Here is a 144,179-nt window from a genome sequence, read left to right as displayed (position 1 = left end):
GGGTTAGTAGGAGGAAAAAGCAAAAGAATAAGAGGATTAGAGTGGGATTAGCTGTAGAATTGAACAAAGTTTTGACCTCTCAGACTAGGACTTTTTTTTCTTTTGCAACAACTGGAACTCTCATTTACAGCTTTAACATGAGTGAGTGACACAGCCCTTCAAGAAGATTAGTAAAGTGTCCAATCCCATTCAATTTACAGAGAATATCTTTGTGGCTGTCATATATAGCAATGCTTAAATGAGACATATTGGATAAATGGAAAAAACACTAACTTTGTAGGTAATTATAAATAATATATATCTTGCTGGTTTCACTTTGGGCTAAAATTGAAAAAATGGTAAAAATGGTCCCTTTATTGGAGCTCCCTATAGATCCGATCAGTTCTCGATTAGTTTCAAATGAAGGGTGGGCGTGTCCTAACGGCCCCTGTCAGAAGCACAACAGGAGGGGGAGAGCCAATCACAGCCTTGCACTCGCACAAGCAAAGACAGGCTTCAGTTCCCTATCAGATTAATCTAGCTGCTGATTGGTTCCTACCCTACAGTGCACTGTACTGAGCCACCGGCTCCCCTGCATATCCAGAGAATTCAGCCAGCAGGAAGTGGAACAGATGGGTGGGACTAATTTTTTTATGATATGTCTCCTTTAAAGTTCCCATAAACTAATCTTGCTTAATAAGTCATTTTACTTAATATAGATAAGACCAGAGCTCATACATAAATCACAAAAATAGGTTAGACCATGCTTTGTGCTCAAACTGCACATTCCAATTAATTTTACTTTCAGATACTGTCAAAGGCGAAAGACACACGTGGCGATTAGTAGCTGCAACCTTTTAAAAAGTTAAGGTTAATCCACGCAGCGCAAAACCGCACAAGATTACAGCGACTGCTATAATAACCTATGGAGGGAAAATTGATGTGATTAGTTTCCACAATCAGCTTTTTTTAAAAATCAAGACAACTAATCGCTGCATGTGTCTTCGCTCTAAAAAACACAGACAAGGCAGAAACCATGTATAAACACAAGATGGTGCTGGGGGGTAGTTGCCAGGTAATTTGATATATTGGGCCCAATTCAATACAATGAGAAATGTTTATCTTCTAATTCAATTCCAGGTTTTGCCGTTGAGTGAGATACAAATCAATGAGAAAAACTTCTCACATGGAAACTCTATTGAAGTCTATAGGGAAACTGGGACTGCTTTTTCTCTTTAAAGGACATGTAAAGGCTACATTTTCCTACAATGTATATCAGTTGGGCACGTCTATCCCACCCAAATGGCATCATTCGTACTGCATATATCCCCTCCATTTCCCAGCACCGTCACATTTTCCTAAAGCAAGTAGCAGCTTTCACCCGGTAGCCATTTTACTTCTGACACATAATCAGTTACATTTAAATCTACAAACAGCATACACACACACACACAGACCCTTAAGTGGGTCTAAGTGGCTAAGTGGGTTACAGGAGGAGAGAGAAATCTAAGGGATATATTTATCATACTGTGTAAAAAATGGATTAAAACATTACCAGTGATGTTACTCATAGCAGCCAATCAGATGCTTTGCTTTGGTTTTCCAACTGTTGCTGAATCTAATTGCTGATTGGTTGCCCTGGGCAATATCACTGGTAATGCTTCACTCCACGTTTGACACAGCATGATAAACATACCCCTAAGTGATTAGATGCTGGAGCCTTACTATTAACCTCTGGACAACCAGAGTGGCAGGCAGGCCCAGATTTGTGGCGGGGCCACAAAGATCCGGTCTTAGGGCAGCACAAATTTATGGGCATGCTGCCTCTCCGCAATTTTGCTCCCATAAGGAGCAATGGGGACCTTTCCTCACTGCTCTGTTTTTGAGTTTAAATGTCTGCTCATGTGGGGGGGAAGTTTAGGGTACAGTCACGAGGGTAGGCTGAGGCAAGCTTAGGGGCTGATTCTGAATGGTGTGACAGTAGCCTTAGAGTTTGTCATTTCCTGTCCTCTACATGGTGGGAGGGATTAACCCATTGGTGCACACTGCCATGTTTCAGTCCAAGGAAAGAAAATCATGTAAAGAATGAAGCAATTTACCACCTGTTTACTGTATGACATATGGGTGTGCTCTCCCACTAGTGCCAGGTAAATTGACAGAGGTTAATAGCAATAGATAGCAATACAATTAAAAGGGCTCATCTGTTAATCCAAATTATCTAAGTGGGCATGTAACTATTGCCATAACCAAAAAAAAAGATTATATTAAATAGAATTGATGCAATCTTTACTTTCCCCTGATAATTATTTAGCACTCACCATTGTTCCCTGTAAGCTCTGTGACGCACAAAATTGAGGCCTGAACTCATAATTTGGTTCTTATTCTGTTAGTTAGAGCTGCATTATTTCTGGTCATGTGATCTGAGGGAGCACACAACGCATCACTAAATGGTGAATAAAGGGAGAGGATGTAAAAGGGCAATATTTACATTATATATATATATATATATATATATATATATAAATTCCAGTTTGGTGAGATTCTTTAATAGGTCACCTAACATAATATAATCTGTTGATTAGGTATTCATTCTGGGGGTATAGTTTTCCTTTAAAAATTGTCTGCACTCCTAAAAAATATGCTCATGTGCCATCTAGTGGTAGATGTGAGAATAGCACCCACCAGGAGATACAGAAAATCTATACATGATCTGGAGAGAAGGATTGAATAACTAAAGCAGCAGCTGCCTAAATGGACTTGCACAATGCTGTTCTGGCTTTTTCTGCAGGCAAATGATCAACTAAGATGGCTGGTCACACCAGTTTAAAAACTGAAAACATACAGAAATTAGCTTGAATATAAAATTTTGTATGGTAAAATGAATTATTCCAATGCAGTGTATTATAGTATTACAAACGACACCATAAAAAATGAGATTGCCATCAGAATTTGAAATTTTTGAATATGAACTTCGCAATTTGCCATATCCCTACCATAAAGCAAGCGTGCAGGGATCTCCACGTAGCAGCTTTATAAATCATCTTTGCCAATGCCTCATTGGAAAATTCCCATTTAAAGGGTTCCATGCTATCTCCAAACATAAAAATCACCACAATATCCTTTTAAAGGAAAGGCTAATAAAGTGTTAATCTCAAGCTACAGGTATACCCCTTCAGTTCTTTCAATAGTGCCCTTAAGTTTACCCATATTTCGCCTGTTCAGATGATCAGAAGCCTCATAGAAAAAAAAAAAAGACTGCTGAGCGCTCTAAAGAAAATTCCCATAATGCCACACTCCTGCACCAAGACCCCTGTGCATGCACAGTTTGATCTGAGCCATACAGCAGGAAGCTTCCTCATAGTCTTACACACATTCCTAAGGGAGGGAGTTCTTAGCATTCTTGAGGGAAGTGAGAACAGGAGAGAGGAGAGAGCTGGGCAGACTCTCGCACAGGAGAAAAAGGAGACAAGAAATCCTGTGTTTCTTTTGATAGAGAGCTCAGTGCATCCTTTCTGTAAGTGCTTATGGTTGTATTTACATAGACCTTTCTGATAAAGCTTACTTTTTACCTTTCCTTCTCCTTCAAGCACTAAGCCTAAAATTAGAATTAGAAAACTTTAACTTTGCCATTTGCCAAATCCCTACCATAAACCAAGCGTGCAGAGATGTCCATATAGCAGTTTTACAAATCACACATTGTATCTTACTTGTATCTTTCATTCCACAATGGCCTGAAAGACATCTCTATCTTGATCTATCTTTCAAGATAGAGGTGTCTTGATCTACAATTCTGCACTCCTGCAATAAAAATTGCTGATAACTAATGACCTGATTGGTCTTAGACAACTTCTATGTATTTCTTTCAGTGCTGCAGCCTTTCTGGTTCCACCTTGATGGTTTAGATATGCAACTCTCATATTGCTATCTGCCTGGACTCATATGTGCTTTGTGCACAAGTTGTGTTGTTACTGCTTCTAAGACATTGATATGTAGTCTGCTTTCTGATAACTGAGAACAAAGATGATGACTTCTATATCGAAAAAGAAGCAGTACTTTAAATGATCATCTAAAAGAAGCAGAGAAATGAATTGATGCATTTATATATAAATGCCTCAAAATTTGACTGAAAACAATTCTGGTGGAATTGGGACAATTTAAGTATCAAAAAAATATGCATCTTCAATATCCAAATACAAATTGGTAATGCTCACCTATAACGACTGCTTGTTGTAGCGTTGGGTGCTGACTGCTGAGCCCACTGCCAAGGACCAATTAAAACTGCAATACAACGCACTACAGCACTCCGAATAGACTGAAAAAGGTGTTTATTGTGCCAACAAACCAGCCTGTTCTGTTCGCACAATTAACACCCTTTTCACTTTATTTGGAGTGCTGCAGCGCATTGTATTGCAAAATGCATGTTGCAGGGATCCTCAACCTTTTATACCTGTGAGCCACATTCAAATAGAAAATGTTTTGGAGAGCAACACAAGCATGAAAAAAGTTCCAGGGTGTGCCAATAAGAACTTTAATTGGCTATTTGGTAGCCCCTAAGTTGACTGGCAGCCAAAAAAATTCTGTTCGGCAATTACACTGGGTTTTTATGCAATCAAAGCTTGCCTCCTAACCAGAAATTCAAAAATAATCACCTGCTTTGGGGACACTGGGAGCAACATCCAAAAGGTTTGTTGAGCAGCATGTTGCTCACGAGCCACTGGTTGGGGATCACTGGCATTGTTCAATATAGTGTGAAAAACAACACAATTAATCCAAAGAAAGCACAGAAATGTCCCGAAACTCATTTCTAAATTTGTCCCCACCGCTCCCAATAATCCACTACTGGCCTCCTGCTACTTATCCACAATAGTGCGATAGATCCGGTTAACTAATCACCCGGGATAAATGCAATTACTTTACCCTACAGGCAGAACAAAAATTAAACAAGATGACTGCAATGTAATTTATGGCTAATTCTTACTTTGTGCCTTTATTAAAACCCCCAGAGAAAAGCTAGGTTTGGAATCAAATACTCTAAAACAGTGCTGTCCAACTTCTGTTGTACTGAGGGCCGGAATTTTTCCGACGTACGTGGTGGAGGGCCGATAATGGAAGCCAGTTTTGACCACTCCCCTTTTTGAAACCGCACCCACTTGAAAACACCCATGTTATCACATGACCATACCCATATTAATGGTTGTAGTACAGCAAAAACCTGCCATACTCTGCCTGCCCTACCCTGCCTGTGTGTGCCATACTCTGCCTGCCCTACCCTGTCTGTGTGTGCCATACTCTGCCTTCCCTACCCTGCCTGTGTGTGCCATACTCTGCCTTCCCTACCCTGCCTGTGTGCCTTACTTTCACTGTGTGTGCCATTCTTGGCTGGTTTGTGCCATACTTGGCCTGTGTGTGCCATACTCTGCCTGCCCTACCCTGCCTGTGTGTGCCATACTCTGCCTTCCCTACCCTGCCTGTGTGTGCCATACTCTGGCACACACAGGCAGCCTACAGTGACACAATGCTGGCACTGTTCCTACAGTCTGCACAATAACTATATATTTAAAAACTTTTTAATTGAAGTACCACCTCAGTATATGTTCTTTTTTGTAGTGTGCAGGGATTATTTGTGGGTTTCTACTGCTCCTGAGGTGTGAACAGGTGAACAATGGGAGTGATTACAGCCTGAGCCTGAGGTGTGAACACTGCAGGGGGTGAACAATGCAGAGATTAAAAAGTGTGAACAACACAGGGGATGAACAATGCAGAGATTAAAAAGTGTGAACAACACAGGGGATTACATATTTAAACAATACAGGGGGATTACAGCCTGAATCTGAGGTGAGAACCATGCAGGGGGGCAGTTAATCACAGTACTGATACCACTTTGATCTTACACAAGAGTAAGCCATCAAAGCAGCCAGACAGGTGGGGGGCCCGCAGGCCGCCAGTTGGACAGTACTGCTCTAAAAGATTAACATAATGCTCAGGTGTTGTACATAATGTCATAATACGCAAGGAGATTTTCAAACCTGAATGGCAAGAGAGCATTAACCTATAGATAAGGTACCATCAAGTCCATCTCCAGAAGATTTAGAGAAGAGATGGAGACGAACATTCTATGAAAAAAGGTCCATTTATTCTCTGCTTCCTTTCCTTTGTATTTACACCAGGCTCTTTTTGCTGTATTATAGTAACTGAATTATTCACAACTGTTAGTAGAAAAAGTATTTGTGAGTGGATAATTCTTGTTATACAATTCTTTTTTGAAGTTTCAAAATTGTAATACTATAGATTATGAATAAAAATGCAAGTTCAATAAAAATGGGTTGTGAATGACACTGAACCCGCGACACAGCATACAAAATCTCTTGGACAGTCACATACATTGATCTGGACAACTTACAGATTTGTAGTGAACAAACATTTGTATAAATGTAAACAAATGTGTGTGGGACACACAAACATTCTGCATAAAGTATATCTAATTCTTTAGGTATTACACAATAAATAAAGCCTCTGCTGTTTTCCCTTAACCTTGGCCAAACACTAGAGTGGCAATATCTGCAGTGCAGAACATGAATACTCCTGTTTAAGTGTTACGAAATTTGGTTTGAAAATTAAATATTCCATATCCATTAGTTACCTTGTCAGACAGATAATTTGCATAATGAAAGAAAATGTAATTCTGAAAGTCTTCCAAATATGCATTAAACACTGAAAAGAATACTGCTTTTAACTTCAATTACAATAACAATTTTAAAAATGATAACATTTTTAACTGATATATATTGGAAAGTTTCTTGGTATTTCATTTTCTTTCATTATGGGTGAAGGATCACTTTAAGGAAGCGGTACAATAACCAACTTTTTTTTACATGGTGTTATGTCACTTCTGGAACCAATGCGTAGTAGAGATGGTCTGAGTACTAGAAAGGCTAAATGTTCTGTACAATAAATTAGCGATAAGTTGCCTCTTTAAACTTTATAGTGAAAGACATGCACCCACCAGACTGAATATAGATAAAAATATACAAAAAAATAAGTTGTTCGTTTGAGATCTTTGTTCGCACCTTATCTATAGTTCCAAAACACACACAAATATCCATATATATCCATCAGCATATATTTATGTTTGTGTGTGCACATGTATGTATATCTATACACACATACAAACACTATTATATATATACACACACACCTCTGTGCATGTTATACAAGGGTGTATATGCATATATAATTTAGAAATATACATACATTTTATAAATGAAACATTAAAATATTGTACAAAAACAGGAGTCATTCATTAGACAAGACACATTGATTATTTGTTAAAAACAGATCTTTGAGGCTTTACATCTCACAAGTAGTTGTGGATTTATGTACAAAAGCACAACAGCACAATGAATATTATAAAAAAAATAGACGTTAACAACACTGTATGATAATCCTTTAAATACGATATGCAATGTAAATTGTCAGACTGAGCGCTACTGGCAAAATGGGGATGCTGTAGGGTCAAAGCCTTTAAAAACATCTTTTAGGGAACCAGCGTCCTGTTCACTGTCTTGTGTTGGGCTGTTTCCAGCAAAGGGGCTGCCACTACCAGGTTTAGTAGGTTGCTTAACTAAACCATAAACAGATGACACAGGGAGATTGTGGACTGCAGGTTGACTGCTTTCAGGTACAGGTAAATTAGAAGCAGTGGATGCTTTTGTACGTGGTCGATTGTAACTGTTGTACCTATCCGTAGCAGTCTCAGAAGTTTGTTTTTCAGTATCTGGCTGATCAAGCGCAGACTTACGAACAAACAGTGGCTCTTTTGTCTTGTTTGAAGTTTTGTTGTCCTGTCCTTTGGAGGATGCCTCATTGGATGAGGCTTCAGATGTTTTGTTCCCAGTCCTGGGATCATAAAGACTAATTCCACTGAGAACACTGCTCTGGCTACTTGTTTTGCTTACTCCCCCTGCTGTCAGAAGTCGGGGATCATAAGGGGCAGTAGTCAGTGTGTTCTCAGCAAGTGGAGACCCAGAGAGAGGAGGGCTGTGCTCTACAGGTCTTGAAGGCAGAGAAGGTTCCGCAGTTTTCTGCAGTCGAGGATCAGCGGGAGCCTTACGTGTTCGTGGATCACTGGGTTTTTCAGGGGCGGCTGGTGGAGAAGAAGCCGTAACTGAGGCAGCATTGACAGTCTTTAAAATTCTTGACAGAAGCTCAAAGTCTGGCAGGTTTGGATTAGCAGTTTGTTGTTCAGATGGAGGCACACGTTGACGTGGATCATGAGGTGCTGAGGCAGTTTGTCGGTTAAGACGTGGGTCTAGGTTTGGCATGGATTGCAGGGCCGCAGGCAAAGGAACAAACTCTTGCTTTGGGACAGGCAGTGGAATTAGATCTTCGGGACTCCACAAGATGGTCTTGGCAAAGCTTGGCTTGTTCAGACTGACGTCTTTCTTTATGTGGCTGAACTGCTGAAGCTGAGATCGTGGGTCCCGCAGCAATTGCCCTGGCAGAATTTCCAGTGGTATGGTGACTGGTTTATCCCGCAAGACTCTTTCAGCTTCTTCCTCTTCTGCAGCTGCTTTATTAACTTGTAAGTCTTGCTTGGGTTGAGAAGCATGTCGAGCCAACCTAGGATCACTGGGTCCTGTCTCTGTAGGGTTAGACTCTGTGTTTCGGGAAAGTCGTGGGTCACGGGAGAGACGAGGGTCAGAAGGACGGATGCTAGTAGTAGCCTGGCTCTTTTGTAATCGTGGGTCAAGCTGTCCACCTGTGCTGCTATCTCTAGGTGAAGCTTGTGCCGAGGGTTTGCTAGAAGACTGCTGTCGCAGAGTCTTCAGGATGGAAGTCACGCTGCTACCACCTTCCTCTTCATCACTGGAGTACCAGTTACCTGTGTCACCTGTAAGAGTGTAGATAAATCAAACAAAATTAAACCATGTATCCACACCTGCTCTTGTTGCAATGCATCATCTAGCCTTTTTACAGGGATATGATTAACATCAATTAACAGGGATATATATATATATTATATATATATATATATACCGAATTAGATGCCGCACTCACAGGACAAAGTATGCCTGGGTGCAGTATGAATTCGGTTTGTGCTACATTTCTTCATACTGCACCCAGGCATACTTTGACCTTGATAAACGTGAGTGCCTACTTGCATGCATTCTTTATATATATATATATATATATATATATATATATATATATATATATATATATATATATATAATATATATATATATATATGTGTGTGTGTATATATATGTGTGTGTATATATATATATATATATATATATATATATATATATATATATATATATGAAGAACCAACTAGCCATTAGAATAGACCAAGGAAAAAAAAACTTGAATCTTTAATCCCCACACCCCCTATTTTACTATTTTTTGTTTTTTATATAAAACACTCAACAGACTCCTCCATCACAACACTTTTAACCTATTTATGAGCAGGGCAGTTCCTTTTGCCGATTCTCACCTTCTTCATTTTCTCTTTCCTGCTGACTGGAACCTGCAAGTCGTCTGGCTCGTTCTTCATCTTCCTGCTGCTTTTGTTGAATGCGCAGATACAGAGCTCGCTGGGCAGATGGCAGAAAATCTGGGATATTCCCTTTGTTGAAAGCAGATGTTCCAACTTCAACTCCTGGATCATGGTCTGGAGGAGGTTCCTGGTATGTATGGGCTCCTGGATCCTCCTGCATCCCACCATAGCCATCATAGTTACCTGTTTACAAAGCAAAGAATTCTATTTTAGGGGTCACAGGGCTGGTAAAGGCTTTATAAGAAAGCATATAAAAAGGTGTGAATTGGTGGCCTTTATGGTCAGGGCCGCCATCAGAAATCACGGGGCCCCTCACAACCAAATTTTTTGCCCCCCCCCCCTTTTTCCCACCCCCCAATAGCTGCTCCCCCAGTGACCCCTCCCATCAGTTTCCAAGCAGCCTATGCAATAAAATGTCTCTTTAACAAATGGCACACACTACACAGAACACAAATGAGTTTTATATCTGTTAAATCACATTTATTACTATTATTGATACAGCACAGGCACTTAGAGGAAATGCTTTCTCCTGATTACCCCCCCCCCCCCCCCATGGTCCACCTGCTTTCTCCGGCTCCCCCCCCCCCCCCCAGCATCCACCTACTTTCTCCTGATCCCCCCCAGAATCCACCTGCTTCCTACGGCTCCCCCTTAGCATGCTCTGACTCCCCACCATCGTCCAACTCCCCCTGCGTCCAACTGCATCCACCAACTCCCCCTGCGTCCAACTGCATCCACCAACTCCCCCTGCGTCCAACTGCATCCACCAACTCCCCCCCCCTCCAACTGCATCCACCAACTCCCCCCATGTCCAACTGCATCCACCAACTCCCCCCATGTCCAACTGCATCCACCAACTCCCCCCATGTCCAACTGCATCCACCAACTCCCCCCATGTCCAACTGCATCCACCAACTCTCCCCATGTCCAACTGCATCCACCAACTCTCCCCATGTCCAACTGCATCCACCAACTCCCCCCATGTCCAACTGCATCCACCAACTCCCCCCATGTCCAACTTCATCCACCAACTCTCCCCATGTCCAACTGCATCCACCAACTCTCCCCATGTCCAACTGCATCCACCAACTCCCCCCATGTCCAACTGCATCCACCAACTCCCCCCATGTCCAACTGCATCCACCAACTCCCCCCATGTCCAACTGCATCCACCAACTCTCCCCATGTCCAACTTCATCCACCAACTCTCCCCATGTCCAACTTCATCCACCAACTCCCCCCGCGTCCAACTTCATCCACCAACTCTCCCCATGTCCAACTGCATCAACCAACTCCCCCCATGTCCAACTGCATCTACCAACACCCCCCCATGTCCAACTGCATCTACCAACACCCCCCTCCTCGTCCAACTGCATCCACCTGTTCAGGCCCCTGCCGCAATCTCCTGCTCACCGCCACCGTAGCCTCACTTTTATAAGGTCGCGCCCCGTGCGTACTGGCGTCACGTACACACGGGGCGCGACCAATCAAATTACCCGCTGACCACCAATGATAGGGCCCGTAACTTTTAAAGGGGGCCGGGCTAAAAATACTGTATCACGGCAGCGAGAAGTGTCCGGGCAAAATTGTGTTGAATGCTGCCTGTCAGAACCACTGATTGGTGGCTGCTGGATTTATCTGAATAAGTCTCACCATTCTGTACTTTTTGTAAAGCATTGTTTTAAAATATGAAATATCCCATGCTGTATTGTGCAAAATAAAATGTAAAAAATTCAAGGCAATATAATGGTATCCTCAACACTGCTTTCTTACAAAGGATCCTGGACAAACGTTACAAATGTATTCCCACTAAACATATTTTTGCTGTTCACACAAGAATTTGTAATACTGGGAGTTCATAGCATTATCAAATTGTGCTGACATACTTGATTGCCATCCTATGGATTCTAGGTATTATTTTTACAAGCAAGTAAGTCGAGAGTGATTGGTGTAAAAATACAGCAGCAGTACCTGTATCTCTTACGATCTCTTGTTCCATTCCCATGCTTGGGTGCTGGTAGTAGTCGTCATAGAAAACCTGTCCAGGTGGCCCATCATTCATCATTTCAGGACCATCTTCTGGCCCATATGGCATTATGGGCATATTTTCATCCATGCCCAGCTCTATGTCATGATGCATTGGGCCTGGAGGTCCAGGAAATCTAGGTGGTGGTGGACCTGGAGGACCTCCAGGAGGTCCAGGTGGCCTGCATAAAAAAATACAATTTATTTGGAGCTGCCAACACAATTGTTCATATTTTATCGCAAGTCAAATACATGCACTGTCTTACCTCACTCCCAGCTTATGAGCCAAATGAGCAGTGGGCCGCACTACAATTTCAAAGAGAGATGGTATTTTCCTCTGGCACATCTGTGGATCCATTGGCTGCTGCGGACCAGGTGGCATTGATCCTGGCGGAGGTCCTCCGGACAAAGGGCTACCTGGCATTAGGTCACCTGATGCAAGACCTATAGATCCTGGGCTTCCTGGCATTGGGCCTCCAAGCCCTACCTCCATTGGTAGCATCAGGCCTTCTGGGTTTGGCTGCATGGGTGGCATTGGGACACCTGTTTCCATAGGATCTCCAAGACCACAATGCATCGGGGGTACTGGTCCCTCTGATAAAGGTCCTCCTGTAATTTGTCCAGCAGGCATAGATCCTTCTGGTATGCAACCTGATGAAACAGGACCTCCTGCCATTGGGCCCCCAACAAATGATCCAACAGGTCCTCCAGAAACTAGGCCACCTGATACAGGACCTACAGGCATCTGCATATCTGAAATTTGATCGTCTTGCACTGCACCACCTGAAATGGGGCCTCCAGGCAATGGTCCACTAGGTGGTGGTGCTCCCACCAAAGATGCTTCAGGTATTGATGCACTTGGTACAGGACCCCCAGATATAGGAGCATCAGAGACAGGAACGCAAGGTATTGGTCCACCAGCGATAGGAACTCCAGATACTGGCACACTAGGGGCTGATTTACCACCAGTAGGAGAGGATGGAGCAGCTGGCCCTGTTGAACTTTGAGCTCCATGAGAGTGGGATGGTGTAGGCAGAAGGCCTACTCCTGGTGGTGGCTTTGGTAAAGGGTTGATACCTTGCTTTTTTAGCTCTTCAACATCCTTTTCATCTTCTGCTCCAGCTTCTGCATCTTCAGCCAATATCTGAAACCAATGAATATACAGTGCATAAATATATATATATATATATATATATATATATATATATATGATATATGATATATGTGTAGTTTTTAGAAAGAGTAATGAAACAGAAATGAAGGCAATTGTGCCATGAACAACTAAAACACATTAATGGCCATTAAAATGTATGAAAAAGATAGCGATGTAACCCCTATGTTCCAACACTGTATACATTTCTAAGGGGTTACTTAACCATTACACAGTTACTAATTGATATTGATCAATGGATCTTTAATATAAAAAAATGATTATTGCTACTACTTAATTAGTTGAAAACAGTTATAAGTCAGTTTATCCAATCTAAACAACTAGAAAAGTTTTAAATTCCAGAATACTATTTAAATAACATGTTTAGTAGCAGTTATAGGATTAAAAGGTTGTCTACTGCTATCTTAAATGGGTTGTCCACCTTGTGGAAAGTCCTACCAGTTAAATATAGAAAAAAAAAATCAAAATGGGCCTACCCGACCCCTAAGGTGCAGGAACTAAGAATCAGAGAGTACAGTGAACTTTATGTACTAGTGTGCATTCCCCATTTATACACACCAGGCTTTTCAAAAGATGAAACATAGCCTTCAGCTAACAATGGATATTTATTTAATCAAGAAGCAATACCCCTAAACACACCTGCAGTACCTTATCTGAATGTCTTTATATGGGTAAATATTTAAGAAAATGTAACTACCTGGTATTCAAAAGAAACTGTGCAATTAGCCTATGATTAGCAAATTAGGCAACTGCATAAATGTCAATATTCACCTATCAGTTAAGTTGTACCTTATTTAGAAGTTCTTGTGTTTCATCTGTCAGGGGCTCATGGGAGAACATGCAATCTTCACCATTAATACAATTGCCTGTGGTATGGTACAGCTTACAAGGGAAATCATGTGAGCACAGTTAAGGAAAAATACCCAAAATCAGGTTAAAAACACAGAAACATAAATACATACTCAGAAAAAGTTATACAGAATTATATCTCATATCCGATCTGCATTACTTCATTCTGCTCGACACATTAATCTGCAGTTATAGCTCAAGATTTTTTCTTTGTAGGCTACAAACATTTGTAAATATGAGGTAGCAAATGTAAAGGAAAAAAAGAAGCTTTTTTTTCCCCTCTAATAGTGATAAATAAAAGGAAAAACAGTCAAGTAAAGTAATTAAAAGTGAAGGTATTTTCTTCACTCAGATTCACAATACAAACCAGTGGAGGAAGCGTAGATCATGGTTATAGCATAAGAATGGAGACATTACATTTAAAATAAGTGTATAATATTTATAATATTATTGTCTAGTAGCTTAGTGGTTTAGCAGTCTGCTAATGTACTACTTCTTTCTCTAAGAAAGGATATTGTGCATGAATGGACAGTTTTCTGCTCTAGCACAGTAGCCACTGACATAAAATTTGCATAGTCCACGGCGACGGGGAACTTCCACATCATGGCTGAAATTACAGTGCTCTCCCTGAAAATAAAAAGAAAGGTAAGGATGTAAAAAATGGGATTTTGTGTTACTCATCGTTAAATCCCTTTCTCTCTGAAGTCTGTGGGACACAGGAACATTGGAGCAGAACATCAACCACTAGGAGGCAGAACATTGCAAGGAAAAACAACTCTGCCCTCTAATGCTATCCCCCAGCAGTAAGCCTTAGATCAGGGGTTTCCAATCTTTACTAGTGAGCCACAATCAAATGTAAAAAGACTTGGACAGCAACAAAAGCATCATAAAACTTAATGGAGGTGGCAAATAAGGGCTAAGATTGTCTATTAGGTAGTCTCTATGCACACTATCAGCTTTCAGGAGGCTTTATTTGGTAGTAAATCTTGTTTTTATTCAACCTAAACTTACCACCAAGTGAGGAATTCAAAAATAACTATCTGCTTTGGGGGCACCGAGAGCAATACCCAAGGGCTTGGTGAGCAACATGTTGCTCACGAGCCACTGGTTGGGGATCACTGCCTTAGATGCTCAGTTTTGACTAACAACAAAGGAATGAATAACCCATAACTACTATTTACAGTAATAGCATCAGGAAGGTAGTAGGACCACTTTTCACAGACTGCAGAGAGAAAGGAATTTAGCAGTAACACAAAATCCCCTTTTCTCTGGTTGGTCTGTGGTAAACAGGAACCATGGGGACATACCAATGCTGTCCCCCAAAAATTAGGGAGGAAGAAAATGAGGCCAGAATTAAACCACTGTCGTCTAAAACACTTTTCTCTTGAAGTGGGCGTCATCTGCTGCAAAGACCTTGAATTTGTAGAGTTTCGGAATAGAGTGGAGTGATGACCAGGTAGTGGCCTGCACAGCTGTTCCGCAGAGACACGGTTCCGGAAAGCCTAGGAGGTACTGAATCTCCTGGTCAGGTGCTCCCCAACGCAAAGAGGGAGGAGGACAAAAGGTTGTAATAATAATTTCCTGGTTGATTTGAATTTCCTACATGACCTTCTGAAGGAAAGAAGGTATGGTATGTAGCACTGCCTGAGCTCAGAGACTGTTCTGGCAGAGGTAATCATGAGCAAAAATAAAGTCTTACAAGTAAGCCAGAACAGTGGAGCAGTAGCCATAGGCTCAAAGGGAGCCTCCTGCGTGCCAAGTTAAAGGAGAAGGAAAGGTATAATCACTGGTGATTGTAATCACTTACCTTATACCCCAGGCCATGCCAACAGAAAACTGCACCAGATTTGGGTACCTGCGTGCGAGGGATCCTCTTCTTCTTCATGATCCCAAGTCCTGCGCAGTATAGTAAAAAAAAGCCAGCTTTTTTTGTAAAAGTTTGGCTTTTCACTCAAAAACAGAAGGAAGAGGATCACTTGCAGGTAACCTGGGCCAGTGCAGGCTTCTGCTAACAGCATCACCGACCTGGGGTAACAGGTAAGTGATTGCGGTCACCGGGGGGGGGCTAACATTTTTTCATCCTCCCCAGTGATTATACCTTACCTTCTCCTTTAAGGTCCCAGGGAGGCAGGGGTGCTCTGTAGGGGAATGCAATATGGGCTACTCCTTAAAGAAATGTGCGGATATCCTGAAGCTTAGTGAGCTTCCTCTGGAAGAGGACTGATAGTGCCAAAACTCGTGACTTGAGGGAGGCAAGGTAAAGACCTTTAGTGAGGCCAGATAGTAGAAAGTGCAAGATGGTTGTGACTGAGTAGCAGTCCCAAGGTAGGTTCAGGGCAAAGCACCAGTCTTTGTAGATCCTCCTTTGATACATTTGTGAGACCAGTTTTCAAACCACGAGCATGGTAAAGATAACATGGCAGAATACCCTTTTCTATGGAGAGTTAGGGACTCAACAGCCATGCAGTTAAATGTAGCACACCTGGGTTGGAATGTAGGATGTTTGGGGGAAGGTGTGTAACACATTTGAAAGGGTGAAATCCCATGATATTGTCATGGCATCTGCTGCCAGGGCCAAGGGCTCTTTGCAACCGGCTATTAAACAGGACGCCTTGTTATTTTGTCTGGATACCATGAGGTCCACCTGTGGTTGACCCACCAATGTTCTGAAAGACCTCTTGGTTTACAGACCATTCTCCTGAATCTAGCAGCTGCTGCCTGAGGTAGTCAGCTTGCCAGTTGCCTAGCCGTGGTATGTATACCACTGACCATGTGCACACCTACTGGTGCCTCCCTGATTGTTCAAGATCAGGCTCGAGGTCGAAGTCTTGGAAGATATGGAGGGACGAAAAAAGCGGGAAAGGATGTACAGGACCCAAGTTTGAGGTAGCAAGGTGTTTTCCCCCCTGTGGCCTGACTGATAATTTTATCTAGCTCGGGTTCTAGAGGAGCTACCCTTTGTAAGGGACTTCTTAGATGAGTGCACCGGGTTGCCACCAAAGAGCAGAGGTAAAACTGGTTACTTGTACATCATCAAGAGCTGCCTTGCAGATGTAATCATTGGCTTCATTAATTAATCTGTAGAGCTGTAGTCAGAAGTTCTTGTCTGGGAGTGCCGGAATTGATACCTTCTGTGAGGAAAGTGGACCAAGACCAAGGCCCTGCTGACCCAGGCAGAGGCCAAGATAGGATAGAGAGATTCACCTGAAGTGGTGAAGATTGATCTAAGGAGGCCTTCTCTGGGTGGTCCCACTTAGCATGAATGATGTTACCCAATTGAGCATGGAAAGGAATAGAGAGGATTCCTTTTGTCTCTTAAACAGAGACTGAAGAATCAGGTGTTGATGTCAGGTTTTTGAGATCAAGGCAATGTAGGACTGTGCAAATTAGGTTATCTAATGTTTCTGAGAAGGATTTGTTTAGATCTTCACCTGCCTCTTCCTGGTCTACTGCCTTAGGCCCAAGTCTATCAAGCAATTTGTCTAGGCATGCTGCCAATTTAGGGATGTCAGTGGACAACTGCAGAGCCCACATGGGGGGGATCTTGGATGGAAGTAGAAGGCTGGGCAGGCACAGGAGAGGTGTCCCCCACAGGGGCTTGAGCTGTGGTGGGAGCAGGGAGATCCTGAGCAAGGAAAGGTGCTTCAGAGGACTGATTAGTGCAGGAGGAGCATAAGAGGTCCTTGGGCCTAAAGGTGGCCATACACGGACAAATTCAGCTGTCGTTATCAGTTCTTTAAGACCGATTCGGCAGCTTATCTGCCGTGTATGGGCCCCCCAACAGGCCTACCCCATCGATATCTGGCGTGAAATTGGCCAGATCTCGATTAGGCAAGTTTGATTTTCCATAAGATCAGGGGCCACATTGGCTCTTTGATGTGGTCCCTGATGGGAGCAACATCCAAGGGATTGGGGAGCAACATGTTGCCCGAGTCACTGGTTGGGGATCACTGACCTAAGGCACACTGCTGGGGTCTAGTGGTGCCTAGTGGTGGATGCTATACCCTATGGTTCCTGTGTCCCACAGACATGCCAGAGAAAAGACTTGCCGCCTCATTAAGAGAAAACAATAAAAACCTTTTTTAAGGTTGCATCTTATAAACCAGTTAGACATGTGTACAGCAATGCAATATATTCATCACTCATATAAAAAAAAGTATCAAGATTTCCATGACTAAACCCTTTTAAAGCCATAGAAGTTGCTAGAAGACTAGAAAGTAGGTCAAAACAACAGTCTGATAGGCTGTAAGCTAGTTAGCTAATCTACTGTGCTACTATATAAGTTTATTAGGCCTATAAGTAAAATCATTACCCAGGTGCAGCGGCCTTCTACAAAATACTTGCAGACAACTTTCCCTTTTTTATCAGCCCGATGGTGTGGCTTCTCATAATCATTTCTATACATTCCTCCATCCTAGAATGAGAAAAAAAGAATCAGAAATATACAGTTTGCTTAATTGAAATAAGCTGATTAAAAAAAAATAAATGTTAAAAGTAATGAATGACCACTGAAACAATATGAAAACTGAAGAATTTTCTAGCCTACAGAACTGTATTCATTAACTATATTACCATTCAATCAAAATTGCCACAAGACCTAAATGTTCTTATTCTAATATTAACACACAAGCACCATCTCTGCAGTCTAAGGCACACAAACTGCACAACTCATCAGAACCTTCATTAATCACATCTCATTTCAGTGAATTGACACTTTTAATGTCCATTGCCATGTATCAGTACTAAGTAAATCAGGACAGAAACTGCATTTTAACACCCATTCAGTTTTGATATTGTACACAGATAGAACAGCAATCACAGGCATGATATAAATGTATTTAGAAAAAAAAACCTGTGATTTTATGATTTATGTCTTGAATACATAACTTACACCCTCTTCCTCATAGTATTCATCCTCATCATTTCCCTTCCCTCCTCTGCCTCGTCCTCTTCCTCTTCCCATGATTTTGTATCCCCTTCCACGTGGGCCCCGACCGCGGCCTCTATAAAATCCTGTAAAGGAGGTTAAAAAAAAAAAAAAAAGATCATCACTTTCAAATACCTGTAATGGATTAAACTGCGGTTTAAACTTTAAACTAACGGTCCATGTGTTCCAAAGAAATATCTCCTTTATTACAAAAAAAAAAAAAATACAAAACTTCAGGTTGTAAGATCAGCAGCTTCAACAAAGCAGTGCACAGCAGCACTATTTACATACAGCTTTGAAAACACTCAGAGGTCAACAATCACTGTGTGACAAGACTTATCAAGAGCTCACCTCGACCTCTGCCCTCTTTTGCCTTCCGATACTGGTTAAGTTCCTTGGAATAATCGTCATACTCTTCATCTTCCATTGCTTCTTCTTCACAGTACTGTAAGCAACACAATCCACAATTATATCAGAGTAATAAAAATGCAGGTCTCTACATTTTCAAAATGTTTCTTTAGTTTTTATTTAACAGAAATTCCATAATTGTTTAACTTAATTCATACTGTTAACCTAACAGCTAGAAAAAGAATGAAGCCCTGTAAACAGGTTGAGTTGATAACTTTTAGATTCATTAGCTTAGCATTGATCAAAAAATATTGAAGATGAGGAGCACCTTCCATTGATCCAAAGATACCACAAAGGAGGTTGTGCAGGGTAAAGAAAATTACGAAAAGTGGGCAGGCACATCTACATCCAAATTCGATAACATCACCTGTGCCAGTGACCTTATCGAATTTGAATGTAGATGTGCCTGCCCACTTTTCTTAGTTTGACATCTCCATTGGCTGATTTGAATTATCTTTGGTTATAAATAGACGTGCGTTATGCAAACACGTTGCCTTTGACAAAGCCCTTATTTGTTGAGGGCAAAAAGCATGTCAGGCGCTTTTTAGTTTTGTTTAGGCAGGACTTTACAACGTTGAACTGAGGGGGTGATTGGGTGCTAGTAGCAGGGGTGGAAGGGTGTTGATGCTACCTAGTGGCCCCAGGCAGACTTGACTTGTAATATGGGCTGGCAAGCATAGGTGCTTTGCTGATGGTATTGCATCGCCAGGGAGAGGCCCATTATTGAGATAAGAATGCCCTGTTATATAATCAGATGCCCAAATATGCCCACAGACCAAGCTACCCTAGCCTATCACCTAATCCTGGCAAGAACCTAATATTCATCACATGCCAATTTTTGGCATATAATGAGGTAATAATTTGGCACCTAAGAAGAAATTCACAGTCTTAGAGCAGCTACATTCATAGTATATAGGTAGCTTGTTAACTGTTGATTTACTAGGTTGGCTTTCAGTTGGTCCTTGTCTAAATCGTGATTTTTAATGTAAATTTTAGCTTCACTAATCTGTCTTAGCACAATTTATTTTTATCCTTTAAGTTACATTTTAACAGGGTAATTAAATATGCTATCAATGTGAAAGAGCGGAAGGTGCAACACTGTAGGTCATACTTTTTTCTTTCCCTATTTTAGTTTAGCATTGATGTCTTCCAATGTTTGGTGGGGGCCTAGGTTTCATCCAAGGCACAAGCTATGAAAAGTTTATGTACATTCTGCCCATGCTTGCTTGGGTTTCCCCCAACAATCCAGAAACATTCAGACAGATTAACTGGGTCTTGATAAAATTTACCATAGTTTGTGAATGTGATATGGACTTTAAATTTTAAGCTCCACTTGGGCAGGGTCTGACTGATGTGACTGATGTGAATTATGTATAATCACTTTAAAAGTCCTGCAGAATATGCTGGTACTATATGAAAACAAGCTATATTAAATATATGCTTTAGCTAGATAGCAGCATACAATATTACTACCTCCATTTCTTCATCATACATCTCCTCTTCATCAGGATGATCCTCTCCTGGAAATCCTCTTCCTCTGCCACCTCTACCCCTGAAACCTCTTCCTCGCATCATTCCACGTACTCCTCGACCTCTCATAATTCTTCCTCTACCTCTAATGCCTATGGAATAAACAAGTATAGAAGAGATACTTAACTGTGATAAGCTGTAAAGATTATGCACCACTGCAATAAACCTCAAGAAACCAAAAATAAAATGAATTTGGGGAAGGTCTGACCACAATATGTGTATAGTATGGATGAAGTGTCTGTATGTAAACATAATTGTATTGAATATCCTAAATGTTCTAGCTTTTTCATACTGAGAAAAAAACATTAACAATAGAACATTTTAAAATAGAAAATTACTCTTATAATTGTAACCACACTTAAATACTCATAACTAAAACTGTATTTTCATTTATAAATGAACCAGTGCACAAAACAAAATGGTGAATTGACAGGTTTTTTGGGGTTTGTAATCTGTGTCCAACATGTTTGCCTTTCAGTACTTATAAAATGATATATCTACATATCTGTTGTCCCACCTCTGCCACGATGACTTCCTTCTTTGGCCCTTCTGTACTGGTTCAGTTCCTTGGCAAAGTCATCATAGTCTTCCTTGCCCATGTCTTCCCCTTCATCCCCCTCATACTCGCCATAATGGTCATTTTCATAATCATCGTACATGCCGTAGCCTTTGCTATCCATTTTGGGGTATTTCTTAGGAGGTGGGGCATTGTGCTGTGGGGGCGGAGGGTATTGCTGGTGAGCCTGAAAGAAAACAAAACACCACATAGGACAAAGAATGCACTGGATGAACAGCAGGTGAGAGAATGGGGTTTCAAGTTAAATAATTTATCAAGTCCTTTAGAGCAGCAATTTCTAACCTCTTTTACACAGGTCTTCTAATTTTTAGTCAACACTTTTGTCTTACCCATCTGAAATACCACTTCTGAAAATATAAAATTCTTTCATAGGAAAACTAGTTTAAAAAACAAATGGAAATCATTGCTTTGGCATGTTATATGGACTCAGTGATGAAGCACCTCATTTAATGCCACATATGCCAAGTAAGAAATCCACTTGGGCCTGAACAGATCTCACAGTTTTAGAAACACTTCTTTACAGTGCACATGCTGCCTATTCACAGGACTCATGATCACATGCCAAATAGTTCACAGGGTAATATGAAATTCTGACAGACCTGTGTTGCTGTGGGCAAACCAACAGAACAGGAACCACTATGCATATTTAGATACTGTCAAACATTTTATGAAGCGTCAAAGATTTTTTTGTTGCAATATAGCTGTTAAAAATATAAGTACTGTGTGCTAACTGTAATACTGATATGGGTTGGGTTAACAGATATACTAGAAGACATCAACTATGATCTTAAAACTCACCGGAGGGTAAGAGGGGCTATATTCACGGTACTTCCTGTGTCCCTTTTCACTTGGGCTGAAGTCTGAGTCATTGCTATAGTCAGAAAAGTCTTCACTGGAGGATGCATGACGCTAAAGAAAATCAACAAAAACAATAAGGATATAATGTAAGTGGAAACTGATCAACATCTGATCAATCTGGATGCTTTAAAGCTAATCATTTGAGGACAATTAATGTTTTCTTACAGAATACTACTTATTTGACAGAGCTGTGTATTGGCATATCCTACTATTCCTCACAAATTTTTTTTAATGATAAAATTGTTATAAAGTCCCTGCCCATCAACTAACTGCCATCAATTAACTAGCAAGACATCCCATGATCTTTTAATAGGGAGGCAAAACAGGTAAGGGTGATGGCAAATGATATTAGTCAGTTGCAATGTATCTGCGCTACCATGGGCGACTAATCTCCCCTGAATGCTTTCCAACTGGTGATTTAATGTAAATCACTGGTGAGAAAACATACACATCACAAAGTCACCCAAAGTTTCCTAGCGACTTTGGAAAAACTAAGTGAATTTTATGTTCCCACTGGCTATTTACATTTTTACTTATAGGCATTTTCTGGGGGTTTATCACCCGAGAAGTGCATATTTACTGTGGGGGTCAAATCTCCCTGTGTGCCATGGCCCTAAAGTGTTTATGGCCAGATACCTCAGAATGTTAGCACCCAGTAAACAACCTGAAAAACGGTTAAAAACAAGGTCCACACAAATGTATGCATTAAACATCCTAAAAACAGGACTGTGTAAAGTGGTTGCTGGCTGGAAAGGTAAAGCCAAAAGGTGAAGCCTGTGGTATTTATGTGCCACAATTGCCTGAATGAAAAATACACTTAGGGGCTCATTTATCAATGTATGAATTTCTATTGTGTTAAAGTACAATTTGCGAAAATTTGTATACTTAATAATTTCTGATGTGCGGAAATGTTACAAATGTTATGAAGTCAAAACTTTCTGACTTCCCATAGGACTCAATGGAACTCTGCAGCTCCAACCTGGCCAAAGGAAAGCCATGATACCGAAGCTTGAAAGAATTACAAAACTTTTGTACTCGTTGCGACAAATACGATTTTGTCACACAAATTTTTGCAAAGTACACAACAGTCAGACAAGTTAACAAAAAAAAATTGCTGGAAATACGCAAAAGTTCTTTAGAAAAAATAAAAAATTTTCGTAATCGGACCTGTCGTACTTTAATGAATGTGAAAAGTGTGCAATTCACCCTACAAACAACCACCCTAGATGCTGGCTAAAATAATCAATAAGAAAACAGAATGCCGCACAAACAGGGACTTCAAAAAAAGCAAAAACTGTTTATTAAAAAAGATCTTTTTTAATAAACACTTTTTGCTTTTTCTGAACTCCCTGTGTATGCGGCATTCTGTTCTCTCATATATTATATATATATATATATATATATATATATATACCTTGTGCTTGGATTTCCTTTTCTTCTTAGATCGCCTTTTCTCTTTTTCCTTTCGTCGCTTCCTCTTCATCTTGCGATGTGCCTTCTCTTCATCAGAGTCACTGTAATGCTTCTCACTCTTCTCTTGTGGAGCCTGGGCCTCTGACAGATCACGGGCTCCATCCTCTCCCCCATCATCCTCAAGCTCTCCTTCTTCCAGTTCACCATCCTCCCTGCTGAAAAAAATACAGAGAAGTCAGAGAGCAATGACATTACAACCTTTACTGACTTGTTGAAGACTTGAAAGCAAGTACTATGTCCCATATCCCTTCCAGTATGCTTAAGATAAGCTGAAATGATAAGTGTGCAGGAAAAAAACAAGCAGAACTAAAAATATGTACCTTGTTGTGAAACCAAAACTGTAAGCAATGATAAATGCTGGCCATAAAAAATACTCCTCACTTTAGATGCAGTAGAGTGGCTGTTGATTATAATGCTTCTAAAACCCACATTACTGCTTTAATGAAGCATATAAAAATAGATTAGCAGCTACCTGCAATGCATATTCCTGCATACATATCTATGTATAGCAAAGCTCAATAGATGAATGTAATGCATAATCAGCAATGCATGCACTACAGGAACTAATCCAAAGGTTTTGCACACATAGCCTGTGTGCAGAATACTGTTTCCTTCCAGCTATGTAGACAGCTTTTTATAAAGCTACAATATATGAGGATTTCTATACGTCAGCTATAAAACCAGACATGTACAGAATTTAGCAACTTGCGGCAATTCAATTAAACCCACACCCAACGTGTTTAGTATTTATGTTGGTCCACCTCTTTGCACACAGTTTTTTTTAATGTGTAAATGAAAGCTTATTTTTTTCAAGTATTTTTAAAATTGCATATAGTTACATAGTTACATAGGGTTGAAAAAAAAACAATGTCCATCAAGTTCAACCCATCCAAGTAAACCCAGCAAACCTAACCCACACCTACCAATCTATACACTCACATACATAAACTATAAATACAACCATTAATACTAACTGTAGATATTAGTACAGGTATAGGACCCATTATCCAGAATGCTCGGGACCAAGGGTATTCCGGATAAGGGGTCTTTCCGTAATTTGGATCTCTATACCTTAAGTCTACTAAAAAAAACAATAAAACATTAATTAAACCCAATAGGATTGTTTTGCATCCAATAAGGATTAGTTATATCTTAGTTGGGATCAATTACAAGGTACTGTTTTATTACTAAAGAGAAAAAGGAAATCCGTTTTAAAATTCTAAATGATTTGCTTAAAATGGAGTCTATGGGAGACGGACTTTCCGTAATTCGGAGCTTTCTGGATAATGGGTTTCCGGATAAGGGATCCTATACCTGTATCACAATAGCCTTGGATATTCTGATTGTTCAAGAACTCATCCAGGCCCCTCTTAAAGGCATTACCACATCTCTAGGAAGGGCATTCCACAACATCACTGCCCTCACCGTGAAAAACCACCTATGCTGCTTCAAATGGAAGCTCCGTTCCTCTAATCTAAAGGGGTGACCTCTGGTGCGTTGATTGTTTTTATGGGAAAAAAGAACATCCCCCATCTGCCTATAATCCCCTCTAATGTACTTGTACAGAGTAATCGTGTCCCCTCGCAAGCACCTCTTTTCCAGAGAAAACAACCTCAACCTCGACAGTCTAACCTCATAGTTTAAATCTTCCATCCCCTTATCCAGTTTAGTTGCACGTCTCTGCACTCTCTCCAGCTCATTAATATCCTTCTTAAGGACTGGAGCCCAAAACTGCACTGCATACTTAAGGTGAGGCCTTACCAGGGACCTATAAAAATTATGTTCTCATCCCTTGAGTCAATGCCCTTTTTTATACAAGACAGCACTTTATTTGCTTTAGTAGCCACAGAATGAGATTGTCTGGAATTAGACAACTTGTTATCTACAAAAACCCCTAGATCCTTCTCCATTAAGGATACCCCCAACACACTACCATATGAACCTCTTGTGCACTCGGTGGGGGAAAAAATAATTTATTACTGAAAAGAATAACAAGAAACACACTTTCAATGGTACATGTAGCCAGGATCATCACTGCAGGTAATATTTACTAAGCACTTAAATCAATGAAAATTAGTTATCTAAAAATATACACTTCTAGTGCTACATGAGGCAAAATAAAAAGTCTGACATCGGCCATTGCAGAATTATTAAAAAAGTGCAAGTCAAAACCTGAAATTCAATTGTTGTTTTTGTAATATATATGTATAATAAGTTAGGTGAAAAATGTGTCATGTACAGGAATCACATGTTTACAATTCCCAAGATGTATTTGCCATTATTAAGCAAGTTACAGTTTAAAGTGGATTGAAAAGCCAAACACTTATATAAAGATATATAGAGTAAACTACAGCTCACAGTATCATCAGCTAGCATGTTTGTTCTTATGAAAACCTTGCACCTATCACCAAGTGTAAGACAAGCATCTAATAAAAGTAGGGAATTACAAAACAAGCTAACATAACTGTAAGATGATTATGAAAATATTTACCATTCTAACAGATCAATTAAAGGCAATCTATAATGGGTATTTAAAAATGTTTGTTCAAATTATATATTTCTAAATTATATTAGGGCATCCCCTACCCTTATTCAACTTACAAAGTACAGGTCACATTGCAATATTACATCTAAGCTATGACACCAACAAATTAGCGGTGTGCTCGCACAGTTTTATACAAATATAATTCAATATTGGCTAAACCCAACCATCTCTGTATCATGCAAGCACCTTTATCTAATAAAAATGCATAAAATACACACTGATGTTCAACTGTTAACATATTTTTATTAAATACACTAAATTAGACACATACTATGGTGTGGTAAAAATATCCACACACAAGCAATGCTAACTCGGTGTTCTCACAGGGAAAGGAGAGAAACCTGGTGATAAAGAGTTAACAGGATTTTTAATGAGTTCATTCAGCATTAAGAATATACATGCATGAAGAGTTTAAATATTACATAAATATAACATTCTGCTTACTCAAGGGGGACTTGCAAGACATTGAAATACCTTGTTCTCTACCGAATTCCTCAAACTGCAGATGATGTACACCTGGGGATATGTGTGTCAGAGGGATCGTTAATAAAATAAACCAACTTTTCTACCAATGCAAACTGACTTCTATTTGAAGAATTTTCCCCTAAATAACTTCAGACACTGAAATTGGTTATTGGTATTGGTTAGTTTGGAATTTAGCCAAATCCTAAAACTGCTGATAGTCTCTCTAAATTTTTAGTACTTGGCTGAAATTAATCTGCTCCCTTATTTAGCGTTACATGAGTCTCCCGTGCAACTTATAGGGGAACTACTCTGTACCATTTCTAAAATAATCAAGATACTCTTCAGCATCCTGCTCTCTGTAATCTATCTGTCGCTCTGTCTCTCCAGGCAGGAGTTGGAGTCAGAATGACAGCTATCTCTAATACACTGGCTAGGCAAAGAAGGTTTAATGCAATAATGGATTAGGTTAATGGCACAAGGGTTGTTTCCCTCTGCTGGCAACAAAACGGCCCATCAGTGCACACACAGAGAAGATTCTGGCGCAGATCTGACAAAGCATGCAATTTTGCAACAAAATACGCCCTGTGTGTCCACTGACTGACACCATGGGCCTGCCAGTGCAAACACATTCAAGGAATGGAAAGCAGTAAATTGGCTTTTCTCAACTGGAGTTAAAACGAACAGAAAAAATGAACTGTGTGCCATTAGCCGCAGAATTCTCAAGCAAAATCGTACTGAAAATACACCCCTCCATGAAGAGAATATTAGGAGGAACAAATTTCCAAAATACAAACATGGACAAACAATACAGCCACAGAAACCATATTATAGATTGAAACAAAGAATCACACTCTAACTGCAAAAAATTCACGAGTATCAGTGCATAATAAATCACAAAAACACACAAAAATTTAATCAGTGAACAGCCTCTTTGAAATCTTTCAATACCTGCCACTCTGGTTGTACAGAGGTTAATAGTAAGGCTGCAACATTTCCTTAATCACTTAGATTTGCTATTCCTCCTGTAACCCACTCGGCCCCCTTCCTCAGGAATTTGCTTTGGCTGTTGGCTTGTGGGCATGCTCAGTTGTTCTAAACTCAGATTACCAAACACGCCCCCCAGTCTTGCAGCCAGTGGAGAGATGGCATTGCTGGTTCACATAGAAACTCAACTCTAGCTGTCTGCTTCATTTTTTTTCTCCCAACCAACTCTTCTGAGATCAACTCAAACAAAGCAGAACTTTTATCAGAGACAGCTCTGCCTGAGTGAGCCTGCATTCTTGATTAAATGCATGCTGAATAAGGGTCTGTGTGTGTGTAGGCTGTTTGCAGATTTAAATGCATCCAATTATGTATCAGAGGAAAAATGGCCACCAGATAAAACCTGCTATTTGCTTTAGAAAAATGTGATGGTGCTGGCAAGTGGAGGGGATGTATACAGTACACATGATGCCATTTGGGTGGGGGAGACCTGTCCAACTGATATACATTGTAGGCAAATGTAAGCTTTACATGTCCTTTAAATCAGTTATAAACAACTGCAGGAAGTAAAAGAAACGAAAATATGAAATAGTAAAACAAAATATATCAAAAGTTTGAATAAATCTTGACAAGTACTTCAAAGGGTAATAAAAAAAAAGGCCAAAGAAAATTAGCATCCTTTATAGATTCAGTATATGCTGTTACACCATCATCAAGCAAAAGTATTAAAAATGCCAGTAATAAGTCTCTAACCATGAATGAGCCCATCTGAGCAGATATGCTGACACAGCATACACAGATAAAAGGCAAGGCTTGCAAATGAATCTGTGATTATAAATGACATTTTCATAATGGAACGCTTTCATGTTAGGCCAACTTGCACCATAAGCACTACAGTTCTTTCCTTCTGAAACAAAAAGAAACATGAGAATGAAATGTAGCAGTATGGATACAACTTTGCACCATCCAGTAATTAACAGAAACCAAGCATAAATTCAAAGTCAACAATACCCAAAAGCCAGGGTGCTGTTTACTGAGGGGTACAGTCAATCTGAACTTGCCAATGAAGCTGCTTTTAGCAGCAGTTCTAGCCTGCTAACAACATGGTTAAAAACCCAGTATGCATCAATTATAAGCTACCACAGTGTAAATGCTGAGCAGCTATGCCCCACAGTAGATAATTTTTTCTTTGTATTTCTTACTGGGGGCAAGTGACTTATAGGAGGATACTTTACATCCAAAGTGCTGCCCAAATAATTCTGAACATTTTCATTTCAAGCAAATGTTGCAATGCCCCTAGAAAGGCTGAAGATGCAAAAAGAAAACTCTATCTTTAGGGGGGAAAACATATACTAAAATCAAAGTAATTAGAGACAGAGAAAGCTCAGTCTGGGAAGAGACTCTTTTGCAATGGAGTTGCATAACAGAGCTTGTTTTTAAGGGACGTGGAGAGAGGGAAAAAAAAAAAGCCTGAGCTTAAGCGGAAAGGAGGGAGGGATTAGAGAATAAAAGAGAAGCATAACAAGTTTAAAGGTCACCCAGAGCAGAGGAGAGGCTTCAGCAATATAAATAGAAAATGGAGGGTGATTTCTGGGCGGGCATAGAAAGGGGTTGAAAAATCTGAACGAAAAGCGATGGGGAAATGATTTGCTAATTTCTCCATCAATCTTTTAAACACTATACACTATGCTTCTCAATAAGCTACAAATGAGTGTCTTTGTTAACAATTTAGTCTAAGGCTTATATTTTAGCACAATACAACTAGTATAAAAAGATTTTCTCTTGCAAGTCATTATGCAATGTCAGCAGTACAGCATGCCCATCTTAGTAAGCCCCTGTGCCCAGCATGCTTTCTCACAAGGTACAACCACAATCAGGCTGTAGCAGACTTTTTGCCACAAAAAAGTATGTATATTTTGTTATTGGATTTTAGATACAACTTAATGAGGACATAAGTAAACCATGTGTCCAGTTTCCATATCAAAGCCTTCGAGAATGAATATGCTCACACCAAGGCGCAACTACCAGTTCAAAACACTTCAGACACCACATATGCCTTATAGTTAGGTAACAATTTTAAATAAAATGTTTCAGAACTTACAGAAGTCATGTCCTTAAACAATAATACAACTGCATTTTTGAAAGTTTGATCCATCTGTTGCAGCGCAGAGGCCAAGAAAATTAGAAAAGCGCTGATAAAGCTTGGGAACTTGAGTTCAATATTGTGCATTAAGTGCACTTTAATGAAAGATAATTTGTTACAGGAGTTTAAAGCAGATGGAAACCATGCTTGTTACTGCTCCATAAGGACTTATTTCCTTTGGGGTTACCCTCTTATGCCATTATTAAAAAAATGTAACAAACACTAAACTATGTGAAAAGGATGAAATAATACACCATAGAATCAGGGGCCAAATGTGGCCCTCTGGGGAATTTCCAAAATTCCCGGTCTGCTTGTGTCCTCTATACACTCTTTAAAACATAAATTACCCCACTACACATAGTATATAGTATTATCAGTCAGTATTGGGGGATTGCCATTTCAAACTGTGGCTATACAAATATTCGTCAGGGGTTCTGTGCTACAATTCACTAGAACTAATCATGTATGCATTACATATTACACAAGCCAGTATGTTTTAGTAACACCAAACAATTAGCCTATAGGGCTGCCACCTGCCTGCCATTATAATGATGCAGCCAGTAACATTTTAACTTTGTGCCAATTTACATGTATTTTATTTTATTTTTTATTTTTTTTTTAAAGTTGTAAACCCAGTTTACCTCCTGGGACATAATTATACCTGTATATATGAAAAAGGTCCTCCAACTAAAAACTGTTTTTTGTGCATGGCAAATACAAATATAAGTTTAAATAACTTTCCCATGTATATTCATTAAAAAATGTTTAAAAGTGTAGTGGTTTTAAAGTTCAATTGATTATGTTATTTGTAAATGTAATTCCAACTGAACACAGCATATTTAAATTTACTTCTGTTGTCTGGTACTGACACTAAACAAAATGTCAGTTTCCCTCCAGATCTGTTAATAAACTGGCTTCTGCTACATTGTGTCAGGAGTCAGAATCAGAAGTGCAGAGAATAAGCCAGACAGATATAGCTTTCAAATATAATTACATTTACAAACACATTTAAAACTACTGAAAATTGTTAATGTACATTGGAAAGTTACATAGAATGCCTATTCCTATATTTACGCAAATAAGTTTTTGGGTGGAAGACCTCTTAAAATTTTGACCATCACTTTGCCTTTTTACATATAAGTAGGCTGATTACACATAAGAATACTGTGATTTTTAGTCAATAAAAAACAGTATTCTCTGCAGTATAAGCATTCATTTTTTTTTTGTATAGATTGTCATGTCATGCACTATGAGGCCCACCAATCATCCATTTTCCTATCAAGCAGACTGCCATAAAAGAGGAGTTTTTTCTTATTGTCTTACATCAAATATTAACCATTATACCACAGCAAAATAATAAAAATGCAAAGCTGAGAATATTTTGCAGTAGCATATACTCAGTTGCTTAGAGTCATATTGCAATTTCTCATGATTTTAGCACAAGAAACACAATAAAACAAGTCTGCTTAAGCAAATGTGCATTCCATGGATATCCAAGCTGTTGTCATTCAGCTCTTGCTGAACTAAAACGCTGGGGGCTGTAGTTCAACAAGTCCTGGAAGACTACAGGATCAGTGTTGTCAGATCATATTCATTTAGCATTCAAAAGGGATGGCAGTATTTAAAGAATTCTCATTTTCCTTATAGCCCTTATCGCATGTTAATGAAAAAAATACAATTATTCTGGTTTCTGACCTTATCTACGACAGAACATTAGGACTAAATATGCGAAGTCATTTTATGATCCCCTTACTTTAAAGCATGCCCCTTTTATGGACTGAAATAGTAAATGTATGGTAACGCTTCACATATATTCTGCTACTTCCCATTGTATAGATAACTAGATAGTATAAAAAGAACATTTCACTAAATAACAATACTGACACCAAGTCCCCCCCCCCCCATTTACCTGCCCTGTACCCCCCAGACAAATGAAGTTTTGCTCCCAGCCCCCTCCAGACCTGTTTGCAGGACAGAAAGGAATAAAGGGTTATGGAATGGTTCATTCCTCAGTAGTGAACATGAAATAAAGAAGATATAGAGAAGAGATCATTCGGGTTACTCGACCTTTCGGCAGGGAGGAAGAGGAGGTTGTGTTGATTTTCATGGTTTGATGTTGGGGAGGAGGATTCATGGACACTGGTGCCTTCGACGGCCATAATACCATTAATTATCTGTACTTTGGGGTGACAATATGAGTTTTGATGCGTTTAGTGGTCCCTTTAAACATGAAGCGCCCTCCGCCATCTGAAGCCCATCTAAAAATGAAAGGGGGAATGTGTTGTTGTTTTGCGCTCCTTTACCAATCCACTTGTTGTTTTCACAGTACAACTTCAGGCAGGTTGCATGAGGAAGGGTACTTGGGGAGGGTGTGGGGGTTCTGAAAAAGCCCCTTTTTGGGGTTTTGTGCTAAATTTGGATAGTGGAAACGGGAGGTGGTTGGGATGTGGTGGGTAGGAAGGGAGTGTTGTTGATATAAGGCCAGGAGGGCTTGGGGTATAAGAGGAGGGGATTTAGGGGTGCTAGTCCCTGGGAGAAGGTGATTCCGTGTATCGTGGCGCAGACACTGGATACAGACTCAAGATGGCGGCCGCGCAGGGCTAGAGGGAGGTGGCATTCGCTTTGACGTCACGAAGCGAATCAACTCAATTGTTTTTTTGTTTTTTTTTTAAGTTTTTTTTTTTTTCCCCGAGGATGATGCAATCTTCGGCAATTTACGGAAAGAGTGGGTGGCGATTAAAAGTCTCTCGTATGATGTCGGCACGCCTTCGGGAAGGACAATAGAAGAATGGCCAAACTGGCGCCTTTACTAAATAGGAGTGACCTGCGCACAAGGGTGGGACACGTATGCAGTTCGAGCCGAATTGCATGTTGGGTGTTGTAGTCCAGTGACAAGCTGTGTGAGCACGTGTATACTGCCACCGCAACGCTGTCGGCTCCATTTTGAAACTCTCAGTCCTCATTGTTTAGTGTTAATAGAAAAACCGAAATATAAGATTATATTACGTTTAACAGTTTATTTATATCTTATATATTATAAAATGAATATGTAGAGGAATCTCTGCTATCCCTCTATTATTGAGTGCGGTATGTGTTGCTTCTAAAATAATGTATTTACTTGATATTTTCAGAACTGTCAACTCCTGGTTTTCCAGTGAGTTACCTGTTTTAGGTGCCCCCCCCCCCCCAGCATTGTTTTCTCTAGGCTGTGTGTGCAAAAAAATTTCTTTTGTGTGCAGTTTTAAAAAACCAGTGCTAAAATTGCAACAATTTGTGTGCACTGGATTCAAGTTTTGTGCATGTGCAAGAGCACACATCTTGGAGGGAACAGTGGAGGAAGGATCTGTTCACATGGGCAAGGAACATCCAGTGATATTAGCTGGGCTTTGTATATGTGTGCAGTGAAGTCACTGCAAAAATATCTTCTGAGCGCCCAGGTAGGGCAGCCCCTACCCAGATGCTCTCTGCTCACTTTCCCCATTCCCTGCAGCTATTGAGGATGCAGATCCTGAAGTCCAGGCCCCACTTTCCCCAGTGGGTCTGCTGCCTTTTTTGTTATACCACTGGTCACTTATCCCCACAATAAGCTATGCCTAGAATTCTTGGCTCCCCCTGGAGATAGGGAGTCTGTTTCTTAAAGGAGACATATCCTATAAAAATTATGAATGTACCAGTGAATTATACTCAAAAAAAAGTTGTGTTTCAGGCTGATTTATTGAGAAATTCCACAAAAACCTCAGTAGTCCCGCCCATCTGTTCCACTTCCTGCTGGCTGAATTCTCTGGATATGCAGGGGGGCCGGCGGCCCTCAGTACACTGCACTGTAGGATAGAAACCAATCAGCAGCTAGGCTGACCTGATAGGGAACTGAAGCCTGTCTGTGCTTGTGTGACTGCAGGGCTTTGATTGGCTCTCCCCCTCCTACTGTGCTTCTGGCAGGGACCGTTAGGACACACCCACTCTTCATTTCACACTTGACGGAGAAGTAATAGGATCTATAGGGAGCTCCAACAAAGGGGCCATTTTTACAGATTGGATTAATTTTAAGCACAAAGGGAAACCAGCACCGTGTATTATTCATAATTGCCTACAATATTAGGGTTTTTTGCTCTTGGACTCGCTGTCTCCAAAAAATATCAGTCACATGTCATGAGGGAGATAATGATCCAGTCCTGTTTTCTTTTTTTCAGGCCTTTCTACACTAAATGACAACTTAAAATAAGGTCTCAATATGGCCCAAAGAGGATCATTATCTCCCTCATGATATAGAGCTTGTTGATGTCTCTGTGTCTCCACAGAGACACAGATTGTGCCCCTACTGCTTAAAGGGGAAGTATGGAAATTAAAATCTCACTGGAATAAGAAGCTTTCTAAATATAATCCATTAAAATCTCTTTCTGAAATAAGTTATTCTTCACTAGAACCTCATCTCAGCAACCTGTCTCTCTTTATGCAGGAGTTGGAGTCAGATTTTATTTAGGTCTAATTCATCTTTTAGAGGGGCGAATCATTTGCCTAAACATGTACTAGATCTTATATTTCAAATTACCCAACTTAGACAGAAATACAGCATCTCTACATAGAGGATTTCTGCCAGAGTCAGTTATTTTGTTAGCTTTTTGTTTGTGCTGGAGTTAGTTATTTGAGGTATCTCTAATACATCTACTAGGATAGGGCCCCCCCCCTAAGACATGTCTCAATAAAAATCTGACCACAACCTTTGTATGAGTTGAGTTTGGAGAGAAAAAGATTGCTGAAAGGGAAGTGGTGAAGAGTAACTTGATTATTTCAGGAGCAGTACATCATTTTTAATTTATGTATGTATAACTTTATTTATAAAGCACCACAAGGGTACGCAGCGCTGTACAATCTTACAAAATACAAAATTACACACAGGAAGGACAAGTGTTATAATAAATAAATACAATAAATATATATAAATGTACAGGGAATAAGTGGCATGTGGTATGAGACACAGTAGGAAGGAGGTCCCTGCCCCGTACAGTTTACAATGTAAGTGGTTGGGTAACATACAGGCACAGATTGGAAGGTAAAAGTGCACCAGGTATGGGCATTTGCCCTTAAGCGCAGGACTGAGCAAAATAATGTTTTAATGCTCCAGAAAGTAACAGCTGAGCTTTTTCTTAAAGAGAGTTAGTGAGTGTTCACTACGGAGGGATTAAGGGATTGAGTTCCAGAGGTAAGGAGCAGTGAGATAGAAATGTTTTAATTGATTATCTTTAGAAAGTTCTTTAGTTCTGCAAGGCTACAATTTTATTATTATTGTAATTTTTATTACTTATTTTTCCATGCAGGGCCCCTTAACTATTCATATTCCCATCTCTTGTTTAAACCACTACCTGGTTGCTAGGGTAAATAAGACCCTAGCAACCAGGTAGCTGGTAAACTACCAAACGGATAGCTGCTGAACAAAAAGCTAAATAACGAAAAACCATTAAAAATAAGAGGACCAATTGCAAATTGTCTCAGAATATTAAAGTCTACATCATATTAAAAGTTAATTTAAAGGTGAACCACCAAACACAAATGTATGGAGAACCCCTCACAGAAGTAAATACTTTTATATCCTAAGTATTTTAGTGTAAAAAAAGCACTCCCATCTGCACTTTTGCAAAGTATGCCTGGAATTCATTGGGAACAGCAAAAGGTATTTGGGAGGTTCATTTTTTACACCAGCAGTGAATCCATTAAGTCTCACATTAGCTGTAGGTCAGTCTATGTATGGTCCATCTTTACCCTCCCCAAACAAAAAAGTCACCCTCCGCCTATGGACACCCACTATAAAGGAAACATATGCTGTGGTCCAGGACCCCCTGTGACCATGTGGTCTGCTTTCTCTATAGTTACACCACTGTATGTGTGCATGTTAATTCATGGACTCACTGTTGTGTTTTTTGAACAGGTGACCCACAAAAACAGCCAAGTGACTTGCTCCTTGGCAGTTGAATCTGAAATACAACAAACCCCTTTGAAAAGTGTTGAAATGCACAATGAAATGCACCTTAGAAGACTGGCAGTGTTGGGCAGAACTGAAGCCTGATGAGGAATGTGGCCATGGGCCCAACAAAGTCTGTATCCAAGGTTATTTCAGATGGGTTTTAGGCCTTTTCAGTTGCAAAGGACAACATAAATCCAGTTGCAATTAAGCAGGAGACTGAGCTCTTACTGCAGTTATTTGGATGATGGCAGCCAAAATATGGTGCCTATTAAAAAATTTGTGTGAAACTGCACACAAGTGCCACAGACTGGGGGTATTGTGGCAGTATTGTTCTCTCCACCTGGCAATAGGCAGTTACATCATATCTCCCGCTAGGGAAACATTCCGGGGTTACTTGTGCCATGTAAATAAGTTTTAAATGACTGAATAATACTTATGGCATAGCTTACAGTACAGCCTCTTATGCAGTTGGAATGACAATAATATTTTTTTCCTGGTGCAATCATGCTTTTATTTTTAGAAAGCTCAAAGTAAACACAATTTGATTAATGTTAAATCATCAGATAGGTGTAAGAATTTCCATGTTTTTACCTGCATATCTGACAATTCAGCTCTTAACCCTTTAAGTGCCAGCCGAATTCGTCATTTCGGTTCCCCCCAGTGCCAGACGTTTTTTAAGCATTTTGTACTCATTCACTTTAACAATGTTTTTTGGTAGGAAAACCTCCATGAAACTAGGGAAATTATATATCGTTTTTTTCGTCACTAATTGGGCTTCGACATACATACCAAATTTTATAACTTTTCTGGAGATATGATGTGTATTTTGGGTGAATTATGTAAAAAAAAAATAAAATTATGAAAAATTTCTGTATATTTTGAGTTTTTTTTCCATAGAAAAGTTAATTTTACAAACTTTTTTTTGTTGTTTGTAAAAGCCCTGATACTCCCAAGTCCAACGATACCAAATATGTGGTGGTACCCCACAGTTCCTGTCCAGAAGTAACCCCCAAACTAAAGCAATACTTAGTACAATATCACACCAGAACAAAGCGGAAAAGCGCTTGTAACAGTTGATGCAGCATAACTTATATGTAAATCTAAAATATCCCCTCATGTTTGGTATCTTTAGAAACTACAGACCTTCAGGTTTCTAGGTGCAATGTAGTTTTCACTAAAAAGCCAAATACCTTTTGTCAGTGCATTGTGAAATTTGGAAGTTTTTTTGACATTTTTTTTTTTTTCTAAAACGTAAACTTGGACGCATGATCAAATGTGGATTTGACAAAAAAAAATCTCATAAAAATTTTCTAACAAAGGCAAATTTGAAAGACAAATTTCTACTGAATAAAATGATGCCCCATATGTATGGGTGCACATAAAGACATGGGCACCAAACACTCCAAAGCAGGGGCAATGCACAAGGGCAATTACAGCTAAAAATGTGGGTGCTGTGCTCTATGTGCACTACCTGCAGTTTTTCAGTGTTAACCCCCCCTACTTGTGAAATAACCCCCACAAACTATATATTTCTGAAAAGTGCACACCTTCAGCTATTCAGAGACACCACTCTTCTCTTTCTACATAGAAAATTGTGGCCGCAGTCCCTTGCAGAAGTCAGCGCTTTGGTCAGAAATCGAGGAAAAAACTGATAAAAAACCTAGATTTCTCCCCAAAATCTCCATGGCAACTACCAAAAACTTACTAAACATCAATCTGCAAGTTCCCCTGAATAAAACAATACCCCATATGTATGGGTGCACATAAAGACGTGGCCACCAAATGCCCCAAAACAGGGGCAATGCATAAGGGCAATTTCAGTTGATATTTTGGGGGCTGCGCTCTATGTGCACTTCCTGCAGTTTTTCAGTGTTAACCCCCCCTACCTGTAAAATAACCCCCACAAACTATATATTTCTGAAAAGTGTACACCTTCAGCTATTCAGAGACACCACTCTCCTCTTTCTACATGGAAAATTGTGGCCGCAGTCCCTTGCAGAAGTCAGCGCATTGGTCAGAAATCAAGGAAAAACCAGATACAAACCTAGATTTCTCCCCAAAATCTCCATGGCAACTACCAAAAACTTACTAAACATCAATCTGCAAGTTCCCCTGAATAAAACGATACCCCATATGTATGGGTACACATAAAGACGTGGCCACCAAATGCCCCAAAACAGGGGCAATGCATAAGGGCAATTTCAGTTGAAATTTTGGGGGCTGCGCTCTATGTGCACTTCCTGCAGTTTTTCAGTGTTAACCCCCCCTACCTGTAAAATAACCCCCACAAACTATATATTTCTGAAAAGTGCACACCTTCAGCTATTCAGAGACACCACTCTCCTCTTTCTACATGGAAAATTGTGGCCGCAGTCCCTTGCAGAAGTCAGCGCATTGGTCAGAAATCAAGGAAAAAACAGACACAAACCTAGATTTCTCCCCAAAATCTCCATGGCAACTACCAAAAACTTACTAAACATCAATCTGCAAGTTCCCCTGAATAAAACGATACCCCATATGTATGGGTACACATAAAGACGTGGCCACCAAATGCCCCAAAACAGGGGCAATGCATAAGGGCAATTTCAGTTGAAATTTTGGGGGCTGCGCTCTATGTGCACTTCCTGCAGTTTTTCAGTGTTAACCCCCCCTACCTGTAAAATAACCCCCGCAAACTATATATTTCCAAAAAGTGCACACCTTCAGCTATTCAGAGACACCACTCTTCTCTTTCTACATGGAAAATTGTGGCCACAGTCCCTTGCAGAAGTCAGCGCATTGGTCAGAAATCAAGGAAAAACCAGATACAAACCTAGATTTCTCCCCAAAATCTCCATGGCAACTACCAAAAACTTACTAAACATCAATCTGCAAGTTCCCCTGAATAAAACGATACCCCATATGTATGGGTACACATAAAGACGTGGCCACCAAATGCCCCAAAACAGGGGCAATGCATAAGGGCAATTTCAGTTGAAATTTTGGGGGCTGTGCTCTATGTGCACTTCCTGCAGTTTTTCAGTGTTAACCCCCCCTACCTGTAAAATAACCCCCACAAACTATATATTTCTGAAAAGTGCACACCTTCAGCTATTCAGAGACACCACTCTCCTCTTTCTACATGGAAAATTGTGGCCGCAGTCCCTTGCAGAAGTAAGCGCATCGTTCAGAAATCAAGGAAAAACCAGATACAAACCTAGATTTCTCCCCAAAATCTCCATGGCAACTACCAAAAACTTACTAAACATCAATCTGCAAGTTCCCCTGAATAAAACGATACCCCATATGTATGGGTACACATAAAGACGTGTCCACCAAATGCCCCCAAACAGGGGCAATGCATAAGGGGGGGGCTGTGCTCTACCTGCAGTTATTTAGTCTAAACACCCCCATACCTGTGAAATAACCCCCACAAACTATATATTTCCAAAAAGTGCACACCTTCAGCTATTCAGAGACACCACTCTTCTCTTTCTACATGGAAAATTGTGGCCACAGTCCCTTGCAGAAGTCAGCGCTTTGGTCAGAAATCAAGGAAAAACCAGATACAAACCTAGATTTCTCCCCAAAATCTCCATGGCAACTACCAAAAACTTACTAACCATTAATCTGCAAGTTCCCCTGAATAAAACGATACCCCATATGTATGGGTGCACATAAAGACGTGGCCACCAAATGCCCCAAAACAGGGGCAATGCATAAGGGCAATTTCAGTTGAAATTTTGGGGGTTGCGCTCTATGTGCACTACCTGCAGTTTTTCAGTGTTAACCCCCCCTACCTGTGAAATAACCCCCACAATCTATATATTTACGAAAAGTGCACACCTTCAGCTATTCAGAGACACCACTCTTCTCTTTCTACATGGAAAATTGTGGCCGCAGTCCCTTGCAGAAATCAGCGCTTTGGTCAGAAATCAAGGAAAAACCAGATACAAACCTAGATTTTGGTCAGAAATCAAGGAAAAACCAGATAAAAAAACCTAGATTTCTCCCCAAAATCTCCATGGCAACTACCAAAAACTTACTAAACCTCAATTTGCAAGTTCCCCTGAATAAAACGATACCCCATATGTATGGGTGCACATAAAGACGTGGCCACCAAATGCCCCCTAACAGGGGCAATGCATAACGGGGGGCTTTGCTCTACCTGCAGTTATTTAGTCTAAACACCCCCATACCTGTGAAATAACCCCCGCAAACTATATATTTCCAAAAAGTGCACACCTTCAGCTATTCAGAGACACCACTCTTCTCTTTCTACATGGAAAATTGTGGCCGCAGTCCCTTGCAGAAGTCAGCGCTTTGGTCAGAAATCAAGGAAAAACCAGATACAAACCTAGATTTTGGTCAGAAATCAAGGAAAAACCAGATAAAAAAACCTAGATTTCTCCCCAAAATCTCCATGGCAACTACCAAAAACTTACTAAACCTCAATTTGCAAGTTCCCCTGAATAAAACGATACCCCATATGTATGGGTGCACATAAAGACGTGGCCACCAAATGCCCCCAAACAGGGGCAATGCATAAGGGGGGGCTTTGCTCTACCTGCAGTTTTTCAGTGTTAACCCCCCCTACCTGTGAAATAACCCCCACAATCATATATTTACGAAAAGTGCACACCTTCAGCTATTCAGAGACACCACTCTTCTCTTTCTACATGGAAAATTGTGGCCGCAGTCCCTTGCAGAAGTCAGCGCATTGGTCAGAAATCAAGGAAAAACCAGATAAAAAACCTAGATTTCTCCCCAAAATCTCCATGGCAACTACCAAAAACTTACTAAACCTCAATTTGCAAGTTCCCCTGAATAAAACGATACCCCATATGTATGGGTACACATAAAGACGTGGCCACCAAATGCCCCAAAACAGGGGCAATGCATAAGGGCAATTTCAGTTGAAATTTTGGGGGCTGTGCTCTATGTGCACTACCTGCAGTTTTTCAGTGTTAACCCCCCCTACCTGTGAAATAACCCCCACAATCTATATATTTACGAAAAGTGCACACCTTCAGCTATTCAGAGACACCACTCTTCTCTTTCTACATGGAAAATTGTGGCCGCAGTCCCTTGCAGAAGTCAGCGCTTTGGTCAGAAATCAAGGAAAAACCAGATACAAACCTAGATTTTGGTCAGAAATCAAGGAAAAACCAGATAAAAAACCTAGATTTCTCCCCAAAATCTCCATGGCAACTACCAAAAACTTACTAAACCTCAATTTGCAAGTTCCCCTGAATAAAACGATACCCCATATGTATGGGTGCACATAAAGACGTGGCCACCAAATGCCCCCTAACAGGGGCAATGCATAACGGGGGGCTTTGCTCTACCTGCAGTTATTTAGTCTAAACACCCCCATACCTGTGAAATAACCCCCGCAAACTATATATTTCCAAAAAGTGCACACCTTCAGCTATTCAGAGACACCACTCTTCTCTTTCTACATGGAAAATTGTGGCCGCAGTCCCTTGCAGAAGTCACGCTTTGGTCAGAAATCAAGGAAAAACCAGATACAAACCTAGATTTCTCCCCAAAATCTCCATGGCAACTACCAAAAACTTACTAACCATAAATCTGCAAGTTCCCCTGAATAAAACGATACCCCATAAGCACATAAGTACATGGCCGCCAAACCTGAAAATGCATAATATTGGGGCTGCACTCTATGCACCCCTTTTTTTTTTGCCTGCACCCGAATGAATGGAATACGCTCGGGTGCAGGCACATGTAGCCGATATACGCATGAAAACGCGTGAGAATGCAAAGTCTCGCGTTTTCATGCGTATATCGGCTACATGTGCCTGCACCCGAGCGTATTCCATTGATTCGGGTGCAGGCACAAGTAGCAGGCGTAGGGCTGAATTTTCGGCAAGCGTTTTTCCACTTGCTGAAAAAATCAGCCCTACGCCATGTGTGGCATCAGCCTAACCCTTGGCAATAGAAACTACCAGAACAATCTTAGCACCTCTGGACCTTTCTAGAACAACTGAAATCAAATGAAGTTAAAATGGAATAAAACCACTAAAAGCAATCAAAGAACAATAATTGCAATGAAATCGGTGATCAGAGCCCTGGATCCACCAATGTCACTGCAAAAGCAACCTTTTTAGGGCACTAAATACACAATAAAGAACAATGCAAAGATAAAACACCATAAAATCAGTAAATTCAAATAAAAACCGCGCAAACCAACAGAAGAACAATTATTGCAATGAAATCGGTGGTCAGAGCCCTGGATCCACCAACGTCACTGCAAATTCAGCACCCAATAGCAATACAAAAGTTATAGTGCAATAGAATAATTCAAAAACAGAAATCAATTATGAAAATGCAAAAAAAACACTAAAATGCAACCAAATAAATCAGATAATTATAGAGCAAGATCAGAAATAAAGTTTTAGTAAAAAAAAAAGACTGCCAGAGAAAGCAAAGAAAGAAAGAAAAGAAAAGAAAGAAAGAAAAAAAAAAAAAAAAAAAAAAAAAAAGTGTAAGTGTAAGTGTGTGTGTAAGTGTCTGTGTGTGCTTGGGAAAGTTGTAAATAAGTGTGTATGTGTACAAAAGTGTAATAATGACAAAGATAGAAGAAGAAATAGAAAAAAAAAAAAAAAAAAAATTTTAGACAGTTGAGATAGAAATAAGCAAAATAAACAGTGGTTAGAGAGTTGTAGTTCAGCTTACACAATGCAGGCAGGCGATCAGGGCGACCAATCTGGCAGGAAGGCAGCAGGAAGGCAGCAGGGGGGCTCCAGCAGTCTCACGTGGCAGCAGAGTGAAGAGGCGACGGCGGGGGCGGCGACAATTAAAGGGACAGCAGTGGACACGTCATCAATGCGTGTCCACTGCTGTCATTGGCTGAGGACCCGGATCGGCGGCGCTGGGGGACCCGGATCGGTGAGTATGACCTCTTATGCTCGTTGCCTAGGGGGTTGTGCAGGCTTTACAAGCGCTGCGCTGCTTTAAAAGCGAGCGCAGCGCTTGTAAACCCGTTAGTGCTGTAGGACGTAGATTCTACGTTCTATGGCACTTTGGTCCCTTGGTACCTAGGACGTAGAATCTACGTCCTATGGCACTAAAAAGGTTAATGCTAGTAGAGTGGACAAACAATCTTTTCTACAACCAAGGATCATAATTGTAGCATCTGTGGCCACCTTTAGACATTGTACATCAGCAGACAAATTAAGCCAACTATATCTAAAATCTCCAGTGAAACATCTGCCAGTGTTTTACTGCCAGCAAGATTTCCACATTGACAGACGTGCTCTTTATGATGTGCAGACGATTTGCTTTTTATAATCAGAATTACTAATTGTTAACTCAGGGCCTCATCTTTCAAGTTGTATCCTAGATGAGCATGTAAGGGCCGTGACACGGGGAGATTAGTCGCGCCACAATAAATCTCTTTCGCGCGATGCAATGCCATCCCACCGGCTAGAATGTAAATTGCCGGTGGGATGGCATATGCAGCGCCACGATTTGCCAAAGTCGCCGAAGATTTACATTCTAGCTGGTGGTATGGCATTCCGGCGCGACTAATCTCCCTGTTTACCCCTGTCCTAATGCAAGGTGGGCAAACACACTTAACAGTGGAGACAAGGTAATTATGCAAGAACAGTTTTATCAGACACTGAAGCATGTTATATACAATTCCTAATCTGTAAAGAGACATCCCATGTTGTCAAGTTAACATTTTTGTCTCATATGCTCATATGCTGTGTTTCAAAGCGGCTGTCAAAGTAAAGGTGACCATACACAAGCGAATTTAAAGAAACAGAAACACCAAAAAATTTAAATGTTTTAAACTAAAATATAATATACAGTTGCCCTGTACTAGTAAAAGTTGTGTGTTTGCTTCAGATATACTTCTATAGTTTATATAAACAAAGCCAAGGGGACAGCCATTTAAGCTTGAACAAAAGGAGAAAAGGCCCAGGTTATAGTGATGTGTGGGTCGAGAAAAACTCAACCCTAACAGACCCCCTCCCAACCCGAACCCTACCCGGCTTCTGACCTGTATTTATAGACCCATGCCTGCCCCGCAATGATGTCACAAAAGGGGCAGGGCATGGTGGGCATATTGATACTTTGCAAAGTTATAACAAAGAAAGTTTGTATGTATATATATATATATATATTTATATATATATATCCACTGTATATAGAAAGCACTCACGGCCTCAATATCCAAAAAAAATTGAAAGATTTTATTTGAACATGGATAGCATGTTCAAATAAAATCTTTCAATATTTTTTGGATATTGAGGCCGTGAGTGCTTTCTATATACAGTGGATGCATTTTTTTGGGTTAGCACCCGGCTATTGCCTGTGGACTGGTGAGTGCCGAAATTTGCAATCTTATATATATATGTAGAGCTGAAGCAGAGTGCCACCCTGGGTTCGCTATATATATATATATATATATATATATATATATAGGCTGTAATTTATTAACTTATTCAGCCATGTTTTAGCAGTGCCAGTGACATCATGTTTCCCATTCAGCCTTTTAATCGGCTTCCCATCATACAATTTTTTAACTAAAACCTTCTGGTCCCTGCCATATATTATATTATCATCTACCTCTCCATCCCTACTTTCCAGGACTATGTATCAGGAACCTGCAGGTGGCGCCGCTGGAAGAGCTCGTTGAGGAAGGACCTCTCCTACACCTCCCACTAAGGAACACAGCCGCTGAGGATGGGACAGGACTGGAACCAAGTGGAGGAGTGGCAGGAGTGCCAAGCCAGACGTCTAAAGCAAAATCGAGGGTCAGTAGAATGGTCGGACAGGCAATAGGTCGGTGCAGGCAGCAAGATTCAAGTCGAGGGTCAGGCTGGGTCAAAGAATGAGAAATCAGTAGACCACAATGCTTGGCGTCTTTCACTAGGGAAACTATCACTTCGCAGTGATTCCCTGCTTCTGGCGTCCTTTTGAGCACAATGCGCATGCGCTGGCGTCAGGACGCACGCCGGCAACTATACGCGTCCTTAGGACGCGCGACGGTGACAGGACGCATGGTGGCGACAGAACGCGTGTTATCCTTGGCAGTGGGCGGCTGACCACGGCGACCAGGTACCTTACACTATGCTCAGCCAGATCCTTAACTAACCTGCATTCCAGAGCTCTTCTCTGCTCTTCTCTCTTCCCCACATGGCTAGTTTAAACTTTCCCCAAACCTTCTAGCAATCCTCTCCCTCAAAATAATTCCAATTTACAATAATTAGACATTTTCAATGGTTTTACAATTATTTGTACATTGTTAAATAAAAATATCTGTCTGGCTGTTTGCATCCTCTGTGCTCTTGGCTCTTATTTCTGAAATACTGAAGCTCCAGCAGCTGTTTAAAAGACGTGGAAGAGAACTGACTTCTGCATTGTTCTTACATATTGTGGGTAGGCCGGTGGGAAGGCATTTTGGGGAGATTAGCCACCCGCCCATGGTAGCCAAGATTTAACCACAGGCGACTAATCTCCTTATGTGCCATCATCCTTTAAAGGAGAAGGAAAGGCTAATAAAGACTTAATCCCAAGCTGCAGGCATACCTTCAGTTGTCTCAATAGTGCCCTTAAGTCTCCCCACATTTCACCTGTTCAGATGATCAGAAGCCAAACAGGAAGAAAAAACCCTGAGCTGTGTAAAGAAAGTTTCCATAATGCCTCGCTCCTGCACAGACACCCAGACCAAGTGAACATGCTCACTTAGTAAGACTATGAGTGAACTTCCTGCTGATTGACTCAGATCCTCATTCCTAAGGGGGGGAGTGAGTTCTTAGCATTCTTGAGGGAGGGGGGAGCAGGAGAGAGCAGAGAGCTGCGTGTCTCTGACACAGGAATTACAGACACAAGAAATCTTTTCACAGAGAAGTCAGTGCAGCATTTCTGTGAGTGCTTATGGCTGTATTTACATAGACCTTTCTGATAAAGCTTACTTAGTTTTTAACTTTCTTTCTCCTTTAAGGGTGAGTAATATCTTAATACAGTATATAGCCTGACAAACAAGGTGCAAATCCCCAAAACAATGTTTACTCTGGTTTTCTGATATATTAAATAACTCATGTATGAGCTCCTTGGGGGAAAGGCGTACACTGGTTTGTTAGGCAATTGTTGCTGAGAAGCATAGCAATCTGCATTTCGTAATGATTGCCTCACATCTAAAAAAGTAAAGAACAAAAAAAAAAAAAAGTAAAAATCTCTAAAGGAAAAGGAAATTAGTTTGGCAACACCAGTGACAACAATTGCTCACCTGCAAACATATACATATAAGAGTAAACAAATGCTTAGCTCACTTCCAGCAGAAACAGTAGTATTATTATAACAAATTATTATGAGAATCACTTCATTTACACCAATGCTTGCATTGTAGTGGAGTTTGCAATTTGTGTTCTATTTCACAATCACATAAACTAGGATCATTTGGACTGTGAAACTAAACAAGGGCAAACCCAATTAAATATGGGGAGAACATACATACATAACCTTGAGGAAGATATTATTATTATTATTTTACAAGATCCATAATAAAATAATACATTTTTTCACAGATAAGTAATAGATTCATATATATTATTTTGTTGCATTTGTCTGTGTTTATAGGCGTGGGTCAGGAGTACATCAAGAGACATAAACTCAGCCATATTAATACAGATAGCAATCCGTTATCCAGAAAGTTCTAAATTACAGGAAGGTCATCTCCCATAGACTCGATTTTAAGAAAAGAATTCAAAATTTTAAACACATTTCCTTTATTCCTGTAATTATAAGACAGTAACTTATACTTAATCCTAACTAAGATATAATTAATCCTTATTGGAGGTAAAACAATCCTATTGGGTTTATTTATTGTTTAAATGATTTTTAGCAGATCCGAAAACCCCATATCCCAAGCATTTTGGATAACAGGCCCCATACCTGTACTATGAGAAGGTACAAGCACCAAATATACAGTAATGATCACTTTTGCTTCTTTTACATTTCTGGTGGTTATGGAACTTGTGATATACAATGATGGTGCCTACCACCCAGATTGTCAATAAACTTGAGCGTCCTCTATGGTGAGTCCAGACCATGACTTGGAACAGGTCCTATGGCTACACCATATTATACTACTTCTAACAGGCAGTCTAAGCATTCTCACTGTGTGATACTAGCTAACAAGAAGGCCTTTCTGGAACAGCAATGTAATACTCAGTTCATCAGAAACAGCTCACTTCACAGTTAATTGCTCACACAGTGTACTTACTCCCAAGAGCCTCTAGTTTATTACCCCAGGCAGTACTACCTTTCCAAGATACTACTCTTGCGAGAACCTAAGAAGCACTTTGTTCCTTTACCATTGGGTGTGTGACACTTGTTTCTGGTTTCTTGGCTGCAGCTTTATCCTTTGTTCTAAACAGCATCTGGAAAGCTACTGTATAACCAACATATAACCCCTTCCTGGATGCATCTGTACCCATCAGTCTCTGGCAATATGCATTTCTCAAGAAGTATCATCTCTTATTCTTAAAATATGCTAAAGAACAATGCTTCATAACATTTTTCGCAAGGGTTCAAAAGTCATAGAATCATTTCCATTTCCTTTCTAAAAGTCCACCATTTTATTGAAATGCTTCCTTTAGCAGGCAATTACAGGTGGTGGTGCTGTGTTTTTAGTAGGGATGCACCAAATCCACTTTTTTGGATTCTGCCGAACCCCTGAACCATTCGTAAAGGATTCAGAGGAATACCGAATCTGAATTGAATCCTAATTAGCACATGCTAATTATATAGTTACATAGTTACATAGGGTTGAAAAAAGACCAGTGTCCATCAAGTTCAACCCATCCAAGTAAACCCAGCACACCTAACCCACACCTACCAATCTATACACTCACATACATAAACTATAAATACAACCACTAGTACTAACTGTAGATATTAGTATCACAATAGCCTTGGATATTCTGATTGTTCAAGGACTCATCCAGGCCCCTCTTAAAGGCATTAACAGAATCTGCCATTACCACATCTCTAGGAAGGGCATTCCACAACCTCACTGCCCTCACCGTGAAAAACCACCTACGCTGCTTTAAATGGAAGCTCCGTTCCTCTAATCTAAAGGGGTGACCTCTGGTGCGTTGATTGTTTTTATGGGAAAAAAGAACATCCCCCATCTGCCTATAATCCCCTCTAATGTACTTGTACAGAGTAATCATGTCCCCTCGCAAGCGCCTCTTTTCCAGAGAAAACAACCTCAACCTCGACAGTCTCACCTCATAGTTTAAATCTTCCATCCCCTTAACCAGTTTAGTTGCACGTCTCTGCACTCTCTCCAGCTCATTAATATCCTTCTCAAGGACTGGAGCCCAAAACTGCACTGCATACTTAAGGTGAGGCCTTACCAGGGACCTATAAAGGGGCAAAATTATGTTCTCATCCCTTGAGTCAATGCCCTTTTTTATACAAGACAGCACTTTATTTGCTTTAGTAGCCACAGAATGACACTGCCTGGAATTAGACAACTTGTTATCAACAAAAACCCCTAGATCCTTGTCCATTAAGGATACCCCCAACACACTACCATTCAGTAGATAGTTCGCGTTTATATTATTTCTACCAAAGTGCATAACTTTGCACTCATCAACATTGAACCTCATTTTCCAGTTTGCTGCCCAGTTTTCTAATTTTGTCAAATCGCTCTGCAAAGCGGCAGCATCCTGCATGGAACTTATAGTTTTGCACAATTTTGTGTCATCAGCAAAAATAGAAACAGTACTCTCTATGCTTTGCGATGCCTCTCCTTGCTTACAAGGGGAATATACTGTTGTGTATACCTGCAAAGCAATGTTTTAAAGATGTTCCATTTTCCTTCTGTGTCTAACCCCATGAAAAGCCTTTCCCAGTTGACACATTGCAGAGATGCCCTTATACTGGCAAAGTCTGCACGTCTAAAATTGAGCGTTTTAGTTACTCCCTTATAGAGCTGTCTCTGCAGCATTATCTCAAAGGAGACCATGTTGTGATCACTGTTCCCCAAATGCTCACCCACACAAATGTTAGAGATGAGTTCATTATTATTAGAAATCACCAGGTCCAAAATAGAATCATTCCTAGTGGGTTCTTGAACCGCCTGAAATAAAAAGTTGTCATTTAGCATATTTACCAACCTACTAGCTTTTTCTGACTTAGCCACCCCATTACTCCAGTCAATGTCCGGATAATTAAAGTCCCCCATAATAACAACTTGACCCAGTTTTGAAGCCTCCTCCATTTGCAACAATAGCTGGGCCTCATCCCCCTCATCTATACGGGGTGGTTTATAGTATTCACCAATGATCCCTTAGGTTTTGGAAGGGTTAAATCTGGGAAAAATGGTTCCATGACAAAAAGTCACGTGATTTTTAGGACTTGGATTTGGTTCGGCCAGAGGCATGGATTTGGTTGAATCCGAATCCTGCTAAAAAGGCCAAACCTTGGCTGAATCCCAAACCAAATCCGGGATTCAGTGCATCCCTAGTTTTTAGCTACTACAAACACCCTCTTTTAATAAGCGAGACTAGCCTTGCAAAAACTTCTTCCTTAACAAAGACACACAGTATATGTTTCAACACAATTTAAAAGGAAAATATACCCTCCTTTTTGACATAAGCTTATTAAGTTAAGCTTGCATTAAAAAGGTGCACACACATACCTGATTTTACAGGCTGAAAGGAAACTATGAAAGTCTGCCTGCCACCTGTCACGGTCGGCACCCTAAACCAGAACTGATGCCAAGTTCCCTGGACTCGGCTCGGCTTCACCAGTATTGTGACCGCCTTTGGCTTCGGGAGGAGCCCTCAGCTACTCAGATGCCACCTGGACTTAACGAGGGGAACAAGGCAAGGAGTTCTGGCAAGCAAAGGGGCACGACAGTAGTAAAGTCAGTTAGGCCGAAGATCACGATACAAAAGGATTAGGCAAGTTCGTAGTCAGGCAGGCTGGGTCAAACCGAATAAACAAACAGCACAAGCTGGGGTCAGGATACAGATAGCAGAATAGTCGGGAACAGGCCGGGTCAAAACCACAGGAAAACACTAGCAGGGTACAGGAACTAACGCACAAAGCTCAGAAAAGGCACCAGGAATCAAAGAAAATGTAAACAATGTCTCTTTAAATACCTTTAAATTTCGCGCCATTGGCAATGACGCCAGCGCGCATGCGCCTTTAACTTGCGGAAGTGCGCGTGCACTAATCTTCTAATCTTTTTAGAGATTTTAGTCCATTAAAAATGATGCGTAAAATACGTATTTGAGGTATTTAAGTTTTTTGGAATGATTTTATTCATATTTTTAATAAGATTTTTTAAATAAATAATACATTTTATACAATTTCTGTTTTATTCATGTTAGAAAAAAAAAATACGAAAATTACGCAAATATGAATTCTGATAATTAAGATATTTTTTTTTTTTATTTCTAGATATTTTTGAGATTTACAAATGGGTTTTTGCCAGCACTTGAACTTTCTGATATTGTTTCGAAAATAACTCCCATAATTCGAAATGTATGTATGTTTAGTTAACTTTTTTTGTCAAAAAAAAAATTTGTCAGGTTTGATCTGTCGGTTACCATTGAATCCTATGGAGGCTTAAAATAGTAGAGGAATAGAATATTCAGTGACAACCTGTCCTTTTTCAAGGAGAAGTTAATCTCCTCACTGTTTTCTGTTTCACACAGTTTCAAGAAGAATTAAATCCCCTCATTGCTGTCTATTGCACCAAATTTCAAGGAGAAATGAATCCCCTCACTGTTTTCTATTACACACCTTTTCAAAGGGAAGTTAATCCCCTCATTGTTTTCTACTTCACATCTTTTCAAGGGGAAGTTAATTCCATCATTGTTTTGTTTCACCCAGTTACAAGTGAAATTTAAATATATTATTGCTTTTAAATACATTTTTTTAATGCCAGTGCTCCTAAAATGGCTGCTGGATTTTTTTGAGTTTTAATAATACTTTCAACTCAAAAAAAACCAGAATGTAAATTCAACATTTTTGTACAAACAATTCAAGTATTATTGTGCCATTTATAAATACAACAGTTTTTATAAATACAACACTTTCAAGGAATAAAACGAGTTTTAGTAAGTGTGCCTCTAAATGTATATAAAATATATTAAATCTCTTTAGAAGCTTATTATTTAGCCCACCAAGCCTTTTATTTTTAATTTTTAAATTAAAAAAAATATTTAGATCAAAGCAAATCATCAATAAATGAATGCCTTGTGTAGGTTTGAATGATTAATTTTTATTTAGCAAATGTCATTAACTGCACAAATAGGCACTTTCTCTACTCTGCATGGTACTGGTGAGGAGAAACTTTATCCTTCTAGCCTTGCAGAGATTGATCACAGTGTTCTCCTGTTGTGTTCGTATGAACAATGTATGTGATGCAACTTGAGGCTTTTGTGAGATTATGGCAATCACTTTTACTTAGAAGTGTACTGAAAAGTTTGTAATTTCTCTGTGTTCTTAATACCCCATTAAATTCTGCTAAACTACCCTTTCTGATAAAATTACATGTCCCCGGAAAAGAACCCTGAATATAATTCCAGGTTTCTGGAAACCTACTAACCCTTAAGCCAGAATCACAAAATCAGTTTAAAAGGAGAAATAAAGGTTAATGAAAAAAGTAGGCTAGAAATGTTGAACATTATGTTTTTTGACTTCTGTACCAGCCCAAGGCAACCACAGCACTTTAGCAGGGAAGATCTGTGCCTTCAAAGAGGCCCCCATTAGCTCCCCATCTTCTTTTCTGCTGATTCCCTGCACATGGTCTGTGCTGCTGTAAGTTACTGAACTTAGGAGCTAACAACATATTTTTATATAGAATAGAAATATCACAATATAAAGCCGATTAGTAAATAATAGAATGGAAGTTCTGAAAGCAGTGCAATTATCATCAAAATGTCATCATCAGTCCTGTAGCATCAGCTTATATGACACGCAAACCTCATTTTCTGCTTGATAATTTGTGATGACTCCCAAGCTCAGCTTTGCAGCAGCTGCGCAGCACACTGTGCATCAGCTAATTGTTGATGGCGGTCCTTAATGTAAAGCAGGGGTTCTCAAACTACAGCCCAAGTTCATTTACCTGGCCCCCACCCTTGCTGTGTCCTCACCCCTGGCTACTACCTGTCTGCCTCAGGGTTGCCCTCCACCCCAGCGTGTCTCTTCACTGCGTCCCACCGGCCCATGCTAGGTGCCTTTAGTGGCGACCGGTGTGTCACGGTGACATGTCACGGTGACATGACACGATGGGGCAGACAGGTAATAGCCAAGTGTGAGGACGCAGCAGGGGCGGGGGGCAGTAGTTTGAGGGCTAACTATAGTCCGGCCCCCCCAAAAGTCTACGGGACTGTGAACTGGCCCCGTTTACAAAGTCTGAGGACCCCTGATGTGAAGGGACTGCTGTATTGGTTGGTAAATAATGACATCTCATTGAAAGAACATAAAGATGGACTGCCCTCTAGTGGCCAAAATGTAATTATAAATAATCAGTGACCTATTAAAGACGCAAATGATCGAATATTGCTCTGTTACTGTATATCTTTTACCATGAGCCACAATTTTGGCTGATGTAACCACTCATACATGTGTGGCCTTGGTTTTGTGTGAGCACAGAGAATCGTATGTATATCGTAATGGCAGTATTTCTATTTAGGATTATTCAATGGCACATACTACTAGAAAAGTATATGATGGTTTATTTTGATGAAGCAGTATTTTACATATGAGGTGTTTTATACAATATATTTTTATACAGAGATGCAGTGTTAGGGTGTATAGGTGCAGAGGTATAATTTCCCCTAAAAGGGGAACTATTGCACAAATATAAGCTATTATTATTATTATCCCACACAACCACAGGTAGAAGATATAAACTCCTTGCATATAGTTGCCTGGCTGGAAACAAACCTAGGAATCCAGAGCTGCAAAGCAGCCATGCCAGTTATTGCATCACCATGTTGCCAGTCATACAAGCCTCAAACTTCATGCAGGAGTCAGCATTAGATTCTGTAAAGATGTAGTACAGCTTGCACTTGTAAAATAACCAACTCCATCCTAAACCCATCAATCAAAAATCTGACTACGGATGTAAAAATGTTATATTGTTTGGGTAAAGCTAATGCTTTATCATCTAATCCATGTAACATAGCTTTAATTAGGGGCTCAATCATATTGAGGTTAAAGGAGGAAACTTTTTCCTCACCATAGGACCAAAGAGAGACAGGAGAGCATTTTATTTTCAAGCACATAATCTGTCTTGATTAAAGATGGTAGCTCGACTGGTTAAAGATTTTGTAATCCAGTTTATTGTGTTGTTGAGAATGATTAGAGGTGGATGTTACAAAATGCATTTTAAGTACACTTTCTAGAAACTCATTTATCCAGGAATGTGATACCCCCACAATAAACACATTATTGTCAAATCACTTACTATGCTCATCCTTATCCCTTCCACTAGAACTCCAGAAATAAATAATATAGCAAAACCTAAGACACTCAGAAATTTCCCACATTTATTAAAACCACCATAAATCTAGCCCTTAGCGTATGGCATATATTTTCAGCAAGCTGAAAAACGATTGCTGAAAATAGCACCATACACTCCTACCTGTGCCTGCACCCGGAAGAATTTACAGTAGCGGGCATATTCTCTCCAAACGGTTTTCGGCTTGCAGAGAATACACCTGTGTGGCATTATCCTAAGAAATCTAAGGTCGGACATGGGGAGAAAAAAAATCCTTGAATTAACCACCAATTACAATTTAAAAAAAATTGCAGTGCTGTGGATTGTTTGCTGTTGATCGAGTACTGATCTCTATTCAAGAGAAGTTTAAGTTTTAGATTGGGTGAAGCTCTCCACTACCATGCAAAGATGTACCGACTTGTCAGATCTCAGTCCCTGGAGTCCTCCATAAAGGATTTATGCATGTGCTATCCATACCTGGCATTGTCTTTATAGCACCAAAGGCAACAATAGCCAAGCCCAGCAGGTCTCCAGTCACATTTCAAAAGGACAGAATCCTCAGCTATGGAGCTACAGTGGAAGAGAGTCTATTTTACTGGTGAACAGGTTGATTATAACAGGACAATAAAGATAAAGGCATAAAGGGTTTATTTTCTATCCTTCCCATGTGGTAGATGGGATTATCCCTTTAGTTGTCCACGGCCGTGTAAGGAACTGGAAATATGGCTCCACTGCACTCTGAAAGTACTACACCAGGCATAACCATTTTTTAAAGAGGTGCACTATCCTATGGTGAAAGGTTAGAAACTTTTAATATGGGGGATGCCTAAATATTTGGCACATCCTGATAATTTTGACTCTTGATCTTTAACTATTATTCTGTGTACTTTCATTAGTAGTAAGAGGTACCCATCACAGTTGGGTATGTATTCAAAGCAAAATGGGTCTCATTTATAAAAACTGGAGTAACTTCCAATTTAGCAATCCCAGCTATTTCAGTATTTTTTTTATTTGTGCCTTTTACCTTTTTTTGTAATTCACTCTGTCTGGGGGCTTAAAATTCATCACTTTAAGGGTCTAAAAAACCCATATATGCACATATGTATGTATGTTTTTTTGTACTTATGCTCTGCTTATGACCCTTATCTTTTTTCTGTTTATATTTTTTTTTAAAGTTTTTTTATTTTGTTTCTGTTTATATTTTTAACTGGTTTTATAGTGCAACAGATAACTGCATCTGAAATCTGTGGACAAAAACATCAAAGTACCACAGATTTAAGATCTGCAGCATCCTAAGCAATGAGTGGAGGGGGACACAAGTAGCCCCTTGGGAATCACTCAACCCAGAGGTCCCTGACAACAGCAAATGCAAAATATTCTACATCTCAAATACTTTGATAATCCATATTAAAAGAACAGTAACACCAAAAAAATGTATTTATTTTAAAGGAATTAGACTATAATGCTGCCCTGCACTGGTAAAAGTTTTGTGTTTGCTTCAGAAACATTACTAGAGTTTATATAAACCCTGGTGTGTAGCCATGGGGGCAGCCATTCAAAAGAAGAATAGGCACAGCTTATATAGCAGCTAACAGATAAACCCTGTAGAATACAATGGTGTCTTATCTGTTATCTGCTATGTAACCTGTTCCTTTTCTCCAGCTTGAATGGCTGCCCCCATGGCTACACAGCAGCTTATTTATATAAACTATAGTAGTGTTCCTGAAGCAAATACCCCAGTTTTACCATTGCAGGGCCACAGTACGTTATGTTTCCAATACTTTAAAACACTTTCATTTTTTGGTGTTACTGTTCCTTTAATCATGAACATACTAAAGACAGAATTGATTAATGCACATTATGTGGCCCTGTTCTATGAATAATTTAGGCTGTGCAAGTGCACATTTTGGTTACAAGGTTCTGATTATAAAATTGCCAGGCCACCATACCACTTCAAGGTGAATTCCATATGGTGGTCCCAAATTTTTACCTCTAGTCCAGTGGTTCTCAACCTGGGGGTCAAACAACCCTTTCACAGGGGTCACCTATTTCATCATCACAACATGAAGAACTGTATTAAAGGGAAGGTTGAGAATCACTGCACTAGTCATACTTTTCATAGGCCAGCACCACTATACATGGATCCATTTATTGTAAAAAAAAATCTCCTGACCAAAGCATTGATCCCACAGGCTGATCCTCCCCTGCTGTGGCTTTTATTGGTGAGAGATCTCCAAGGCCAACACCCATTTAAAAAAAAAAAAAAAAAAAAAAAACACAAAGGAACACTTCAGTATTTGTATGCGCGATATATGCACCCTTTTACTGTACAGCACTATAGACTATTGCGGCTTTACAATTTAGTGTTGGTAAACTAAAAAATACCCCAACAGAATGACTTCAACACAGAGAGCACAGAGCACACTGACAGCGCCAAGAGCAAAAACATCACTACCCTCGGAAGTAAAATGCTTCAACTCCAGGCCGGAAAAGGAGGGCGCTTAATGGTCACGTGTCAGTCCGTCCTTAGATGACGCTTTAGGTTCTTCCCCTTTTTCTCCTCGCTTTCACTTCGGTCTCCATTCATTCGGTGTGGGAACAACCGGCTTTTGTAGGGAGAGATTAGCAGAATGGTGGAGAAGGAGGAGGCAGTGATCAGTGAGGAAGAGGCGGCGCAGTATGACCGGCAGATCCGCTTGTGGGGGCTGGAGGCACAGAAGAGGTAATGATGATGATAATACATTAGGGGAGGCCTGGCGCGGACAGCCATTTGTTTAATGAAAACAAGCATAACATTTAGAGCATGGGATGGCATGTTGGCTATCTGTATCTAGCATTGTTATGCCTATTACCATTGGGGAGAACGGCTTCCCACCCTTTTCAACGTTTGACACCTGTGTTTTACACTCGCTGAGCCTCGCAGCACATATTATGTTAATCACATAGACTTTCTGCTTACGTTCTAATGTGGAGAACATATAGACATGCAGAAGTTTTGATTTTGTGTAATACAAGGTAAGGCTCAATACCTGGGGGGGTGAGTTGGTGTGCACAAAAAAAAGAGAAGAGCCCAACATATATAGTACAGGGGAAAGCTGCCTGATATGCGTGAGGTTGCCACTTGGCCATTAGAAATGGTGCATGATGCCAGTATTATTACAAGGGAAAAAAGTAAGTATCTAGCCTGGAGTGCAGCACACGTGGATTAAGAACTGTCTGGCATGGACAGTATAGGGAGTATTGAGCACCATGGCATGTGCAGAGAGCAAATTTGCTTATAATTCACTATGCACTGGGAAGTTGAAGATCTGGTATTAGATATTGCCATGTACAAGAATCAGTTCTAGCTACTAGGCACAATCTTATTTTCTTTAACAAAGGGCGACACAATGTTTGTCACCATAATCTGGCCATTAATAGATGAGAGTAGGCTTGACAGTGATACCATTAAATGCAGATGTTTTCTTAAGCTAAATACACCAACTTTTAAACTTATATTGACTACTTCAATCAGGGATCCCCAACCTTTCTTGCTCGTGAGCCGCAGTCAAATGTAAAAAGACTTGGAGAGCAACACAAGCATCATAAGTTCATGGAGGTGCCAAATAAGGGCTAAGATTGGCTATTAGGCAGCCTCTATGCACGCTGTCAGCTTACAGGGGGCTTTATTTGGTAGGAAATCCTGTTTCTATTCAACCAAAACTTGCCACCAAGTCAGGAATTTAAAAATAACTACCTGGTTTGGGGGCACTGAGCAACATCCAAGGGGTTGGTGAGCAACTGGTTGGGGATCACTGACTTAAATGCACAGTTTACCATGACAAAACCTGTTCTCAAACAGTGTACCACAAATTTGGTTTTTTTTTTTCTAATTGCTTAAAATGTATTTTTTTTCAGTTTTTATAAAATGTCAGTTTTAGAGTAATAGTTGTGCTTACCCTCACACCATTTCTTAGTATGAGTTTAGTAAACCAGTTTATTGATTAACACAGCAACTTGATGCATTCTGTAAGTGGATGCACTGACTCCTTATGAGTTAAGGGGCCTAAACAAGGGTTTAAGCCTAAAAACAACTGCATTTAAGGGGTTGAATAGCTATCATATAGTATGTGTGTTTCCAATTCTTTTTCTAGGCTGCGCACTTCCAGAGTTCTCTTGGTGGGCATGCGAGGACTTGGGGCTGAAGTTGCCAAAAACTTAATCTTGGCTGGAGTGAAGGCATTAACATTGCTGGACCATGAGCAGGTTAGGACATTATTTAAACCATTTTCAAAGCTACAATAATGTTTTTGCTTATTTAAAGAGGACATTAAGCTATATTATCATCATACTCACTAATGGATGCATTAAATTAATACATATATATACCAAACAAGGCATTAAGAAACAAACCCTGGTTGCTGAACTAAACAGCAAGACAGATATATGATTATCACATTGTCCTTGGCCCCTGGAGAGATCTTGACCCAGAGGCCACCCTTTCCCCAGCTTTCTTTGTTGCCTAGGGTCAGGGGAAAGTCACAAGTACTGAATGAGCTTTATAAACTGATTTAATGCTTGCACACCTGGAAATTCTAAAGATCTGTGGCAAAGGGATTAAGCATAACTTTTAGATACATGGAAAAAAAATGTAGGGATAAAATCTAGCATTTGTATTGCACTACTCTTCTTTCTAACTGCTTGCAGAATGAAATGGCTGGTAATGTTCCTCATAGATTACACCTGGTAATATCTTGATTTTGTAATAATTTAGCTCGGATATAATTTGCCCAGATATAGGATTAAAGACACAGTGCACAGTGCCTCTGTTAAAACCTTGATTTAGATTTTTAGAGCTCCTATTTCACATTTGCTAGCATGCAAATGATGTCTTGTGCATATTCAAATCAGTAGAATGCCCTTGCCCATCTGCCTTGTCCGCAACATTGCAGCCCAGTCAAAATGTATATGAAGTAGATCGCCATTGAATCCAAGAGTCCAGTTTGGTATTAAAGATGGCAGTGAGGTTAGAAAAAATAAAATAAAAACAAGAAAACCATCAGGTACCTTTGCTACATGCTACTAGATTTGCAAGCGTATGTGAGAATCAAACCTAGGAATGCAGAACTTAAAAACCTTTTTATGGAGCATCTACTCTTGATTTACTGGTGCTGTCCATTAATGTTAATACATCCTAAAGATAATGCCACACACAGCATTTTCACTGCAGCTGTACTCAGGCCCAGTGTCTGCCAATAGCCAGCCTGACTGCCTTTCTAAAGGGTCCATTCTGACCAATGAGCAGCATTTCTACACTAATGAGCAAATACCACTTTGGATTCCTTAAAGGGGCAATGTCAACAACATGAGTTTGATAAAACAGGAATTGTGCTTAACAGAACGTTTTCCTATTTTAGTTTAAACAAGACCCTGTTTGGTCTTTGCTAGGTAGCTAATTAGATTACCATATTCCCCTGCATAATGAACCTCCTTGTTTACTGGTAATATGCAGAGAAACAGTGTCACTGCACAGAATGGCTCAAGAAGAACACTGTTGTTGTTTAGTTTTTTTTTTAATATTGCTTCTACTATTGTATTTTCTTTGTTTTTAGTTGTAAAGCGAGATAAAAGTATAAAGTCCTTAGTTGGATATAGGCTATGCAGCCACTAGAGGGCATTCCTGCTAGAGATTTCTTACGAGCATGTATAGGATCAGACTTGCGTCTTCAACCTATTCCCGTACATTTAACATCAGCAACATTAAATCAAACCTTGGGCTTTTCTGTTAAGACATCAGAGCATTATCAAGTTTTAGTTTTTAAGCAAAATGCAAGCTAATTGGCTGTTTCTAGATGTTTTCCAACCCCCACCTGATGTAGGGACACACCCCCAAAAAGTAGAGTGCATTTTTTCTGACACAATAAAGCATTAGAGGTTTCCTTGTGGTTCAGCTTATCCGTGTGCTGCTTTTGCTTCACCCCCGGCGCCATCAGACATACACAGCAGAAGCTAAAAAATGTGTGTGATTTTCTTCTTCTGTATTTTATTTGTTCTTGGTATTATCTGTTCAAGTTCAGACTAGAGCTGGCTATACACAAGAAGATACGCTGTAATAGCAGTGTCCCCAAACAAACCGATACTTGCCTGATTTGGCCACCTATATGCAGGCCAAATCTGGCTAATATGTTTGTTTGGCCCCTGGGCCAGTGATTGGATCATAATAAGCAGCTGTGTCAGGTGAGGACAATATCATTGCTGTCCCCGTCTGCTGGGATTTTCAAACCTGGCTATTAGAAATCTGTCTGATTTTAGTCCAGATGTCTGTTGGATCGGTCACTAGGGAGGGCCCACACATGGGCAGATAAACTGCTGGCTTGGTCTGAAAAAAACAAATTGGCAGTTGAAATCTGCATGTGTATGTCCAGCTCAACACTACATTTAGAAGAATTATCTTACTTTCATGCCTGTCCCTTTATCATATAGACAAAATGGTGGTGATTTATACCTAAGAAGCTGTTAAAAGAAGAAGGGAAGCTACTCAGGCATTTTATTGCCAATAGTTTAGTTACAATAGTGCAAACTGGAACCCTACATTTATTCTGCAGAATGCTTTACCATAACTGAGTAAACAACTCTAAAATCTCCCTCTGTTTAAGATAGCAGCAGCCATTTTAGCTTGGTCTTCACTTCCAGGCAGCAGCGTTCAGGCAGGAAACTGCTCTCTGTTAAGATTACATAAGAGAGCGGAGGGGGAGAGAAGTGCAAACTGAGCAGGCTTCTGCCATGTCCTGAAGGAAGTCTGGCATGGAACAGCATGTATATAGAAAATAAAGAAGGATTTGGTGTTAAAATCACGGAGGACTCTGAGCAGGAGTTCTGTAAGTGTGCTACCCTAGTTGTGCATAAAGAGTATTTTAGTTTAAAAATATTTTTATATGGGGGCTGGGCTTTTGTCTTTTTTTAATTCATACTTTTTATCTGCAGGTTTCTTCAGAAGATTCAAGAGCTCAGTTCCTAATTCCTTCTGGGTCCCTGGGCCAGAATAGAGCTGAGGCATCTCTTAATCGGGCACGGAATCTCAATCCAATGGTATCAGTAGAAGCAGATACTGAAAACATAAATCAGAAATCTGATGATTTTTTCACACAGTTTGATGTTGTAAGTATTCAAGTATGTGCCCATCTGGAATGTTTTTTGTGAGCTAAATATGGCTCTGGTGTCAATTATATGCCTTTAAGCAATTCTGCTGTCTTATTACTTCTCTGTTGGTGAAATATATATTTATATTGTAAAGGTTTTCCAGTCTACGTTCACCCTGTTGCCTTTTAACTTATCATAAACCGTTTTCAAAAAAAGCACTGGACATGGACATGTTGAACACATTTATTCTCATTTGCGCACATTTGAATATTGCAAATGAGTGCACATAAGTATAAGGATTTCTTTCTGTCCACCAATGCTTATACTACATAAAAGTTCAAGAGAATACTATATGTAGTGAGTTTGCTTTGCAGGGCCACCTATTTGACAAAGGCCTTATCAATGAAGTCAAAATTTGGCATGCACACGTCAACAAAGTGAGACATTGCACATGCTCTAAGCTGAAGGTGCTGACACAAGATGATGTTAAGGCTTATGACACAACAGGCTTTTTGACTGTAGTGATAATTTCAGGTGCAACTGTGGTCTCTAAAATTCTCTTGCCCACCAGCAGATATTTCCAATCATTAGTATTTAAGAATGTCAGGTATTTCTTTATTTCGGCACACTGTAAAATCTTTAGATTGGGGTTTTGCATTAAAGTCTAAGTAGGGCACAAAAGTTAAAGTGTACCACTCCATTTCAAACACTTACATGAAATCTTTAAAATATTACAAAAAAGACCCAATGTTTCAGGGCCATAAAACATGGAAACATAATGTTCTTGTGTTACCAAATGTACTGACAATGATCAGAATTATACAGGCCTGGACACTCATTTTTTAATTTTTCTTTTAAATGTTAATAAGTATATGTAGAATATGTAGAAAACAATATACAAGGTACAAGAGGAAATAGAACTTCCTGAGGCTGGGCAGAAATGTGTTTAAATCTGTTGACTAGAGTGCCTTTCTTAAAAACAAGCACTCTGTTTCTACTCCCTGTGCCAGCTTTTTGTGTCTATGAGGAAACAGAGTGTAACAACAGGAAACTTATTCAGAGGAGAAAAAAGTCTATTTTACTTTCTGTCTCAGCAACACAGGAGAAAGCAGTTGCTGAGTTTAAAGCCGATATCTAGATTGTTGGTGATAATGTTCACAAGGCATTTGGGAACAATTCTTTGGTGCCAGAGAGCACCTCTTCAACATTGTCTGTCTAAAAGGAAGGTCACAGCCCCTGAAACCATTCAGTGTTTGTTTTTGTGTGGTATTATATCAACTAGCAACAAAAAAGTTTTGGGGATTTTTTTTTATGTCATAGTCAAAAAATAAAATGTTGTTTCTTATACTTTTGTTATGGTATCACACTGTTCCCCTTTTAATTCACACAACTTTACCCAAGTGATTTAAATAATCCTTAACCACAGCACAAGCACTTGTAATCTATGAAGTTATTTCATCTACCAGGTTTTAAAGGTGCTAACAGAGATCAAGCCCTGCAGTGGGCCCCTTAGGTCCCAAGTCCAACATTTAAAAAGGGGCACTCATTCTGGGGTTACTAGTGTATGTTTGTTGTGTCTACACTTCTGGTAATCACTCCATCCTTACATATGCAGATGTGTGGCCTATTGGTGCACACATGTGTTGTGCCCTTCTAGGTGAAATAGCCAGAGCCAGGGTGAGTATGCAGCTTCTTTGCCCTGTGATCATAAATACATGAAATCCTCATCTGAATGGATTTAGCAGTATGTATAATCAGAATTCATTGTGAGTAAAATGTTAGCACTTTTGGGCAAGTTTGGTAAAAATTTCCTTTATGGATCTGTAACAGGTCTGTTTGAGCTCCGGTAGGCTTCTGCAGGGAGTGGAAATCCATGATGATTTTTTTTTTTTTTTTTAAGGTGTGTCTAACTTCTTGCTCCAGGGACCTCCTAGTAAGAGTGGACCATATCTGCCACAAACACAACATTAAGTTTTTCACTGGAGATGTGTTTGGGTACCACGGCTACATGTTTGCTGACCTTGGAGAACATGAGTTTGTTGAGTAAGTATTATGCTTCTGCACATAACCAATTTAGTAATTATTCTGTATTCATGTATTTAAATGTGTGCACAAAAGATCATTTTTAGACGTACAGTCAAAAGAAAGTCAAAGGGAGAGTTGCACACTGCATTTTTGTAACCAAACCTATATATGTGGGTCAGTGACAGCCCATTTTACATCATCACGGGTGGGCGGCTCTCAGACTAAAACTGGCCACACGCAGGTAGATACTATTTGGCCAGTTTAATGGTTTTCAAACACTTAAGTTGAAAATTACAAGTCCTTATTTTGACCCAAAACAAACTAAAAATTTAATGAGAGGTTTTCTAGGACTGAAAAGATTTGGACATGTTGCAAAATTAGTCAGTGTACCATAAAGTTGTTTGACATTTTAAGACAATTTTTTTTTTTTTTTTTCAAATCGTGGAAAAATGCAATCTCAAATATTTATAAATCTGCCATGTAGATCTGACTTTGTGTAGATGTCATAATAAGGCAGCACAATTAAGTTTTCCTTCCTGTTTCTTTACTTATTTTGCATTAATGAAAGTTTAAGAGCTAATATGTGTTTATAGACTTTTTTTTTTTTTTTTTTAAAATGGAGTGGCACTCCAAGGTCACTGTTTTGGATTTACCAGATGATCCACGTGAAAGAAAAACGAGGCAGTGTTTAATAGTGTTTTCAGGGGAGCACATTTATTTGATTTCAAGTATTCCAAAAGTTCTAAATGTGTCTAAAAGTGATAGGCCCATGTTCAAACTCCTTTCCCCTCCTGCAAGCAATTTCCATTCACATGAATGTAAAAATAAATTCAGAGAGGTTGTGCAACCACTTTATTTTATGTGGTGGTTTACCTTAAATTTGTCTTTTACTATGGTGTAGAGTGTAGTATTCTAAGATAATTTGTATTAATTTTTCAATTATTTTTTTTGCATGCTAGGCTTAATTACCCTTGCATTTAGAAAAATCTAGATTAAATCATAGTCTGTCAGTCAGTAAATTGTGACCCTGACAACCAGAGAGCTTTTTTGTTTACTTGTAAACAGAAAAGATGCCTAATAAAATGATTAATAGATGAAAAAAATATTAATCTTTGACATAATAAAATGAAACACTGAGGCAGTAAGACGCACATCTTGTAGTTGGATGTCATTAGTTAAAAAAAGTATTCTTGTTTCAGAGAAAAGGCCAAAGTTGCCAAAGTTTCCAAAGCAAAGCAGGAAGTTGAAGATGGTCCAGAGGCCAAGAAAGCAAAGATTGATCCTACAGAGAGCATTTTGGTAAAAAAGGTATGATGGTGTTTGACAAAAGAAAAGTTCAATTTGGGCAAGAAAAAGAAAGAAAGGTAAAAACTAAGCTTTATCAGAAAGGTCTATGTAAATACAGCCATAAGCATTCACAGAAACGCTGCACTGACTTCTCTGGAACAAGATTAGTTGTGTCTGTTTTCCTCTGCTAGAGACACACAGCTCTCTCCTCTCTCCTGCTCCCCCCTCCCTCAAGAATGCTAAGAACTCACTCCCCCCCCTTAGGAATGTGGATCTGAGCCAATCAGCAGGAAGCTGACTTAGTCTTACTAACTGAGCATGTTTATTTGGTCTGCATGTCTGTGCAGGAGTGAGGCATTATGGGAACTTTTCTTTACACAGCTCAGTGTTTTTTCTTCCTGTTTGGCTTCAGATCTTCTGAACAGGTGAAATATGGGGAGACTTAAGGGCACTATTGAGACAACTGAAGGTATGCCTGCAACTTGAGATTAACTCTTTACTAGCCTTTTCTTTTTCCTTTAAATGTACACTGGTAATTTAGGCTTCTGTCACATGGGGTGGATTCGCAGCCTGGGGATAAGTGCATCTGCCTGGGTGTACGAAGTAGAATTTGGCACAAAACTGCTTGCGTATGCATTTTTGTGCCAAATTCTGCTTTAGTGTGTCTGCAGATGTGCTGATGTAATGGCTCCTTATGGTGTGTTTTTTTTTTTTTTCATTTGAAATTCTATCTTCTGTTATCAGGATAGTACTTGATAAAGCCTTATGGATGGAAATGTGATAAAAGCCTGTAATGGAAAGTTATTTGCATTGTAAAAAGGTATTTCTTTGTGCAAATTTTATAAAGCATTTTACTGAAAACGTGTTTTGCCCTAAAAAATCATGCCACCTTCAAGCATGCCTATAAAGTTTGCTATGTACAATTAATATATGCAGTGTAATAATAGGTTAATGAAGAATATTAAATTCTGAAATATTTTTATTCATGCACATTTTTTACAACTTTATTTTATTTAATTTTCCCCCTTCCTGTTGTTTATTGGGGTCTGTTGCATAATTTTTTTTGACGCGTGGCAATTTTTTTCGTCTGTTTCACAAAAAATACGCCAATGGCGAAACACAGAAATTTGCCGCAAATCCATACTTGACTTATGTCTTCTAAAGCATGCAGACCAAATGGTTGGATGGCCCATCATCATTGGGGAAAAAAAATAAAAATGTTTTATTGTAAGGGAATGTTCACCTGAAAATGAACTTCTGACATACTGATGTAGAAAGTGGTATTCTACGATGTCTACCATTTTTTTTTTATTTTTGTGCTTTTTGAAATATTTACTTTTTTTCTTGCGTGACTTTTGGGCTTGAATTTTAATCTGTTTGGTTAATAGGGCTAACCAGGCAGCAGTTTTAAATTACTATATGATTACTATCAGTGTTTGAAAAGTAAGAAAATATGTAATAAAAAAAAAAAAAATAAGAATAACAAAAATTGAAGCCTCATACTTGGTTTGGTTTTTAGTTGCCGAGGTCACTAAACACCCTGAAAGATCTTTTAGCTGCAAGCTAGAAAGAACCAGCATAAAACAAAGATACAAAATAAAGTGGCTGAAGTGTTGGTTAGAATAGGTCCATCTATAAAATACTAAATGTTAATTTAAAGTTGAATATTCTCTTTACATCCTTCTAAGCAGTCTCTAATATGAATATAGTATTTTATATGCTCTGTAAGGTACCCTTTATCCAGAAAGTTCCAGATTATGGAAAGTCCATCTCCCATAGATTCCATTTTAATCAAATAATTCACATTTTTGAAAATGATTTCCTTTTTCTCTGTAATAATAAAACAGTACCTTGTACTTGATCCCAACTAAAATATAATTAATCCTTATTGTGGGCAAAACAATCCTATTGAGTTTATTTAATGTTTAAATCATTTTTTTAATAGACTTAAGGTAGGAGATCCGAATCTGACCCCTTATCCGGAAAACCCCAGGTCCCGAGCATTCTGGATAATGGGTCCCATCTCTGTACCTATTTTCCCCAAGTGCATAGCATCCCTTTATAAAGCCAGAGAGGCTGGCGAGAATTTTTTTTGCTACTAGTCTGTTCCATGGCACCAACCTCACTTTGTTGCCTTGATGTAGACAAGTTGGGAAATGATGTGGTGAAATCATTCTGTAATCTTCTCTAGTAAGACAATCCCGCCCTTCACATTAATTTATTCTTCTCTGACATAAATTAGGATGCCTGAGGTACTCTGCAAACAGTAAGTGTTGCAAATGGGACTTCATTTTTACTTGACAGACTTTGCAAAGTGACATATTTAAATTGGAAAATGCTTAAGGGATGTGTTCTTTATTCCCTACTTGTGAGCGAATGCACTGCCTGGAAGAACACAATAATGTCTGAACAGTTTGCAATTTAGCTTAGTACCTCTGTGGGGCCTTAACTCCCTCAGCATTCAAGCATGTAAAAGACCTCAAATAGTGATACAATATTGGTGCCGGCAGAAGTAATGTACCAGTTACGACCACTTTACATACACATGGTTTTCAACTTGGTGGGGCAGATTTAATGTAACAGGTAATTGTACTTTGAGTGGGATACTTTTAGCAGAGTTGTTCGATAGCTTTAGATGAGAGAAAAGGAACTTTCTTTTGAAGCGGTGTAAGTGGTTTTTCGCAGTGAGGGCAGTGAAGTTGTGGAATGCCCTTCCTAGTGATGCTGTAATGGCAGATTCTGTTAATGCCTTTAAGAGGGACCTGGATGAGTTCTTCAACAAGCATAGTATCCAAGTAAGTATTGATATTGGTATATATAGTTATGTATATGAGTGTATAGATAGGTCAGTGTACGTTTGTGTGTGTGTGTGTGCTTGGTTTCACTTGGAAGGGCTGAACTTGATGAACTTTGGTCTTTTTTTTTAACCCAACTTAACTATATGTAATTATGCAAAAACTAGTAGTGATTTTTTTTTTTTTTTTTTTTTTAAATTTAACCCTAGGCCAGTGGCACACATAGTTTTGAAAACTGCAATACTCTCATGGGAGAACTGCAGTGATCAGATTGCCCTTTTCTGCCAGTAGGCACTATTCTCCATTCATTTAAAGGGGATATATAGCATAAATTTTTACAATGCACTAAACCATGTAAAAAAAACTCTAAAATAGAAGTAAGTGCTTTTATTTTAATACCTTTGGGTTCAAATATGACCATAACAGCTTGAAAACTGTGCTCTACCCAGACCTTATGCAGCTTCCAGTTTAGACTTCAGTATGTGTCTCAGGGCCGCTGGCTCTCATATCTACTTAAAGTGAAGTGAATATGCATAGGGAGGGCAGGGCTTAGCGATGTCACGGGCAGTCCGTTCCTGCTCTACTCGCTCCTCTCCTGTCCCCCCCCCCCCCAGCAGCACAAGCAGAGAGACACAGAAGGTTTTCCCTGCTGCGCTGCTGCTGAGTAAAGCCTGACTGAAGGACACTCCCATGTTTCATTTCGCTCTGGCTTCAGACTTGAGTGGTTGTCTCTGTAGCTCTCATATAATTGCAGTTTTAGGAGGTAAAATGCTTTAAAAACCTCTTTCTTTCTGCATCATTTCAAATTTTGAGGGAGGGTGAATATTATAACTTAATATGAACTTTATATAAAATGTCTCCTTTAAATAGGAAACCTGCTGCATAATGTTATTATCATTCGAACACATTTTTATAGCATGTTTTCTGTTAAGGACTATGGGAAAAACTCTTTGGTTGCTTTGAAGGTAACAGATCATCATTGTGAAGGATTGCTTCTTTCAGTCATTACAATGAAGGGAATATGAGCCTTTGAACAGAGGACCGCATCAATGAACTGATGTGGTTCTTGATCTGATGGAAAAAGCCTGCTTGATCAATTTTCTGCCAAATAATGGTTGGTGGGGCCTGTTGGAGGGCCTTATACACGTGCAGAAATGCTGCCGAATCGGTCTGAAAGACTCATGCATGGGAACCTTAAGTCTTGTAGGAGCACAGGTACAATGATTAGCAAATGCCCTTATGGTGTTTTGCAGTTTAAACAAAAGAATTTCACACTAAGTAAGCTTTATCAGAAAGGTCTATGTAAATACAACCATAAGCACTCACAGAAACACTGAGTCCTCAATCAAAAGAAACACAGGACTCTTTTTTTTTGTAAACATGTTCTTCTGGTATCTGACTTCCTCTTTCAGAAAAATCCTTCATTCCTGGGTCCAGCTTCAGTTCTCTCCTCTTTCCCCTCTCCTGCTCCCCCCTCCCATAAAAATTCATAAAATTTACTCCCCCAATGTGTAATCTGAGCTATAAGAGCTAGAGCAGTAGCAGGAAGCTATAAAGACCAAGCTAAAATGGAAGCTGTAATCTTAAACAAACAGAGAACGCTTCTAGGGTTCTTTACTCAGGTATGATAAACCTTTCTGCAGAATAAGTATAGTGTTCTAGGTGGCACTAATGTGGCAAATCTATTGGCAGTAAAATGCCAAAATGACTTTCCTTCTCCTTTAATAGCAGAAAGTGGTATGTACGTAGACTACCAGGGATGAATTGGTGGTACCTAGCTTGCTATACTAACTATGTAGGGAAAGTGCTACAAATGTTTTTTAAATCAAATAGTAAAAATTAAATACATTTTAATATGTTTCAAGGGGGAAGGGGTGCAGATTTATGCAAGGCACAGTAAATATGGCCCAGCATTCACTATAAACGTGACCAGTGACCTGATCTCTTACCTGGACATTTTTAAAGCAGTCAGTTACCCTCTCTCTACACAAAGCTTTCACTGCATTGTTTCCTAGTGGAGGGATAAGCCCCAGCTCCTAGCCCCTGTGCAGCGTGTACCAATATGTATCTCTATAGGTGGGAGTCTGCAGAACAGCAAACTTGTAATGCATAATAACACACATTCTTTTTATTTCTCTTTCAATATCTGTAATTTATTATATCAAAATTGCAGCACTCCCATTTCAAAACCACCTTTATTTCACATATGGCACATACACAGCATAGTTTTTGGTCCTTTCTCAAGCTAACAAAAGCACAAAAGTGCTGAAAAATGTACCCTCGGCTTATACTCGAGTCCCAGACCCAATGCTAGCAAATCCTGCTGCCCCAGCCAACCCTATAGCGATTCCCACAGCCCCCACCATCTCTATAGCCCACAGCACGGACAGTCTCTCAAAATGAAACAAGTCAGTCTTACACAGTGGCCGATTTAAAGTTCCTTCAGTCCCAGTTAATGTCGCTCTCAGCATGTCGGCTTCCCACAGAAGCGTAGCGCTGTGATAGGAACCGCTGATCGCCTGAGTAATCCTCAAGACCTTCTACCTGTTGGTGCGCTCCACAGTGGCGCCTGGGGCTGAAGTGACGTCACGCGCCCCCTTCATGTTGTCATGGCCTCGTCTTCCACACAGTCACATAGATATACTGTCTGTCTATCTATCTATATAGATAGATAGACAGTATATCTATGTGACTGTGTGGAAGACAAGGCCATGACAACCTGAAGGGGCGCGTGACGCCATGACAACCTGAAGGGGCGCGTGACGCCATGACAACCTGAAGGGGCGCGTGACGCCATGACAACCTGAAGGGGCGCGTGACGCCATGACAACCTGAAGGGGCGCGTGACGTCACTTCCGCCCCAGGCGCCACTGTGGAGCGCACCAACAGGTAGCAGGCTAATGTAGAAGGTGGTTCCTATCACAGCGCTACGCTTCTGTGGGAAGCCGACATGCTGAGAGCGACATTAACTGGGACTGAAGGAACTTTAAATCGGCCACTGTGTAAGACTGACTTGTTTCATTTTGAGAGACTGTCCGTGCTGTGCGTGTGGGCTATAGAGATGGTGGGGGCTGCGGGAATCGCTACAGGGTTGGCGGGGGCAGTATATAACTTTTCCCATTACTGTACATGTGACATATTACATACATTACATATATATAATACTGTAGTATATATTTCCTATAGATCCTAATTATAGTTAATCATAATTGATTGAAGTTAAACACATATTATGTGTTTAACTTCAGTCAGTCAATAATTACCTATAATTAGTACCTAAGTACAGTATTTCCCATTATTATCAATACTGATCAGGTATATCCATATCATGTGATCAGCTACTGCATTTCCCACCCTAGGGTAGGCTTATACTCGAGTCAATAAGTTTTTCCAGTTTTCTTAGGTAAAATTAGGTACCTCGGCTTATACTCGAGTATATACGGTATATATAATTTATTTCCTGTGCAGAAAATGATAGCACAAGGTACATGTTTAAATACAGATTTACAGCCTCTTCTAAAACTTTAAAGGGGTAGTTCACCATTAAGTAACTTTTAGTATGTTATAGAACAGTGCTGTCCAATTGGCGGCTGCGCCCCCCCACCTGTCTGGCTGTTTTGATGGCTTACCTTTATGTAAACTTTAAATGGTATCAGTACTGAGATTAACTGGCCCCCTGCATGGTTCTCACCTCAGATTCAGGCTGTAATCCCCCTGTATTGTTTAAAAATGTAATCCGCTGTGTTGTTCAAACCTTTTAATCCCTGCAGTGTTCACACCTCAGGCTCAGACTGTAATCACCCACATTGTTCACCTGTTCACACCTCAGACACTGTATGTATTGCCCTGGCTATGCTGCCTGTGTGTATGGCACACACAGGCAGCATAGGGTAGGCAGATTATGGCACACACAGGCAGCATGGGGCAGGGAGGGTATGGCACAAACAGGTATGGCAGGCAGCGTATGGCACACGCAGGCAGCATAGGGCAGGCAGAGTATGGCACACACAAGCAGCATAGGGCAAGCAGAGTGCTGCCTGTGTGTGCCATACTCTGCCTGCCTTATGCTGCCAGTGGGAGGTGAACGTGGCAGGGGTTTGTTGTGGGAGTTTGTTAGCAGTTTGAAATAGCCATTAAATGGTCACTAAGGTGTGTAATTATGTGCTGGGAGTTTCTGTGCTATCCACAGGGGAGGAGGAGGCATATGGATTTAAGGGTATATCTTTATATGACATAATATAATTCTTTCACATATGAATGACGGTTGAAATCCCAGCAGTGAGGACCAAGCATTTGAGCTTTTGCTGCACTACCACCATTGTGATAAAATGGGTGTGGTTTAAAAAAGGGGAGTGGTCAAAACTGGCTTCCATTAGTGGCCCTCCGCTGTGTATGCTAGAGAAATTTCGGCCCTCGGCACCGCAGAAGTTGGACAGCACTGTTATATAATGGTCAATTCTAAGAAGGTTTTCAATTAGTCTTTATTTATTTGTTATAGTTTTTTTTTTGTTTTTTTTTAATTCGCCGTCTTCTAACTCCATGCAACTTTCAAATGGGGGTCACTAACCCCAGCAGCCAGAAAACTATTGTGTGAGGCTACAGTTTTATTGTTCATTTTCAGAACTTATTTTTGTATTTAGGTCCTCTCCTATTTATATACCAGTCTCCCATTCAAACCACTCCCTGGTTGCTGTTGTAATTTGCACCCTAGCAACCAGATAGCTGCTAAAACTCCAAGCTGGAGAGCTGCTAAACAAAAATTTAAATAATTAAACAACTACAAACAATAGCAAATAAAGACAAATTGCAAATTGCAAACTCAAAGGTGAGCAACCACTTTAAACACATCTAGGAAACGGGCAGAGCTAGTGCTAGACAGTCATTTTCAGTGTTTTAGGAACTCATCTGATCAATACAGGACAGCATCTTCTATAACAGATTTCTTCTAGGTGATACATTCCTGTCTCCTCAGGCAGAAATTGGATAAAATCAGACTCCAGTATATATAATTTACTTGCCAGGATGTTGGATTGGATGTTAGACTTGTGACCAGTGGACATATGTAACCTAAGCTTTTTTTCAGTGATGAAGCATTAAAGTGTAATCAACTTGTATCTGCAGCCTGTTCTTGTTGTGACATAACCTTTCACCTGCACATTTCCCCCACCATAATACCCCTAAAAATGAGGTCTGGTTTGCACTCCTCCAGGCAAGACCTAAATGGTACTTGCAACAGTGCAACAGCAGACATGTCAGACACTAATCAAGTAGCTGTCATTTTAAAGCCAAAAGGTCATGCTTCCTTAAAGCAATTCAGAAGGAAAAAGGTGCATTTTTCTGAATTGATAATGTGATGATGGTCATGGTTTGGGTTATATTAGCCAGAGAACAGAGCCCTATTGTTGCATCCCAACTTTACTTAGTAAATCAGTGTATCTCCATTTAGCAAAATCTTTAAAGTGCATTTTCTTGAAAAATGCTATTCTGACAAATCTTTCCAATTTTGCCTGTTGATTGTTCGGTTTTTTAGTAGCTTGAGCTAGCAAATGATAGACTGAAGGCTTTTAGCAGCAATTCAAGTTAGACTATCATGACAGCTAAGGAGGTGTCAGTTAATCCTTTAAAGATTGGAACACAAGTGGCACTAGCTTTTTAACTTTGAATTCCTAATGAAAGCATGTCTGGCTCCCTCCACAGTTCTTACTTGATTGTTCAGGGTGCATTAAGCACACTAAACTTTGAACCCCTCCTTATACCATGCAGGTAGGTATACTGATATAAATGTAAATGCCATGTATTGCAACATTTTCTGATCTGGGCTCCTAAAAATATGTTGAACAGCAAACAGGTATTGACCCTGTGCTTTATTGGCCATCAGTCCCAGCCACTTCATTGAGCCCCACAGTTTGGGAAATACTGCTATAATGGTTACATCTCTCCTGACAATTACAAATGTTCAATGGTTTTAAAGTTATTTTTAGTAAATATAACTGCTATTGGAAGCAGTAAATGTCTATCCTATTCTGTTCTCTGCCCTATTGTTCTGTCTTGTGAAACAGTGTAGCAGAAGCCAGCTGGTTAATAGATCTGTGAAGAAGCATGCAAGGCTGACTTCTGTTATACTGGGCTTTGGATTTGAGCTTGGTTAATGCTTGCCATGCTGTTCTTAAGACTTTCCCCTGCCCTCAGTACCTTTGCCTTGTCTTGCCTTATTACCCTGCCAGTGCTGCAATACAATTGTTAACCTTTCTTGGCTGCCTGTTAACACTAACCGTGCCAATGCCTACCTTCTGCTTTGCCATGTACTTGCCCGTGTGTTAATGAAATTGTTTCTGTTTGCCAAGCACCTGTCCAACCAGTATTCCAGCACAACTCACTGGTCCTTTAAACCCTTTAAAGGGATCTGTCGCCCTCCTCCCAACCAGTGGTCTTTAGTGGCCTCTGGCTCCCTAACACATAGTTTCCAAACTTCAACACATTTTGATTTTATTGATTTTATTTTTCAGTTATGGTAATTGCACAATAAATCTTGAGAAGTTTGCCAAGTTGCAGTGGTTGAATTAACTTATAATAATAATAATAATAATTATTATTATTTATTCCCCAATCCATCCTGTTTACATTTCATCATATTTTGATATCCTAATGGACATTTTCATTAGTACATTTAATTTTTTTAGAAGGCTATATGGTAAGATTTGTGGAGAATACTTGTGTTTTGTGATAGATGCTTTTAAAAGCCTGACCTGAAGATTTTGGCCTAGATATCTTTAGAACTGTGGCTGAATGGCTACAACAATGTTTTCATGTATCTACTACAATTTTAGTAGTTATCAAGGGCAATGACAAAAAAGTCCTTTAAAAGTCAGAAATCCTCTGCCATATACATTACTTTCACATCTTTTTCTTATTATTTATATTTGCTTGTCCTTTCTGTGACAAATTCTGATGTTCGTTCACCAAAGCCAAACAATGGTTGCGTGAGCCTTTAAAACACAAACGTGAGGTAGGTTGCTCTGAAGAGAATTTTCTAGCTGGCATCTTTCTTTCTATCTTTGTCAATCATCCGGGACATGCATGTTTGCAGGTCTAAAATTCCTCTGTACTATTCTCATTAAAAGTTTTCTCATAGCATAGAGTAGGAAAAGTAGATTAGATAAAGTGGAGCACAGTGTCCTTACTAGCTAGAACACTCAGTCTCATTATCCACAAGTGACATTGCAACAACCTCAGTCACGGTTTTGTTTACTGTCTTAAGTTATAAAGAGCTGTAGGGGAGGATCACAGACCAAGGAAGCCTTAGTTTGACAGTAAGTTGGAAATCTCCTGAAACACAAGCATTCCCATTGCATTTTGTTTTTTGTCCTTGTCAGAAAGTACAGTTCTGCCCACTAAAAGATGCCCTAGAAATTGACTGGCATAGTGAAAAGGCAAAGTCTGCTCTGAAGAAGACTCCCACTGACTTCTTCCTTTTGCAAGGTAAGAATACCAACTTGGCATTTTGTTTTATGCAAAGGTGGCACTGCATCTTAAATAACATTTTCTCAGTGTAGCAAACTAATATTGACCTATTTGTTTCTAAAAACTGGATTATGTCACTATACTTCCCTTTGTATCTGATTCTTTTATTCTTTCCGTCCTCCCTTCCCTTCTCTCTGTCTCTTTCTCTCAGAGAAGAGAGCGGAAAAGTGGCAAAAGAGAATGTGTCCTAATCCCATCACCTTATTACATGTAATTTGAAGGATATTTACATGTCATGAGCATAACTTTTCAATAAAGATTTTTCTAATTTAGGATGTGCCCCCACTGTACAATGAAATGACTTACTCTTGGCCCCTTATTTTATTAAAATTGTTCTTACACCCCCCTGTGTTAAATATTTGTAGGTCTTTTTGATCAAACCATTGTACACCAACAAGGTGTCTGGTTCCAAAAATCTTATTTCTTCTATTAGTTGAAGTATATCAAACTTGTAACCCCCAGATGTTGCTAAAGCGTTCATCAACATAGAATGTGGCTATATTAATTGCAGGTCACCTAAGGTTGGAAAGTATAAATAATACTATCCACACTTCCTTTAGCTTCTGGACCCATTGTGTGCTCTGCATCTGCCACATTGTCTGCACTGCTTGAGTAACATCTGGCCTTCCAGCACCTGCCAGGTTAATTCCTATATGATTGACCTACGTGTAATCCAGCTATGTTCATTAGAGCAAAATGAGGCCCTCTTTTATTTTGTGGCTGAACAGAATTACAGAGCAGGGCTCTTTCTTATGCTGCCTAAAGATAATTGACTACAATTTTCAGGAGTTGCTATTAAATGAAAAATACAACACATCAAGGGAGTGGAGATTTGTTATTTTTAATAATAGCACTCACAAACTGATGGCTCTGTAGCCGTTGTTGGCCATTGCCTCTCATGAGCCTAAACCAGGCATTGCCTGAATATGATAGTATTAGGGTCGGTTCTACTGGTAAATTGTAGTCCCTTATATTTGATCCCATAAAGGCAGACTTTGTTGTGTTTGATGGCCTGGCTTTAGAATTAGTGTAAAAGCCAGTGTTGGCAACTGTTCTTTTTTTCAACTCCTTTATAATTAGAATATAGAACCAGGTTAGGTTCTCCCAGCATAGATCGTCTGTGAACACAGGTAATACATCCCGGGGTGGCAATCGCATCTTCATTGAATAGGGATTTTGACTTGCATTTGTTCCTATAATATAGATTGTGATATAATGCCTTTACCTTTATGTATAACAATCTGCAGAAATGCCTTTATTTATGCCATATCTTTTGCCAGGCTTGCTTCACTTGTGGTGTTTGTGCCTTTATAGCCTTTGGGTTAATATGAATTTTGTTTAATTCTACTTAACTCGATTAATGTTCAAGTAACATTGACGCTGATGGTGTATCGGCTTCAATGTATGTGGGACACTTTATGTGTCTGGTTTCCATGGTGACCCCTTACGTCACTTCCATCCTCCTTTTATGCACGAAGTGACAAACAAATGTGCGTTACACTATGTGAAAAGACTTTGCACAAACACCCCCCTTAAATAGCCCACTACTGATATACATCAGTCCAAGAGGGCAGATATCAAGGTCCCCATTTATGTTGCAACTTTCCACACCCCCAATAACTGATATTTTACTGATAGCTGCCTCTACGTGTGTTTTAGCAGAGGCAATTCTTAGTATTGTCTACGGCAGGGTATTTTAAAGAGTTTTGTAGCCATGAAAAAGTAGCTGCCACTAGTTGCTCAGCGTGTCTTCACCCTAAGGCAGCCATTGAGTAAATGAGTGGTGGTATATATTTCCGCTTTGTTTTAACTGAAGTATACTTCTATCCTGTTTACCTAACATAGATACCAATCCCTGTGTATTGCAGTACATTTATCAGAGATAAGTTGTTTAGTATAGATGGAGGAGTCATGTAGATAAGTGATTCTGTGTCCGGACCTCAGACATTGTGAGAAAAAGTAGTGGGCTACCTCTGTAAAGTGCTGCACCCCTGAAATACTGTTAGGCATGCATACACCTTGCCTTTAGTCTTTTGCTGTATGTATGATTCATATTTCAGTTTAATGTGACATATACAATGTACAATGTGATCCAGTTTTGTAGTGCTTATTAAGAGGATACTCATTGTCTATTTTATTGGGTGCCTCAGCTAGGTATGTATATATACTAAAGGCTATTTCATTGATTTGGTACATACAGACACAAGTGACCCTTCGTTTTTAGACCCAGTGGACTATACACTATAGATTTATCTTAGAAAGAGAGAGTTTAGCAAGGGGGCAACAAGGAGAAACAATTTATTTGATACACTTTGGGGCCTGTGTATAATGATGTGTAAAATTAAATTCCTCAAAAAAACTGTGTAAAAAGCTGCATAAAATGGCAAATTTATCAAGGTGTGTTTTATTTTATGGCGTCTGAATGCCAGATTTGACTGTTTCCGGCAGAAATCGCTCTAAGAAAAAATGCGTCAAAGAATTACACTGTTTTTTTATACGCCAAGGTGTGGTGAATTTTATTTCCATTTTTTTTAGACTGCGTAATAAATTTGCCCCTTTATCTCCATTTTGTGGTCAGCCTGCTCATAAAGCACATGCTACATTCTCCTTATGTACTGTCTCTCTTACCGTATGTGACTTGTCAACTGAGATAAGCTTTTGTCAAACAATATTAGAGTAGCATACGTGTACGTATAATTTTCCTACTCATCTCTGTTCTTCTGACATTATTTTGTTCTTTTCATCTTGTATCGTTTGACAGCAGTGAAACCACAGTGGTAATGTGAAAATAATTAGTGATTACAATCAGTGATTGGGTCAGGCACATATTCACTACAGCCATAATAGGAAGTGGCTGTGTAGTAGCAAAAATAAGCTCTACCTCCCACCTGCCTTTTACCACATGAAAGTCCAGTCGAGATTGTATCACCTGCTGATTTGGTTACGAACTTTATCTGTCTGTTGTGGAAAGATGTGTGGGTGGTATGGGAGCCAGTTTTGAGGAAAGGAGGTTGGTAAATATGCCCCCGCCAGCAGTGCACATTGGTCCCTGCTGGGCCTGTAACTTCGGTATGTCCATGCAATTTCTACTTATTTACTCAATCACAGGTATATGTCATAAAGGAGACTATTGTTACTGCTTAGGAGTCTCTTTATATTTATATTTGCCCAAATAAATACTGCTCTGTTTTTAACCAAGAGTTTGACTGCAATTTACCCTGACTGGTAGCTAGTGTTACCTCAAGTCATGCAGAAAATGTTAAGATATTTTTAAAAACTTGCACAATGGATCCCACCGGTAAAGCAAATCCTTGCTGCCACATGCAGTGTATAAAGGATGTCTTTTCTCCTCGCCTTGTTTAATACACAGAGACTGAATTACTGTTGCTGCAGGCCGATAATGCCCAAGATCTTTTCCTCAAACATGTCCATGTACCCTAAAGTGACCGTGTCCCAGGTAATAACAAAGCATGCTACCTGTGGGATTTTACACTGGCAAGTTGCAGAGAATGTATATTTATTATTGGCTTTAACAGAACTATTACAAATGGAAGATATCATTGTACAACTCCCATTTTATGCAGAGGGTGGGTGAGGGCAACGATTACTACACAAAATAAGTAGAAATAAGAAATGGTTGTTTACTTTGCAGATAATTAAACCTCTTAACTTTTATGTTGCAGTTTTAATGAAGTTTCGCACAGACAAGAAACGGGACCCCCAGCCAAGTAATTACCAGGAAGACTCTGAGCTGCTGCTTCAGATCTGCAGTGACGTTCTAGACTCCCTTGGTGTTAGCCCAGATCTCCTGCCTAAAGACTTTGCAAGGTAACAGTCCTATTTTGATGTGGGTCAGTCACCAGTTGGTCCAGTTGTGTTTATATGAAGTGCAGCTTTGTTTGCCCTCGGACATGTGCTGCAATCATGCATTTGTGTCTCCTACTATACTGGTAACAGATATCAGTCCACTTAGTGAAAAATCAGGATATGTTCATGGTTTGGCTCTGCAGTGTTCTACCAAATTTAAATTAAATCTTAAATTTGTTAATCTGGGTTAGAAAACACATTGCTCAAGTGTTTTCCCATGGCCTGCAGTGTTAATGACACTGTCTTCATTGCACTGCTAATTATTTTTTGTAAAAGGTAAGCTTGCATAGACATGGCGGTCACAACATGGCAGCCTATGAGTTAACTGACGTCATGTTTCCCGAAGTGTCTGTAAACCACATAAATGGAGATCGATACTGAGTGCAATAAAAATTGATCAAGACCAATTATTATTGTGTTCAATGTTAATCTCTGTTCCTCTGGGTTTAGACCTATTGGGAAACATAAGATTAGTTGGCTCTTGCCTTGCAGTAAACAGAGAGCTACTCTGCACATTGTGACTGAAATGACTACAACTTTATTTGCCTTTATAAAAAATGTGAAACGTGCCATTAGAAAACATGTAAAATGCACCTTTATGAAATATGTGAAATGCACATTTACAATGAAGAAATAAAAAAATGCACCTTTCAATCTCTCTCCCTTGTGTTTGAAGCTATTGCTTTTCTGAGATGGCACCAGTCTGCGCAGTAGTTGGAGGAGTTTTGGGGCAGGAAATCGTTAAGGTAAATTTAATTACTGCATACTTTAGCAAATAATTACTCTTAACACCTCATTAATAGTAATAATTGTGTTTAAAACCAGTGTGCTTAGTTAAGTATGTGGGAAATTTAGTGCAAGTATACCTACACAGAAAATTGTTTGTCATTGCAGCCTATGCATACACCATTCTCATGCCAAAGATGCCTCTGTATGTACTGGGAGCCAATGCAGGGCATTCTTCAATCCTTTTGTTGGCTTGGGTATTATTTTCATGATGCATGTGCCTGCAGGTAGCTTCCATCCCAAGTGACTGCTCTGTTCACTTAACAAAAAGGTCAGTTATGAGAGCAGTAAAAGCTATTTGATTTGGCCTTAAGCTGAAGGTCAGCACATTTACTTGCACTGTGCAAACTGTGGGTCTGTTTTTCACTTTCTGCAAGTCTTTATGTACTCATTCATCACCAATGCACATGGGGGTGCTGTGTGTTGTTAATCAAGTAGAGAGTTGAAGTTGCCTTATTTGTCAGCTAAATAAGAGCTGTGTGACAGAAGTTACATGCATAACATTGTTGTGCTTCAACCAGTTTCCTTTCTTGTTCCTGTTTTAGCCAACCCGTGTTTCTAACTTGCCTCCCCCGGCTCTTCCTGCCAATTTAACCTTGTTTCCCAACACCAAAGCACATTCCAGAAGTACCTGCAAAGGGCAGCATAGCCAGGCAGTATACAAAGTAAAGTACTACTAATGACATAGTAGCACAAATGGTGGACATATACCTTCTTAATGAGCATCCTGTTTCAGGCAAATAACTCTTGTATCTAATCCCTGGTGTTCCATAACTGGGTAGAAGAACACACACAGGGGCCTATTTATTATACTGCGTTTAATATGGAACAAAATTTGCCACACAGTGCCAGGCTTTGCCGCATAGGTAGGAACGGCATCATTTTTTTTTTTTTAACATTTTTTTCGCTTGCCGGAACTTGCATACACTGGTTTTTTAATTAATTTAGTTTAAGCTCTTTTGGGCAGGGCTCTCTTCACCTCTTGTATCGGTTATTGATTGCTTTATATGTTACTCTGTATGTCCAATGTATGAAACCCACTAATTGTACAGCGCTGTGGAATATGTTGGCGCTTTATAAATAAATGTTAATAATAATAATAACGCAGCATAATAAATTGGCCCCACAGTGTTTGACATTGCTGGCAATGAGCAAAAGATCCAGTATATTGATGGTAACTTGCAGAAATGGGAAAGCTCAGCAAGCAAAAAAAAAAAAAAAACTGTATCACACAAACAGACTCCTTCTCTGGACCCTCTCTAACTCAGTTATGTCCTGTTTGAGCACTGGAGACCAAAACTGCATGGCATATTCTAGATGGGGCCTTACCAGCGCTCTGTAAAGTGGGGGAATAAACACCCCAGTTTTACCAGTGCGGGGCAACAGTGCCTTATCTTTAGTTTAACTTTTATAAACTTTTTTTCTTTAAGGCTATTGCAAACTGGGTGGTTTCTTCATTGGCATATTTAAGCCACCACAGAAGTACCGAAACACCTGCCACTTCCCACTCACTTTAGTGGGGAAAACACTCTATTTTGTATTCAAGCTGTCAAGTAGTTTCTTTTGAAGTCAGTGGAAGCTTGCACAAGTTATCCCTGCGAAGAAACAGGCCTGGGTGTTTTTAGCCTAAGGGTGGTCTTGTAAAGCTTATTTTTTTGATCCATGTATATAATTGGCAAGCATTGAGCATTCAAGTAGCCTTTGGGACCTGTTTATCAAGGTGTAAAAAATAGAGCTTGTCATAATTTGTGACCAGTGGTGAGCTCTATATTTACTCTTAAAAAAAAAAAAAAAAAAAAACAATATCAGAACAGATCTAGAACTAGACATGTCATTTTTTCCTATTGCAGGCTCTATCCCAGAGAGATGCCCCCCACAACAACTTCTTCTTCTTTGATGGGAGATCAAGCAATGGGATAGTTGACTGTCTGGGTTCCAAATGAGAAGTGCTTCAGCGTGCAAGACCGAACTGAAGGAGGGGCTAGCAAGTGTTACTGCTGGCTGCTATACAGGACAATGACCGCAAGAATAGTCACACATACATGAAGAAAAAAATAATCCTGATTCCCACGTACATGTATCTTGTTTCAGTAGACAGAATTTCTCATACAGGGAAAACAGATAAATTATTTTGCAACAACATTGGCATTATCCTCGGCTGATCCTTACCACAGTTATATTGATACCCCTGGTAATGAAAAAGATAACCCCGCTTCTTTGTACAGTGACAAAATAACATTGGTAACATGGTTACATTTTGTATATGCTTGCAGGTGTATGGTATTGTGTTTTTGCTACTGACCCTATCGCAGATCAAAGTTGCCCAAGCATTTAGCATTTATTAAATTAATTTATTGGCTTAAAAGGGCTGAATTGCAAAATCAACTTTAGCCAATCCATTTGTTTTGTTTCTCTGGCCAAAAGATTTTAGTAAGCACAAATGAAAAATTCTAAATCTGACAATTTTTTGAATATTCAGATTCAAATGGAATCAGTTTGCACCAGAGCTACATGCAGAATGGTTGTGAAACAAAAGGCAGATGTTGTATCCGTCTGCTACATCTGTTAATTGATTGGCTGCCAATTTATTCCAAATGCAACTGTAAACTCTCTTCTATACCTTACTGCATTTTTTTTTTACATTTTGTAATAAAAAAAGATGTTTCAAACCTCAGTGGTCTGTTTTTATTTTGTTTGAATTTTTTTTTCTTTGAATTGTAATAGCAGCAGAGAATACAGAGATAAATTACATATTTTGGAAATAACCTTCCCATGGTACATCCCAAGGAGTGCCTGAAGCCAAGAGTTTTCATTGTGCAACTACTTTTTGAGTTTGCTAAATTTTTTTTTTTTTTATATATTCGATTTCTCCACTTGTTGGGACTTCAACAAAATCCCATATTGTATAATGTAGTTCCCGATTGTCCAGTGAGTTCATACTCCTACTGGTCATTGGTTGAATCTGTCCTTTTGGCTGAACAATGCTGATGCAGTTGCAACAGAGTTTGAGCTGTAATATTGTCTCCCATACGGGGCTATGATCATACAATATGGTTGGGAATAACACATCTGCAACTATTCTTTATAAAGGTGTGCTTCAAGCCAAACAGACAGACATCATGTGATGTTGCCTGCCTTTGAATGAACGTTCAACAGCGGAATGGCCTGTCAATACTCGTTCCCCCTGAGGTGCCATAAAAGCCCAGTCAAATGGTCACACCCAATCTGGAGATTTTTGGGCAGCTTTAAAGTCAAAAACCTACCACTATTTTTATGCATTGCAGAGCTGAGAGCACAAACACAGCTTCCAATTTCATCTGATTGACTCAGGGTATGTGAGGTTAATTATCCTATATCTAGTAAACCAGTCATCAACAAGGGGTGTTTGGGTGTTCCATTTTATTTCCATTACTGATAATGTGTCGCTGTTCTTTCAAAAGACAGGTTAATTCTGCTTTTCTTGATGGGCTTGTTCATTTAGTTGGAAAGACGTAGGCGAGCTGTCTGCAGCGGGAACATTATGCCTCTCGCCTGGTAATTTTCAAATTGTCTCCCATTACTGCCTTCGGTGGTAACACCAGCATTGACAATCCTATTAAAGTCTGCCCATAATTAATAGTTGTGCACCATAAGTTAGAAAAGTTACAAAATATAGCAGCTCAACAACTCAAAATTAGAGAAAGGAGGTTGGCAATCACTGGAAACAGATGTTTTAATGACTCCCATTTAGGGTACTGTATGAATTACATAGTCCCAACAGCATCTGGAGGATTACGATGATGAGACTGCTATTAGTGCCCTGTCCTATTACATTAGTATACCATAAGCATGGTTTCTTGATTCTAAACATGGTACTGCCATTACAAAATCCCTGATAGACTTGCACAGTCATTTGCTTTGGTACTAGGAGAGACAGAGCTAGAACTATATCCATGCCATTAAGGGCTCTGGTACACGGGGAGATTAGTTGCCCGTGGCAAAACTCCCTGCTCGCGAGTCTTTTTCGGCGATTTGCGCGAAATCGCGCCGCCGCGTCTGCCATCCCGCCGGCGACTTACATGTTCGCCGGTGGGATGACAGGGGGAAGGCAACTCGGGGAGATTAGTCGCCCGCGAGCAGGGAGTTTTGCCGCGGGCGACTAATCTCCCCATGTACCAGAGCCCTAAGGCTGAGCTATTATCACTGTCCAATCTGATCTGAATCACAAGCTGTCAGCACTTCTGTTCATAAAAGGGAGGTACCAAATACAAGTTTTTTGGACTTCATCAAAACAAAACAAAAAAAAGTTGCATACAGATTTCCAGATGTTTAAAGGACATGTAAACCCTGCCCTCACAAATCAGTGATCAGCCTCAAAAATCCAAAAATAGGAAAAAAAAGCTCCAGCAGATTAACTGCAAAACATTTATTATGGGTAGTGGTAACACGACATGTTTCGGGTTAATACCCTTTATCAAGTGTACAAAGACCATAACCATGTGATCTCATTTAAAGCCAAATTGACCTATGACCCACCAAGCACACAGCATTTCAGGAAACATTCTTAAAGTGATAGTATAATAAGTTAACAAGTTAAACATAAGTGAAGGGTCATTATATAATATACCTTGTGTAAAAAATGCTATAGTTAAATATGGTAATGTTTCATTATACATTAACATTAAAGTGATAGTGCAGCAATTAGCATAAATAATGCCACAATGTGCATAGATTTGTTTGGGTTTGTTAAAATAGCATAAAAGATAATAATTTATAAGATAATCAAAAACAAGTGCAAAGTGAATAAAGCATACAGTCCAAATACTAAGTCCGTAAGTGTTGATCCAATGTCCTTGGAAATCCATTAAAAACAGTTCCATAAAAGAGGAAGGGAGGTCCAGTTGAACCGAATCCACAAGAAACACTCCTGGGGGCCACTGCACGTTTACACGTGTCTAACCACACCAATGATAGAAAAATGCCCATACAGGGCCTATCCAGGGTAATGTAATCCTTTATATATTGAAATTGCCTATACATGTTTAAATGCAACATTTTCAAATCATTTACGTAAAAATTATTGTTACAAAATGGATACAATAAGCTGCAAAATATGCAAAAAGTTACTAATGAAGTATTACTTTTAACAGGCCGGCCTTATTATATATCTCTATCTCCTGTAATAGGTGACTCACCCATACCAATTTTTTTTTATTTTTATACAGCAGGGAATCTGTGTTTCGCAACGACTAGCAGGCTAACTTTATTCACCTGAAAAATAGAGTGGACAATACATAATTGAACCTACAGGAAACAGAGTAAACTATATTGTTCATTCATACCTCTGGGCATGACACAGTCTAGGCGCCTTATCCACCTAGCCTCTCTTTGTAATAGCAGCTTCTTCCAATCCCCACCTCTTACAGGTTTTTGTACCACCTCCAACACTTTCCATTTTAACTGACAGGCACTGTGCTTATTATCAATAAAGTGCCGTGACACAGATGTATCCGTGTAAGAATCCTTCTTAAAATTCCGAATATAGTTCTTATGCTCTTTTATACGTGTATTAACCGGACGGAAGGTTTTTCCCACGTATAGCATTCCGCACGGGCACTTTAATACATATATCACAAACTTGCTCTTACAAGTGGCATATGCTTTTAAAGGGATTTCCACTCCACTTAGTGGATGGTGTATGTTAGACCCCTTAATAATGGAACTGCAGCAATTGCATTCCATACATGGAAAAGTGCCTATCTTAGGTTTGCCTTCAAACAATGTCTTTGTACTAAATGATTGTGTTGGACATAAAATGTCCTTAAGAGACGAACCTCTTTTATACGCAAACCTAGGAAGCTTGCTGAATAAACTGCCATGTTTTGTATCTGATTGTAATATGGGCCAGTACTTTCTAATCACATTTTCTTCCAGCATCCCCTTAATCACTTAGGATTCCTTCTCCTCCTCAGACCCCTCCCTTAGGAATTTACTTTGGCTATTGGCTACTGAGCATGCTTATCTCTTCTCAACTCGGGTTACACCTTCCATTCTAGCAGCCAGTGAAGAGGTGGCAATACTGGTTTCCATAGAAACTCAGCTCTAGTTGTGCATTTTGCTGAAGACACCTGTTTTTTCTCCTAACCTCCTGTTCAGAGTTTAGCTAAACCATTACAGTTCTCAATCCAAGCAGATCTTTTTTTTTATCAAAGTAAGTTCTCTCTGTGTAAGCCTGCATTCTTCATTGCACAAATTTTACAGCGCACATGTGCTGTTTGCAAATGTAAATGTCACTGATGATGTCAGAGGGAAAATGGGTGCCAGGAAAGCTGCTGTTTGTTTAAGAAAAATGTGATGGCACTGGTGACCAGAAGGGATATATGCAATACAAATGATGCAGTGTGAGTGGGGGAGATGTGCCCAACTTATATACATGGTAGGAAGATGTAGGGTTTACATGTCCTTTAAGGTCACATGCCTTTGAGGGTTTAGATTCAGTTTGGATAAACACAATTTGGCAGAACGTAAATTCTGGAAGAAGGACTAGGGTTTGACCAAATCCCTAGCTGAATTTTGCGTTCAGTGCATCCCTAATTAATTAATCTGATTTCCATGCAAAGAGGGTTTCAAACTTCTTTTGCTCAAGTTTTACTCAAATGCAATACATTTAGACAGGCCCTCTAGACCACTACATTGCTATTCAAACAAAAGTATGGTGTATCTGTGGGGGAGATTAAATATATGTGTGTGTATATATATATATATATATATATATACACACATACATACATACATATACATACGTAGACAGAGAGCTTATAGATACTGTAAATGATAGATCTAGAGTCCAAAGTAAAAAATGCTCCAAGAAGATGTTATAGAGTGTGCTGCTGTTTTAAAAGTGAGAGACCTGGCACAGTGTTGCTTTGCAGTGCCCAAGTCAGAAGCCTAATCTCTTTACACATAGTTTTAGCCAATATAGCAAGCTTACATTTTTTTAAGCTGAAGTAGACTGTTCAAAGCTTATTGGTTGCTATTGGCAACTGCACTTGGGCAATTTAGCACCAGTAAAACTCCTGGTGGACCTCTTGCTTTTAATTTTTGGCCTATTTCATTGTCATTCCGTATTTCTGTATGGGAACCAACAGGCAACATAGACTGAAGCAGATAGAATCAGCCCCTGTCATATTTTTTCATCATGTTACCTTATTTGTCCTCTTTTTAAAGTGAAGCAGAATATAAAGTAGTTATTGCCATTTTAGTTTGCTTAACTACCTAGACACTATTTTCAGTAAATGTATGCCCTCTCCAGTGGCACAGCAGGTAACTCCCCTCAGTGTGCCTACAGAATTCCCACCAAACACATATACAGTGTATATTCAAGGACCCGTGAGTAATTTCTTTGCTCAACTTTAGCACATGAAAACAGGAATTTGAGTCTGAGAAAGCAAATGTTCACATAATATAAACTCTCTTAGTCATAGCCAGGAATGACTGGCTTCTTAGCAAAAAAACACTGATGTTGTGTGGTAAAGCAGTGTTATCTTTTGCTTATAAATCATCACAGGAGTCGAGGAGTATTTTTAAAGACTAAAGGACTCATTTACCACTGCCCCAAGCACAAGAGCATTTCAGTGGTTTAAAATTGAACCTCTTTGCTTATATGATGCACAGTTTAAAAAAATCTTCAACCCGTGAAGACCCTAGCCCACCCTCACCCACCCTCACCCACCCTCACCAACCCAAAGCCAACAATTCATATACCTATGTCTGAGCCAGGGAGTGAGAGGGTGCATGAATGTTTTTAAATCATCACAGCATCACAGTGAAGGTTGCAGGGGCCGGCGTTAAGTCAGGCCAGCCATCTGCATTAGGCAATGAGTTGGCCTGAACCCCTCCAACATGCAGGTCCTGCTCCAACCCATGCATCCCTACTTAGGGTAGGGTCCCACAAGGCAGATTGTTAGTATAAGCGCAGGCTAACTATCCACCCGCACCTTTGAAAAATCTTCTAATTCTGCCTGTACCCATAAGCATTGAATTTGCCCAAGGCACACTCAGCCGATCTCTATTAACAAACACGAAACTTTGCATTTTTTGGCAGATATGGGTTGAGTGCGCCTGGCAGAGCCATAGTTCTGGGTATAGTCACAACTAGAAGATTTTTCAAGTCTGCAGGTGCTTATGCACAGGCTGACAATCCACCTTGTGGGGCCTTAACTTTAGGGCCCATCCACCTAGCAATTACAAGGCTGCACTTGCCACCTTCCACCAGATTAAAGAGTACTATATTTAAATTGCAAGAAACCCTAGTTAATTTAGCAACAGTGGGCAAATTTACACCTGGGCAGTGAACAATACACACCAATCAGAGATTGGCTTTTAGGCTAGCTGTAAGTAGAACAATGATAGCAAAAATCTGATAATCTGCTGTGAATTACTGCCCAGGTGCAAATTAGCCCTGTGTTGAAAAATTAACTCCATGTGCTCTGGGGGAGCCCGGGTTACTGTTCCCAGGCAAACTTAAGGCCCCCATACATGGGCCGATTTTTTACTATCAAACGACCGATATCGACCGATATCGTATAGTTGATGGTGTGCGAACGATCGTCGGCCCACTAATCGACCCGACATTATCGTCCCCAAAATCGATCGGCCAGGTTTGAAAATTTTAGTCGTTTAACGATAAAATCTGCCAGTTGGTGTGAGTGTCAGACATTTGTCTTCGAACGATTGTTCTCTGCGCATGTCAAGATTGCCAGCAGCGGAAGTCAACGAACATAAATAAATACCGCTTCCGCCACGACATTGGATCGTACGTATTTTACGATAATGATACGATGAAATCTTTTGCAAATTATCGTTGCCCGTGGATGGCATATCGTATGGAAACCCGATTGCCATACGATCATTTGTCGATATAATCGTTCGTCGCACAACGAGTGAAATCGCCTCGTGTATGGGGACCTTTAGTGCCTTTTGTGTACATATGGGGGTTAGAAAGCTAATAGGTATAAGACATATACCCCCCATATGTAATAAAAGGCACTAAGTTTGCCCAGTATCAGTAACACATAACAACCAATAAGATGTTTGTATTCAAACAGGTGACCAGAAATTCCACCTGCTGATTGGTTGCTATGGTTTACTGTTCCTGGGCTCCTGTCATTGATGGTCAGCGGGTAATCTGATTGGTTGCGCCCCATGCGTACGTGTAATGTCAGTATGGCGCAACCTTATAAAAGGGAGGATGCAGTGGGGAGCCGGAGGACGCAGGGGAGCAAGAAGCAGAGGGGAGCGGGCCATAGTATGATGACACTGGGGGAGAACCACCTAAGTGGCTAGCAATGTTTTAGAAGGTCCCTGCCCTGGCACCAATGCAAACCTTAACCCATGGCCACCAATGTTTTAGGGGGGGGCATGATTTCTGATGTTCATGGTTGTGGATGTACATAAGCCTGGTGTCTTGACCTACCACCTGGACAGGTGATGCTTTGTTTTATCCTGAAACCCACTTTCTAATTGGGTAAACATGCAGGCGCATTGGGTCTCTGACTGACAGCTAAAGGAAAATAAATACACATTCAATACTTAGTACCAAATGAAGATATGATGTCCTTTTAAAAGAAGTACTGTTCTGTTCAAATAAATTCAATTGTCAGTATTGGTTAATGTGACCCTAACAGCTCTTTACTGTGTTTAGTTTCATCATATTGTTACAAGATTAAATCAAGATTACACGGAAAAACTGAAGCTTAAAACCTGGTTTATTCATTAGCTTCATGGTTTCCAAGCTGGTTTGAGCTTCAGAAATGCACCCACGCAATAAGACTTAAAGGACATGTAAAGCCTACATTTGCCTACAATGTATATCAGTTGGGCACATCTCCCCCACCCAAATGGCACCATTTGTACTGCATATATCCCCTCCGTTTGCCAGCCCCATCACATTTTCCTAAAGCAAATAGCAGCTTTCACCCGGTGGCCATTTTTACTCTGACACATAATCAGTTACATTTAAATCTGCAAACAGCACACACACAGACCCTTATTCAGCATACATTTAATCAAGAATACAGGCTCACACAGGCACAAATGTCTTTGATAAAAGTTCTGCTTTGTTTGAACTGAGCTCAGGAGAGTTGGTTGGGAGAAAAAAATTGAAGCAAACAGCTAGAGTTGAGTTTCTATGGGAACCAGCAATGCCATCTCTTCACTGGCTGCTAGACTGGGGGGGCGTGTTTAGTAATCTGAGCTTAGAACAACTGAGCATGCCCACAAGCCAACAGCCAAAGCAAATTCCTGAGGGAGGGGGCGAGTGGGTTACAGGAGGAGAAGCAAGTGATTAAGGAGATCTTGCAGCTTTACTATTACCTCTGGACATCCAGTGTGGCAGGTACTGAAAGATTTCAAAGAGGCTGTTCACTGATTAAATTTTTGTTTGTGGGGTTTACATGTCCTTTAATAGCTCTATGCAGGCCCGGACTAGAATTTGAAATAGGTCCTGGTATTTCAAGTACAAAGAGGCCCAAACAGCACCCCCATCTGCCCACTAAATAGTGACTCTCTATGGCATCATACAGAAGCTCCTCTGGCATTTGTCAGAATCCACAGATTGCAAGTCTGGGCCTGGTGCCATGCTAACTGCAGAAAAAAGGGTTGCAACAATTGACCATCAGTTGATTAGGGCACCACCCACTCCGTTTGATGGTGGAGAGGCTGTAGACCCAGAGGAGAGCAGTGGGAGATAGGACACCATACTTGCATATGATAGGCAAGTTTTAAGTGAGCTCTTTGTTTAAAAAGATGAAAATCATGTCTTTAAAGTGTAAAGAATTTGATAAAGTGGGTCACTTTAAATCAGGGGTCCCCAACTTTTTTTACCCATGAGCAACATTTACATATAAAAAAGTTGGGGAACAATGCAAGCATTAAAAAAAAAGTTCCTAGGGGGTGAAAATAAAGGCTGTGACTATTTGGTAGCCCCATTTGGACTGGCAGACTATAGGACGCTCTATTTCACAGTATACATTTGTCTTTATGCTTCCAAAACTTGCCTTCAAGTCAGAAACTCAAAAATAAGCATCTGCTTTGAGGCCACTGGGAGCAACAAGGTAAAATACAGGTTTTATAGGTGTTCTCTTTTAAACAGATGACATAGTAGCAATCCTGAAGAGGGTAGCAGCAATGCAACACCATGGGAACATGGAACAAATCATTAGTGGTGGCAGCACTAATGCCTCTTAGGTCTCCCAGGTATGTGGGATATTAACATCTGCTTAAAATACCATTTAGTGCACAGACTTAGTTTTTAGGTAAAAGAATAAAAGCAATGTATTTAAAATCTGCTATGACTTTAATCTTGTATTTGTGACCTTTAAGAATTGGAGCTGATCCAGCTGGGTCAAAGCGCAGTGATCTAAGATGTGACTTCCTGGGTCAGTGAGGACATCAACAGTGTGACTGGAGGATGGGGACAATGTGTTATGCTATATTACATGTGCAGTAATCAGAGGAACAATAGGGACTTGGAAATAAGAGGGCATCTCAGTACACATATCCTGCGGGATTCACAGGACAGCTGCACAGGCGTAATTAGAAATAACCACAGTGCTGATTGCTTCTTACTGACGTGAGTAAAGGTCCCACTATGTGGTTATTTCCAGGATAGAATATGGACTGTAATGTTGCACAGCAGTCACCATACCAATGCAAACTGACATGTATACCGTCTGATAGTCATGTCCAGTCAGTGTACTTTCACAGTTGCACCATGAATTAGGGGCTGTAACCTCCGAACACAGTACAACATAGGTACTGGTCCACCCACTCAGAAAAAGACAAGAACTGATCCCTTGCTATATAGTATAATGCAAAGACTGTACTACACAAGGCCTGACCTGCACCTATATTGTGCATTACAGAGTGTAATAATACAGTTCCTGGTTTCTCCACACTGTACCTACAGGTTCTGATCTCTGCTCATACTGTACAACAATGATCCCCAACCAGTGGTTTGTGAGCAACATGTTGCCCCCCATCCCCTTGGACGTTGCTCCCAGTAGCCTTAAAGCAGGTGTTTATTTTTGAATTATTGGCTTGGAGACAAGTTTTGGTTGCATAAAAACCAGCTCCCCAACTCTTTTACATTTGATTGTGGCTCAAGGGTAAAAAAAAATATTAGGGATCCCTGCTTTACTACTAATATCAATTCTCATATCACCTTATTTGTTCCTTTTGTAACAGGACCACTTGCACTGGTTGAGCTTTGCAAGGCAGTGCTATTCATTGACACAAAGCATTCGATAGAGGCAAATTATTTATCTTCTACAAGTAAAGGAAATATAATTAGCACTTATCACAGTGTTTGGGGTGTGGGATAAAACAGAAGTATCTGGAGGAAACCACAGAGAAACAAATAACTTTCCATGTAGTGTTAACCTCTGATGCACCGTGCCACCTATACAGAATATTTATGAAAACCAATAGTGGAAACCAATGTAAATCTTCCCTGAGCAACTTAACTGTTTTAATTATACATTATCCAGAATGCTTTGGACCTGGGGTCTTCTAGATAAGTCTACAGTAAATGGTTTTGTCATTTGGAGCCATACCACAGGAAAAGCACAGTGAAAAAAAGAATGAAACTGCAGATTAATGCAAAGATAAGCTTGAATCCAAATTTTTATTGAAAAGAAATACAAAATCCATGTACAAAAAGAATGTGATCACAAATGTACAGAAAAAAATTCAGATGTCTACATTACACAGATGTACAGTATTTACACACTGAATTAGCCCACATCTTAGAGAGCCAACTTCGCTTCTCACAACTCCTTTGCAGAAGTATAAACAACTTTAAAGAGAGAAGCAGAGATTTGCTTTTTTCTGACAAAAAAACTGAAATGTTGAACCCTTGCCTACATCTCTGTAGTAGGAAATACCTGCTTGTGCCCACAACATTGGGGGTCCTTAGTGGACAGTGTATGGCTAATGAAGAAGTTGCTGATCAACAAGTGCAATCATCCTTTGGAAGCCAGTGGCCGCTGTCAAGCTCAGCAGCAGGGGCATGTGGGTTGGCCTGCTTTAGCTTTTAGGTAAAAGGAATAAGTACCACACATCATTTAAACCATTACTGAGGGTATTTTGTGGCCAAACGTTTTAAAACAGAATTGCTGTGGGCTGCATCAAAACATATATTTTTCTTTTTTTAATTAACAAAAATGACAGTTTTGCCGAGGACAAAAATCTTGTTTTCTTCCAAGGTTTCAAAAAAACAAAACAAAAAAGGCTTTGAAACATATTTGTTCACTTTAGGGCTAGAAGAGACATCAAGCTTTAAATGACATTTCATATTGGGAAAGGTATTTTTACACCTTAGTAAAAGTGCACAGGTTTGCAACCTTCCCTCTCTTTTTTCCATCAGAGGTCTGAGAACGGTTGCATTAAATTATACAGCCCCTTCCAGAAGATAAGAGGGGAGATGCTAAAAGTGAAATACTGCAGAAATGAAGAGCATTTGGGGGAAGCCATAATACATGCTCTGACAGGCAATAGTTCCACAGGACTTTATCCAAGAAAGCAGGAGGAGAATCAGGAACCCACTAAATTGGCCATTAATTCATTTTTTCATAGTAAAAAAAAAAAATCTGCCTCTGCTATCACTCTATCTAGGTCCTATTAATGGGGAAGAATATAAAATATCAGTCTTTTAAGATGGACATCCACATTTTTTACAATTAAAGGGGGTGCTCTGGCTCATTCAGTTCTGGCCTCAAGGAAACGGTTTAAGTCATAGCTACAATACAGACAAATTTAGCAAAAGTTATCAATTCTTAGAAATGTTTTTAATCCGTGGTTTATACTCAGTCACAGTCCAATGAATCTTTTAGGGATTGTAGGAAGCTATGTTTTCTATATACTGTTTGATCCAACATCATGTTACACAGCAGGCTGGCTAGAAATTACTCAAAACGTTCCCCAGCTGCCAAAACACAAAGAGTTTAACAAAGTTTTCAAGTTATATTAAGGACATATGAATACAGCAAAAGTTTGTTATTTTTTTTTTTTAAATATTTACATTTATTTGATTGTCTTCCTTTTATATATTTGTATGTTGTATGTTTCAGTGGTAGATGATACATCACCATTGCTAGGCTACCTACTTCTTTCACCTAGCAGGTTTCCTTGAGTGTCTGAACAGAACAGGCCAGGCCAAAGAAAAGTACCAGTTTTTGGGAGTATAACATATAGTAAAGTGTTTCCACTTTACCAGCAAATAAAAAGTTAATTGTATCGAAGGTGGCACCTAAAATAAATCTGAAAGTCACTCTTAAAGGTAAATTAAGTATTACTATAAAGGTACAAATGGACATATTTCTTTGGTTGTTAACAGCCCAGTAGGGGGAAGAAGAGGACATCAATTTTGCCCAATAATGGGGAAACAGAAAAAAAAAAAAAACTAGGGAACCACCCAGCCAATGGCCACTTGTCATTAAGGTAAAACCACTTAACTAGAAAAAGCAAAAATCCCCAAAACATTTGATTTTAATTTATAATGCCAATAAAATATATATTTATACATATTTATAAATAAAAATATTTAATATTGTAAATTCACAGAAAATTAACCATCTGTAATGTTTTGTTTTCAAATATTCTCCCTACCCACCCCCACACAACAAAAACTCATAGACCTTCTTGAGGACCAGAGCATAGCGACAATGTTGTTAAGCAGAGGTGTGACGATCCAGTTGGAGGCCAACCTTTATGGAACGGAAGTGCTTTTTTTAGGAACAGGATTGCAGGCCATCATAGGTTTATCCAGTAGAAGTGTTTTAAGGGGATGCTAGCACACAAACATGCTGAAGTTTTGTACATAAATGGGAACTGTAGCTTGGTAAATCAACCTAAAAACCAGCATGCAAATAGGGCTCTACAACACAGAGCCCACTTCTTTATGGCTTGTATGGGTTTCAGGAAACTGGCATGGACGGCAATTTGATATGGCTCAGAAATATGCCAAATCCAGCCATAGAAATGTCTGCACCACCTGTGGGGGTGTCACGGCTCTTGGATTAAGGACACTGGCAAAATCTTACATATATATATATATAATACACTCAGAAGGTCCTTTGTTTACCTTGAGATAATCCAGTACCCTAAATGAAGGACAGCAACATAGCTGCTCCTACCAACAGTTTCTTTGTTTGCTACAGAAATGCGAACCATATTTGTAGGACTTGTGCTCTCCCCCAACTACAGAAGTTGTGCCAGTATCTTCCCTCATATTAACCCGTATTTAAATCACTTCAACAAGTAAAAAGGGACACGGCAATTCACTTAACAAGTAAATGCCATTTGTCATAACAGTCTGCAATAGCTGCATAATGTCTTAGTAACAGGTTTGATCTCCCTCCAAAAGATGGAAAAATAAGGCGGTCATCAAATCCAGTGTCCCAGCTAATAACACGACCTGGCTTGCAATGTCCATCCGTATAGCTAACTGCGTTCTCACAGCAACGGAAGAGTCATGCCAAGAGACTCTCCAATTCTTCTAACAAGTTGGGGTCCACATGGCGTTGAAAATTCACCCAATAACTCTTAAGGCCCTCAGCTGCTCTAAGGCTCCTGCCAGCAGAAGCCCAATTAAAAGTAGAAGAGAAGCAGACAAGGGCATCTTCAGAAAAACACACCCGTTTCTCTTTCCTCTGTGAACACGGTACCAGCTGCCTACCATCTCAGTGCTGTGGTAAAATGTCTACTAGTGGATTGTATAAAGCAGCGAGGATTTCAGAAATGAATTGAGTTAGATGCCATCGCAGAGGTCCCCACCAGTTCCGTTCTCCACCAACTCTCTATGAAAAATAAACAAGAATAAAAACATTCAGATGACACAAAGATAATTTGAAGATGCTGAAAAACTGCAAATATTGTGCACTTTATTTTATTTAGTATAAAACCACCATTACCGGAAAAAAAAGCTTTATGTACCTTCTACCCTTTTTAATTAATTTAAATGCCTTAGAAGCAGCTATCACTTCATGTCCCTCTAGCTATAAATATATACAGTGACTACATGCATCTATTCTGCCACTAATAAAAATAAGTTTAAAAAAAGCACAAGTGGGAAGAAATGCAACAACTGTAATTGATACCAAACTTTGTTGCCATTTGTCCTGTTTTACATTGACAGACTTTTACATTATATTATACTGACTTTTCTTAGAAACAACAACCAGTTGCATTAAAGGGTAAAGAGCTGTTCTGTATCGCTCAGATAAGCAGGTCAGATAAAACTTACCAAATCAAGTATACTATCAAATGTAGAATAGTGATATTGTAACCAGGGATAGTTGAACACAGCTTTTGCAAAAAATACATAGAGATACTAATAGAGAAGTTGAGCAGGCTGGTGGTGTGCATGTTTACACACTGCTGCACTGTGGGAGTCATGCTTAGTAGCAGTGAATGGGTTACCACAAAACCACCTAGCGTTCAGCTTGTTCTACTGTCTGGAGGGAGGAGAGTGAATAGGGAAGTAAAGGCAGAAATGACATAGATGGTGGTGGTGGGAGATTGGGCGGGAGAAGAACTGAAGAGAGATAGACAGGGTAGGAGGAGTAAAGCTAAGGGCAGGTGACACGTGAGCTGCTGGGCTGAGTCACAGTTTATAAATAGTAACCAGTATATAAGGAGGAAGAGTTTGGCTGGGGCAGCACAGAACTGTGCGGGACATTCTGCTGAACAAATGCTAAAGACAAACAACAAGCCGATATATGTTCTGCCCTGACACACTGCTGCTTTGTATGACATATGTCCATGCTTACATACATGAGATTAAGGGACATTCTGTTAATTCTGCAAACGTGTGTCTTCAACAACCACACGGCTTTGGTTATGCACAAGTTTACAGGAAACTTTTTAAAAAGCAATTTAATTGAAAATATTATTATAACAATGATTATTAAGTCTGCTTTGCAGCACTGGGATTCTAAATTTGAATCCAGCCAGGCCACAATCTGAATTTAATTTGTATGTTCTCCCAGTGTTCTGGCCCTACTGTGTGCGAATGGGATAGAAGCCTTAGATTTGTAACATCCACTGGGTCAGGGAATGATGCAAATGAAGTCTCATCTCTGTAAAGTGCCACGTAAACAAGCTGGTATATAATAACAGGGATTGCAATCCAGTGCATTTTACATAGAAATCTAGATGTGTATTCTCAAATTAATACATTTTAAATCAAATCTCTGGGTTGTGATCAAGAAATTAGCATGTTTCCTACCCTGTTCCTTATCCTTGGGTCACAAGATGTTGCTGGACTGCCACTCCCATATCCTCAAGATAAAAGTTTTTAAGCATGCTGGATGTTGTAGTTCAGCAACATCTAGCGAGTCAAAGTTATGAACAAGGCTTCTCCAATTACAAAAAAAATATTAAAAGCAAAACACAGGGAATCATAGGGAAGGTCTGTTAGGGCTCTGGCACACGGGGGAGATTAGTCGCCCGCGATAAAACTCCCTGTTCGCGGGCGACTAATCTCCCCGAGTTGCCTACCCCTGCCATCCCACCGGCGAACATGTAAGTCGCCGGCGGGATGGCAGACGCGGCGGGGCGATTTCCGGAAATCGCCGAAAAAGACTTGCGAGTCTTTTTCGGCGATTTGGGAGTTGAATCAGGCATGTATAAGGGCTCTGGCACACGGGGGAGATTAGTCGCCCGCGATTAACTCCCTGTTCGCGGGCTAATCTCCCCCGTGTGCCAGAGCCCATGCCTGATTCAACTCCCTAAGTATAGAAACAGCTGTAATCAGGTTTTGTCACGGTTTGTCAATGGTTCCAGATAAAATCTGATTTGCCGGCTGACACCACACAAAGAGAAAACAATCTGCTGAATTGCAGCATGAAATTACACAAACATATACACCTGTAATATGTTTTATAACTAATTTCCCTCTCTGCTTGGTGGTGTGGTGTTTGTGGCCACTACCTTTTAGCCTTATTTATTCAAGAGATGCAACATAACAAAAGTATGAGGGAGTCTTAACGTGTCGACTACACTGCAGCTCTAACATAAGGCATAATTAGCTTTATCAGTTTTAGGCCAAATAATGGATTTGTCAGCATGGCTTTGCCAAAAGACAAGTTTAGGCACTGCATTCCTTGGAAATGTTTCCCATTAAAGTATATGAATAGCCCCCAATATGCGCATGTTTACATCTTGTTCCCTAATATAGGCAGGGCTGCATTTCAGCATAAAGACACTATTTTATGCCCTCGCTTGCATCATTAGTTGCTTACCCTCTGCATATACAGCTCATTCATCTGATCCCCAATCCGGCGCAGCCGCAACGCAATCTCTCGTTCTATGTCTTCTTCGCCTGCCAAAAGAATTGCTCCACCTTGAATATCCCCTACAAAATCTTCCTGGTCCAGAATACGGACATTATCTTCCATCCCTGAGTTCTCACTTACCGAATGCGTGAGACCTAATGATCAAAAAACAGCATCAAAGATTATTACAGAGATAAAGATTATTTATGACTTGATATTTACTTATACAATGTGGATATATTCTGATGCACATTACAGTGATTATACATGAAACCATGCCTCAGTGGGGCCTAAAATCAAAGGTCCCTATTACATTGACTTTCGTCAATTTGAAAAGGAGCCGATTAACCTTCCAGAATGTTGTAGGAGTGTGGGAGGAAAAACAACAAGACACACGGACATAATATAAACTCTTTGCATACAGTGTCCTAGCAGGAGTGTAATCTTAGATTCCAACACACAAAGGCAGCAATGCCAACCACAGCATCACTGTGCTGGCCACATAACTTGTATATTAAAACTGCAGCTTCCTGTTGTGTAATTTAGCTTTTGCTGTACTAGGTAGTGTTAGCGTTTCTCTCCCTATCCCCCACTCTTGCCCTAGACAATGGTAATATATATTTTTAAAGCAGATAGCTCATATTGCATAATATATTTCTGCAAATTTAGATTTTAACCCAATAAGATTTCACATTTCCTGGCCTTTTTAGGGCTGGATTTTTCCAATATATGTTTATAAGATACCAATCATTTGCTTGAGGGATATAGGTGCCCTAAATTTATTTTGTGTAAATGGGCAGATATAGAGGTTTTTTAAAAGGAAAGCTAAGCAGAGATCAGAATGTTAGAAAGTGCCTTCTGAGACCAAGAAAGGATTCTGGCCCAACTCCCAAGAGACACAGTGGGAGAGACAGCTTCATAAACAGGAAGAGAGCAGAACAATTCCCAAAGCACGTGCACACAAAGAAACATTTCTACTGACTCTGTGCACAGGAAAAAGATGTGTAAAGCCTGGGAATTCCTGTACATACAAAGAGATCTTTATAGTCCGTTAGAGGACAAGACAACACTCTGCGCCTCTGCAGTTATTATAGAATGACGTATGACAGTTACATTGATGTGTCGACCTATATTTACATTAAGCATTTAGAGAGAAGGAGAAGTGCTGAGAAGGAAACTGTAAGTCAGAGTATAACTGGCAATACATGCCCAGATTTGATCATACACCTGGCATTGGCATGCATGCCTGCTGGCAGGTCAGTTAAAACAGACAATACTTCATGGTGCACCAGCATATGAAGATATGAGAGATCCTCTATTCCGGGTAGTAATGACTGTACAACTATTCTATAGGCTTGCAGTTTAACCAGTATGAAATGCACAGCTTATTTGTACCAGGATAGTAGAACCCCCTCTTGTCTTAAAATGGGCTTCCTTGTATTTATTTTGTTTAATAAAGGAAGCAGAGGTGATAGGCATGTCACAACATGAATTTCTGCTAACCACAAAGCACAAACTGTATGTACATTAAATTACTGAAGCCCAAACATTCTAACTGCAGCATTTTCTCTTCCCTTTGTTATACATATTTTATATACATAATGGACACTATTCCCACTTGCCTTTTCAATTTGGGCCTCTGCAATGTAGGTTTAAATACCATCACTATACTAGCCACTACCACACCTTCTGGGACACTGCTCCTTGTATGTGCATCTATGTAGTATTCAGAAACATTTGTTAGTCATTAAATAGCTGATTATGAGAGCACAGTTATTATACTGTTAACTTAAGTAAAAACTAAATAAACAAAGAAAACGAACTGCTAATAAGGCATAGGATATATATTTAATGTGGGTGGAGTGCACCTGCTTCAAAAAAAAAGGTTGCACCCCTGACTGTAGTACACCTGCAGAAATGTATCTGCACCAAGGTGCATGGCATATAAAAGTAGATGTGTAACAAACACACTAAGGGGCATATTTATGCTGTGTAAAAAAATGGCGTCAAAATTTGGCAAATTCGGCATAAAATCGCCATAATTTTTTTACTCATATTTTCTTCGAGTTTTTCTTTTCTGCTGGAACTTACGTAACATAATGCTGTAAAATCTGGCATTCAGATGGCAAACTTCTTCATTTTGTTTTACACCATTTTTTTGGCAAATTTCATTTTACACAGCATAATAAAAAGGCCTCTTATGGTCATTAACCTGCCTGCAAACCAAAAAGTCTAAAGGAAACCCCAAAATTCCCCTTTAGGAGTGGACCTGGAATGATGTAAGGCAGTAGAAATTACCACTGAGCCACTGGGCTTTGCTGTGGCTTATTGTGTGTGCAGTGCATTCATCCTCTGCTTGTTTGAATTTTAGCTTATAAGTGGGAACCGCTATCTAGACTGCCTTTTTTCAGGTAAAACTAAAATATAGCTATACTAGTTATAGCTGCAATTTATAGAGAATGTTGATTCCAATGCAAGCTATGTAGCAGTTACAATTATCAAATAATATAAACATGTTATGTGAATCACTTCCCCCACCCTTGCACTTCTTGTCTTCATTTTCAGCACTTAATCCCTTTCTTTTAGCATACACTTTTCTGTGATCATACAGAATTGATTTCAGTCTGTGTGCTACTATGCAAAAGAAAGTATAGACATACACAGGTAAACAATTTACATTACAGCACAGCAGGGTACAGTTTAGCATTAGCAGAGATAAATAGCAATGCTTACTGAGAGCTGTGCTTTCTCCTGTATTATAGCATCCAGAAAAGTGGCAGTGGTTATTTCCACATGGTGCAGAAGAAGGTCCAGACTGTTCACAGTTGCTCTCTGCCCCAAGGCTGATCTGGCAGTGGTTAATCTGGCAAGAGTGGCACATCTGGCAGAAGGATGGCTGAGAGTGGTTTGTGGTAGATGGGTGGCTTGAGGGAAGGCTTTGTTCACAGATTCTACCACAGGGGGTTTCAGCAACACCAGCAGGAAAAGCGTGGCTCGTCTCAACCTGAATATTTCCTACAGGCTCAGAGGGCTTCCCGTCATTCAGAGGTCTGGCCATTGCTGGATAGGTTTTCTAATTTCAAAAAATATAAATATTAGTATTTTGTACCTAAAAGCAAGAAAAAAACAACAGGTTTCTCCAATGACTATAATGTACTACCTGCAGTAAAATAATATAATAAGGAAACTATAACGGGTAGTCCATGAATGCTTATAGGAAGGAATATTTTATACATCTCTTGCTCCCACAACCCCTTCCTCATTGATTACTCCAGCCCAAATGATGGAATCATCATGACAGGATTAACAGAGGGCTTATAGTGCATCGTATGATCCTGTGAATACATGGCAATGTTGGCTATTGTGTCATGTATGCTCATTTGCATAATGCCGATTCCTAGAGCTCATTGCAGATTTATAAAGCAGTGTCCACAGGAGGGCAGCACAGTTCACATGAGCCCACTGTTTGTAAACAAACAGCAGAGACTACACTGAGTAAATCCTTATATGACCCAGCATGCGTCTTGGTGCGCTGCACTTAAGGAACGAAGACAAGGACTTGCTTAATAAACAGACTACCCAAGGATCTCCCATCTCCCAGACACACAGGTGCAGACACAAACAAAATCTAAGGAATGGATGTCACCTTATACAATCCCTTCTAAACACTCAGCACCTTCCAAACCACCTTCCGATCAAATGTATTTTTTCCAAATATAAAAAATACAAAGAACAGACAGGGCTACATTACAGCACTTAAGGGTAAAGACACACAGAGCTACTAGTAGCAGCTACTTTTTCACAGCTCCTAATCTCCAGAAAATACCCTGCCATAGACAATACTGAGAAATGTCTCTGCTAAAACACAAGTAGAAACAGTTCATCAGTAAATGATCAGCATTGTCTATTTTAGTAGCCGTGACAAGTAGCTGCTACTAGTAACTCTGTGTGTCTTCACCCTAAAGGTTTTTTTTCCTGGATCTGAGTTTATTGTCGCTTACTATACCCTAATATATAGAAAGTGCAGAAGCTGAATAACTTAACCCTTTTATGCCACCCTGCCCAATACTCCATCAGATTACAACTGCCCAGATTCAGGATTTTAAAGCTCTTCAACAGGGTAACAAAAGAGGATCTTTATCATAAAGTTAATTGTAATCACTCTGCAGTAGCTTTTATCCAAAATAAATTGTATGAATAGGTTCCCTATGCCAATTCACTTATCAGTCTGTAAGCCCTACTTACTTCATCTGATAGGGTACATTACCAATGCCTTTCCATCATTTTTGGTCTACATAAAATAAAAAATAGCCGAGGGGGTGAAATTTGTAGTCGAAAAGTTGCTGAAATGCTTCCTGTGCCATTTGCCTCGAGCCCTCAGAGCCGGGCAGTGTGATCTAGCAGCTCGTTGTGAGCTCAGATTGACACTATGCCATTTTATTTGAAGCTTATGAGAAAGTTTCCCCAATGTATTAGCTTCCCTTTTGTTTCCTACACGAAGTTCTTATTTTAAAAGGGCTAATTTAATCGGATCTCTGTCAATGCCAGATGTTATAATGCGCATTCATTTCTAATCTGCTTTATCCTTTATGTAGAATCAAACACAGTACATCCAGCTGTCGCACGGCAGATTCCCGTAGTCATAGAGAAATGCGCTGAGTATTCCTTCCCTAATCACCAGAAACCCTTTCCGATCGGTTTCCTATTCTCTGTCATAATAAAACAGCTGCTGGCAAAGCCAATCCAGCTCCCACTCACTCTATGCCAGCCTATCTGCATGGCACTTAACCATCATGCTACCTGCAGCTTCTATCTGCACTCTAGCAGCTGGGCAAACATCTAGTGCCCTGTCACCATAACCAACATGATAACTACATTCTATCAGTGGACAATACATGCCAGCACCTGGGCAAAACTCCAACTCCTCTGGCTACAGTATGTTACCTACCTATCCTAATACCTGCTTTCTCTTCCTCCCCTCTAGTTGCTGGGCAAAACTCCAGCTCCCCTTCAATGTTTAGCAGTCCATCTGCACGGCACCTAACCATCATTCCTTAACTGCATTCTGTTACCTGCACATTGCATACCAGCAGCAGGGTAAAAAATTCTGCACAACAGTCCATCTCTGTATGGCACCTTACCAGCATGCAACTTGCAATTTCTACCTGCACCTTTACATACCAGTAGCTGGCAAACAGACATTCACACTTTCTGCCACCCCACCTTCATTATGCGATCATTGAGTACATGTGCAGGATAACTTACCACACAATATATAAAATACAATCTGCAAAGCAAATCTCATCTTGCCAATCTTTTTAGCCCCAGTTAATGTGTCATATATTGCACCAGCCTGGCAGCGACAATTCTGCACAGTACCTACAAATACCTTGCAGCTCTCACTGTGCATAACAACTGAACGATAGTCTATTGGCATTGCTCTTAAGCTGTTCTATAGGACACACTGAGAAACAACAACTTCTCTCTCTTTAGCAGCATATGTGCAAAAAACCTACTGAGCCCCCATTTACATGCTTCATCCATCTGCTATACTTTGTTACTAAGTCCATGTTACCAGCCCAGTAAATTCCCCTCATTATAAAGCCAAATGTTTATGGGCTGTTGGATATATCCAATGCAGCTTCTTTCTGAAAGCCAACACAAGTACAACAGCCAATCAGACTGGCTCTTGTCTACTCATGATCCTAAATCCATGCAGTGCAAATTGGCTTTTAGGTTAACCCCACCCAGCTCGCTCTCTCTATATAGAGCATTACATTTGTGTATGGCACTGCCGGTACTTGCCCTTAATCTGTCTAGTGGCCCCTCGGTAAATCATGGCAAGCTCTCATCTTGTCTCTCCTGCAGCCCCCATACCAGCTAAGGTGCATCTGCAGTGTCTGGGTGCAGTGCCACAGCCTAGTTATCACCCCCCAACTTTCATATCCCATACAATCATGCTGAGCTGCTGAGACAAATTTGCAGGGCAGTTTGTAAACTTGCCAGACACGATGCAGCTCCCTTGCTTCCTTACTAGCTGGTTTAGGATACTGAGCAGTGTTGTCTGTCCCTATACTAAATGCTTATACAAACATGGCAAACATACCCAGCCTTCCATTGTGTTGCTAGTAATGCCATCCTGCTCAAGGCTAGATCCGTGCATGGGCTGGGACATTCACTTGCACCTTCAACAAAGCTTTAGGTGCGCAGGGGAAACCCCTAGCAGACAAGCCCATATCCCTAGCGCTACATGTCTGGATTTAGTAGTCGCAGGGAAATAGGCAGGGGCTGGCAGCGCTATCGCATGTGCCGTACTAACCCACACTGACACCGGCTCCCACACAATCCCACGCACCCCTAACTGAGCAGTGAACCCCCAAACCCCAATAAAAGGCAGTGTGTGCAACTTGCCCTGCCAGAGAGCTGTCCTCAAATGACCAAAACAAGCCCCCCCTCCCCCGCTCCCTCCATGTGTACGGGCTTGTCAGTAAACAATCGCTCGGCGATCTATCGCTCTCAGCCCGGCTCCCAGCTCAGCAGCATGGCCACAAGCCTAGTGGAACCCTGCGAGCCATGAGCCATAGGAACGGGCTGGCCGGCCGGCAAATGCATAACCACATTATAAGTCAACAAAACAACGATCTACAAGCTCTGACACACCAGCCCTTTGTAAACTACAACTCCCAGCATCCTCTGCCAGCTTTGGGTGAACCGGAGTACAGCAAAATGCCTCATTGAGAAAAAGGCTTTGTCCCTTGTTATAAAGCTCAATTCCCTAATTAAAAACCATAAAGGGCACCCCAAGTCCATATATTTATATATATAAAGAACCCTGTGAAGCAAACTAAAGGCATCACACAGAACACCTGGTCGCAGCATAAGTTTGCAGCTTTGTCCCATTACAGTTCACTAATCGGCAAACTAAAGCCCCATGGGCAGCAGTGCCCAGTGCCAGTATAGAGCAGTGCCCAGTGCCAGTATAGAGCAGTGCCCAGTGCCAGTATAGAGCAGTGCCCAGTGCCAGTATAGAGCAGTGCCCAGTGCCAGTATAGAGCAGTGCCCAGTGCCAGTATAGAGCAGTGCCCCGCCATCCCACACCCCGCTAACTCTTTCCCACTCACTCCTGCCCCGGACTTACCTCGCTCACAGCGCAGCACAACACGTCGGCATGTAAACACAGCGATCCCCAAAGCTATCACATTAACAGAGAGATTGCACGGAACCCCGTAATCCACAAGTGCAAAGGAAAGTCCTGAGAGAGCAGCCAGCTAAGGAATAAGAACGTGTGTCCCGGTCACAGCGGCGTGTGCATCCGTGTATGTGTGTCCAAGCGTGCACTCAGCCGACAAGAACATTGGCAATTGTAACTGGAGACCAGCGCAGTCAGCAGCCAACTTGAACAAAACCACGCCTGACGGCTAAAACACGCCCCCGCCTAATGACACGCCTACTTGCGTTATGTCATTCACTCCGACTCTCCGCCCCTTTCTCAACTTGACATGTTGGGACATGCTTAGATTAAGTGCATAATCAGCTGAGAGGGACTGGTACGCGGGCTGCGGGACTGCTATGTGCCTCAGAGAGCCGAACGCTGCAGTCTTGTACAAAAGTAACCTAATGGCCGTGCGTATTAGGCAACCAGCCCAGCAGTAGGTGTTAGGCAGCCAGGCAGAAAATGGTTTTCTATCGCCAATGGGCAAATGCCTTTCTGCTGGGAGAGCTATAAACATTGGAACCCTGAAACTAGGCTGGGATAGATCTTCCCATCTCCTGTTTCCTGACTGGCTCTCTAGCAGGGTGGGAGTGTTTAGAGGTCTGGTCACTAGGTAAATATAGGCTTTGTCTGTTCCTTCATTCTGTGTTAAAAAAAAGGCAAAGCCGCCGAAGCACACTTACATATAAACAACTGCGCACACAGATACAGTACAACTGCACCGAATTCATTCCTTTTGGTGGTACAGCTTTGACTGGCAATCAAGTTATGTTCATTTTAAGCAGCTCAGCTATTTATGAAAATTCAAGTTGCCCTACAGAGATAAAGTCCGATTTTGTTGAGAAAAGCAGAGGAACATAAATAACAGCCAAAGCTGCCAAAAGAATTTAACAAAACAGTGGGTCAGGAATACATTTTAATGCTAGTGGCCACTTCTTGCTATGCTGTAGGTTGAGCGGGTTGTTCTACAAATTGGTGATTTACCTATACTGCCAAATTGAACTAATGTGACCTGGTTGCCTTGCTCTGGGTAAGTCCATACCCATTGGGCGAGGGGTCAGGTGCTTCCGTGCACAATAATCTTCATTATAAAGGATGCACTGAATCCACAATTTTTGCTTATCACCAACAACACTAAAACGATTCATCCAAATTCCAAACCACATGCCAACAACTGCATATTCAAATGAGCACAATTACACAAAAAATGTTTAGCACAAAAGAAAAAATCACCTAATTCTTTTCTAAAATGACTAAAAAGCTCACATGGTATTTAGGGTTTGTATTTGGATTAGCATGCAAAAAAAGATAAAAATTCAGATTCAGACAAATCCTGAACTGATTCTGGAATTCGGTGCATCCCTAATTTAGTCATCCTAAAATTGACTGACTAAAATGGCAAGCACATTGCATTACAGATATCAGACAGAAGAAAATGTTGCATCTGTGTTTGTCTGTTGCAGCCAACTAATGTGCTGCATCTACATGTACCTGTACAAATACATCTACCTGCACATCATAAGGTGATTCTTCATTCAGCACTACACACTACAACCCAATGGTTAATTAAATATGGTCCAAGGAGAAGAAACATCCTTTATCCTAAGGATTTCCCCAAAAACACTTTCCTGCCACACTTGAGCCTCACTGTTGCCTGCCCTGAAAAGTTTCTGGGCAACTGGTTCCAGGCCAGGACTAGAAGATGCCAGAGGGACTGCTGTAAGATGCTATAGTCACTATTTAATGAGTCTGTGGGGAGCTATTTGGAATTCTGTGTACTTGAAATGCCAAGACCTATTCTGACTTTTAGTCTGCCCCTGTCTGCAGGTAATACTGCAAATGTGGGTGACAAGGCCTAAACAATAAATTAAAACCTAGAACAAATCCAAAAAAGCAACAGCAACTCTGCCAACTGAGTCAGTATCAGGTGTTAGACATTTTATGTATATACTGATACACAATATTATGGTATTGCATCAAATATTATTTAATGTAACAAATGGGTGCTCCTTCTGTTATGACTTTGCTTGCTAACAAAAGGCTCCAAAATGGGAGCCTACTGCAAAATCCTACAGTTGCAATCTATATTATTACTTAAAAAAAAGTTCCAGCCTATAGTATACTGCTCTAACTGTATATAATATTTTTGTATTACTGCACCCTAAAAATGGACAATATTCTAATACAGGGTTGTACAACCTAAGGCCCTCCTGCTCCCTAAGAAGATCACTGACAAAATGAGAGCTGCAGTCTTACATCATTGGGCTCACCTATGTATATTTAGTTTGCTTGCATTTCAACCCTGAAAAACATAAGCTTTCACCAATGGCAATTTATGTCAACCATAAACACTTCCAGTATGTAGCTTTCACAATAATGGGAGTGTAAATAGTATGTAAAAGAACAGTTAGTTTTGAAAACCTCTTGCATTTGGAAACAAATACAGTGTATGACTTCAATACTGTACATTAATGTAAGGAACTATGAGGTATGGAAGAATACTTAGTGAGTCATAATTTCTTCTTGTTTCCATTATTCAGTTTTTCTTGCCGTTTGGCAAGTGTAAAAATCTCATTACTATAGATTTTACTCTCTGAATCAGCCAGTTCTTGATCTCCCCCAGCAGAGAGGGGAGGGGGGAGGAGGAGAAGGGAGGGGAAGACAGGAGAGAGGGGTAAACTGAGCAGGCCTGTGCCGTGCCCTGAAGGGTTTTTCTGAGAGAAGGAAGTCTGACACAGAAGATCATGTATACAGAATAAAAGGAAAGACACTGGTGTTTCATTTCACTGAGAACTCAGAGCAGCAGTTCTGTAAATGCTTATGGCTGTATTTACATAGAGATTTCTGATAAAGCTTACCTAGTTTTTACTTTTCCTTCTCCTTGAATGTCTTGTAATGTAATGTGACACTGCAGAAAACATTATTAGAGTACAAGAGTCACAGCAAAGACCCTAACTGTGTCAAACACCCTTTTAGTAACTCCTATTCTTCCCTGTAATTCCTTTCAACAGCTCCCTAGTGAATTGTCTCTCATGCTGCTCTACAGTACACACATTGTTTATTTATTGTCCCTATTTGTGTTGGTGATCAAAATTTGCCATTGATCCCTTGGCTTTTCATATGAGTGGATAGGGCTGCAGGTCTTTCACTATGACCCTCCTAATTATCCCATATCCCTCCCCCATATTCACTTAATTGTTCTAAAACCCCCTTTCAGTATTTCCTTCTGTGTCTTCATCTATCCCTCCTTAAGTTACTCCATGTAAAATATGCCTATAACAGCTCCTATTGTTTTGGATTACCCACTAATTATTCAACATAACCCATAAGAGCTATTGCACACAAAGTATTTTTATTGGCACTACCAAGTGGCAGTGATTAAATTGTTGATGATCTCCAGCATTTTATGCTTCACCGCTTAATAATGCCATCGTCATTATTGTTCCATATAACAATGGTATTAAATTGGATTGCTTCTATGTAACAATTCTCATATCTTATGAACACAGTAAACTGTCGCAGGCAGGCTAGCATGTACCACTCTGCACTTTTTTCATATCACTCTTTTCTATTTTTTAACGTTGCACAGTTCTAGGTATGGTTTATAAAAATACAATAATAAGCATACAATTTACATGGTATTACAGTTGCAAACCTTAGTAGCTTTTGAAGTAGTAACACAAAATTCCAATTATATTTTCGCACTGTGGTAACATCGTCTTGCTCACACAAAACCCAATGTTGCACAAACCAAATCAGGGAATCACCCCTCAGAATGAGTAACCCTGTGTGAGATCATCTGTTCAACCATATTTGCTGACATAATTTCTGAAGTGAATAAAATTGTCCCCTTGTCCCTCATGTGTCTTATTGTGGGTATGCAGAGTCAGCTGTCTAAGGATCTATAATATGTGAGTGTCACAGGACACACAGACACCAGACCGTGTCATCTCCCACCCACATCAGCTGAGCACAGATTTGTCTTCTCTGGCCGGCAATGCTCTGAGTGAAAAAATCTATCACATGAGTGTTACAGGCTGCTAAGAGTGTACTACCATGTTGTCACTGCTGCACAAGGCTGTTATTCTGATCCACTGGGCTTTTATCTGGATGTTCTCAGAGCAAGTTGCTGAAACCACAAAAATATCCAGTGTTAACCATATTTAGTTTACTTTGCAGTCAATTTATTTTGTGTCCATTCTCCATGCGTTTCTCAGAATTGCCCACCTTAACATTGATTGCTTTTATAGAGATTTTTTTCATACTGTTTTTGTAAGTAACTTTTATATAACCATCCCCATTGTCCTATTTAATATGCAATACTGAAACAATAAATAGGTTCCCCCTAAATCATAGGGTTTAACCTCCCCTACAGGTGTTGGTTATGCAGTGTTTGTCACAAACAAATGCTACATCTAATCCTATACTTGTGAGCCACACTCAAATGTTGGTGTTGGTGAGCCACACAAGCATGAAAAAAGTTCTTTGGCCATAACAGAAAAGAACAGTGATTGGCTATTAGGTAGTCCCATGTGGACTGCTGGCCTGCAGGAGGTTCTGCTTTGAGTAAATCAGTGTATCTGTGCTTCCAAAACTTGCCCCCAAGCCAGAAAATTAAAAAAGGGCACTTTTGAGGTTTGAGGCTACTTTGAGGCCACTGGGAGCAACATTAAAGGTGGCGGTGAGCAACATGTTGCTCACTAGCCACTGGTTGGGGATCACTGCCATATAATATATGCATTTGTAGTGGATACATTTCCACTATAGTAATAGTCAAAAGTTTAGTAAACATCATTTTACTTTCTGTCCCTTTGTGTGTACAAGATGACTCATGCGAACTGAAAGTCCTGAAAGTGAAAATGACGATCAGACTTTGACTTTTGTCACAGCGCTTTCCTTCATGTGCTGAACCACTTTTTGTTTCCATAGCAGAAGCAGAGAAAAACATTTGTCAGTTGTGAATACAAAAGCAATGCTGAGATGCAGTCAGTGACGCTTGGCAAGAGCAAAAGTATACACCATTCCATGGCCCACCTATGCATGTAACTAGTCAGTTCATAAAGGAAAAGGTCAAGGAAAAGGGGTTATTTACATCAAAGTAGCATTTACATTACATTAACATTTATTTATAAAGCGCCAACATATTCCGCAGCGCTGTACAATAAGTGGATTACATACATTGGAATGGTTGTATTTGTGTCAGTTGGTGTCTTGATAGCATATCTCTTCATTAAATGGGTCAGAAACAGCATTCAGGGCATTGGACCTCTGCAACCTTACTTTTCAAGTTATATGGTAACAGAGCTGCTTCCCCCATCATCATCAGGGCTGCTGCCAGAAATCAAAGGGCCTGATACTACTTAAGGTGGCCATACACGGGCCAATTCTAGCTGACGATATCGGTCGGTCCCTTAGACCGATTCGGCAGCAAATCGGCCCACGTATGGGCACTACCGACAGGCCTGCCTGACCAATATCTGGCCTGAAATCGGGCAGATATCGGTCAGGCATGAACCGACTTTGCCTATACCCGTCGTTATAATTTGATTGTTTGGCCCCAGGGGGATATCAGGAGAAGATCCGCTCACTTGGCGATGTCTGAAGGTGTATGGCCACCATTAGTTAGCTAAGCCCTTCCCTCCAGGGGTCTGTGTTATTAGTCTGATAATGATAATGTTTAGTCTGATAATGAATGTTTTCTTTATATATACCTAACTGAACTGCAGCAAAAATGAGCAAACATATAGAATAGAAAAACATTTAAGAAGTTATTTTTTATACATTTGAGCATGTCATTTTTTTCTTAGCTTGATAAAGAAAGAATACCCTTCTTTAAAGCTGTCTAACTGATTATAAGTCTGGATGCCTCAAAAAGACCTTTTTACACCTCAACTTGGCCAACGGTTTTGTAGACTTCTAGGTATGGCATCATATTATGAATAGTCCTGCTCACAGGTATATGGTTTATTGGATAAGTATATAAAAGTGTGAACACTGCTCCATTTTGATATCTCCACTAGTGATGGGCGAAATAATTCGCCAGGCATGGATTCGCGGCAATTTTCTGCGTTTGGTGGATTGTTTATTAAAATGCGCCAACAAAATTTGCGGTGGAAAATCCACCATGCAAAAACAAGTCACGTGTGTAAAAAAAATTGCAGCTCGTGCCGTTTTTGCTGCATGCGTCAAAAATCACACACGTGACATTTACACTATTTTGCAAATTTTTCGGTGAAGCAAAACGGGACAGATTCACTTATCGCTAAGCTCCACATGTGTTCTCTTAGCATGCTGTGAGACACAACCAGGGGCTAGTGAGAACATGTTGCTCACCAACCACTTGGATGTTGCTTTCAGTGGCCCCAAAGCAGGTGGTTATTTTTTAATTTCTGGCCTGGTGGCATGTGATTGAATTGATGATAGTCTACAAAATAGCAAATCACAGCCCTTATTTGGCACCCCATAAAAAATACTCTACTGTAGGGACAAGAGAGTAAAACTCCAGTTTCCTGGATAGTGTGTCTGTACTCTACCTGCTCCTAGACCAATCTCATTCATGTATGTACATTTGTTCCACGTTATGACATGGCAATAAACACAGTGTGTTGATAAACTACTTCCCCTAAGTATACATTTTCTAAACTATATGCAATGAGAGCATTTCTAAAATATTTGTGTATCTTTGGAAACAACATGCATTTTAATACCAATAGTTGTATATGTGATGAAACTCTGAGTTCTGGATAACTTTCTTCAATCCTGGGTGCAAGGCTATGGCACCTGATATTGTTCTAGCACTTCCTGTTATTTATTATCTTCAGGACAAGCCATTCTTTTCTTTGTCTTTGTGTGGACTGGGCTGTCAACTGGTTCATTTTCTTTCCAGATTCCCTAACCACAAAATCTGCCTGGGACGTTTTTCACCTGTGCTGAAAAACAACAACATAAAAATTAAAGATGAAAAAAAGCAAACTGGACTTGGAGTATGGTGTTTCATCTTATATTTAAAAAATGACCCTTTGTGCATTCATATACTCTCCCTCTTCTCTGTATGGAAAAATAATCCCTTACTCTAACATATATAGTAAATAATGTAACCACTTTTGTAAAATACAAAGATATTATAGGTCAGGAGGAGTTTCATGGCCATATAAAAGCATGAGTTCAAAGGTTTAAAATATGGCACTTTCCCTGGAAATTAACCTAAGCAGAGTAAATAGTTTATGGGCAAAAGATTCCATGCATGATATGTGAAAACTAAATAAGGCAAGAATAGGTTTATCCGACTATACCCATTGACAAATCTTGTATGACTTCCACCATTTTAATATAATTCCCCTGCATGCTGCCATAAATATTTAATGGACATGATAATTATAATCCCATTGCCTTTTAAGATTCCATTTTCAACTACAGATTATAGAGTGAGAGCAGACTGAGCACTGATGTACAGTCATAAAATATTTTTGCCATTGTTTATTTTTTAATTTAGGAACATTTTCAGTGACATGGGGTCAATATACTTTCCCTGGAAATTAACCTAAGTGGAGTAAGTAGTTTATGGTCATATACATAATAATAAAATCTGAAGCAACAGTCCAAGTGTCAGTCTTCTGGTGGTATCTGATTTATAATCTGTAGGCATAGATAATTCCCAAAATCCATTCCATTCCCACTAAGAAGAATTCTGTTAGTTATTTTAGAAAAGCAGACTTATTCCTTGTGTGTATGAAGGCACTTCATATTGTTTATTCCAAACAAAAGCACAATTTATTGATGATTGCCCTTTAGAACCAAAACCTATATTGGCATTTGTGAATGAGAGATGAAATCTAAAGCATATGCTTAATGCACTGTCAATAAATACTGTCAATAAATATGATAATTTGTGTTCCCTTTTTTGAGGACACCAGGAGCACCATGCCTCTTTTTTGCCCCAACCATCTCATTATACAGTTAAATTGTATATTACATTTATACTGGGTCTGTCCTTGGTCCTTTAGTTTATGATTTGTTCGACTTTGAGGTTGACTTTGAGGGGTGCCCAGCCATTGCAGTTACACTACTTCCTAAAATGTTGTATTTGCATGTAGTTCCATATGTCTCTAGAGTGTTACCCCATCTATTCACTTTATAGATGGCTTTAGTTTGAAATTGCAATTATATATGCAAAGTAAATAAATATCTATGATAATAAAATAATAAAACTACCAAGATAGCTATGGTAAATTTAGAAAACTAAACCATAAACCACTTTCAAATGAAGCATTATCTTACAAAACCAGTAACACTAATTTCTAATACAGGTAAGGGACCCATTATCCAGAATGCTCGGGATCTGGGGATTTCTGGATCAGGGATCTTTCTGTAATTTGCATCTCCACACCTCAAGTCTACTAAAAGATTATTTAAACATTAAATAAACCCAATACAATTGTTTTGCCTCCAATAAGGATTTATTATATCTTAGTTGGGATCAAGTACAGGGTACTGTTTTATTATTAAAAGGAGAAAAAGGAAATCATCTTTAAAAATTTGAATTATTTGTTTATATTGGGGTCTATGGGAGCTTTCCTGTAATTTAGAACTTCTGGATAACGGATCCCATACCTGTTCTACAGAAACCCTACAGAAACCTGACCCCTATAACCAATCACCCCCTAGCTAACCAATTTAACTGCATATTTACCCTAAAACATACCCAGATCTCAACAATCCCACTCACTCTTACCTTCTGTTGATATCCTTATCCTGTTCCTCATAATTTTTATGGTCTGCTCTTTCCCATTCCTATACTACTATGATCTTCTTCTGCAGGGAACGTTGCCTCAATTTTAATTGTTCTTCCCAATGACGAACTTCAACCAAGGTCCCAGGTTTGTGAGAAGGATCACTGTGGGGTGCTCTTAATTTCGATTTTTACTGTCCTTTGAATGTTAAATTTATATTAAATTAGCCAGAAATTCATCTTTTTTGTGGTGTGTGTGAGAGCATAATTATGGTTTCTATACCCGAATCCACGCTGCCCCCCCCAAGTCCATACACTGTAGGTTAGCCTCTGACTACATCCCCACAGAATTATCTATCTATCATGCGCTCATTTAAATAAATATAAGGAAAAATAAACACATTATTAACTATAACTGAGGTCTTAGAAACACTCCTGATTTAGGCCTTAACCACAAGGTATTTTGGTCTGCCCACAAACCATTATGTTTACTTGCATTATTACCTTATAGGTGGGTAGATGAATCTAAACTTACAAATCTGAAATGGATCTTCCATTCCCCCACAGAAAAGTAGTTAATCTGCCCACCAATAACTGTTAGACAGATCAAAAGGCACTCTTATGTTCCAAGACATTGATCTATTTCAGAAATAGAATTATCTGCCAGATAAGAATATTTCAACCAGCACCTAATATTTATTGAAACAACTCTATCAATAAAACAAAAGGCACTTGACAATAAACCACTCACTTTTCTTCTTACAGTTTTTTTGTAACAGTTTCTCTACCCAAAAATGGAAATATGGAAGAGAATGGCTCTGTGGCAGGGACTTTATACTAACTTCAGACTGAATGTTTTTCAACCAGCATAGTAATCTCTTCAAAGTACGGAAAGCCTGTCTCCCATAGACTCAATTTTAATCAAATAATTAAGATTGTTAAAACTGATTTCCCTTTACTCCGTAAATATAAAACAGTGCTCTGTATATGATGCCAACTAATATATAATTAATCCTTACTGGATGTAAAATAATCCTATTCGGTTTAATTAATGTTTTATTGATTTCTTAGTAGATTTAAGGTATGAAGATCCAAATTATGGAAAGAACCCTTATCTGGAATACCCTTGGTCCTGAGCATTCTGGATAACGGGTCCTATACCTGTATAAGAATAATACTACTAAGTTACATTGATACATACAGTATGAAAATAATTCATGGCGCAATGTAAGATTTATTTGAATCTGTATCTCTTTTGAGTCAGGGGTTACTATAACTAGCTAGACATCCTTGTGCCTAAAAGTTAATTTAACCCTTGTTCAAGTAGAGTTGCCTGAGACAAAGTTTGTTGCACTTTTGCATCAAGATGAACGCTGTATTGCAAAGGCCTAAAGAGTACTGGGGTTTACAAACCACATTACTTTATGGATAGTTTTTATCAGACAAGAATTAGATTGTCTGTATGTTTTTGGACTGTGGGAGAAAACTGTAACACCCATAAAAAACCCACACAGGGAGAAAACTGAAACACCAATAGGAAACCTACACAAACATTGAGAGAATGGAATCAAAACCAAAAAATTTACTAAGTAGATATGTTATTAATACAGATTGGTTACCATGTAGGGGCTAAGCATATTTAATTGCCCAAATTACAAGAATTAAGATCTTCTGTCAGTATGAAGTACAACTTTATGGGGAAGAAAATGCAGCTTTTAGGTTTCAGCTGTCGGTTTGGTAATGAGATTAATAAAGTGTCAAAAATCATGTTGCTTGAAAAAAGTTATGTCTAGGTAAATAATAGGCATCTGCTTGCAAAAAATTAAGTTTAAGTACGTTGATCAAAGTACCTAATATTATTAACCCAAAGCAACCTATAATTGGAATGGGTCAAGGTGACCCAGCTCCCAAGATTCATTACACACATGATTTGTGATAGTAAAGCACAAGATAAATGAGACATGCACATGCCCTTTTTTTATCAGTCCCACGCAATTTGTTGGCACATTTTAGGAGATAATAATAATTAACACAGCTGAACATACCCATACAAAAAAGCCTCTTAACTTGTCTGAAATGCCTCAACAACAAGAAAATAATTGTTTTACATACAGCGTTGTTCATAGCTTATGCTACAAAAGCAAATATACATTGTTGGTACCTTCATAAATAAGTTCTTCAATGGGATGCAAAAACTTATTAATGCCTGAAGTCATCCATATCTCACACAAAAATGATTTTTACTACATTTATTTTAAATAAAACTGCGTTTGAAAAAACTGTATCTTATACAGAAGAATGTCCATACTATAATGGCATTGCTTGCTGAACAAGCATTTAATGCACCCTGGCAGCCCCCTTTCTCCAGAGATTACAATTTTCTTGGGTAAAAACACACATTAAGGCAGAGGAGTTTAAGCACTGCTATTAAGTCACCCAAACTCCATTGAAAAGATCCTGTATGGTTGAAGATGGACAAAAATAAGCTACTATGTTTACTGGGGAACACTTCTAGTAGCCTTATTGAGATAAGCATTGCTTACAGAATGCTTAAGGTGGCCATACACATAATGATTTTTCTTTACTAAAGGACCAATTTCAGCTCAATCTGATAAAACCGTCAAATTATTGTAAGGTTAGTGTGCACCAAATAATCATACATCTAGCGATCGTTCATCCGCCAACGGTCAGAAAATCGATCGGGCAGGTTTAAAAATGTTCATTTTAAACAATGACATTGTTTAATTGTTTGCAGGACCAAGCAGGTAGCTACCACAGTTTTTCCTGTGCACATGGCACATATAGACAATATCACTAGAAATGGTAGTTTTTGTTTTCATTGATGGACAAATCGCACTTTTAAACGACTGTTTCATTACAATAATTAAAAGATCTTTCAAAAATCTACACATGTACGCCCAGCTGTAGTTTAGATGTCTGTTGCTGGCTATTGTTCATCAGCTAGATAGCACCATGATAGTTGGCAGTGCAGTGAATCTCTATTAGCCTTTCACATAAGGGCTGTGACAGACGGGGAGATTAGTTGCTGCGCGACAATTCTCCCATGTCGTGGGCGACTAATTTTCCAGAAATGCCATCCCACCAACGAGAATGTAAATCACCGGTGGGATGGCATACACGCCGCGTGATTTGCAGAAGTCACGGAAGTTGCCTTGAGAGGAAACTTCCCACCCCGGTGGGATGGCATACGTGCCGTGGCGATTTGCCGAAGTAGAAGTTGCCTTGAGAGGAAAATTCAGATGAAATTTTCAATCGCCACGCCGCCTATGCCATCCAACCGGCAATTTACATTCTCACCTGTTTAATGGCATTTCAGGGAGATTTGCCGCACGGCGGCTAATCTCCCTGTGTGTCACAGCCCTAAGCACTGACTTCATGGGGGATTGCTAACCCTACCAAGATGATAAAAGCTGCATGTTTCCTGCTGTAAGTAACTCCTACATATGCATATGTAATCACCCCCTTGGATTTTTCCCAAATTTTACTTGCAACCTAAAATTTATATGTATTTAATTCAACATAGACATGAGGATAACAAACGCCATGCTCATGAGCAATTTTCAAATGCTGTGGTCCCCAAACAGTGGCTCGCAAGCAATATGTTGCTCACCAACCCCTTGTATGTTGCTCCCAGTGGCCTCAAAGCAGGTGCTTATTTTTGTATTCCTGACTTGGAGGCATGAAAACCATGTGTACTGCCAAACTGAGCCTCCTGAAGGCTGCTGGTCCACATAGAGGCTACAAAATAACCACAATCACAGCCCTCATTTGGGACCTCCAGGTACATTTTTCATGCTTGTGTTGCTTCCCAACTCTTTTTACATTTGAATGTAGCTGATGGGTAAAAAAAAGTTGGGGATCCCTGCTGTTGACTAAGGGGAAACATTATAACATAGATACAAATATAGAAATCACAAGAGGGAGGCTTAAAAAGAAATCAAATCATGTTAACAACCATCTGTCTGTAGTTTATAGAGAGGTAACTTCAGGTGGCCATACACAAGCAGTTTTAAACTGCAGATTTGACCCTTTCAGAGCAAAACGCAAGCTTATCTGCTTGTGCATGGGGCCCTCCAACAGGCCTACCTGACCAAAATTGGGCAGATTTGATTTTCCTGTTGGATCAAGGACCACACTGGCTCATTGACATGGTCCTCACTTCCATGGCCTGTGTCCCTGTCATTGTGATTTGATCGTTTGGCCCTAGAGACAAACAATCAGATCAGCCCGGTATCGCCCACCTTAGGTTAGCATATTATAAAAATATCTTAGTGGATCTTAGAATGTATGGCCAGCTTAAGGTAGATAAAATTCAATTGTGGTGTTGGTGACATTGAATGCATTATCGCAATATTGATTGCAGGTAATGCTGTAGACTTTATAAAAGGCAAAATCATTTATCAACAGAATCAAAAGTAAATCAACAGGGTCAAATGTAGACCTCCCAGTTGGAGCTTTGAATATTAGAGGTGGCCATACATGCTGAAATCCACTCACTTGACGAGGTCGCCAAGGGAGCAGATCTTCTCCCGATATCCCCACCTACAGGTGGGCGATATTGAGCTAATTCAGTCTTTTGGCCCCAGCCAAACGATCAAATTAGAATGACGGGCATAGGAACAGTCGGTTTGGGGGCTGCATTGACGAGCCGATGTGGTCCCCGATCTGACTAAATGTTTAAACCTGCCCGATAAATATCTGGCTGATTTCAGGCCAAATATCGGTCGGGCAGGCCCGTCGTTAGTGCCCATACACAGGTTGATAAGCTGCCGCATCGGTCTAAGCGACCGATATCGGCAGCTAGAATCGGCCTGTGTATGGCCACCATAGGAAGTTTTCCAGGTGAACCCGGAATTCTCATGTGATATGAAAGAAACAAATCTGTAACATAAATCTGTTAATGATACTGGTTTCTGTCATTGAAAATTCTAGCAACATATTATATTTATCATATTTAATAGAAACAGAAAAACATTTATTTTATGTGAGGTGGCTCCTAAAAAAAACTCATTGCTCTGACGGTATTTTTGTACAAACCAATGGAACGGCATAATTTATAAAAATAGAATATATCTGTGTGTGTGAAAGGTCAGGCTACCATAAAAAATGGAGTTAAATATCAGTAAGCAGAGATCATGACAATTATCACTCTGAACTAATCGGTCCTGCTGTATGAAATGGATAGAAGTACTTTAGATACTAGAAAGGATATTAAGGCTGCTCTCTTGCTCCACTAACTTATAACCCTTCCTCTTGAAGAATTAGCTTTATTTTTCTGTTATCCCTGACAGTTGTTTTAAAAGAACAGCAGTGAAAAGTGTTGTGCTAGCGGTTGAATTTTTGAGGCCATAATGCATGAGGATAATGGCTGTGTGGTTTTCATTAGGGTGCAGGGAATTCCCCATGAAGGACATGCCCTGACATAATCTCTGTGTGCACCTGCCAGAATGTTGTCTGCATATAGTGAGTGAATGACTTCCTAATTCTATGGCCTCCCACTGACATTCCCCAAGGGAAGATTAGCATCTATAGGAGCAAGTGGTGTGCATACATAATAATGCACCCACACAGGCAGGGTGTGCCAACTGGCAAGGAATATTGAACCAGAAGATTTTACAGTAAACCTGCTTTCTTATCGAAATGATTAATGTACAAAATTAGATGATGAACAGTGGGCAGATTCCACCACTGTGTATTATGAAGCAAATCTTACCCACATCATTTTTTATCAGCAAGCTGGCTTCATAGACACAGGTGACTGTAGCACACCAGTAGCACTTTCAAATGATGTTCCTGTTTAAGAGGATGATATCATTGATATCTAATTTACACAACATGACACAACAGGTCTGCTTTATAAACAAATAAAGAAAACTTTCTACATTAATAATACATTAATAATTTGAATTTCGTATATGTTATTACTAATTAAAGCAGCATTTGTCTGTCCCCTAGTATCCTCTTCACTGCTGGTTTTGACTAATGGCTAAACTACATGGGGAGATTTTGATCATATTTTGTGGGCAAGATTTTATCTGACCCACAAAATCTTGTCACCCAACAGTATGATCCAACAAAATCTGATCCCAACTGTTGTAATGTACTGTATATACTCGAGTATAAGCCTAGTTTTTCAGCACCCAAAATGTGCTGAAAAATTCACCCTTGGCTTATACTTGAGTCGGGTGCCATGGGTCCCTCCAGACTAGCACCTTCTGTCATTTCTGTGCAAATGAGGCCAACCGCAACCAGACCCTCCAGTGCCCTGGCCCGCTCCCAAATTCATATTCATCTACCATCCTCACCTGCCCCATTCTGCACTATACATTGCACTTTATATTCTTTATAAACCATCGTTTTGAAGGATTTTAAACTCTTTGTGTTTTAGCTTGGTTGCTGATTGAGCTAAGGGGGGTAGTACTCTTAAGGCATCATTGTTGATACCATATTGTTTTTGTTGACCTTCTTCTCCACTTACAGAGCTAGTTTACTGTTTTTCTTTGCAAAAAAATATTTAGAAACATATGCCACACTGATGCCTCATTTAATGTAATTTTATTGGTATTTATTTTGATTATTGAAATTTAGCAGTAGCTGCTGCATTTCCCACTCTAGGCTTATACTCGAGTCAATACGTTTTTCCAGTTTTCTTAGGTAAAATTAGGTACCTCGGCTTATATTCGGATCGGCTTATACTCGAGTATATACGGTAAGTTGGATCAGATAAAGCCAGATGGAGTGTTTTGTTTATGCATCTACATCCAACAGTCAAAGTATTGAAATTAGAGAAAAAAGTCTGTCAGATTTTATCTTGTCAGATGAAGAAACAGCATGCCATGTTCACATCTGACAGCTGCTTTTCGTCAAATGTTCCATGTAGTTTACAAAAAGATTTTTCTAGCTGTCCCATTATGTTTTGACCAATGCGACTGTATCTTTTGATCCGACACCATCCTACAAAAGCTCCCATGTAGTTTAGCTCTAAATGTACCATTGAAACAAAGTAGCAGTAGTCTGTTCTCCTCCAGCTAAGACTTTATTTTCCTCAATTCTTGCACACCTGTAATTCTTCTTTAAAGGTCCTTATAGGAGTGTTAATTACAGAGTATGCAATGTGGGCATCGCCAAGAGGAAACGTGACAGAAATGACCTTCTTTGTTCTGTTTGGATAGCACTATCACCACTATTGTTAATATGGAATGGTGTGAGCATCAGACAGGCTACATCTCTTTCACTGCGCCATGTGCACATTCATGTCACTACTTACAGACACAGGAAAATTTGATGCGGAATTGGTATGTTCTCCTCCAAAAAGTTTTTTCTCCAACAGGGAAAATGCCATGTGTGACACAACACCCTTATTGTTACTAACCTAGATGTGCAGTCCAGAATACATAGTTCATGTTTATTATTGTCTGCTTGCTCATTAAGGGGAAATCCATCACATAATAACGTGCCCACACAGGCAGTGTGTCTCACAAAAAATACTAAAGTAAAAGTTGCCTGTGTAAATCTTCTTCCTGGTCAATATGATTAACATACAAAATTTCATAAAGATAAAAAGTGGGCATATTCAGCCACTTTGTACTATAAGGCAAAGCCTAACATAAGCATAGTGGATTTATTTGCACAATGCAGTGCACTGTGGAAATAAGCATAACACATAACTTGAGCTTTTCAAAGATGCTACGCTAGATTTAACCTACCTTGTGCCTGCACCCAAATGAATGCAATACGCTCGGGTACAGGCACATATATCCACCAAAAAACGCGAGACTTCATATCTTTGGCGGATAGCGGTTACATATGCCTTCACCCGAGCATATTTCATTTATTCGGGTGCAGGCACAGGTAGGAGCATATGGCGGTATTTTCGGCAAGCGATTTTCGGCTTGCCGAAAATGGGTGCCATACGCTCAGTGTGGCATTAGCCTTATACCTCAAAGTTGCTCTGTAATGGGACGGGCATCCTGCACACCTGTGTAACCATGGATATAAGTATTATAGTATACCCCCCACTGTGAATAGCATTCCTAGTAACTCATATGCTGAATAATAATAGGAACATTGAGTTAAAGCTGCCCATTAATATCTTTTAGATATAGACAACTAATAGTTGCCCCATATGATTTGTTAGCAAATAATTTGTAACTTTGCAAAGCATTAAAGGAGAACTAAACCCTAAAAATTAATATAGCTAAAAATGTCATATTTATCTACTGAACTTACTGTGTCAGCCTAAAGTTCCAGCATCTTAAAAGCAGCCATGATCCAGGACTTTAAACTTGTCACAGGAGCTCCCCATCTTGGAAAGTGTCTGCGACAGTTAGGTTTGTCAGTCATATACGGGGCTGATTATTAAACTCTGATGCTAATTGCACAGGTTTCTGAGCTGCCATGTAGTAATGATCTGTATTAATTAATAATCAGCCTTATATTGTGACAGTTATATTTTGTATATAAAGTATATTGTGTGTTGGCCCCTAAGCTCAGTAACTGAAAGCAGCACAGAGCATGTGCAGTGAATCAGCAGAAAAGAAGATGGGGAGCTACTGGGGGCATCTTCAGAGGCATAGATCTTTCCTGCTAATGGGCTGTGGTTGCCTTGGGCTGTTAAAGAAGTTAATAAGTTAAGTTGCATAATGTGCAACTTTTCTGCCCTACTTTTTTTAGTTAGGTTTTAGTTTTCCTTTAAACGTGATGGAATCTGAAGTGAGTGTAATAACTCTGGGGTATGCAGATGCCCCAATCCACACAGCACCACTCCAGGCATATTATCCATCTATTTTTAGGTGCAAGTGGCTCTGTACTGTATCTGGGTCTGTAGGACAGGCAGTTTCTGGATGCACAGCACTGAATTTTCCTCTTCCCTGGCCTCATATATGTGCTAAATTTTACATATTAAGAAATAAGGTTAAAGTTATAAAAACCTAGTCCCTAACTGATTTAATTTGGACTTGCTATGGAAGAGTTAAACATTCTTATTTCTCTTGTTGTCCTGTCCCCAATAAAGGTGCATCTAGATACTGGGCAGACTTCTTTTAATGGGTACTGTTGTGTAAAAAAAACAAGAATGTGCCCATGTATTATTCTTATCTATTTTTAGACGAATGTGTGGAGAAAAGTTGTGTTTTAGGTTGATATATTAAAAATGTCTGCAAAAACCTGACTATTCCTGTCCATCTGATCAACCTCCTGCTTTCTCAGGCTGTGCAGGGAGCCGGTGGCATTCAGCCCACTGCACTGTAAAATAGGAACCAATCAGCAGCTAGGCTGACCCAGGTCTGGACTGGAAGTCACAACAGGCCCTGGCATTCCAAAAACAGAGGTCCAAACAGCCCTCCACTAACCCATTAAATGGTGACTTTCTATGGGATTTTTCAGCAGCCCCTCTGGCATTTGCCAGAGCCCACAGATTGCCAGTGTGGACCTGGGCTGACTTAATGGGGAACTAAAGCCTGTCTTTGCTTGTCTTACTGCAGGACTATGATTGGCTATCCCCATCCTACTGTGCTTCTGGATATAAAATTAAGACACACCCACCCCTTATTTGGTTCAAGGACAGGAACCATAGATCTATAGGGAGCTCCAATAAAAGGGCTATTTTTAAATATAATGATAATTTTAGCCCAGAGACAGACAGACACCATATATTATTCATTATTGCCTACAAAATTGTGGATGTTCAATTAGGCTATATGCACATATAGGCTCCTTTAAGCACTTATTTAGTTTAAAGCTGGTTTAATTTTTTTGGCATCAAAGTGTTTTTTCACCCAAAAACTGCTTTTTGCATAAGAAGCAATATATCAGCGGCCAGCTGATGCTTATCAAAAAACCTGAAGCAGAATTTGCTTCTGCTACATTGTTTCAGTAGTCAGAACCAAGGAACAGAAAAGGATAAACAAATATGCTTTCAATTGTAATTATATTTACTAATTACTTTAAAACCACTAAAAAAACCTGAACTAATGTATACTGGACAACGTTTTCCTTCATTAGGCACCCATTTTTGAGCCTATTTATTATTCATGGAATATGCTATAGTTCACCCACTAGGTTTAAAGCATGGCCAGGGTAAGTCCTATTCCAATCCAAGTCACAGAACCATTTCCCACTTGATGGGGCTCATAAGTACAGTTCAGGGTTTTCTGCTGGGTATATGTAAAGCTAATGAAGAGGTTTAACATGAACAACACATTTATAATGTGAAGCAAGTTTGACCTCATTTATATCAACATCATAAGAAAACTAAGTTTTGCTAAAAAATGTTTTATTTTATTGAATTACCCTATAGATTGAAGCTCACCCACTAGATCACACTGTAATGTGCAAAAGCTGCCAACTTGGTACCTTCAGTCACAGCCGGCAGCACGTTAATGGAGTTTGGAGTGAGCCAGTCCAACATACTGTGGGTGGCATACTGTATATACTTGAGTATAAGCCTAGTTTTTCAGCACCCAAAATGTGCTGAAAAAGTCACCCTCGGCTCATACTCGAGTCGGGTGCCATGGGTCCCTCCAGACTAGCACCCCCTGTCCTTTGTGTGCAAATTAGGCCAACCGCAACCAGACCCTCCAGTGCCCTGGCCAACTACAAAATTCATCTTCATCTACCATCTTCACCAGTCCCATTCTGCACTAGACATTGCACTTTATATTCTATATAAACTATATATAGTTTTGAAGGATTTTAACTATTTGTGTTTTAGCTTGGTTGCTGATTGAGCTAAGGGGGTAGTACTCTTAAGGTATCATTGTTGATAGCATATTGTTTTTGTTGACCCTCTTCTCCACTTACAGAGCTAGTTTACTGTATTTCTTTAAAATATATTTAAAAACATATACCCCACTGATACCTAATTTCATGTGATTTTATTGGTATTTATTTTGATTATTGAAACTTAGCAGTAGCGGCTGCATTTCCCACCCTAGGCTTATACTGGGGTCAATACATTTTTCCAGTTTTCTTAGGTAAAATTAGGTACCTCGGCTTATATTCGGATTGGCTTATACTCGAGTATATATGGTAAGTGGTGACACTGTGAGGGCCCTCACATGGGCCAAAAAGTTACTTTCCAGCTGATTTCTTCATTTTTCATATGCAGCGTAAGGACTCTATATAGAATTAACCTCTGTGAACTGTATGGAAATTGGAAGCACAAACACACTGTATTACCACTATTAAGAATTTGACCTTTATTTAAAAAAATTAAATGACTTAATGGCAGCACAAGCACATGATGCTACTTGCTAACCAGCTGCTTAAATACACAAAATTACTACAACTAACACCTAAAAACATATTCCAAAAACCCCAACAGGAAAATCCTAAATGTGATTTATCCAGTAACCATACAATAAAGCCTACACCTACACCCAAACCTCAAAACCCAAAGCTGCCAAGATGTGAAAAGGAGTTTCACTGAGTCTGCTCCTTTGAAATATACAGAAACTGAGCTAAAAAAGTGGCAATGTAATTGCTCTTTTTGAGAACCGACTGAGCTTTGTTATCCTAGGCAAGGGTTGCAATCTGCTCCCCCCTACCAGGGCATGTGTAGGCCAATCCATGGGTACTGGGTACACCTCATGTGGGACACAAATAACTAATACATTTGTAGGCAATATATTGCACAGCATTGTAAATAGTGATATATAGCTGACAAAGAAAACTGGTTGCAGTAGGGCAGTAATCCCCAACCAGTGACTCAGGGGCAACATGTTGCTCACCAAACCCTTGGATGTTGCTCTCAGTGCCCCCAAACCAGGTAGTTATTTTTAAATTCCTGACTTGGTGGCAAGTTTTGGTTGAATAAAAACAAGATTTGCCACCAAATAAAGCCTCCTGTAAGCTGATAGTGTGCATAGAGGCTACCTAATAGCCAATCTTAGCACTTATTTGGCACCTCCATGAACTTTTATGATGCTTGTGTTGCTCTCCAAGTCTTTTAGGGCTCTGGCACACGGGGAGATTAGTCGCCCGCGACAAATCTCCCTTGTCACGGGCGACTAATCTCCCCGAATTGCCATCCCACCAGCGAAAATGTAAGTCGCCGGTGGGATGGCAATTCAGGGAGATTATTCGCCCGCGAACAGGGAGATTTGTCGCGGGCGATTAATCTCCCCGTGTGCCAGAGCCCTTAACATTTGAATGTGACTCACGAGCAAGGACAAAGACACAGGGGGGCTACTAGTAGCAGCTACTTGTCACAGCTACTAAAACAGACAATGCTGATCATTTACTGATAACAGTCTCTATGTGTGTTTTAGTAGAGGCAATTCTCAGTATTGTCTATGGCAGAGGATTTTCTGGCATTCAGTAGCCGTGAAAAAGTAGCTGCTACTAGTAGCTCTGTGGGTCTTCACCCTAAGAAAGGTTGGGCACCCCTGCAGTAGGGAATGGGACCCTGCCAGCAAGGGCTAACAATACACCTACGCTTAATTTGGGTGCATGTAACTGTTTTTGCTAGGTGTATTTAGAAAATAAAACAATTTATAAATCTAAATAGATTTTTTTGTGGCGTTACTTCCTGACATTTTCCAAAATGGTTCCAACCTAGGCAGGTGTCTTTACTACTAACACCAAGTTTTGGCGCTGCTGCGCGCAATTGGTTAGTTTTAAAAACCAGGGGCGATTATAGAGATAAACAAATGCCACCAGTCCGGCATTAAAGCAAGCACAAGAGAGCGGTATTATAGTACACACATCATAGTTTTAATTCGTGCGCCTTCCCACACAAACTAACTGCACCCGGAATGAGTATTATCCCCCGGCTACTTTGGCCTGTGTCCGTTCCTACACGCTGCGCTACTAGTCTTATCCGCAGCCTACACCTGCGGACCTACAAAGTCCCGGCCCCTCCCACACCGGCTATCTCTCTGTCTCTCTCAGGATGACTTCAGAAAGGTCAGGTTGGAACAGCAGCGCCACACAGCTCATGTCTCCTCCCTCCAGCTCCCCACGGCCCTATAAAATATTCCATCCAATCTGCAGGCTTGGGCTGTTTGTGCGGGTGCCATGGAGACTAAGGGCAGATCTTGCGCGGGAAATTCCCCTTCCTATGCGGCTGTGCTGGTGTGAGGGGCGGGCCGAGAGCCGTAGGCATGGGGGTAGGCAGCACTTGGTCCAGGAACAGGGCTGTATGGGGGGGGGGGGGGGCTTCAGAGTTTTTTCGAAACGAGCTAGCGTAGCAGGATTCTTTTCTGCCTGGCTAAATTGTTGTTGAACGTCTGGTTCACTAACATCAGAGCTGTAGGAGGCGGAAATAGACATTTATAAATAGCAGCTAATGTATCTGGCCACCGTATCACATAGCAACATGCCTTGTTGTACTGGTCGTACTTAGCGCGGCTGCTTGTGTTTAAGGCGAGGATACTATGTCACTTTAGCAAACAATCACGTTTTCCTAGAGCAAACTCTCCCGGGATCTCTTGTGGGTATAATCCTATTTACCAATTTTATCATGTAGCACTAACGTTCTTAAGAGACAGCTAGGCTTTATTAGTAAATGGCTCCGAAGTCTACCCAGCTTGTCCCACATAAGTTATCTGAGTGCATGGGAAATTCTGTATACACGCAGCACTACACAATTATTGTGCGTTTATATGTATAATGAGTTAAACTTTAAATGTAATTAAAAAAAAAAAAAAAAGATAACATGGTGGGGGGTTTATACAGAGGCTACCCAGTTCTCTGCTGGTTTGTTTGGCTTTGACTTGCTCTTTGGGATCCGGAAGTAGAATGTGACTAAAGTTTTCTTTTCAGATTTTGCAATAGGCACAAAGTTATTCAGCACAAGCACTATCCATTGTACCAATGGTGAAAAATTGGGTATACTGTCCTTTTAACTTTGGCCCAGGGGTGAAAAAGTCAAAACAATATCCTTATAGGAAAACAAAAGCAAAAAAATTAAGTTAACTTTTCCCCTGGGGCTAAAAATGTGTAAACAAAGTGTGCCTTTTATCCCACTACAAATGTTTTTAAATTCACTCCCTAGTGTTGCCAGATCCTTACATTTCTCAAAGACAAATTTTTGTACTACTAACTAACTGGTTCAGATTGCAGGGTTTTTAATGAGCATATTTACAAAAGTGTAACATTTGATGTACATTAAATGCCTATTTTATTTATGTATTCTCCCCCACAACGATGAGGAAAAAAAATCAGCATTTTACTAAATATTTGTGCAAAGGTATTTCTATTAAGCTTTACACAGTTTCAAAGTAAGTACTTAGGGGTACTTCACATGTTTCTTGGCTGGTCTGTGCATCCTTGTCATTACTCTGATGCCATGTTGCTATGTCCCAGCATCTCTAAAACAAATACAGTAAAGTCCTATCATCTGACTTGAAGTCAATTAGAGATCAGTGTTTTGCTTTTTCACGTATGTAAATGATAAAGCTTTGAGGAACTACATCAGAATGAAACTATGACAAAACATATCCTAAAACATGCATCTCATTCTTTATATTTCATTACTCAGACCAGATGTGGCATTCTAGTTTATTTTTGTTTAATAATTGTTTTCCGACTGCCACCTCCACTGGGACACTACAGAAAATATTCTTTTTCTTTGTTGACATCTCTGTCCGATGAGATAATCATGTGTTTATTTACAGCAGTAGCAGTTTTTTAGATGCCAGACAGGTGACCTAGACACCTTGATCCAACTTGCTTTTGACAGCCCAGGGGAAAGGAGGCTTGTACAGACAGACTGGATACACCTTATACATGGTGCTTACAGTCATCCTATGACTCATTATTTGCCCTTATAACACATAGACTGTAACAGTAAAATACAGTTAAAAATCATATCACTTATATATTATTTTTTTAACATTTCTGAGAAGCAGTTCCCAACTTAATTGGCAATTTCTAAGAAAGACTAATACTGCCTAATATCACTTTGGATCTTGCAAGTGAGCTTTCCTGAGGAATATGATAATGTATATCTGAATAGCTTCAAATGACTGGAATGATCAGTTTGCATATAAATACTTTTTTTATTGGCAGTATAGGGCTTTTGGATGTGGGAGAGAAGAAGAACCTAAAGGAAGGTTGGTGAGAACTCTATTTTACATGGCATATGGGAAGCTGCATTTATATATGCAAACTTAAACCAGGGCTTTAATACCCCTTCATAAATGTCTGCATTACTAATGTAAGCCTTTTTGTTTTATTATTTCTATTTTTGATCACATACCCTATTTAATAGCAATATGGTACTACATCTCCTTTCCACCAATGTAGCACCCAACGACTTCATGTAGCAATAAGGGGTCAGTTAGCTGTTGAACTTGAGGCCTTAGATCCTGGCAAATTATGAGCTCAGAAGCATCATTCATGAAAACAGCACATGGAGCAAAGTGTAATTTTTGGACTCGAATGACCACGTTTTTAACAACAATTTGCACTTGCCACTTGCACATCCACCAATGTGGATGTAAATTAGCCTCTGTTCGGCAAAAGGCTTGCAAGTTATAATAGATGCAGTTGACATGACATCTTTGGGCATTCTCATTAACAGAGACAACTCCCAAGGTTATCTTACAGCTGGTACAGAGTGATACCATGCCTAATTATAACTATTCCCCTGTATTAGTTTCAGTTCAGCATGAAAAGTTCAAGATATAGTGGCCCATATTAAGAGTTTATGGAGCTATTATGCACAAATATCGTAATATGAGATACATAAGATCTTTGGCTTACTAATGCATTTTTATAAGTAGCTGAAGTATTTAGTGGACTTCTGCTCTTTAATTCAGTTAAAAAAATGACTGTGGGTATTGTCCAGTCACACACTGGTTAGGGATAATACAAAATATATTGCAATAAAAAAAGAATAAACCATACACAAAATTAATAGTAGGCCCAGAGCTTCAGAAATGTTTTTCCATTGTTTATCTGCTATATTTAAGTGTGGAATGAGGTACACAATCAAAACAGATTGAAGAAGCACTAGGTGAGGCTAAAGGGGAAGGCTAAAAGTAGTAGAATGTTTTTGTGTCTGGAGGGAGTGGGGTAACAAATTGCTCATCTTCCTTTTTACCTGTATACCAAAAGTAAGTTAATGATATTATAGAGCTTGTTATTCACAGTCTTAGAACTCATATAATTTATTTTGTTCAACTGCATACTCAAATTTATATAAAGCCTGGCTTACTATAAGATCTGCAAATACCTTCTAGTTCCATAACATGGGCATTTACTGTATGCCTAGCCGTTGGAATTTGTAAATTTTACCATTGATTGTGGGTGTGCAAATTTCAATCGGTACACAAATATAGGCTTTTTCCTGTCATAGTAAGTATATATTTACAAAACATTAACATTCTCCACTAACAGGAGGCAAACAGTTAAGGTGTAAAGGCACAAATTTATTAATATATCTTGGTGAATTTACTCATTGCTCAGCACTTTAATTTCATTATCAAGCACTTCCCAGAATTAACTATATAATGCTATAATTAACTCTATTATCTATATTTCAGTATTTCAAAACAGTGTTTACATTACATGACCTTTTCAACATGGAAAGTCCCAGCTGAATGTGTTCTGTTCCTGTAAGGCAGAACGTGTCACTCTTTATGCTCATTTGAGGAAGTTTAAGATGACACATGAGCAAGCTTTTTGAATTATTATTGTTTCTATTAGTGTTCTGTACTAACGCTGAAGTCACCTGGAGAGACCTACAAAAGTGTGGTATCACAGTAGTGAGCAGCTTGTGGATTGTGACAGCCCCCTAATGTGAAAAAATAATAAATGGGAGGGATCCTGGTGTTGACTTTGATAAGTAATTATCTACAGGAACTGAAGGATTACAATTAAATACACTCAGGCACAAACTGGGATTCCAAATAAACAGAGGCCCAAGCAGCCCCATTACCAGCCCACTAAATAGTGACTGTCTATGGCATATTACAGCAGCCCCTCACAGTCTAGGCCTAAATACACCCTTTCCATTTCTACCCAAAATACGCTAGTTCTACTCAATAGCTACTTACTCTGCTGTTCAATTATGAATCAGAATAATTTATGTCCCCCTGTTTATACTGTTTGAGTGAATTTGTATGTATGGTTTATGGCCATGGCTGTTTTTACCTGCATTGCCATGTGGTTTAACACACAAAGAAGTCACATGCAGTAGTTAATTGATTTTGGTCACACCCCAGGGGTCTGTACACATAGGAGCACACTAATGTCCAGTGCTTCTATAGATATAGACCCATATGTAAGACTTGGATCAATTAACTCCTGTATTCCCATGTAGTGGAACAGGTAATAAAACACTAAAACACATATAAAGTTGCACACCCTAACGGTTGCCTAATTTCATGCTACTTCAATTTTGAAAAAAGTCTTTTTAGAAATATTATAGATATCAGAGAATATTTGTCAGCTCAATATGATGTTAAATCAAATAAGACATTGATGTGCCTATAGCATATAAAGAAGATACATGGACAGACTGGCCATGTTATCTCAGTAAAGTAGCTTGTATAACCACCTAACCAGCCTGTGTACTTGTATCAGTTTATCATATACTGGGCTAGGCCTAGGGCAGCACCGTCAAGGGGTACAACAACAAGTGATTTCGTTTTTTAATTGTTTTAGCTGTCTGTATTGATATTTGTCTTGAATTTGTAATTCAGTGTAATGCTAGTGTGAACCAGAATAGTTCACATTGCTTTGGCTAGTGCTGGCCCAAAATAGTGTCACATGGAGGTTTGAGTATATTAAGGCAATCAAATTATTAAAACAGAGCTGGAAACAAAACCGCTGCAGTTCCTTGTTTTACGTTATTAAAACATGGGAGACAACACTGTAACGTTAGGGAGTCGAGTTGGCAGCCACTGATTACAATGTATATGGTAATAGTAAAGCAGGAGGTGAGTTACATCCCTGAACAAAACAGTCTCTGGGGATGGAATCCGAGGTTCTGCAATGGGCTAAACTCTTTGTGGGGCATTACAGAGCACTAGTTGTATGCAGAACATAAATAATAGTACTCCACAGTTTGATATTCAGCCTACAGCCTCCAAGTAATGTTTCACTAAAGCTTGTATCATTAACTCTGTTGAAGGATTGTCTGTTATTTAGTGGAGTGCAACATATTTTATTAAAAAATTTGGGCCCCACAAAAGTTATCCCTCCACCCCTCCCAGCGTTTGGTCATTTTATATTTTTTAGCCCTTTACAGTGCACAGCACTAGATAGAAACTGATCTTCAGTTAGCTCTTGGTAGAGAAGAATCTGAAAGCGTTTCATGTTTCAATTTACAGTCTTTTTTCATCAGAAGCTGTCAGCTGTGCTGAGCTCTATTTTCTTACTAAGAATGAATTAAATGTGTCCCAATATATTCTGGGAGATGGATGCTGAGCCACGGTATTTTACAGAATTATGGGCTGGCAGCCGAAATGCAGGGGCTGTTTCAATTCTGTTGTTAACTTAAAAGACTTTTTTTCTTTCAATTTTTTCTATTTTTTCTCAAAGCTGAAAAAGACTCAGACTATTTTGCTGCAGGAAATATTACTTACATACAGCTGGGCCTTGCTTCTAGGGATAACCAGTTACAACAGCAGTATCAACTGATAAATCAGTAACACAAGTGGTATATTATACTAATCCACGAACGTCCGAAAAGCGTCCGAATGCGTTTTTTTCGTAATGATCGGTATTTTGCGATTTTTCATAAATTGTCGCGACTTTTTCGTAGCCATTACGACTTGCTCGTAAATTGTCGCGACTTTTTCGTAGCCATTACGACTTGCGCGAATTGTCGCGACTTTTCCGTAGCCGTTGCGCAGAGTACGAAAGTTTCGGATTCATTCAAGCTTCAGTATCGTGACTTTCCTTGGGCCAGGTTGGAGCTGCAGAGTGCCATTGAGTCCTATGGGAGGCTTCCAAAATCATGCAAAGTCTGAAAGGTTTGCCCGCCGTTTAGAAGTGCTCAATACGAAAAAGTCGCGACAATATACGAGCAAGTCGTAACGGCTATGAAAAAGTCACGACAATTCGTGCAAGTCGTAACGGCGACGAAAAAAACGCAAAAAATACGAAAAAGTCGCAAAATGTTCGTTTCCAATCAGATTTTTTCCCATTCAGGATTCGGATTAGTGGATTAGTAAATCAGCCCCTAAGGGTAGGTAAGATTTAAAGGGAATGTGCCAATTGCAAAGCAGTTCTCATGATAAGTGGCAACGCTCAGTAAAATACCATGATACACGTGAGGATTTCTCTGCTTCAATGAGCTTTGCATTTGTAGCAGTTTTTTCCATTATGAACAGAAACCTGATGTTTGACCCTAAAACAATTTGATTCTGCTACTAGTAATCTGTCCCGTATTCCTTCGCCATAAAATTAAAAAAAATGGCAAAAGATTTGCAAAACGCATTCGTCTGGTCTTTTTTTTGTCGCCTGCGTCTATTTTTTGTCGCCCACATGTATTTTTTGTTGGCCACGGTTTTTACGGAACTGCGCCTTTTTTTGCCACAACAGCACCCAATTTGATGCAACCGCGCCCTTTTTTGGATGCAACCACGTCCAATTTGACTCGCAACAAAAAAATTTCAGCAAGACAAATTATTCGGCGGTGAATTTTCACAGAAGTTTTGCGAAACAATTCACCAATGGCGAAATGCGGAAATTCTCTGCAAATCCATGCCTGGCAAAAAAATTTGCTCATCACTATCTGCTACCCATTCTATTGGTGGAGCATAAACTGCTTGCTTGTGTTTTCACAAGTGTGTAGTAGTGAAAGCCAGTTTGAGATGTAGATATATAGTTTACTGACCGGAATTGCCATTGTATGGAACAGTCCAAGGGTCCTACTTGTTTACTATGACTGACACCCAAGGAAGGTCCAGCTTTAATTATTAAAGCTATATCTGTTTGGCTGCATATATATTCTGCACTTCTCTCAGACTCCTGAAACAATGTAGCATAAGACTGATGATTAACAGACCTGCAGAATTTTTCAGTAAATGGAAATCTAACATAATGTATAGTAAACTGCAAATGTTGTGGGTAAACACCCTATAGACAGAAGTGTGTCTTAGCGCTCAATAGAATTCCTTCTAGAAGCTAAGGAATGTATTGTAAAATTGTTTTAGTCCTGATTAAATGTTGTTCATTCATGCCCTGCTACTAAGGAGAGGAGGCAGAGAAATCTTGAGTTGAGCTGCACTATGGAACTCTAGTGCAGGACTGACACTTTCAAGGATTTCATCTAAGATCACACATGTTGTGCACTGCAATGGGTTAAATGCAAGTGATTTTATATTTACTTGTATGGTTTTTATGGGGGTCACACATGAATCCACCTTTAGTGGGACACTTCTAATCTATCGTGCTCGTCCAGGACTTTGTGCCCTGGAAAAGGTACATGGGGTGTAAGAAGCACCTGCATGGGTTATTTCTAATGCGTTTGTTGCTAAGGCATGAAGCACAACAGGAAGATGTATCTGAACTTGAATAGGCTCGCTCCTTGATGTTTATAAACGGCATTCTAATCTACACAGCAGAACATGAATAGAGGAGCGTGGGAGCCAGCGTCTCACTTAACCCTTCGGCAGCCTGAAAGGGGCTTAGCCTACCCCTAACAAGTCCGTCCCACCACTGTGTTGTCAAGGTTTCAGCTAAAAAAGACCCCAAGCCTTGCCAGTGATTGGTCCCCGGCGTCATTGTCAGTGGATGCTCGTACGCTACTGGCTGAGACTGCTGCCCGTGCTCCCTCCTCCAGCCATAGAAAGGCTTAGTCACTGTGCGAGCAAGTGCAATGACATCATCCCTGTGCTGCTACAGTCCCCATGCTGCTTAGTGACCCTGATGTAATCTGCTCACTTAGAAGGGATGAGTCATAGTTGAAGCAAAGGTGCCTTTTTACAATGGGCTGGGTCTGTTTATCACCTTTGCCATTCAGCATTAGGTACACCTGCAAGAAGAAGCACCTTGATGCACATTTCAGCAGCAGACTCAGGCTGCCATCGCACCCAGTTGAATACGTTAAAAGAAATCTTTTGACTGTGTAAGGCAGAGGCACAGACAAAGCAGGGATTCAGTTTCATGCAGAGAGGTCTCCTGACTACAAAGCATTAGGGGTTGGCTCAGACACTCTGCCAGATTCTGTTTACTAAACTTGGATTTGAATTTAGAAGAAATCTCCCGAGTGCACATTATACGGACCAGGCCCTCTGGGTTTCTGCTTAGTACAGTGGAAGCTTTTGACTAGTTTGTATCAGGGATATGCTCCGAAATACTGGGTTCTCAATAAAACAGTGCTGGGCAGCAGTCTGGTAATTGGCAGTTCTGGTGTGGATATCTGGCATGCCACGGAATGTTGCAGCCAACTAAACAAGTGAACCTGTGACTGAGCTGGAGCTTGGGTGCCTAGTTCCACAGGAATGATGTTTAGTGCATTTACTAGTATGTAATATTTAGATGGAAAGGAATAGCAATGGAAAATATTCCCATGTGACATGAGTATTAACTCTCCATTTCTCAGACTTTCATCAGCTAGCTGACATATAAGGGTAATGTTACTGTACTTTCTTTTGTTATTGTAATTGTATATTTTACAAATCCTTCATTCATTCGTTCAAAGACTTTTTTCAACTGTAATATGCTGCTTCTTTACTCTTTGTTTTAATAACAATATCTTCTTATTACAGGGTAAGGGGGCAAGAGGTAATATGCAAATAACAGGCACAAAGCCTGCAGAGTTATGATCACAGAGAAAAGTAGCACACAGAGTTAAGGTATGCAGTCATGCTTGCCCCTGTTCTACATACAGGAGGGGCAACACATTTACAGGACATGTGTGTCCCCTCACACACCCCTAGCCTTTAAGACAGTACCAGGGTTTTACAAGTTGCTCCAAATCCCTGTATTTAATGCCGGCACAGTGAGGACATTTCATGTAGCATTTTCTTGCACATGTGAGTGTTGCTGTCTGTCCTCTAAGGCAGATGTGTGTAAGGGCACAGAGTTCAGCTTCTCAGCACTAGTGCCAGGGGTAACCTATACTATGTGCTGATGGGAGCAATTTTGTGCCCCTTAGTGCTGACATTGGTAAGGTATTGGCAATTCCCTACATCCACTGTCTTGTACACCTTACAGCCCATCAATATTTTAAGGGTGAAGACACACAGAGCTACTAGTAGCAGCTACTTGTCGTTGCTACTCAAATAGACAATGCTGATTATTTACAGATAATTGTCTCTACATGTGTTTTCGCAGAGGCAGTTCTCAGTATTGTCTATGGCAGGGTATTTTCTGGTATTTAGTAGCTGCTACTATGTAACCCCTTCCAGTGACCTTGCTGAATAGTACCAAGAACACAATGTGGCATATTTACTAAAGGGAAAAAGTTGAAATTTGATATATTATCATCAAAATGAAAATCTGCCACAATATCAAGCAGTTTGCTAAAAGAAAAATATGACAGGTTTTGATTAATTAAATTTACAAGGTAATATTTTCTTTGCATTGGCAAAAATTCACATCTTTTCGACAGGTGAAATTTCTCCAGTGAATCTTCGACAATTTACCAGCAGAATGAATTTTTGGCAAGATAAATTTGTCCAGGTTTTTTTTTTTTATAAAAATAGTGCAATCACGCAGCATTTCATTATGTACGTCACCTCCTCTATGCAATTATACCTCATTCGTCATTTTTCTATGGGAATATTCTCTAGCATGTATTCCCCACTACAATTGTATGGGAAAAATAAACTGACAAATATTAACAGAGAAGCTACAGCATGACAAGATTTTATATATTTTTCTCAAAAAACATAGTTGTAATTTTTAGTAAATATGAAATATGTTGTGAAAATAAAAAAATTAACTTTTTTTTTAATTAAATATGGGCCAAAAGTTTACTTGAAAAACACTGCACAGACAATACCCCTTTAGTACATAGCACAACCTCTTAGTGGGGAAGTAGTAGTGGGCAGTCAGGGTCATTGTCTTTTGATAAAACTAACCACAGTCTATGTGAATGCAATTGGGACCTTAGATTATAAACTCTGTTGAGTCAGTGCTATATAAATAACAAACAATAAAATAAATAAATAAAAAATAATAATTTCAGATCACCCTGACAGTGAATCACATTGCATTATGTCTCAAGAATTGACAGCTGCATTCAAAATTTCTGTATTTTTATCATCTCTGCATGGTTGGACTGCTATGCTGTTGTAACGTTCTTGCAAGTGAGCACAATTTGTTACCCCTTCCTTCAGGCACTCCTAAGAAAGTGACCCTGCTGCAGCTGTGCAGTCATAAGGAAGAAAGGCGACACAGCTATCTGGAACAATAAACGATGTACTGCTATAAACAGAGGAAAATAAGAAACCGCGTAACTGTCAGAGGCAGTGGCAGTAAGACATACACTGCTACAAAAAAGCAAGCAAAACGTTCTTATTGTGATACTTAACAAGTACAAAGGGGCAGGAATGCCACATTTTACGCAGTTAAGCCTGGTGATGTGTGGTGAATTTTCTCTAAATAAATGAGGCACATGCATAGCCATAGAGTTTTCATTTACTGAAACATATACACTTCTATAGGAGAGAGGGTTTACACATACATTGTTACAAGAGAGACAATTTAGCTTTTGGTATCTGTTACATAGGTTGCACAGTTCTCAGTGACATTTAAAGAGAAAAGTAACTGTGACAAATACATGGTTTGGCTACAGGAGAAAAGCCACTGGAGAAAAGTCATTGTGACTGCTATAGGGAAGCAATCTTTTAAACTATGATTCGTAACCTGTACATGAGTCAAAAGCATAAGACATTTTATAGAAGACAGGCTGCACATCTCTTTTAAAATGTGACTAGGGCCACCATTCTCCATGATAGGAGAACTTTATTCAGGGGCCCCATGGCAGAGAGGGGCTTCAAGAGGTGCAAAGGTGTCATTTGCAGGTCACAAAGTGGATGGGGCTTGGTGAAGCAGGTGTGGTTTGGGCAGATCATGGGCAGTGTTATGCTGCAATAGGGCATGGCTGGAGCAGATCACTATGTATGCACAGGGCATTATCATTCTGCATTTTGACATGGTGACTGGTGGGCAAATAACTTTTATCAGGCCCCACGATAAATGATGGCAACCCTGAATGACAGATACACTGCTAGAGGAGAGAGGTCATACAGTTGTCAGGGGCATAAACAAACTACTTCTGTGCATAGAGTGAAAATATTGTACAGAGGCATTACTATTAAATTATGAATAATGAAACAGAGGTCTCTATGACCTTAATTTGTTTTAGTCCTTCTGTACCTAGCCAGAAGTGTGGGGGTGGGGTTAGGTGTGGCTCATAAGCCATGTACAGGGTATCTGTGATTTGTCTAGCAACAGCTTTCAGTGCTGCTGCTGGTGCCAAAACAGGCCTCTTCATGCCCACAACATGTTGTAGGAGCTGGACAGCTGCCCCACTTTAGACTCCTAAACCTTTACCCACTCTAAAATTAATGTCAGTGAGACCTGCTTCTTAATACAGGCTTGGGAAAATAAACATATCTGTTCTGATGTTCTAAAAATTACAGGAAATGTCATGTTTCATAATTTGATTTATGAATAAAAACCTTCCTTTACAAGAGAATATTTCCAGAGCTTTTCCTTACTCTAGATTTTACATCTGTGGCTACCTGATATTAATAAATTGAAATTTTGCAAGTGTTTATATCCACAGGATAGCTGCTCTGGCCCTCAACGGGTTATTATGCAATAGGTACCCTAAAGCGTCAACATATTTGTTTCTTCTATACTTTATTATACTTTGATCAGCAGATACATTATCGGTGAGATCTGAATATAATTTGTTTTTTTTTAAACTGAAATGTTTTATTGATGTTTTCAAACATTGTGGTACATCAATAATAGGGACTTCAGGTCCCGGCAAGTAATAAAAACAGATATGAAAAGAGAACAAAAGGGATAAGTAAAATAATATATAATAAGGTAGAGTGAGATAAAGGTCGGTGGCTGGGTTTTGTTTTGTCTTAGGTTAAGGTTGTAAAGAGGTAGGAGAAAGGGCTGATATTGGGCATGGTACATTGGGTTTACGCTGGCTGTAGTTTCAGGCATGTAAGGCTGAGAATAACAGGGGGTCATTTTCATGTTAACCAGGGGAGCCATATCTTATCGTAGGCTTCCATGTTGTTTTGCAGCATATATGTCAGTTTTTCGTTGTTTGCTATGTTAATTATTTTTGCTTTCAGCATTGTCAGAGGGATGCTATTTTTTTTCCAGTTATTTGCAACTATGAGCCTCGCTGCCATGAGTATATGTTGGCACAATCTGTGTGTTGAGTTCGTGAATTTCTTAGTTTTTTTTCCCTAAGAGTATGGCAAAGGGGTCTTTTTGAAATGGAGCATGTAGTATTTTAGATAGTATGTGGCCATGTCCCAGTATTTAGAGACTATATTGCACTCCCACCATATGTGAAGCATGGTGCCTTCTTCCCGGCATCCTCTGAAGCAGTGTGGTTCACATGCAGGGTAAATTTTGCTTAGTTGGGCCGGGACCAGATAGATCCTGTGAAAGATTTTCAGTGAGGTTTCCATGTTGGTCACACAGGTGCTTCCTCGGTTGGCTTTCAGGCTGCATTGTGACCATTGTTGTGTTGTCAGGGTCTTGCCCAAGTCTCTCTCCCATTTTTGCATATAGTTGAGTTTGCAGTTAGGTTCTGATGGTTGGTTGAGCATTTTATAAGTTAGGCTTAGTGCTCCAGGTGCTAGTGGGTATATTCGGCACATTGTTTCAAAGTTGGATGCTGTAGGTGGGTGCAGAGTTTTGATTGTTTGGTTACATCGAAAGTTGTAGAACCCTGTACAGTTCTTGCGGTGGAGGTTTGTATTTTCGTTCTATTTGCAGTGTGGATAGTGGTTTGCCACAATGAGTTATGGAGCTTAAGTTCGTTACTTTGTTGCTCAGCCACCAGGCGAATGATCTCCTGGAGTTTCCTGGTGGGAACACCGGGTTGTTTATCAGTGGGCGATGGGGAGGATGCCAGGTGGTGTTTCTTTCGTAGAAGCTGCCAGAGGTGCAGAATGTCGGTTGTTATTGGGGAGGGATCTTTAAGTGCCTTAAAAGGGATTATGGAAAGCCAGAGTATTTGGTTGGTCCTGTATGGGTAAAGAAGATCGTCTTCGATCTGGACCCATAATGGTGCTTGTGGGCCTGCGTGTGCGGGGATCCATTGGGCCATGTTCTATGAGCTTTACCATGGGTTTGGGTATGTTGCAAGGCAGCATGTCAGATTTATCTGGTTGATTTTGAGTCCTGACATTTTTGCGAATATTTGTAGTGTTGTCATGAGGTTAGGTAGGGATGTGAGGGGGTGTGTCAGGTGTACTAAAAGGTCATCAGCGAAGAGAGAGAGTTTATACTCTTTGCCTTTAATTTCTAGGCCTTTAATTTCTAGCTTTTCTATGATGGTAAATAGGTATGTCCAGTCGACTGTATTGAAAGCTTTTTCTATATCTAGCGTTAATAGGCATACTGGGAGTCTTGTTTTGTTAGCGTAAGCTATTAGGTTTGGGGTCTTGAGGATGTTATCAGGTGCCTGTCAGGTGGGGATGAATCCAGTTTGGTCTTTGTGTATCATGGCACCTAAGATTTTGTTCAGACGAGTTGCCATTATTGTAGCAAGTATTTTTATATCTACATTCAGTAGTGATATTGGCCTGTAATTTTTTGGGGATAGTGGGTCTCTGTTGGGTTTCGGGATGACTGTTATCCTGGCCTCATTCATTTCTGGGGGGGGATAGGTTTTCCATTTGTTATGTGTTTGTACAGGTTGCAAAGTTGTGGAATTAGTTGTTCAGAGATTTTTTTGTAGTAAAGAGACGAATACCCATTGGGTACCGGGACTTTGCCAGATTTCAAATGTTTGATCGTCTCCTCTATTTCTTCATGTGTTACCTCTTTATTCATTAGTTGTTTCATTTCTAGGGTAAGGGGTTCGGGGATATGTTTTTGTAGGTATTGGTTTAGGTCTTTGGGGTTTTCTTTCATGTCCGTAGAGTCTTTGATAAAAGTCTGTGAAGGTTTCTATTATTTTGTCTGGGTTGGAGGAGATCTGGCCATTTGCTAGTCTGATCTTGTGAATTCTGTTGTGTGTAGTGTTCGGTTTCAGTAGGTTTGCCATCATTTTATCAGGCTTGTTTGCATATCTGTTCAACGTATGTTTGGTTCTATGGATTATTTTTTCGGCTTTTTCTATCTGGCATGCCTTAAGCTGCTGTCTTATTTCTTCAATTTTTTTCCTGTTCATGACTGTGGGGTGTGATCTTTTGGTATGTTCTAGAGCTAAGATTTCTGATTCTATTACTATTTGTATTCTAAGTCTTTCCTTTTTTTTGTTTGAGGTATATTTTATTATGCATCCTCGTATATAGGCTTTATATGCGACCCATGCCCAGGCCGGTGATGTGTCAGGTGTGTTATTGACATTAAAGTAGTTTGTGGTTTCTTGTGTGATCAATTTAGTGCATTCTGGATCTGCTAAGAGGCTCTCGTTTAACTCCATGTGGGGCGTGTGTTCCGGAGTGTTTGTAGGCTCATTTTTGTTAGTACTAGGTCATGGTCTGACCAGGCGCATTGTATAATTTTAGACTCTTGTAAAGCATTGGAGTCATGAGAATTTATTAAAATGTAGTCAAGTCCAGAGTAGCTTTTGTGGACATTGGAGTAAAATTTGTAATCCCTTCTGTTTCCGTTTGTTTCTCTCCATGAGTCAAGTTATATGTACATAGTAATTTGTTAACTTATTTGGTAATTTTTTTGCATTGGGAGGTAGGGGCTGTGGTTGTTCTGTCTAGTGAATGGTTAAAGGTGAGGTTAAAGTCGCCTGTCCAGATTAATCTGCTAGGGGGTTCTTGTGGAATCTTAGCTATTGTTTCAAAGAAGGGGAGGGGGGTGGCTACTGGAGCATATGTTGTGATTATAGTGTAGGGTTGATCATAGAAGGTCCCCTGTAGTATAATGTATTGCCCATTGTCATCTATGACCTTTGCAGTTACAATCATTGGAAAGTTTTTATGAAGGAATATCGCTACTCCTCTGTGTTTGGTCATATCATAGTGGAGGAGAGGTAGTAGGTGTTATACTGTTTGTGGAAAAATTTAGGATAGGAGTTTTGGGTAAAGAGGGTCTCCTGAAAACATATAATGTCGGGGGAGAGGCGTCGGTACATCTCAAATGCTGCCTTTCTCTTGGTTGGGGAATTAAGCCCTTGTACATTATGGGATATTATCATAACCAACATTGCATAATACAAAAAGAGTTAATAAAAAAAGGTAAAACCCAGCCGCCTTAATAACATAACCATAAAAATGAACTTTCAAAGAAGAAACTGGAGGTGAGGATAGATTATAGTTTTTGGAGCACTTTGCAGTCAGGATCACTCTCTTTCTAGAGGGGAGCACAACAGGGGTGCTCTAGTGTGGGGCAGCAAAGTCCCTTTCCTGCACCTTGGTGCTTTTTGGTTGGGGGAGTGTAGCCCATTAGGTGCATTTTTTGGTTTTATTCTCACTTTTGTGGAGCATTAGAGGTAGTTTTGGTATGTATACCGCTTTGTTGGTGTGGTGTTTAATCAAACCTGGGAGTTGTAAGATACGTCTTGCTTTTCAGTCTCAGTCTGCGTCCGGGTCAAATCTTGGACGTGGAGGCCTTTGATCCTTGGGGTGGGAACGAGGTGGTGGTCTCTTGAGTTGTTTGGTGGTGACTGTTGTCCACTCGGGGTCAGGTCGAGGGCAGGCCGATGGTGAGCGAGTGTCTCTCGTGGGAGGTGTCGAGGAGTGCCAGTCCTGCTTCTGGCATAGTAGTGGAGTGTTGCTGTCCTTCCCAAGTAAATATCAGTGAGAAGGGGAAGCCCCGTCTGTATTTTATTTTATGTTGCATCAGTAGAGTTGTGACTGGTTTCATCAGCCTTCTTTTTTGCAGTGTCGTTGGGGCAATGTCGGCATGTAGCTGCATTTGATGTGGCAATATGTCTCTGTTTGCTGCCCGCGCAGCCTGTAGTGTCTGGTCTCTGACTTCTACATGATGCAGCTTAGCACAATGTCTCTTGGAATGCTGGGGCTCTGTGGATTCTTTCGATATGGAGGTGTTCCTCTGGGAGGTCAGGTAGTAGTTGGCGCAGTACATCCTCCATCAGGTTAGTTATATCAGTCACTGATTCTGGTACACCTCTTACCCTTAGGTTCCCTCTCCTGGACCTATTTTCTAGGTCCTCTATTTTGTTCTCAAGTTGTGAGATTTGGGCCTGGTGTAGGGTCAGTTGCTTTTGGTCCTCTTGTAGCACCATTGCATGAGAGTCGGCCGTGTGTTCTAGGTGATCCCCCCTGTCCCCTATTTCTTTTATCTGGCATGTGATTTCAGCTACTGCTGCTGTAAGTTCAGTTTTAAACGGCTTTTGTACTGCTTGAAGTGCGGCTTGTGTATCTGCGTTAGTTACTTGCGGTTCAGAGTCGGAGCTGTGTTCTGCACAGGGGGATAAAGATGGCGGCTGCGAGCTTTCCGTTGCGCGCCGTTGAAGCATCTGCGGTGTTTGCGGTTGTTGTTTTTTCTTGGGTTCAGAGCTCTCACAGGTGCATCCTTCCTGTTCAGCTACGCACATGCGCCTCCCCTGAATATAATTTTTTATAAATAGTCAGGCTTTCCATATTTATATGTAATAGTAACAGTATTTTTTCTGAATAAAAATCATTTTTCTTTGAGGTGTAGATAGACTGCTGAGTCTTGGCCTGAGGAGTTTGCCCGCCTATGTGAGGAATACTGTCCTATTGAGGACAGTAACGTGCATATTTTGGACCAAGAGAACAAATGGTTTGAAAGAGGTGTGAAAGAGGCGATTTATGCCAGCCTGAAAAAACATCCCTGAACTGAGGAGGCCCCCCACCGCTCGTCATCAACATACAATGCCGCTTTGACATCCTTACCCCGGTGGTTTCACAACAGTTCACACTTCCAGTCATGAACTTTGAAGGATTAACACCTGCATCAATGAGAATCATGGTACCATTGTAACTGGATCATACCTTATTACACCTGTCAGTTTCAGCAACACCTAACTAAATAAGTTCAATGGAACCATTGTGATTGGATGTCTGTGAATGTACTACCATCAAGAGTTTAAATACCGGGGAATTCCCTACCAGTCATTTGAACTGAAGAAGCCACTCGGATGAGTGGTGAAACGTTTTCAAGAAAAACTCAGAAAAGTCCAGTTGTTTTTAGACTTAATTCTACTAGATACTGTATATCAATAAAAAATATTCAGCCTTTTCATGATTTTTAACGTAATAATATGGTTTTGAAAAGTTACCTAAGCCTGGCCCCTGTTCTCCTGCTGATCTGGCTGACTACTTTGAGACTGAAAATAAATGTAACAGTAGTCAACTGTCCTTAGCCTGCATTCTCTAAATCCCACAATTCTCTGCACATATGATATCAATAAGGAAAGTAACATCACTGTAATGCATTGTGGGTTATGTATTTCCTGTATGCTGTCTGTAAGCTGTGGAGTTACAATTTGTGACTTTAGTATTTTAGGCCCTCCTCCCCTGCCAGGATTTCAAATGACAAAGAAAGAGAAGAACTGTTTTGCAGCTGGATTTCAGCATATAAAAATGGCATTTATTCATACTTTTTGAAGGAACAGATTACAGTAATAGGTATACTGGGGGTTTCTGGGTTCTGTGTGGGGCTCTTAAATTTCAGTTCAGAAGCAAGAGTTCCCCTTTAAGTCCTGCAGTGGCACTGATACAGCTACATCCTCATGACTATATGGGTAGGATAAAACTATATATTTTTTCAGAAATATATGAATATTTGTGTTTTGTACTGATATTTTATAGAATCTGCCACTGTGCCAAAATTTGTGAATTGAAACGCAAATATTTTGCTGGTGCTTTTAAAAGTGGAGCTAGGTAAAAAATAATAGTTGGAAGTCAGTTATTTTGGCTTGTTTAATGCCTTTTTTTATTCCATTTTTAATATAGCATTAGCAATAGCGGCAAAACATGAATGTGTAAAATGTAACTTACACCTACTGTATGTATAGCTTTTGGGCATGACTGTGTCTGCTGTTTGGTGCCAGATCTTTACCTTATTAGGATGCCAAAGGGAAATGTTCAGTGCTTGGTTATATTCCTAGCTTCTGTTGTTGTGTATTTACTGCTGCTTGATTTTTACATTTGACCTTGGGCTGATTCCTGGATCTGTTTGATGCCTTTCTTGACCCAGTCTATTCCTTTCACTGAGTTCCACCTAATTATTCACCACACACTATATGAAACACAAATTTGTGTGTCCAGGTTCAAGCAATGTGGTCCTTTTGTTCTTCCTTTATGTAGCCATTTATAAAAATATCACAAACTTAAAATCAAAATAGGTGTGACTATTGCCTTCTGTACTTTTATGGTGCAACTACTAATAGCAGCCATGCCAATTTATACGGCACATTTGTGTTCTCCCAGTGTGCTTCATTTGGAATTTAGTGTGTGGAATTTTAGGTGTGCTATGTAGCTGGGGTACAGACATGAGCTTAATGCCAGCATTACC

At 39.9% G+C, this 144,179-nt stretch overlaps 3 protein-coding genes across 8 annotated transcripts; 1 reads left to right on the top strand and 2 right to left on the bottom strand.

Moving 5' to 3' along the window:
- Positions 1–6,090: 6,090 nt before the first annotated feature.
- On the bottom strand, positions 6,091–32,259 carry zc3h4 (zinc finger CCCH-type containing 4). 5 transcript variants are annotated; one of them, XM_012968033.3, is made up of 14 exons: positions 28,101–28,228; positions 23,298–23,511; positions 21,824–21,934; positions 20,966–21,191; positions 20,392–20,540; positions 18,862–18,955; positions 18,475–18,596; positions 17,896–17,997; positions 14,099–14,210; positions 13,524–13,633; positions 11,830–12,707; positions 11,510–11,745; positions 9,476–9,721; positions 6,091–8,869 (listed from the first exon to the last, which is right to left on the bottom strand). In XM_012968033.3, exons 1-14 carry the CDS (start codon positions 28,211–28,213, stop codon positions 7,464–7,466), a joined length of 4,119 nt encoding a protein of 1,372 aa, XP_012823487.1. In that variant the 5' UTR covers positions 28,214–28,228; the 3' UTR covers positions 6,091–7,463. The 5 variants fall into 5 exon arrangements, with proteins under 5 accessions (XP_012823487.1, XP_012823488.1, XP_012823489.1 ...); XM_012968034.3 differs by lacking the exon at positions 28,101–28,228 and adding an exon at positions 31,558–32,259 and having other exon boundaries at positions 7,280–8,869; XM_012968035.3 differs by lacking the exon at positions 28,101–28,228 and adding an exon at positions 31,558–32,259 and having other exon boundaries at positions 7,334–8,869; positions 23,298–23,508.
- A 23,175-nt stretch (positions 32,260–55,434) lies between these two features.
- Positions 55,435–81,002, top strand: sae1 (SUMO1 activating enzyme subunit 1). Of its 2 annotated transcripts, XM_031890472.1 has the most exons (10): positions 55,435–55,650; positions 57,062–57,173; positions 59,892–60,065; positions 61,948–62,090; positions 63,272–63,380; positions 73,528–73,633; positions 76,105–76,179; positions 77,359–77,503; positions 78,219–78,288; positions 80,179–81,002. In XM_031890472.1, the coding sequence occupies exons 1-10, from the start codon at positions 55,559–55,561 to the stop codon at positions 80,269–80,271; spliced, it is 1,119 nt and encodes a 372-aa protein (XP_031746332.1). In that variant the 5' UTR covers positions 55,435–55,558; the 3' UTR covers positions 80,272–81,002. The 2 variants fall into 2 exon arrangements, with proteins under 2 accessions (XP_031746332.1, NP_001016870.1); NM_001016870.2 differs by lacking the exon at positions 76,105–76,179 and having other exon boundaries at positions 55,555–55,650; positions 80,179–80,997.
- Positions 81,003–90,973: 9,971 nt separating this feature from the next.
- LOC100487575 lies at positions 90,974–104,340 on the bottom strand. Its single transcript, XM_002940606.5, has 4 exons — positions 103,781–104,340; positions 99,376–99,715; positions 96,610–96,797; positions 90,974–94,164 (listed from the first exon to the last, which is right to left on the bottom strand). The coding sequence occupies exons 2-4, from the start codon at positions 99,698–99,700 to the stop codon at positions 94,048–94,050; spliced, it is 630 nt and encodes a 209-aa protein (XP_002940652.1). The 5' UTR covers positions 99,701–99,715; positions 103,781–104,340; the 3' UTR covers positions 90,974–94,047.
- Between the last annotated feature and the right edge of the window lie 39,839 nt (positions 104,341–144,179).

This window comes from Xenopus tropicalis, chromosome 8, assembly GCF_000004195.4.
Source record: "Xenopus tropicalis strain Nigerian chromosome 8, UCB_Xtro_10.0, whole genome shotgun sequence".
Classification (NCBI taxonomy): domain Eukaryota; kingdom Metazoa; phylum Chordata; class Amphibia; order Anura; family Pipidae; genus Xenopus; species Xenopus tropicalis.
Note: the sequence above shows the minus strand (reverse complement) of the source record. Positions and strands in the feature narration are given on the sequence as shown.

Bases quoted from the DNA above. Each gene is read 5' to 3' on its own strand.
- zc3h4 (XM_012968033.3), bottom strand. From the start codon at position 28,213: ATGAAAGCGTTCCATTATGAAAATGTCATTTATAATCACAGATTCATT. The intron at 18,956-20,391 runs GTAGTAATATTG...TGTTGCTTACAG, and splicing joins TGTATGATGAAGAAATGGAG to TACTGTGAAGAAGAAGCAAT. The intron at 11,746-11,829 runs GTAAGACAGTGC...TTTTTTATGCAG, and splicing joins GCTCATAAGCTGGGAGTGAG to GCCACCTGGACCTCCTGGAG.
- sae1 (XM_031890472.1), top strand. From the start codon at position 55,559: ATGGTGGAGAAGGAGGAGGCAGTGATCAGTGAGGAAGAGGCGGCGCAG. The intron at 60,066-61,947 runs GTAAGTATTCAA...TTTTTTTTTAAG, and splicing joins TTTTCACACAGTTTGATGTT to GTGTGTCTAACTTCTTGCTC. The intron at 78,289-80,178 runs GTAAATTTAATT...TTCCTATTGCAG, and splicing joins TGGGGCAGGAAATCGTTAAG to GCTCTATCCCAGAGAGATGC.
- LOC100487575 (XM_002940606.5), bottom strand. From the start codon at position 99,700: ATGGCCAGACCTCTGAATGACGGGAAGCCCTCTGAGCCTGTAGGAAAT. The intron at 96,798-99,375 runs GTAAGCATTGCT...TTTGATCATTAG, and splicing joins AGGAGAAAGCACAGCTCTCA to GTCTCACGCATTCGGTAAGT. The intron at 94,165-96,609 runs GTAAGCAACTAA...TATTTTTCATAG, and splicing joins ATGAGCTGTATATGCAGAGG to AGAGTTGGTGGAGAACGGAA.